This window comes from Eretmochelys imbricata, chromosome 24 (genome assembly GCF_965152235.1).
Source record: "Eretmochelys imbricata isolate rEreImb1 chromosome 24, rEreImb1.hap1, whole genome shotgun sequence".
Taxonomy (NCBI): Eukaryota; Metazoa; Chordata; order Testudines; family Cheloniidae; genus Eretmochelys; species Eretmochelys imbricata.
This window is the reverse complement of record NC_135595.1, coordinates 17690860-17831194: the sequence shown is the minus strand read 5'-3', so window position 1 is coordinate 17831194 and position 140335 is coordinate 17690860. Positions and strand designations below refer to the sequence as shown.

Genomic DNA, 140335 nt, shown 5'->3' with positions numbered 1-140335 from the left:
AACTACTTCTAACCCGTTTTCCCTGCCAGCTTAGGACTCCAGAACTGTGCCTGTTTGAGCCAGACACACTAGCCTGCTACAAACCCAGACCCCGGCCTGAACAATGTCCCCCAGAAGCTGCAGGCTTAACTGAAAACAGCTTAAGAAATGTTCCTGTCTCCAACACTCAAATGCCCAGCTCCCAATGGGGTCCAAACCCCAAATAAATCCATTTTACCCTGTGTAAAGCTTATACAGGGTAAACTTATAAATTGTTTGCCCTCTATAACACTGATAGAGAGATATGCATAGCTCTTTGCCCCCCACCCCCAGGTATTAATGCATACTCTGGGTTAATTAATAAGTAAAAAGTGATTTTATTAAATACAAAAAGCAGGATTTAACTGGTTCCAAGTAATAACAGACAGAACAAAAACAGGGAGTCTGGTGATTCCCTGTTGTTTTTGTGGATACAGACTAACATGGCTACCCCCTGATACTAGACAGAACAAAGTGAATTACCAAGCAAAACAAAATAAAACACGCAAGACTAAGTTCTAAGAAACTTAGATACAGATAAAATCTCACTCTCAGAGATGTTTCAATAAGCTTCTATCAAAGACTAGACACTTTCCTAGTCTGGGCACAATTCTTTCCCCTAGTACAATCCTTGTTCCAGCTCAGGTGGTAGCTAGGGGATTTCTCATGACTGCAGCCGGCTTTGTTCTGTTTCACCCCAGTACATAGCTTTGGCACAAGGTGGGAATCTTTTGTTTCTCTGGGTCCCCACTCCTCCTTCTAAATGGAGAAGCACCAGGTTTAAGATGGATTCCAGTACCAAGTGACATGGTCACATGTCCTGTGAGACCCCCCCAAGCCTCCATTCCTCCCAGCCTGACTTACAGAAAGACCTGCAAACAAACAGAGCCATCCACAGTCAATTGTCCTGGATGATGGGAGCCATCAAGATTCCAAGCCACCATTAATGGCCCACACTTTGCATAACTACAATAGGCCCTCAGAGTTATATTTCTAGTTTCAGACACAAGAATGATACATACATACAAATAGGATGACCACATGCAGTAAATTATAAGCTTTGTAATGATACTTTTTGCAAGAGACCTTTTGCATGAAGCACATTCCAGTCTACAGGGTCAAACACAGAACCACACAGAGAAAATGATGTGGCTCTGATCTGGATGCTTGGCTGACTCAGGGGGTGCGGAAAGGGACATGGAGAGTTTCCCCTCAGGGGACGCTGCATCCAGCAGAGCTGCAGCAAACACCGGTATACAATAGGAGGAGAACAGGGGGCTGAGAACCAGGCAGAGGAACCGCTGGCTGGTCACCGTGCTCCTCATCTTCAGCCCCAGACCCGGAAGGTCCAGCCCCCTATGGCAGGATGATGGCAAAGAAGAAAACTCGCAGCTGTGAGCTGATTTCCCCTCCCACCTTCCCTGGGGGTGGCCAGAGATGGCTCCCGTGCTGGCATGGGAGTCGATAGCAGTGTCAGGGCCGGGGAGATCCTTGCCGTAGGAGGGAGCGACAGAAAGAGTTTGGAGAAATGGGGGCAGGCAGAGATACAGGAACCCTCATGCCTCAGCAGTGGAAGAACAGTATCTTCTTCACCACCCAGACAAAGACAATCCACTTTATAAACAGAAAAGAACCCAGGAGATCAGGCTACCGGCCCCTCCACCTGCTCTAACCACTAGACCCCACTCCCCTCCCAGAGCCAGGTAAAGAACCCAGAAGTCCTGACTTACAGAACCCCTGGGGTTGCCAATTAGTCCCCACCCCCCACAGTTCACCCTTGTTGTCACACTTCCCCAGAGCCCCAGCGTGTTCTTCACCCACACCTCAGGGCCATGTCCTGGTTGAGTCTCAGCAGCCAGCCCAGAGCTCCTTCTCGCTCCCCCTGGTCTCTGCCAGCAGGGCTCTGTCCAAGGTCCTGTAGCTCAGCCAGGCCATCCACACTCCTCCAGCTCCAGCAAAGAACTTCACTCAGTTCCTTTTATATGGGCCTGCTGGGCCTGGATTGGCTGCTCCCTGCAGCCTCTCTGATTGGCTGTGTCCCACACAGCCACTCTAGGCAGCTTGGAGGACCCTCTGCACTGCCCTTTTCTGGGTCAGGATGTGGCAGGGCTGCAAGGCCTCCAGCAGGGGGCCTTAGGGCCTCGTCCACCCTGCCACAGGCCTAATCAATTTGCCCCCAGAAGGGGAGTGTTTTAATTCCCTTTGAGATGTGGAATTCTATACACTGCCCCCAGTGTAGACACAGTCTGAGACTGAGAGACTCCAGGAGCTCCATCTCTGTAGCTTAACAAAGATACCCATCTGTCAGTACTTCCATGGGGAGCAAATATTTGACCGTGGCCTCATCAGTCTAGAAGAGGAAGGTCTAACATGACCCAGTAGCTGGAGCCTGATGTTAGACAAATTCAGGCAGGAAATAAGGTGCTTATCTTTAACAGCGAGGGGAATTTACCATTGAGCGAGGTTTGCGGTGGATTCACCATCACTGGCTATTTATAATCAAGGTTGGGCATTTTTCTGAGAGTTCTGCTGTAGGAATTAGTTTGGGGAAGTTCTCTGGCCTGTGTTATATGGAAGTCAGACTTCCTATATGGTCACAATGGTCACTTCTGACCTTAGACTCTATGAATATAAGAAGCCACAGAAATTTGATATCATTAGGGTTAACCTGTGGAGCTCCCTGCCACTGAACACAAACATCATCAGCCGAAGGGTCCCCCTGCCACTGAACAAGAGTGGTGTCAATCCAGAGGATGCTCTAACAGGGTGCCTTCCTCCTGAGTGCCTCCTTGAGGTCAGGGGTTGTGCTGCAGTACCTTGCCTCAGTTTACCTTGTATTAATATCAAAAGGGGTAAAAACATTCCTCTTCTGGGGTCCAATTTATTTCCTCCAGACACACATTGGCCTTCTGGGCCCTGAGCCTAGTTCACTGTTTCTATCTCCATAGGTAAGGAGTCCCCAGCCCTCCCTCCTGGAGCTGGCTCACAGTTCAAGGTCTCTCTCCCCTCAGGTGGACTAAACCCCATTTCCCCATAAGGACCGGCCACCCTGTGATAGACTCCACTCGGTACTATTGGCATTAACCTGTGGGATTCCCTGCCACTGGGTATTATCAGGCTTAACCCATGGGACTCCCTGCCACTGGGTATTAGTGGAGTAACCCAAGTCTGAGTTTTTGGAATACCCAGGACTGTGGGTCATCTTCTTACCCTCCACGAGTGCCCACACTGGCTGGTAGGGTTCAACTCAACATCACAGGGCTGAGATGTGTTTATAGTCAAAAAAGGCATATGTTTGTTATCCAAGGGGCATGATGGAATAGCCAGCAAGGGAGTGTAACAGGAGCAAAGGGGTCACAGACAAAACAAAATCACAACTCGCTTCTTAGAGATTTCACTTACCAGGCCTAAGGAAGTTTCTCTCACCCCAAATGTTCGCAACCTTTTGACCAACCCTGGTTGAGATCCCTAGTTGATGTCCTTGTTGCAGAAAAAAGGGGTGTCTTCTTGCCTTCTGCTTGTATCCCCCAAAATCTGGTGTCCTTGCACACGGCCTGGATTGGTTTTTTCATGGGTGCTCCTCTCCATGTAGATAGCCTCCCACTGTGTTGGCTCACGATGCCAAATCTAAATGGCCAACTGAAAGCCCAGAGAATAAATTTCTTTTGTCTGGCAGAAACCCCATCTCTCCACCTCTGCTGCACTACAGAAGAACCATACGTAACTCCTGCCATAGTATCTGTGCATACATTTCACAGCAATGTAACACTGGCTTTCATTTAAGTCCTCTCACAACCTGTGCTGGGGATCTAGAATATGCACACCAGAATGGGGATATTCTTGTAACCCCCATCCTCCCCCGCCAAGGATTCATGGGTGACATCATGGGACTCAATGCAGGGGGGTATCATGTGAGGTCTCTAACAAAGATAAACTCCTCTATCTTGTTTGAAGTCTATCAGATGAACCATTCCCAATTAGGATGCTTTAACACACCAGACCCCACTCACCTCCCAGAGCTGGGGATAGAACTCAGGAGTCCCAAAATAAGCTCAGCTGAGCTATGCTAATTTACATCAGCTCAAAATCTGACCCATTTTCTCCATGCCCCAAAGTAACCAGTGACATTTGGTTATTCCATTTGGCGGGAGGGGGGGAAGGGAGTTACCCCACCATGAAATCAGTTTTAATACCAGATGCTTGGGATGAACAAGGCTCGAGAAAGACTGGTTTTTAAAGTTTGAGAGTGGTCGAACCCCTGAGGTTCTAGAATGCCAGGATTCTAGAACCTGTGAAATACACCGGGTATAAAAGCCATATCCCCAAGTGCAAGATTCTGGAACTGACCAGGAATCTAGAGCCCAAGGGACCCTACCAGGCTTTAAGAAACTTGGAATCCATAAGGATCTACCAACAGTGATAGATTTAGAATGCATGGACTTTTATGCGGTTGAAAAGCATTTTGACATCCAAAACTACACAGTTCCAGAGTCAGCCTAATATAGACCTCTTGGGCTCACATGGAGTTTTATACTATTTCTACCCATGGCAGCGATAGCGTTCTAGAACCAAACAGGAATCTAGAAGCCTTTGGACCCTAGGGGGTTATAATTAAGGCTACATTTTAGTCATGAGTAATTTTAGTAAAAGTCATGGACAGGTCACAGGCAGTAAACAAAAATTCATGGCCTATGACCTGTGCATGACTTTTACTATATACCCCTAACTAACGCTTGGGCAGGGGGCCGTGGGCGCTCTTGCGGGGGGTCTTCCAGAGGTGCTGCAGGTGCTTGGGGAGGTGGCCCTGGATCCCTCTGGTGCTGGGGGTGGGGTGGGCAGCAGCACATGCCCCAGGACCCCTGCTGGTGCTGGGGGGGAGGCAGGGCTGGCAGGGGCTCCCTACCTGGCTCCACGTGTCTCTGCTGCTCTTAGGCAGTGGAGGAGCCAGGGGGCTCCGCAAGCTGCTCCCACCACTATCTGCAGCTAGGCAGCTCCCCTTGGCCAGGAACCACAGCCAATGGGATTTCCAGGGGTAGAGCCTGTGGATGCATGCAGTGCATGGAGTCCTCTGGCCCCTCCTTCGCCTAGGAGCTTCAGGACCATGCCAGTGGGAGACAGGAAGCCCCCGATCCCAAAGCAAGCACACCACTCCACATCCCTCACCCCCTTCTCCTAGTCCTGAGCCCCCTCCCAAACACACCCAAACTGCTGCTGCTGGCCCCGGGGTCTAGGACCCTCTGCGGTCTAGGACATCATATATGAGGTTGGAAACTGGGATGTTCTTGACCACATAGGAGTAGTTTGGATTTTAAAGCTTTGGCAGACCTAGAACACAAGTGGTTCAAGAACCAGCCGCATATCTAGAATGCATAAGATCCTATTGGCTTTTGAAACATATAGTGGCTTGGAAAACAAGATGCTCTAAATCGAGCCCACATCAGATCAGTTCGCATTCAAAACACTGACAGACCTGAGACCGAAGATATTAAGAACTGGCCAGGATTCCTAGAATCCATGAGATCCTATTGAATTTTGAATCAGCAAGATGTGTTACCGGTCACGGTTGGCAGTCTTGTTTCATCTGAGCAGTAGGAATGGAAATTTTTTTTTTAAATAGAGGAGTTAAGCACGTCTAACTTACCTACAGCCTCCACCCAGGGCTGGCGGCCCACATAGGTCTGGCTTCCTCAGACAGCCCAGTGGGTCCAGGAAACAACTGGTACAGCTCCCCGACAATGGGTCTGCCTGACCTCTGGGTAGAATCAGATATTCCAAGGACTGAAGGAGCATGGAGGTCCCCTAGTCTGACCTGCGGCAGAACGTCCCTGAATTAGCCCCTGGTTGCACTGGAGCAGACAAGATAGAAATACCATCCAGCTCACCATTAAAAATTATTGGTGATGGAGAAACCATCAGGGTGAGTCTTTTTTAGTCTTTATCATCTTTTGGATCTGCTGGCCCCCATCCTCAGCCAAGATTTTGTAACTTGGCTAGAGCTGGCAAGTGAGATCTTCACAGTTACTCTGACCTCTGACCAGAGGTACAGAGGGCAGCCCACACTGAAAATCCCAAGTTCAGGTCAGGCTTCAAAAAGGAGAGCAGTTTATCCCAAACCTGGTGGTTAATACAGTAGTTAGAGTCACCAACCAGTCACAAGCTGTGCTCCTGATCCCCCACATGGGTCATCAACAAGCCGAGAAGAAAGAAAGAAATCACAGTGCCCCCTTTATTGCATTCCAATCTAGGATCCCAATCAGCAAATAGGCCCAGTAAAGTGAGAAGTTACTTAAAACTCTATTCACTATACAGACAGTTCTTCTGATCCCCAAAGGGCCAGCCACATTCCCAGATCAATACTGGTTTGGATTTTACCCAAAATACCACATTGCCAGCCAATCCTTCAGCATCTAAAACCAAAGGTTTTACTATAAACAAAAAGAAAAGAACAAGGAGAGAGTTGTTAAATGGTCGAAACAATCAGATACACACAGAGGCTTCAGAGTCCATATACCAGGTTCTCAGCAGCATTGGTGAATTCACATGCTTGAAAAGTCCCTCTGGAACACAACCAAAGCTTGGATGGGTCATTCAGTCCTTTGTTCAGAGATGCAGGAATGCATCCGATGAAGTGAGCTGTAGCTCACGAAAGCTTATGCTCAAATAAATTGGTTAGTCTCTAAGGTGCCACAATTACTCCTTTTCTTTTTGCGAATACAGACTAACACGGCTGCTACTCTGAAGTTTGTAGAGAAGTTACTCCAGAGGTCGAAAGCAGGATTGAAGACAAAATGGAGAAGATACAGCTGCCTTCTTAAATGCTGGGTACAGCCTCTGTCCCAAACACAAGTTCCCAGCATATAGATATGGAAAATTTCTTGGAGTCCCCTGTCCTCAGGCATGTCCCTACAAGTCCTGCTGACTCAGAGGCGTAGCCCCTGGGTTCTCTCAATGGGTTTACTGTACAGCTGATTGCCCATTGAACAGACAAGGCAGTGCTAATGCCAATCTGTCTGGGGGTGTGTCAAGGTTCCTTCCCCACTCTGAACTCTAGGATACAGATGTGGGGACCTGCATGAAAAACCCCTTAAGCTTATTTTTACCATCTTAGATTAAAACTTCCCCAAGGTACAAACTATTTTACCTTTTGCCCTTGGACTTTATTGCTGCCACCACCAAGCATCTAACAAATATATACAGGAAAAGAGCCCGCTTAGAAACGTCTTTCACCCCAAAATCCTCCCAAATCCTACACCCCCTTTCCTGGGGAAGGCTTGATAAAAATCCTCACCAATTTGCATAGGTGAACACAGACCCAAACCCTTGGATCTTAAGAACAATGAAAAAGCATTCAGTTTCTTAAAAGAAGAATTTTAATTGAAGAAAAGGTAAAAAGGATCACCTCTATAAAATCAGGATGGTAAATACCTTGCAGAGTAATCAGATTCAAAACATAGAGAATCCCTCTAGGCAAAACCTTAAGTTACAAAAAGACACAAAAACAGGAATATCCATTCCATTCAGCACAGCTTATTTTATCAGCCATTTAAACAAAACAGAATCTAACGCATCTCTAACTAGATTACTTACTAAGTTCTAAGACTCCATTCCTGTTCTGTTCCCGGCAAAAGCATCACACAGACAGAGGGAACCTTTGTTTTCCCCCCACCCTCCAGCTTTGAAAGTATCTTGTCTCCTCATTGGTCATTTTGGTCAGGTGCCAGCGAGGTTGTCCTAGCTTCTTAACCCTTTACAGGTGAAAGGGTTCTTCCTCTAGCCAGGAGGGATTTAAAGCTGTTTACTCGTCCCTTTATATTTATTACAGGGTGTCACACAGATACACAGTACAAATAGGAGATATCAATATACCACACATGTCTATAACTCATAATACAAAGATGACACACACATATAAACAAGCTTCCCATATTTAGTAAATCATACCTTATCCACGCATACCTTACATGATTCATGCAATTTCTTAATATTGGTGTCTATAATATCATGAATTGTCACCCACATTCCATACAGCATCACAGTTACTAGCTTGGACGTTATCTCTACACCACCCTGAATGTTCAAGGGCAGGTGGTTTCTCTAGAGCCACTCTTCATTCTGCCGGCTTGTTTTCCTTACTGGCTGCTCTTAAATTAAGCCAGAGCCTCCCCACACTAAGTATTCCGGTGAGCAGGTGATGCGGTTTTTGTAAATTATGTCAAAGCTGCCCCACAAAATGTACAGAATTTATGTAGTTCAAGGAACACACGGGAATGATTATTTATTATTATTTTCTATTTTGGTGGGGCTGGGAGCCCAAATCCTGAGCCAGAACCCCGCTATGCTAGGCACTGTACAAACAGAGCAAAAAGACCCGGTCCCAGAAAGCCCACAATCCAAGGAGATTCAATGGATAGAGGCCTGGGCTGGGACACAGCTGACATGAGTTTGTTCATGGCTGTGCCACTGGATGGACTGAAGGTTCTACTGAGTGACCTTGGGCAAGTCATTTTCCCATTTTGTATCTCAGTTTCCCCATTAGTAAAAACTGGAAGACTGCTAATGATCTCCTTGCTAAACTTCTTTTGAGATCTACTGATTAGAAATACTAGAGAAGAGCTAGATATCGCTATTGTAATATACAGACTCTTCTATAATATACTACTCCAAATGGATTTTAAACCATCTGGAAATTTAGAACCCCAGTGAAACTTTTAGGAAACAATCTGGAACCTGTTGGATTCTATGTGGTTTGAAAACACTCTAGAATCCAGTGATGTTGTAGATCCAGTCTGGAATATAGAACCCATAGTCTTCCACTTTGAACACACTGAGAGGCTTACAAGATATGAGATTCCAGAGACAGCTAGTGATGAAGAATCCAAGAGAGTCAATTAGGTTAGAACACATTGAGAGTTCTAAAACAAACAAGATTCTGGAGCTGCCTACTAATCTGGTGCCATTGATGACCCATTGAGTTTGAAAAAATTGAGTTATCTAGAACACATTGAATTCTGGAGAGAGCAGGGAATCTACAATCCAGGAATGCTGCAGAGTTTATGAACAGTGGGATGCCTGGAACCCATTAGAATTTAGAACTATCAGGAATCTAGAAACAACTGGGATGCCAAGTTTTCAACTCCCCCTAACTCTGGGCATCTTCAGGCCATCACCTGTTTTGTGTTCTCGACTTCTGACCCATGTCTTTCACTAGACTCGGCAGCACTGCTGGCGAGATCGTTGACAAAAGCTGCTTTGACGAGAGTGAGAAGAGACTTCCTGAAGACCTGCCAGAACTTCTCCCCCACGAAGAGATAGAGGATGGGGGTGAAGCAGGCATTGAAACAGGATGTAAAGGTGTAAATGACCAAGACGGCACCCGTCACCAACGCTGGCACCTCCTTCTTTTTCATAGATTCATAGTTATTAAGGTCAGAAGGGACCATTATGATCATCTAGTCTGACCTCCTGCACAACGCAGGCCACAGAATCTCACCCACCCACTCCTGCGAAAAACCTCTCACCTATGTCTGAGCTATTGAAGTCCTCAAATCATGGTTTAAAGACTTCAAGGAGCAGAGACTCCTCCAGCAAGTGACCCGTGCCCCATGCTACAGAGGAAGGTGAAAAACCTCCAGGGCCTCTTCCAATCTGCCCTGGAGGAAAATTCCTTCCCGACCCCAGATATGGAGATCAGCTGAACCTGAGCATATGGGCAAGATTCACCAGCCAGATACCCAGCAAAGAATTCTCTGTAGCAACTCAGATCCCACCCCATCTAACATCCCATCACAGGCCATTGGGCCTATTTACCATGAATATTTAAAGATCAATTAATTGCCAAAATCATGTTATCCCATTATACCATCTCCTCCATAAATTTATCGAGTTTAATCTTAAAGCCAGATAGGTCTTTTGCCCCCACTGCTTCCCTTGGAAGGCTCTTCCAGAAGTTCACTCCTCTGATGGTTAGAAACCTTTGTCTAATTTCAAGTCTAAACTTCCCGATGACCAGTTTGTATCCATTTGTTCTTGTGTCCACATTGGTACTGAGCTTAAATAATTCCTCTCCCTCTCCGGTATTTATCCCTCTGATATATTTATAGAGAGCAATCATATCTCCCCTCAACCTTCTTTTGGTTAGGCTAAACAAGCCAAGCTCCCTGAGTCTTCTTTCATAAGATAAGCTTTCCATTCCTCTGATCATCCTAGTAGCCCTTCTCTGTACCTGTTCCAGTTTGAATTTATCCTTCTTAAAACATGGGAGACCAGAACTGCACACAGTATTCCAGGTGAGAGCTTGTAGAGCTTCAAGCCATGGTGGAGGTGGTAGGGCAGCCAGCCAAGAAAGAAGGAAACCACCGTGGTCACCATGACTTTGAAGGGCTTCCCAGACCATGCCAGCTTCTTCTCCTTCATCTTCAGCCCTACACGGACATAGCATCCCACAATGGTGCGGAAGGGCAGTAGCAAGCCCAGCAGGAACCGGACTGTAAAAATAGCCAGGTGGATCCATCTCCCCAGCTCCTGCATCTCGGCTCCGTTCCAGTCTCTGGAGAGGGTGTAATTATTGATGCAGGTGGTTCTGCCCCCGTGCACCACCCGGGTCTCCCGGAAAGCCAGGTAGGGAGCGCTGAGACTAAAGGATGCCAGCCACACACCCACAACCAGCTTCCCAGCCCAGGACATGGTGCGGTGATGCCGGCACCAGATGGGATGGTGAGTGACGGTGTAGTGGTCGAGGCTGATGAGGGTGAGAAGGAAGACTGAGGAGAACATGTCCATGGAGATGCAGGTGTTGTGGATCTTGCACATGACCGTGCTGAAGACCCAGTGGAAACCCATGAGGAGGGAGACGATGAAGAAGGGGATCAGCAGGGTGAAGAGGAGGTAGCAGGAGACAAGGTGGAGGAACCAGAGCATGGTCACCATCATCCTCATCTTCAGCCCCAGCACCCACAGGTACAGCCCGTTCCCCATCACACCCACCAGGAAGGTGGTGAAGAGCAACACGGCCGCAGCCAGGTGAGAGGCGCTCACAGCTGCTGGGGTCTGGCTGGAATTTGCCCCAGTGGCTGGTGGGAGAGTCATGTTGCCTTGGTCCATGGTGCCCTGGGGAGAGAGAAAAGAGGGATTAGACAGGACGACAGAGGAGGGGGAAAGGGCGAGGGCAAAAGAAAGGGAGAAATAAGAGGGATTTAGGAAGGTACCATTGGAGAGGATCTCTCTAGGCACCCTCTGGTCGTCCAGAATTTGCAGGCGCGATAGTCTCAGCAACAGGGCTGTAGCCGGTGGAATCCCTGCTACAAGGTAGAGCTATGGGCTGCAGAGGAGGGAAAGACGGATAGACCTGCGAGGACGTGGGGATGGGGACAGTCTAGTCAGTCAAATACACTGCTATGCTGAGAATGCCATGTCGCTGTGATCTGGAAGATGGGCTGGCTCAGAAGGGTGGTTAACGGGAAACGAGGCTTTTCCTCCCTAGCAGACGCCAGCTCCAATCTGTCTCCAGGGAAGGGACTGGCAGACTCAAGGAGGTGGGGATCGGTGCTGCTGGCTCCTAGCATGCAGGTTAAGAACTGCTCCTTTTAATGCGGTTTTAACTGAGGGCCCCGGATCACGACCCTCTGAACTTGCCCCGCTCACTCTGCCCTGGGCCTTGCTCAGAGATGGCTAATTTCAAACCAAGCTGAGCAGGCGGGTGGATTTCAGAGCACTTGGGCTCACCGGGTCTGACAGGAAGAGGTTTCTCTGCAGGCCCGGTGGCAGGAGTGCCCTTAGCAGATCTGCTGTGGGAGGACTCGGGCTCCCAGGCCTTAGGCAGTTCTCAGCTCAGCGTCTGCAGCACCTGGTTGCAAGTGGCCCCCTGAGTCCAACAGCCCTGTCCTTTCACGTCCAACCCCGGGGCATCAGCCTGGCCACACATGCCAGCCACCTCAGCTGCATCCCTGGGGCACGGGCCTCTTTGAGAGCCCTGTCAAAGCTCTATTCCCTTTGGACACATGACTCCCTCCAAGGGGTGATGAGTGGCGTTGGTATTTTCCCAGGGGGGACCACTGGACCCCACATTTCTGTGCATACCTGGCCCTCTGTGCCTAACCGGTCTAAGGAGCCCAACTGGGCAGTAGCGGATTATCCAATGGGCTGATGGGACCTGTGCCCAGGGGCTCTGGACAATTGGGGGCCCCTGGAAAAATGAATGCCGCACCCCAGCAGAAATCCCAGAGCCCTGGCAGAAGCACTGGGTGGGCAAGGCGGGGGAAACAGCCGTGGCCCGACACCACTCCCTGGCAGAAGCGCCAGGCAGGGTGGGGAAAGCCCCAATGCTCAGACCCCCGCTGCAGCCCTTGGACTGCAGGGCTCTTGCTCCCTTGTCGAGGCCTCAGCTTTAGTGGTCAGAGCAGGGGAGGGGTGACTCAGGATATCTGGGTTCAAGCCTCAGATGGGGGAGGGGAGTGGGGTCTAGGGGGTTAGAGAAGCTGGGGGGCTGGGAACTAGGGCTCTGAGTTCTATCCCTGGCTATGGCAGGGAAGCGGGAGCTAGTTTTAAAGCAATGGCTGTTTCTTAGGTGGTTTCTTTGCTAAGACAGGGTCCAAATGATCATTTCCATTTATGGTTTGCGGCTTCTCTATCTCTGAGAGCAGGCAGAGGCGGAGCGTGTAGAAGACACAGAGTTAAGGGGAGAGACCTCAACACCCAGGGCAGCACAGACTCACGGACGCTTTGCTGGGCAAACACAGACCATCTGAGTCTCTCTCTGCGCTGGGTCCTGCGCTGCTGAGGTGGGTCGAGATGATGGGCCACAACTCACTGCTACAGGGTAGATGTGTAGGAAGCAGAGGAGGAAAAGAGGGAATACAGATGTGGGAGGAGTGGGGAAGGGGACAGTCTGGACAGATTGGAAAGAGTCCAGTGGAGGGCAACAGAAACGATTAGGGGGCTGGGGCATATGACGGATGAGGAGAGGCTGAGGGAACTGGGATTGTTTAGTCTGCAGAAGAGAAGCGTGAGGGGGGGATTTGGTAGCAGCCTCCAACTACCTGAAGGGGGGTTCCACAGAGGATGGAGCTTGGCTGGTCTCAGTGGTGGCAGATGACAGAACGAGGAGCAATGGTCTCAAGTTGCAGTGGGGGAGGTCTAGGTTGGATATTAGGAAACACTATTTCACAAGGAGGGTGGTGAAGCCCTGGAACGGGTTCCCTAGGGAGGTGGTGGAATCTCCTTCCTTAGAGGTTTTTAAGGCCCGTCTTGACAAAGCCCTGGCTGGAATGATTTAGTTGGTGTTGGTCCTGAATTGAGCAGGGGACTGGACTAGATACCTCCTCAGGTCTCTTCCAACCCTAATATTCTATACTTCTATAATGGGCAGAGGCCCCTCACTGGGTCTGAAGGGCAATTTCCTTGCTAATCCTACATAGAAGCCACAGACATTTGCTATTAATAAAGCAAACCAGGGGGACTCCCTGCCACTGGGTATTAATGGGGTTAACATGAGGACTCAATAGACAGATGTAGCAGGTGGGGTCTGTGACATGGGTGAATTTTTCTCTCTTGTTTCAGGTTAATCAGATGAGGTGTGCCCATTTACGAAGCTCTAAGCCACAGGACCCCCCCCCCCCCCGTGTCCCTCCCACAGCCCAGGAGTCCTGCCTCCCAGTCTGCGGCTCTAATGCACTAGACCTGACTCACCTGCCAGAGCCAGGAATAGAACCCAGGAGTCCTGGCTCCCAGTCTCCCCAGCTGCAACCATTAGGCCAGTCTGCAGAGCACAGAGGACACTGTGCTAACGAGGCCTGGGGAGGGCGGCTGCAGTCCCTGACAGAGACAATAGCCCAGAGGTCCCTGGTGCAGAGCTGCAGCCCGGCTGTGGGGTAGAGAAGCAGCTCGGTGGCTTGAAGCTTCCTGTGTTACAGTGAGGCTGAGAAGGACCCTGCGTGCTCTCACGAGTCAGGGAGTAGCAGCAGTTCCTGTGACAGGCGGATGAATACAAGAGACGGGGTGGGGGTGGGGTGGCTTTTTCCACCTTGTAGCAATGAGTTCCACTGGCCAGGGATAGAATCCAGAGCCCTGGTTCCCAGCCCCCCAGCTTCTCTAACCCCCTAGACCCCACTCCCCTCCCCCATCTGAGGCTTGAACCCAGATATCCTGAGTCACCCCTCCCCTGCTCTGACCACTAAAGCTGAGGCCTCGACAAGGGAGCAAGAGCCTTGCAGTCCAAGAGCTGCAGCGGGGGTCTGAGCATTGGGGCTTTCCCCACCCTGCCCGGCGCTTCTGCCAGGGAGTGGTGTTGGGCCACGGGTGTTTCCCCCGCCTTGCCCACCCAGTGCTTCTGCCAGGGGTCTGGGATTTCCGCTGGGGTGCGGCATTCATTTTTCCAGGGGCTCCCAATTGTCCAGAGCCCCTGGGCACAGACCCCGTCAGCCCACTGGATAATCCACTACTGCCCAGTTGGGCTCCTTAGACCGGTTAGGCACAGAGGGCCGGGTATGCACAGAAATGTGAGGTCCAGTGGTACCCTCTGGGAAAATACCAACGCCACCCATCACCCCTTGGAGGGAGTCATGTGTCCACAGGGAACAGAGCTTTGACAGGGCTCTCAAAGAGGTCCGCACCCCAGGGATGCAGCTGAGATGGCTGGCATGTGTGGCCGGGCTGGCGGCCCGGGGTTGGACATGAGTGTGCAGAGAGCAAAGGGCTGTTGGATTCAGGGGGCCGCTTGCAACCAGCTGCTGCAGACGCTGAGCTGAGAACTGCCCAAGGCCTGGGAGCCCGAGTCCTCCCACAGCAGACCTGCTAAGGGCACTCCTGCCACCGGGCCTGCAGAGAAACCTCTTCCTGTCAGACCCGGCGAGCCCAAGGGCTCTGAAATCCACCCGCCCGCTCGGCTTGGCTTGAAATTGGCCGTCTCTGAGCAAGGCCCAGGGCGGAGTGAGCAGGGCAAGTTCAGAGGGTCATGATCCGGGGCCCTCAGTTTAAGCCACATGAAAAGGAGCCGTTCTTAAATTCTTCACACCGCTCTGAAAACCAGTTGCAGACTCGCATTGACTTGGAAAGTGGCACCAAGCCGCAGGGGCTCTGCTGGAGTCTGCGGGAGCAAAGGGCGGTCGTTCGATTGTGGATGTCACGAGATGCCGCCCCCTGCACGATGAGCTGCTGTTAATACTCATACATTTCACTGAATTCCCTATGTGGGGGGCAACTGCCTTGAAAACCGGCACTGAGCAATGGAGGCAGGGTGGGGTTCGTGATGCAAATTTGAGGTCATTTGGTCCAGAGGTTCCCGTGATACCCTCCCCGCCCACGTGCTGATTGAACATTTTCAGATGGTTATAATGTTCTCAGTGCAGAGTGAGGGGAAATAGCAAAGAGGCCGAACTTTGAGAAACGTCAAGCCTGGATGGCCTCTGAGCTCAGCTACGCAATGGGACCGAGGGGCCATGCGGCCATAGTGCAAAAGTGAATCCGCTCCTCAAGCTGTTCGTACCTGTGTTTAATAGCAGTTCACACCTCTGCGAGGTACGGCTTCCAGCGGAAATTGAGGGTGAGTAACACCCACGCTGAGTTGACACATGGGGGCTTAGAGACACAGCCACTGCTGTTTTGATCTAAATATGGAGATGTTTGTGTTCTCATCCCTATTATCACCTTTTGACCTGGTGTCTTCAGCCACAACAGGGCTGAATTGGGACCACAGATGGCATGTAAGTCCTGTGACAATAACTGATTATTTTGGTCTCTGGTTCTTCTGAACAACCGAGGCGTCGGGGGTGGCGAATGACTCATTTGGAATGATGCCAAATTATTATTATTATCTGAAGAAAAAGGGGGGGGGAATTGTTTTAGTACGAACAAAATGGGTTTTTTCCCTGACCTTGGTTTTTACACATTTTAAATTGATAAAATAATTTAAAGAATGTCAAGCAAAGCTGTTTTGAATAAGAAAATTGAAATGTTTTATATTGAAGATGTCAGTTTTTTGGTGGTTAAGCAAAACAATTTGGCAAATCTGACACTAATTCATTAAACGTTTTGGGGTCTACTGTAACTGCTAAACACCATTTCCTCATATAGCTGGGTTTGAACCCAGGAGTCCTGGCTCCTATCCCCCCCACGCTAACCTGCTAGACCCTACTCGTCTCCCAGTGGCAGGAGAAGAGCCCAAGAACTCTGAAGTGAAGTCAATGGAGTTACAATGATTTACACTGGCTGAGGATCTGGCCTGTTCACTCCATGCCCTATTCCAAAATAATCTGTGATTATTTTTATGGTTGTATTTTTGGAGGGTTTCTCAGATGAGCACCCTTAAAGAGTCTTGATTTTCCAAAAGAAGGAGCTGAACCCTTTGTGAACATCAGGCCTGTTGGAAAGTGTCTCAAGTCAGAACATGATTCCCTGTGCTTTGAACCCTTCAGGTACTAGACCATGTCAGATCTGATTGGGTTTCAAGACATTGTCATACCTAGAACTCAAGAGGTTTACAAACTAGACAAATATCTAGAACTAATACGCTACTACCATGTGTCTGTGTATATATATATATATACACACGTTTGTATATGTGTATATGTATACACACACACACACACACACATTTCAAAACACGATAGTATCCCAAGAGTTCTAGACATTTGAGTGATTCTTGAACCTGTTGGGTTCTTGCTCTGACAAAAAATTTTAAACCCAAACTGGTCCTATGTGGTCTAGGACATCATATATGAGGTTGGAAACTAGGACACTCCAGGCCACACAGGATCTCTTTGGGTTTTTAAATCTTGGCAGACCTAGAACCCAAGAGGTTCTAGAACAAGCCACATATCTAGAATGCATAGGAACCTATTGGCTTTTGAAACATAAAGTGGCTTGGAAAACATGATGTTTAAATCTAGCCTTCATCAGATCAGATCACGTTTAAATCACTGACAGACCTGGGAACCAAGCTGTTTAGAACTGGTCAGGATTATTAGAATCCATGAGATCCTATTGAATTCTGAAACAGTGAGAGGTGGTATCTGTCATGTCTGGCCGTCTTAATCATAGAATATCAGGGTTGGAAGGGACCTCGGAAGGTCATCTAGTCCAACCCCCTGCTCAAAGCAGGACCAATCCCCAATTTTTGCCCCAGATCCCTAAATGACCCCCTCAAGGATTGAGCTCACAACCCTGGGTTTAGCAGGCCAATGCTTAAACCACTGAGCTACCCCTCCCCGAAATGGAATTCTCCTTTGAGCCAGAAGGAGACTTCTGTTTTTTTTCTGAACAGTAGCAATGGGAAAAGATTTTTAAACAGAGGGGCTATGCACATGTCTAAACACACTTACAGCCCTCCACCTGGTGGTGGCAGCCCACACAGGCCTGGCTTCCTCAGATACCCATGTGGGTCCAGGTGTCAACTGGTACAACACCCCAACAACCTCTCCTGACCGCTGGATAGAATCAGAGATTCCGAGGCCGGAAGCAGCATGGTGGTCCCCTAGTCTGGCTGGATGCAGAACGTCCCTGAACTAGTCCCTAATTGAACTAGAGTAGACCTGTTAGAAATACCCTCCAGTCCTGCTTTAAAAATTGCAGTGATGTAGAATCGACCAGGGAGGATCTTTTTAACTCTTTATCATCTTTTGGATCTGCTGCCCCCCAGCCTTGTTTTTTAACTTAAGGTTTTTTAACTTAGCTGGAGCTGGCAGGTGAGATTGTCACAGTTACTGTGACCTGTGACCAGAGATGCAGAGGGCAGCCAACACTGAAAATGCCAAGGTCAGGGAAGGCTGCAAAAAGGACAATAGATTCTCCCAAAACTGGTGGTTAACACTGTAGTTAGATTCACCAACCACTCACAAGCTCTGTTCCTGATCCACTGGACTGGTTATCAAGAAGCAAAGAAAAAAGAAAGAAATCCCACAGCCCCCTTTATTGCATTCCAATCTTAGGTTCCCAGTCAGCAGATAGGTCCAGTAAAGTGAGAAGTTACTTAAAATTCTATTCACTATACAAAATGTTCTTCTTATCACCATAGGGCCAGCTACAGTCCCAGATCAATACTGGTTTGGATCTTACCCAAAATACAACACCGCCAGCCAATGCTTCATGGCCCATCCAACGGGCTGGATAGGGCTGATGCAAGCTGTCTGGGGCTGTCACCCAGATACACAGCACAGATTTGCCATATCAATATACCACACATATTTACAACTCACGATATAAAAGGATGTATACACATAAACAAGCTGATCATATTTATCAAATGATAACTTTTCCACTGATCGCTTACATGGCATATCTGGTATGTTTCAGTACAGTTTTATATCCATAACATTATGAATGATCACCCATATTCCATACAGCGTCACTCTTATTAGTTTGGATGTTACCTCTTCACCACCCTGAACAGTTCATGGGCAGGTGGTTTCTCTGGAGCAGCTCTTTATTATACTGGCTTATTTTCCTTACCAGCTGCTCTGAAACTAAGCCACAGCCTCCCCACATGAAATATCCCAGTGATTGGGTCATAACCCCGCTATGCTAGCCGCTGTAGAAACACAGAGTGAAAAGACAGAACCAGTCCCAAACTGCTCATTGCGTAAGGCAATGAAATTGAAAGAAACCTCAGCTGGGATGCAGGAGACCTGTGTTTGTTCTAGTTCTGCCACTGGACTGCTGGGTGACCTTGGCCAAGTCACTTTCCCACTCTGTGCCTCATTTTCCCCATTTGTAAAAACTGGAAGACTGCTACTGACCTCCTTGCTAAAGTGCTTTGAGATCTACTGATGACAAGAACTAGAGAAGAGCTAGATATCACTAATATAATAGACGGACTCTTCTATAATATACTACACCTAATGGATGTTAAACCATTTGGAACTCTAGAACCAAGATGAAAGTTTTAGCAACAATCTAGAACCAGTTGGATTCTATGTGGTTTGAAATCAAGTGATGTCCTAGATTCAGTCAGGGACCTAGACTGAACTGACTTTGAGTTTGAACACATTGAAAAACTACAATAAATGAGATTCCAGAACCAGCCAGAGATACAGAATCCAAGAGAGTCAAATCTGTGATAACACATTGAGAGATCTAAAACAAACAAGATTCTGGAGCTGGCTAGCAATCTGGTGCCATTGATGACAAACTGAGTTTCAAAAAATTGAGAGACCTAGAACGTATGGGATTCCAGAGAAAGCAGGGAATCTAGAACCCAAGGGCACTGAGGGGTTTATAGACATTAAGATACCTCGAACCCATCAGGTTTCAAAACCAGCAGGAATCTAGGAACAAAGGGGATGCCAAGTTTTCAACTCTCCCTCGGTCTGGGCACCTTCACACCATCTCTTCTTTTTTGTTCTTGATTTCTGAACCCTGTCTTCCACTAGACTCGGGGGCACTGCTTCCGAGATCATCGACAAAAGCAGCTTTGACCAGAGTGAGAAGAGACATCCTGAAGACCTTCCAGAACTTCTCCCCCACAAAGAGGTAGAGGATGGGGGTGAAGCAGGCATTGAAGCAGGACGTGAAGGTGTAAATGACCAAGAGGGTGCCCATCACTGACTCTGGCACCTCCTTCTTGTAGAGCTTCAAGCCGTGGTAGAGGTGGTAGGGCAGCCACCCGAGAAAGAAGGAAACCACCGCGGCCACCATGACTTTGAAGGGCTTCCCAGCCCACACCAGCTTCTTCTCCTTCAACTTCAGCTCCATGCGGACATAACATCCCACGATGGTACAGAAGGGCAGCAGGAAGCCCAGCAGGAACCGGACCACAAAGATAGCCAGGTGGATCCGTCTCACCAGGTCCTGCATCTCGGCTCCATTCCAGTCTCCGAAGATGTTGTATTTATTGACACACATGATCCTGCCCCCGTCCAACACCTGGGTCTCCCGGAAAGCCAGGTAGGGAGTGCTGAGACCGAAGGAGGCCAGCCACACGCCCACAACCAGCTTCCAAGCTCGGGACAGGGTGCGGTGATTCCGGGACCAGATTGGGTGGTGAGTGAGGGTGTAGCGGTCCAGACTGATGAGTGTGAGAAGGAAGACAGAGGAGAACATGCCCATGGAAATGAAGGCATTGAGAAGCTTGCACATGGCCATGCCAAAGACCCAGTGGAAATCAAGGAGGACGTAGACGGCAAAGAAGGGGATCAGCAGGGTGAAGAGGAGGTAGCAGGAGACCAGGTGGAGGAACCAGAGCGTGGTCACTGTCCTCCTCATCTTCAGCCCCAGCACCCACAGGAACATCCCGTTCCCCACCACACCCACCAGGAAGGTGATGAAGAGCAACACAGCAGAGGCCAGGTGAGGGGTCTTCATGGTCTCTGGTGTCTTGGTGGAATTTGCCACTGTGGTTGGTGGGAGAGCCATGATACCCTGGGAAGAGACAGAAGAGGGGTTGGAAGGGATGACAGCGAGGTGAAAGGGAGAGTGGAAGGGGAGAGGGGAGTAATACCAGAGTGGGTTAGGAAGGTAACATTGGAAAGGATGTTGCTGGGCACCCTGTGGTCCTCCAGACTATCCAGGCTGGATATTACCAGAAACTGGGCTATAGCCAGTGGAACTCACTGCCACAGGTTAGAGCCGTGAGCAGTAGCGTAGGACAAGGGGAATAGCAGCCGTGTGAGGAGTGGGGAAGGGGACACTCTAGTACATCAAATATACAGCTATGCAGAGAATACCATGTAGCTGTGATATGGATGTTTGGCTGGCTCAGGGGAGCAGGGAATGGGCCATGGTGCCCCTCCGCTCTAGGATGGACAGCTCTAATATGGCCCCAGGGCAAGGGATCAGGCCTAGTCAGTTAGGTGGGGATCGGTGCTGTTGACTCCTAGCATACTGGTGCCGGTGGAACTCACTGCTGCAAGGAATACAAAACTGCCCCTCCCCCACCCCATCGCTTGTGCTCATCTGCCAGTTACAGGAACTGCTGCTACACCCTGACTCGTGAAAGCATGCAGGATCCTTCTCACCTCATTGTAATATAGGAAGCCTTAATCCACCGAGCTTCTTCTCTGACCCCAGCCTGGCTGCCAGCCCTGCCCCAGAGACCTCTACCTGTCTGGGATTTCCCCCCCTCACAGACTTATTAGCTCTGGAGAATGGCCTAATGGTTAGAGAATGGGGGAGGGGCTGGGAGCCAAGACTTCTGGGCTCTGGGAGGGACGTGGGATCCTGTTTCTTAGACTCTGCAAATGGAGAACACCTCATCTGATTAACATGAAACGAGCAAAAAATTCACCCACGTTACAGATTTCACCTACTACCTCTGTCTATTGAGAGCCCTGTGTTAACCCCAATGCTACCCAGTAGTAGGGAGTCTCACAGGCTAACCCCACTGATACCCCGTGGCAGGGATCCCATTGCTTTGCCTTTATAATAGCAAATTTCTGTGGTTTCTAGGTGGTCTTACAAGGAAATTACCCTCCAGGCCCAATGAGGGGGACTCTGCCTATCATCTTGACTCACCTGGGCAGCAAGTGGTGGAAACGTACCCAGCACAGAGACTCGGGTGATGTGTCTTTGCCCAGCAAAGCGTCCCTTTGTCTGTCCCCACCTCAGTACTGCCCTGTGTTTTGAATTCACTCCCCTTAACTCTGTGTCTAATACATGCTCCGCCCCAACTTGCTCTCTAAATAGAAAAGCTGCAAACCATAAATGGAAATGATCCTTTGGACACTGTCTTAGCAGAGCAACCACCTAAGAAACAGCCAGAGCTTTATGTGGATAAATTGGAAAGAGTCCAGCGAAGGGCAACAAAAATGATTAGGGGTCTGGAACACATGACTTAAGAGGAGAGGCTGAGGGAACTGGGATTGTTTAGTCTGCAGGAGAGAAGAATGAGGGGGGATTTGACAGCTGCTTTCAACTACCTGAGAGGTGGTTCCAGAGAGGATGGTTCTAGACTATTCTCAGTGGTGGAAGAGGACAGGACGAGGAGTAATGGTCTCAAGTTGCAGTGGGGGAGGTTTAGGTTGGATATTAGGAAAAACTTTTTCACTAGGAGGGTGGTGAAACACTGGAATGCGTTGCCTAGGGAGGTGGTGGAATCTCCTTCCTAAGAAGTTTTTAAGGTCAGGCTTGACAAAGCCCTGGCTGGGATGATTTAGTTGGGGATCGGTTCTGCTTTGAGCAGGGGGTTGGACTAGATGACCTCCTGAGGTCCCTTCCAACCCTGATATTCTATGATTCTATGATTCTAACTAGCCACCACTCTCCTGCCAGAGCCAGGGCTAGAACCCAGTGGGAGGTGTAGTCGTGGCCCCAAACCCCACTGTGCTATGCACTGTATAAAGAGAGAGGAAAAAGACAGTACGTGCATGAGAGAGCTTAGTATCTAAAGAGTCAGGGTGGATAGAGACCTGGACCAGGTCCCAGGAGGCCTTGGTACTATTCCTGGCTCTGCCACTGGCAGACTAAGTGCCCTGGGCCAACACACTTCTGCACTCTGTGCCTCAGTTTCCCCATTTGTAAAATCCAGGAGATTGCTACTGACCTCCTTGGCAAAGTTCTTTGAGATCTACTGAGATAATTGGCTCTGTGGATATGGGGAAAGCAGTGAACATGATATATCTTGACTTTAGCAATGCTTTTGATATGGTCTCCCACAGTATTATTGCCAGCAAGTTAAAGAAGTATGGATTGGACGAATGGAGTATAAGGCAGATAGAAAACTGGTTAGATTGTCAGGATCAGCAGGTCATGATCAGCGGTTCAATGTCTAGTTGGCAGCCGGTATCAAGGGGAGTGCCCCAGGGACCTGTCCTGGGGCCAGTTTTGTTCAACATCTTCATTAATGATCTGGATGAGGGGATGGACTGCACCCTCAGCAAGTTCACAGGTGACGCTAAGATGGCAGGAGAGGTAGATATGCTGGAGGGTAGGGATAGGGTCCAGACTGACCTAAACTAATTGGAGGACTGGGCAGAGTCCAGCCCCTGGGCCAGCAGCAGCAGGTTGGGTGTGGGAAGGGGCTCAGGGCTCGGGCAGATGGTTGGGATGAGGGGCGGTGTTTACCTGGGGGGGGTGGGCTCCTCGGTTCCCACCGGCATGTCCCTGCAGCTCCTAGGCGGAGGGGCCAGGGGGCTCAGTGTGCTGCCCGCGCCCACAGGCACTACCCCTGCAGCTCTCATTGGATGCGGTTTCCAGCCAATGGGAGCTGCAGAGTCAGCGCTTGTGGTGGGAGCAGGGCGTGGAGCACCCCGGCCGCCCCTCCCCCTAGGAGCTGCAGACATATGCTGGTAGAAAACAAGTAGGGACCCTGCCAGCCCCACCAACCCCACTCCCCAACACTCATGGGGGTCCTGGGCTGTGTGCCACTGCTCCCACCCTCTCAGCACCAGTGGTGGTACTGGGCCACTCCCTGAGCACCCGCGGCACCCCCAGACTGCCCCCCCACAGCACCCCAGGCCCCAAGTTTTAGTTAGGGGTATATAGTAAAAATCATGGACAGGTCACAGACCCTGAATTTTTGTCTACTGCCAGTAACCTGTCCATGACTTTTACTAAAAATACCCATGGCTAAAACGTAGCCTTACCTATGAGTAATGAGGACAAGCGGAGCCTTTAGAGCCAGGAGTTAAAACTCGGAGCAAGATGCTTGGAAAGGGGTTAGACCCACCTACTTAGAGCAGGAACCAGGGGGAGGGATAGCTCAGTGGTTTGAGAATTGGCCTGCTAAACCCAGGCTTGTGAGGTCAATCCTTGAGGGGGCCATTTAGGGATCTGGAGCAAAAATTGGGGATTGGTCCTGCTTTGAGCAGGAGGTTGGACTAGATGACCTCCTGAGGTCCCTTCCAACCTTGATATTCTATTCTATGATTCTAACCCCTAGGAATAAGGGCCTGGCAGAGAATTTCCCCCACAGGGAGATTATTCCATCCTCATCCACTAGGGGGTGTCTTGCGCCTTCCTCGGAAGGAGCTGGGCTTTGCTAGAGACAGGACGCCGGGGTAGATGGGCCCATTGAGCAGTTTCTCTGTTCTTGGGTGTTCCAGCTTTAGCCACTAGACCCAATACCCCGAGGCAGGAATAGAACCCTGGGAGCCTGATTCCCAGCTCCCCCTGCTCAAACCACTAGATCCCATCCCCCAAGGCAGGAATAGAACCCAGGGGTTCTGAGTCCCAAGCCCTTAAGAAGGCCCAAGGCTGCCAGGTGGAAAGCCCCTTCCAGGCACAGAAGCACGGCACTTTCTCCTGCTGGGTTAGGTGTGTGCATTTGTGAAACCACTTCAGCTTTTGAGGTTTTCTGCATCAACCAGACGGCAGTTCCCCTTCCCGTTGCCTGCCCCCAGCCTCCCGAGCCTCACGTGTGCCAGTTACACTCAGATCTGTGCCGGGGATCTGGCTGGCCAGATGTCACACGCATTTATCCCCAGAGAGAAGAGAACCCAGTGGAGAGGGCTCTGACCTGAGGGCAAAGTTGCTCTGAACTCTCAGCCTCCTGCCGCTGCTCATTCATAAATCCGTCTGTCTGGAAGCCAGATGGGCCCCTAGATCATTCCAGTCTCATCTCCGGCACAGCCCAGGCTAGGGGTTCTCAATTAGTCCCCCCATACTGAGCCCAATCACTCTAATTTGCCAAGAGCATCTTCCAGAAAAGCCATCAGGTGTTTGTCCAGCTGTTCTTAAAACCCTCCAGTGATGGGGATCCCAAAACCACCCCTGGAAGCCAATTCCAGAGCTTCTCCCCCATGAGAATTAGAAAGTGTTTCCTAACATCTGACCTAAAATGTACAAACTTTTAAATTTGGGGGGTAAAAGTGTTGAGTTTGCAGTTTAAAAAGAATTGTTTTTTAAAAAACCTTGAACTTTTTCTGTTTTTAACCAAACAGCCAGCCTGCCAAGTGGATTTTTTAAAACATAAAAATCACTGTTTTTTTCCCCGAAAACCAGTTTTCAAAAATCGAAGCTTGTGCTAAAAGCTGTTTTCTGTAAACTCAAGACGTTTACGAAGCCTCCGAATGGTTTTCATCAAAACTGACGGTTTGAATCAAACCCCAAATACAGTTATTGGAATCTGATTGGGTTTTTTTCCCTTACCAAAAATCCATTTTCAAAACCTGAGATTTGGGCTTAAAAGAGTTTATAAAAACTGAACATTTGACTCAAACCCCACGTTTTTTCTTACCAGAACTGCCATTTTTTATCCATCCCCCAAAACATTTACTGAAACTCCCAAATTTTGACCCCAGTCAGTTTCTGAAACCTGAAAAAATCCAGTTTCCACTTTTTCCATTAACAACAACAAAAATTGCATTAAATTTTTGAAAAGGAACCTGACCTGGTTTGCAATTCCTGGTGATAAATGGCTGACATGTCCAACTGGCTCCATCCATTTCCCTATTACGCCAGGGTCCTTGCTCCCACTTAGGAAGGAAAGGGCCGTACGAGGGTGCTGATATTGCAAAAATCCTGGGCACAGAATGCTCAGTGCAAGGGGTGGCCCGTAGCTCTGTCTTGTAGCAGTGAGTTCCACTGGCCATTTCCCAGTTGCTCTGAGAATACCAAGCCTGGATAGTCTGGAGGACCAGAGGGTGCCCAGAGAGGTCCTCTCCAATGTTACGTTCCTAACTCTCTGGTGTTTCTCCCTTCCTTGTCGTCCACTCTCCCTTTTACCCTAGTCTGTCGTCCCTTCTAACCCCTCTTCTGTCTCTCCCCAGGGCACCATGGACCGAGGCAACACGACTCTCCAACCAACCACTGGGACGAATTCCAGCCAGACCCCAGCACCTTTGAGTGCCACTCACCTAGCTGTGGCCATGTTGCTCTTCACCACCTTCCTGGTGGGTGTGGTGGGGAACGGGCTGTACCTGTGGGTGCTGGGGCTGAAGATGAGGACGGTGACCATACTGTGGTTCCTCCACCTGGTTTCCTGCTACCTCCTTTTTACCCTGCTGATCCCATTCTTCACCATCTACATCCTCCTGGGTTTCCACTGGGTCTTCAGCATGGCCATGTGCAAACTCCTCTATGCATACCTCTCTCTGGGCATGTTCACCTCCTTACTTCTCACCCTCATCACCCTGGACTTCGACACCCTTATTCACAATCCCGTCTGGTTTCGGAATCACTACACCCTGCCCCAGGCTGGAAAGCTGGTTGTGGGCGTGTGGCTGGCCTCCTTTGCTCTCAGTGCTCCCTACCTGGCTTTCTGGGAGACCCACATGGTGGACGGGGGCAGAATCATCTGCACCAACAATTACAACATCTCTGGAGACTGGAACGGAGCCAAGATGCAGGACCTGGGCAGATGGGTCCACCTGGCTATCTTCATGGATGGTTCCTGCTGGCTTCCTGCTGCCCTTCTGCACCATCATGGGATGCTACGTCTGCGTGGGGCTGAAGAAGAAGGAGAAGAAGCGGGCATGGGCTGGGAACCCCCTGAAAGTCATGGTGGCCATGGTGGATTCCTTCTCCCTCGACTGGTGCCCTACCACCTCTATCACAGCTTGAAGCTCTACAAGAAGGAGGTGCCAGAATCAGTGACGGGTGCTCTCATGGTCATTTACACCTTGTCATCCTGCTTCAGTGCCTCCTTCTCCTCCATCCTCTACCTCTTCATGGGGGAGAAGTTCTGCCATGACTTCACATTGTCTCTTCTCACGCTGGTCAAAGCGGTTTTTGTCGAAGATCTCAGCAGCAGTGCCCCTGAGTCTAATGGAAGACAGGGGTCAGAAGTCGAGAACACAAAACAGGAGATGGCCTGAAGGTGCCCAGGCTTAGAGAGAGTTGAAAACTTGGCTTCCCCTTTGTTTCTAGATCTCCTATGGTTCTAAAACCTGATGGGTTCCAGGTATATCACTGTTTATAAACCCCGCAGTGTCCCTGGATTCTAGATTCCCTGCTTTCTCTCGAGAATCCCATCTGTTCTAGGTCTCTCAATTTTTTCAAGCTCAGTGGGTCATCAATGGAACAAGATCAGGGAGTCAGCTCCAGAATCTTGTTTGTTTTATATCACTCAATGTGTTCTCACCTAATTGACTCTCTTGGATTCTGCATCTCTAGATGTCTGTGTCTGTGTCTGGAATCTCCTTTTTTCTAAGAGTCTCAGTGTGTTCATATTCAAAGTCCATGGGTTCTAGATTTCCTACTAGACCTAGGACACCACTGGATTCTAGAGTGTTTTCAAACCACATAGAATCCAACGGGTTCCAGATTGTTTGCTAAAATTTTCATCGTGTTTCTAAATTTCCGAATGGTTTTTAATCCATAAGGTGTAGTATATTACAAAAGAGTCTGTGTATTATAATAGCAATATCTAGCTCTTCTCTAGTGCTTGCCATCAGTAGATCTCAAAGAGCTTTACCAAGGGGGTCAGTAGCAGTCTTCCAGTTTTTACAAATGGGGAAACTGAGACACAGAATGGGGAAGTGACTTGACCAAGGTCTCTCCAGTGGCAGAACCAGGAACAAACCCAGGTATCCTGCATCCCTTCGCAGGTCTCTATCCCATTGCATCTCCTTAGATTGTGAGATATCTAGGACATGGATTGTCTTTTTGCTCTGTTTGTACAGCACCTATCACAGCCAGGTCCTGGGCCAGGACTGGGGCTCCCAGAACTACCTGAAATAAAAAATAAAAAGTAATAATCAGTCCCGGATGTTACTTGAACTACTTATATTCCATAAGGTCTGTGTGGCGGCTCTGAAATACTTTACAACCACCGCATAACCTGGTCACTGGTCACACTATTTAATGTGTGGAGGCTCTGGCTTAGTTTAAGAGCAGCTGGTAAGGAAAACAATCTGGCAGGACAAAGAGTGGCTCCAGAGAAATCACCTGCCCGTGAACATTTCAGGGTGGTGAAGAGGTAACTTCCAAGTAACCAAGAAGTTCCCACTTGCCAGCTCTAGCCAAGTTACAAAACTTTGGCCAACTCTTGGGGCCAGCAGATCCAATTGACAATAAAGACTTAAAAAGACCCTCCTGATGGATTTTCCATCATTGACAATTTTTAAGGTAGGACTGGCTGTTTTTCTAAGAGATCGGCTCTAGTTCAACCAGGGACTAATGCAAGGACGTTTTGCAGGAGTTCAGAAAGGAGAACACCATGCTCCATCTGGCCTTGGAAGCTCTGAATCTATCCAGGGGTCAGGCAGATGTTGTTGGGGTGCTCCACCAGTTATCACCTAGAGCCCACTGGGATGTCTGAGGAAGTCAGGCCTGCGTAGGCCACCAGCCCAGTGTGGAGGCTTTAGGTAAGTTAGACATATGTCTTTTACTGTTCAGAGAAAACAAGACTGACAACCATGACAGACACCACCTCTCTCTGATTCAAAATTCAATAGGATCTCATGGATTCTAGGAATACCGGCCAGTTCTTAACCTCATGTGTCCCAGCTACGTCAGTGTTTTCAATCTGATCTGATCTGATGTGGGCTAGATTTAGACATCATGTTTTCAAACTCCCTGCATGTTTCAAAAGGCAATAAGATCCTATGAGTTCTAGATATTTGGCTAGTTCTTGAACCTTTGGGTTCTAGGTCTGCCAAGATTTTCAAACCCAATAGGGTCTATGTTGTCCAGAACATTCTAGTTTCCAACCTCATACATGATGTCCTAGCTGACATAGGACCAGTTTGGGTTTTTAAAAACTTGTCAGACCTAGATCTCAAGAGGTTCAAGAACCATTCAAATATCTAGAACACATGAGATACTATTGGGTTTATATATCTATATGTCTATAACTCTCTATATCTATCTATACACACACACATTCAGCGTAGTACCACGAGTTCTAGATATTTGGCTGCTTCTGAAACCTCTAGAGCTCTAGGTGTAAGACAGTGTTTTGAAATCCAATCAAATGTGACATGGTCTAGTACCTCAAGGGTTCCAAACACCTATATGTCTGAAAAAAACCTAGTAGAATCCTGTGAATTTTAGATATCTGGCTAGTTGGAGAAACTCCAGAGTTACAAGCCACTCCATTTTAAAAAAAAAAACTATAGAACCTAGAGCCTTTTACAAGCAAGACCCCTCGGGGCAGCATATCTGGAATTGAGAACACTCTCCGCTTTGAGGGCGAAGTCCATGGAATCACATGTGCATGGAGGGCTGCAGAACAGAGCAGTGGGAGTCACTCCCTGGAGCTGGAGAAGGGAGGAGGACTGGCTGCCTTGCAGGAGGAGGGCAGCAAGCCCCCTGGGCAGAGCAGTGCTGCAGGCAGAGACCCAGGAAGCTAATGTCAGCTCCTGGCAGGCTGCAGGGATCTGCAGACTGAGGCCCTGACACAAGGGCAAAGAGGGTGCTGGAGCCACTGAAGGAAGTGGCTGGACCATGGACCGCAGTTTGCCACTGAGGGGCATGGCCGGACAGTAGACTACAGGTCCCACACTCTGAACTCTGGGGTACAGATGTGGGGACCCACATGAAAGATCCCCTAAGCTTATTTTTACCAGATTAGGTTAAAACTTCCCCAAGGCACAAATCCTTTCCTTGTCCTTGGACAGTATTGTTGCCACCACCAAGTGATTGAGACAAAAATTCAGGAAAAGAGTCACTTGGAGTTCCTTGTTCCCCAAAATATTCCCCCAGTCCCTTTCACTCCCTGCCCTGGGGAGGCTTGAGAATAATGTGAGTAATGACCAGACCTTTTGTCCCTAGGACACTGAAAACCAAACAGGTTCTTAAAGGAACTACTTTATTTAAAGAAAAAGTAAAAGAATCACACCTGCAAAGTCAGGATGGAAGGTAACTTTACAGGGTAATAAAAAGATTTAAACACAGAGGATTTCCCTCTAGGCTCAGATTCAAAGTTACAAAAAACAGGAATAAAACTCCCTCTTAGCATAGGGAAAATTCACAAGTGAAAACAAAAGATAATCTAATGCATTTTCTTGCTTTACTTATAATTTCTGTAATTTTAAATGTATCATTTCAGGTATCTTTTCAGGAGATGTTTTACCTGCTTGGTCTCTCTCTCCGTCCAGAGAGGGAATAAATAAAGAGAGCCCCCCAAAAAACCTCCCCTGCCCCCCCACACACATTTGAAAGTATCTTCTGTCCTTATTGATCCTTTTGTTAAGGTCCCAACCAGGTTATTTGAGCTTCTTAACCCTTTACAGTTAAAGTGATTCTGTACCTCTGGCCAGGAGGGATTTTATGTTACTGCATACAAAAAGGTTGTTACCCTTCCGTTTATAATTCTGACGGGGGGACATAGAATGTGACATGGCCAGGGGGCAGTGTAACTGAAGGAAGACGCCGTGGTCCTAGGAGTGACATGGGTCCAGGAACAGAGGTGACAGCAGGCAAGACATCACCAGAAGAGGACACAGTGCTAATTCCCTGGACAATGTTCATCTGGGAAACCCTCCAAAAATAGAAGCATAACAAATAATCACCAATTATTTTGGAATATTAAGCCTGTAAGGCAGTAGGGCATGGAGTGAACAGACCAGATCCTCGGCCAGTGTAAATCAGTGTCGCTCTGTTGACTTCACGTCAGAGTTCTCAGGTTCTTCTCCTGCCTCTGGGAGGGGAGCGGGGTCAGCAGGGTAGAGTGGGGGGGCTAGGAGCAAGGACTCCTTGGTTCAATCCCCAGCTCTGGGAGGGCAGTGATCTCTCTAGCAGTTAGAGCAAACTTAGTAACACCAAAACATTTATTGAATTAGTATCAAATTTGCCAAATTGTTTCACTCAATCACCAAAAAACTGACATTTTCAAATGAAATATTTTGATTTTCTTTTTCAAAATGGCTTTGTCTTGAAACGTGCTTCAATTTTATTTAAAATGTGTAAAATCTAAGCTTGCAAAAAACACATTTTGTTCGGACTGAAACAACCCGTCCCCCTTTTAATTTGCCCCAAAAAAATCATTTGGGGTCATCTCCAAATAACCGCTCCCCCATTTTTCAGAAGAACTAGAGACCCAAAGAATCGGTTCTTGTCACAGGACTTACATGCCACCTGTGGTCCCAATTCAGCCCTGTTGTGGCTGAAGACACCAGGTCAAAAGGTGATAATAGGGACGAGAACTCAAACATCTCCATGTTTAGATCAAAACAGCAGTGGCTGTGTCTCTAGGCCCCCACGTGTCAGCTCAACGTGGGTGTTACTCACCCTCAATTTCTGGTGGAAGCCGTACCTCGCAGAGATGTGCACTGCTATTAAACACAGGTGTGACGAGCCTGAGGAGCGAACTCACTTTTGCCGTACGGCTGCACTGGCCCTCGGTCCCGTTGCATAGCTGAGCTCAGGGGCTGTCCGGGCTCGATGTTTCCTGAAATTCGGCCTCTTTGCTTTTTCACCCCACTCTGAATCAAAAATATTATAACCATCTGAAAATGTTCAATCAGCACGTGCTGGGGGCAGGAGAGGGAGTCTGTATCACGGGAACCAAATCACCCCAAATTTGCATTACAGCTCCCCCTCCCCCCGCCTCCGTTGCAGAATGTCATTTTTCAAGGCAGTTGCCCCATGCATGGGGGCGTCAATGCAAGTTGTGAATATTAACTCATCATCAGGGGGCTGCAACTCATGAAGTCCCCCATGAAACGACCACCCTTCGCTCCAGCAGACTCCTGCAGAGCCCCTGGGGCTTGGTGCCACTTTCCAAGTGTAAGCCGAGTCTGGATGAGCTCTCCTCTGACATCTAGTGCTGAGCTGTGGAAAAAGACTTCAGAAGCTGATCATAGAATCATAGAATCATAGACTATCAGGGTTGGAAGGGACCTCAGGAGGTCATCTAGTCCAACCCCCTGCTCAAAGCAGGATCTCATTTGCATGGACACACCCACCCTGCCTAGGTGCTCAGCATGGTGGGATTGCTTGCCCAAATGATCACTTGTGGCTGGTGTTGGATCCCCAGTCTCCTTGTTATTGGGGCAGGAGTAATAAAGGGTTATTATCCTTGTTGTGTGAACGAAGAGCAGCAGAACTGTGCCTGGCATACCCCCAATGGCATACCCCAATGCCCAGGAATGATTATTTATGATTATTTTTTATTTCGGTAGCGCTGGGAGCTCAAATCCTCACCCAGAACCCCGCTGTGCTAGGCACTGTACAAACACAGAGCAAAAAGACAGTCCCTGTCCCAGAGAGCTCACGGTCTAGGGAGATTCAATGGATAGAGACCTGGGCTGGGACATAGCAGACATGGGTTTGTTCACGGTTGTGCCCCTGGATGGACCGAAGTTTCTACTGGGTGACCTTGGCCAAGTCACTTCCCCACTCTGTGTCTCACTTTCCGCATTTGTAAAAACTGGAAGACTGCTACTGACCTTGCTAAAATTTGTTGAGATCTACTGCTGAAAAGCACTAGAGAAGAGCTAGATGTCGCTATTGTCATACTCAGGCTCCTCTATAATATACTACACCTAATGGATTTTAAACCATTTGGAAATCTAGAACCAGGATGAAACTTTTAGCAAACAATCTGGAACCTGTTGGATTCTGTGTGGTGTGTAAACACTCCAGAATCCAGTGATGTCCTAGATCCAGTCGGGAATCTTGAACCAGGGCCGGATTAACCCTTTGTGAGCCCTGGCGCCAAATATATTTGTGGGCCCCCATGTAGCCGTTGTGGGCTCCGAGTGTGGGCCTGGTGTGGCAAGGCCATTGGTGGCCTAGTATACCCGGTACTGAATCTCAGAGACATTTTTCATTTTGATCACCCACCTCTACATGACTATCTGCATTGCCACATACGGCTCCCTCTGCCCCCAGGGTTTCTCATTAAGCTGTGGATCCCCTGGTTCAGAACTGCAGTTGGCTTGTGTGATTGGAGGCGATATCTGATCCACATTGTAAGACTGTCCCGTCATAAATGAGGGGAAATTGAGGTGCTTTTTAAATTCTTTTCTTCCACTCTTCGTTTCTGTGGGGAATTTGCCATTGCAATATCACGGTCTTCTTTTTAAACAAACAACACAAAAAAAATGGCAATGGCTGTAGAAAATAGCAATTCCAGTCCGAGTGAGCACTGGGAAGACTCCAGCATGGGTTGCTCAATTTTATCCTACTTTTTCTACAGCAAATTACAGTGGATCAGCATATTTGATTTGGGAGAAATGAAGTAACAGCTGCCCAAATTGAGCTTGAGCACCCCTGAATTTTGCGGGTGTTCAAATCTGAAAGGCAGGTGCTAGATTCCCTTTCTGAATATTAGATAAATCTGGAAAGGAAAAGTCAATTTCTGCTTCCATGGCTCAGAAGTGGAAATCCTCCTGCTCTGTATCTAAAGCCACCCAGGTCCTCAAGTAGAGCCTCCCCTCCCTTACTTTTCATTTTAACTTTTCCCAGTGGGGTCCACAGACCTCCCTTGCTAGGCTTCAGAAAGAGGGGTGCACTGTCTATTTAGTCCACCCAATTCCTTCTTTGGGGGCTGCCAGGCGGGGTCACACCAGGACTTGGGAAGTCTTCTGAGGGTGATATCTGGGCCAAAGCCTTCTACTCCTTGGGCATACTTGCTCCCCATTCACAGTGCCACCTCCTTCTAACAGCCAGCTCTCCATTCACAGCAAGCTGCAACGCATGGGATCTCAGCTTCCTCACTCCCTCCCCCTCACTTTCCTGTTGATAGCTGCCAAGGGAATGTGGGAAATGTAGTTCCTTCCCTGCTCCAGGGCCGGCTCTCTAGGCAGGGAGCTGGCCAAGGAACTACAGCTCCCAGGGCCCTGTGGGTTCTCAGCTCCCACGCTCGATCCCTGCTCCTCCGAGGCTCCGCTTCTGCAGCGCTGCGAGAAGGGAGGAAATGAGTGTTATGGGGCCCCTTCTGAGCTTGGGCCCGGCGCTATGCCGTCATTGGGGCCAGGGTAAATCCGGTACTGTCTAGAACCCATAGACTTTGAGTTTGAACACATTGAGAGGCTTACAATAAATGAGATTCCAGATTCAGCTAGTGATCCAGAATCCAAGAGAGTCAACTAGGTTAGAACACATTGAGAGACCTAAAACCAACAAGATTCTGGAGCTGGCTACTGATCTGGTGCCACTGATGACCCGCTGAGTTTGAAAAAATTGAGTGACTTTGAACGCACGGAGTTCTGGAGAGAGCAGGGAATCTAGAAACCAGGGACACTGCAGAGTTTATGAACAGTGAGATACCTGGAACCCATTAGGATTTAGAACCATCAGGAATCTAGAAACAACTGGGATGCCAAGTGTTCAACTCTCCCTAAGTCTGGGCACCTTCAGACCACCACCTGTTTTGTGTTCTCGACTTCTGACCCGTATCTTCCACTAGACTCAGGGGCACTGCTGAAGAGACCATCAACAAAAGCTGCTTTTTACCAGAGTGAGAAGAGATGTCCTGAAGACCTGCCAGAACTTCTCCCCCACAAAGAGGTAGAGGATGGGAGCGAAACAGGCATTGAAGCAAGATGTGAAGGTATAAATGACAAAGAGAGCACCCGTCACTGACTCTGGCATCTCCTTCTTGGAGAGCTTCAAGCCATGATGGAGGTGGTAGGGAAGCCAGCCAAGGAAGAAGGAAACCACTGCAGCCACCATGACTTTGAATGGCTTCCTGGTCTGCGCCAGCTTCTTCTCCTTCATCTTCAGCCCCAAGCGGACATAGCATCCCACGATGGTGCAGAAAGGCAGCAGGAAGCCTAGCAGGAACCGGACCATGAAGATGGCCAGGTGGACCCGTCTCCCCAGCTCCTGCATCTTGGCTCTATTCCAGTCTCCGGAGAGGGCATAATTGTTGATGCAGATGATTCTGCCCCCGTCCACCACCTGGGTCTCCCGGAAAGCCAGGTAGGGAGTGCTGAGACCGAAGGAAGCCAGCCACATGCCCACCACCAGCTTCCCAGCCCGGGGCACTGTGCGGTAATTCCGGGACCAGTTGGGGTGGTGAGTGAGGGTGTAGCGGTTCAAGCTGATGAGGGTGAGATGGAAGACAGAGGAGAACATGCCCACGGAGATGCAGGTGTTGAGAAGCTTGCACAAGACCATGCCGAAGACCCAGTGTAAACCCATGAGGAGGGAGAAGATGAAGAAGGGGATCAGCAGGGTGAGGAGGAGGTAAGAGGACATGAGGTGAAGGAACCAGAGCGTGGTCACTGACCTCCTCATCTTCAGCCCCAGCACCCACAGGTACAGCCTGTTCCCCACCACACCCACCAGGAAGGTGGGGAAGAGCAACACAGCAGAGGCCAGGTGAGAGGTGCTCACAGCTGCTGGGGTCTGGCTGGAATTCGCCCCAGTGGTTGGTGGGAGAGTCATGTTGCCTCAGTCCATGGTGCTCGTCCAGATTTTCTAAATAGTCCCGAACCACTTCTTTCTCCACAGGGGCTGGTCACCTCCTCCCCATGCTGTGCTGCCCAGTGCAGTAGTCTGGGAGCTGACCTTGTTCGTGAAGACAGAGGCAAAAAATGTATTGAGTACATTAGCTTTTTCCACTTCCTCTATCACTAGGTTGACCTCCCTCATTCAGTAAGGGGCCCACACTTTCCTTGACTTTCTTCTTGTTGCTAACATACCTGAAGAAACCCTTCTTGTTACTCTTAACATCCCTTGCTAGCTGCAACTCCAAGTATGATTTGGCCTTCCTGATTTCACTCCTGAATGCCCGAACAATATTTTTATACTCTTCCCTGGTCATTTGTCCAATCTTCCACTCCTTGGAAGCTTTTTTTGTGTGTTTAAGATCAGCAAGGATTTCACTGTTAAGCCAAGCTTGTCACCTACCATATTTACTATTCTTTCTACACATCGGGATGGTTTGTCCCTGTAACCTCAATAAGGATTCTTTAAAATACAGCCAGCTCTCCTGGACTCCTTTCCCCCTCCTGTTATTCTCCCAGGGGATCCTGCCCATCAGTTCCCTGAGGGAGTCAAAGTCTGCTTTTCTGAAGTCCAGAGTCCATATTCTGCTGTTCTCCTTTCTTCCCTGTGTCAGGATCCTGAACTCGACCAATTTCATGGTCACTACCTCCCAGGTTCCCATCCACTTTTGCTTCCCCTACTAATTCTTCCTTGTTTGTGAGCAGCAGGTCAAGAAGAGCTCTGCCCCTAGATGGTTCCTCCGGCACTTGCACCAGGAAATTGTCCCCTACACTTTCCAAAAGCTTCCTGGATTGTCTGTGCACCACTGTATTGCTCTCCTAGCAGATATCAGGGTGACTGAAGTCCCCCATGAGAACGAGGGCCTGTGATCTAGTAACTTCTGTTAGTTGCTGGAAGAAAGCAGACTATAGCAGACTCCCACCACTACATCACTCTTGTTGCTCACACTTCTAAACTTAATCCAGAGACACTCAGGTTTTTCTGCAGTTTCATACCGGAGCTCTGAGCAGTCATACTGCTCCCTTCCATACAATGCAACTCTCCCACCTTTTCTGCCCTGCCTGTCCTTCCTGAACAGTTTATATCCATCCATGACAGTGCTCCAGTCATGTGAGTTATCTCACCAAGTTCCACCATTGAATAATCCGCTACTGCCCAGCTTGGCTTCTTAGACAGTTGGACGCGGAGGGCCAGGGATGCACAGAAATGTGGGTCCAGCGGTACCTCCAGGGCAAATACCAATGCCAACAGCTGCCCACTGGAGGGAGTTGCGTGTCCAAAAGGACTAGAGCTTTGATAGGGCTCTGAAAGAGCCACGTTCCCCAGAGATGCAGCAGAGGTGGCTGGTATGAGTATGGCCAGGCTGATGCCCCAGGTTTGGATGTAAGTGTGCAGAGAGGAAAGGGCTGTTGGATTCAAGGGGCCATGTCAGGGTTCCCTCCCCACTCTGAACTCTGGGGTACAGATGTGGGGACGCACATGAAAGACCCCCAAAGCTTATTTCTACCTGCTTAGGTTAAAACTTCCCCAAGGCACAAATCCTTCCTTGTCCTTGGACAGTATTGCTGCCACCACCACGTGAGTTGGACAAAAATTCAGGAAAAGGGTCACTTGGAGTCCCTATTTCCCCAAAATATTCCCCCCAAACTCCTTTACCCCCTTTCCTGGGGAGGCTTGAGAATAATATACAAACCACTTGGTTACAATGTGAGCACAGACCAAACCCCTGGGTTTTTAGGACACTGAAAATCAATCAGGTTCTTAAAAGAAGAATTTTATTTACAGAAAAAGGAAAAGAATCACACCTGCAAAACCAGAATGGAAGGTAACTTTACAGGGTAAATAAAAATATTTAAAACACAGAGGATTCCCCTCTAGGCTCAGCTTTAAAGTTACAAAAAGCAGGAATAAAACTCCCTCTTAGCATAGAGAAAATTCACATGCTAAAACAAAAGATAATCTAATGCATTTCCTTGCCCTCACTTACAATTTTTGTAATCTTAGATACTTATTTCAGATCTGCTAAGGGCGCTCCTGCAGCCGGGCCTACAGAGAAACCTTTTCCTGTCAGAACCGACGAGTCCAAGTGCTCTGAAATCCACGCGCCCGCTCTGCTTGGCTTGAAATTGGCCGTCTCTGAGGAAGGCCCGGGGCAGAGTGAGTGGGTCAGATTCAGAGGCTTGTGATCCGGGGCCCTCAGTTAAAGCTGCATGAAAAGGAGCCGTTCTTAATTTTTTTCACAGCGCTCTGAAAACCAGTTACAGACTCGCAATGACTTGGAAAGTGGCACCAAGCCGCAGGGGCTCTGCTGGAGTCTGCGGGAGGAAAGAGCGGTCGTTTGATCAGGGACGTCAGGAGACGCAGCTCCCTGAAGATGAGCTGCTGTTAATATTCACAAATTGCACTGAAGCCTCCGTGCAGGGGGCAACTGCCTTGAAAATTGGCACTGAGCAATGGAGCGGGGGCTTGTGATGCAAATTGGGGGTCCTTTGGCCAAGGAGTTCCCATGATACAGGCCCCCCCCGACACGTGCTGATTCAACATTTTCAGACGGTTATAATGTTCTCAGTGCAGAGTGAGGGGAAATAGCAAAGAGGCCAAACGTCGAGCCTGGATGGCCCCTGAGCTCAGCCACGCAAAAGGACCGAGGGCCAGTGCAGCCGGATAGCAAAATTGAGTCCACTCCTTGAGCTGTTCACACCTGTGCTTAATAGCAGTTCACACCTCTGCGAAGTACGGCTTCCAGCGGAAATTGAGGGTGAGTAACACCCACGCTGAGCTGACACGTGGGGGCTTAGAGACACGGCCACTGCTGTTTTGATCTGAACATGGAGATGTTTGAGTTCCCGTCCCTATTATCACCTTTGACTTGGTGTCTTGGTGACTTGGCTGACTTGGGACCACAGATGGCATGTAAGTCCTGTGCCAATAACCGATTCTTTGGGTCTCTAGTTGTTCTGAACAGCCGAGGTGCAGGGGGGGGCTCATTTGGGATGACCCCAAATTATTATTATTAGCTAATGAAAAGGTGTGGGGGGTGGGGATGGAGATTGTTTCAGTCTAAAGGAAATTTTTTTTTTTTTTCCTGAGCTTGGTTTTTACACATTTTAAATGAATAAAAAAATTAAACAAATTTCAAGCAAAACTGTTTGGAATAAGGACATCACAGTGTTTTATTCTGAAAATCTCAGCTTTTTGGTGGTTGAGTGAAACAATTTGACAAATCTGACACTAATTCATTAAATGTTTTGGTGTCACTAAGTCTACTGTAACTGCTAAACACCATTTTCTCACAGAGCTGGGGTTTGAACCCAGGCGTCCTGGCTCCTAGCCCCCCCCACGCTAACCTGCTAGAGCCCACTCATCTCCCAGCAGCAGGAGAAGAGCCCAAGAATTCTGAAGTGAAGTCAACAGAGCTACATTGATTTACACTGGCCGAGGAGCTGGCCTGTTCGCTCCAGGCCCTATTGCCTTACAGGCTTAATATTCCAAAATAATTGGTGATTATTTGTTATGCTTCTATTGGGGGGGGGTCCCAAATGAACACCGTTAAAGAGGCCTGATTTTCCAGAAGAAATAGCTGAACGCTTTGTGAACGTCAGGCCTCTTGGAAAGTGTTTCAAGTCAGTACATGATTCCATGTACTTGGAACCCTTCAGTTACTAGACCTTGTCAGATCTAATTGGGTTTCAAGACACTGTTATACACAGAACCCAAGAGGTTTAAGAACAAGCCAGATATCTAGAACTAATGCAGTACTGTTGTGTGTGTGTGTGTATATTATATATATACACATATGTATATACACACACACACACACACATTTAAAACCACAATAGTATCCCAAGAGTTCTAGACATTTGAGTGATTCTTGAACCTTTTGGGTTCTTGCTCTGACCAAAAAATTTTAAACCCAAACTGGTCCTATGCGCTCTAGGATGTCAGGTATGAGGTTGGAAACTAGGATGCTCAAGACCACATAGGATCTCTTCGGGTTTTTAAATCTTGGCAGACCTAGAACCCAAGAAGTTCAAGAACCAGCCAAATACCTAGAATGCATAGGATCCTATTGGCTTTTGAAACATAAAGTGGCTTGGAAAACATGATGTCTAAATCTAGCCCACATCAGATCAGATTGCATTCAAAACCCTGACAGACCTGGGACCAAGAGGTTAAGAACTGGCCAGGATTCCTAGAATCCATAAGATCCTATTGAATTCTGAATCAGCGAGAGACGGTATCTGTCATGTTTGGCAGTCTTGTTTCCTCTGAACAGTAGCAATGGGAAAAGATGTTTAAAACAGATGGGCTATGTGCATGTCTAACTTACCTACAGCCCTCCACCTGGGGCTGGTGGTCCACACAGGCCTGGCTTCCTCAGATACCACAGTGGGTCCAGGTGACAATTGGTACAGTACCCCAACAACATCTGCCTGACCTCTGGATAGAATCAGAGATTCTAAGGCCAGAAGCAGCATGGTGGTCCCCTAGTCTGACCTGATTCAGAACATCCCTGAATTAGTCCCTATTTGAACTAGAGCAGACCTGTTAGAAATACCATCCAATCCTGCTTTAAAAATTGCCAGTGATGGAGAATCGGGAGGATCTTTTTAACTCTTTATCATCTTTTGGATCTGCTGCCCCCCAACCTTGGCCAAGGTTTTGTAACTTAGCTCAAGCTGGCAGGTGAGATCTTCACAGTTACTGTGACCTGTGACTAGAGGTGCAGAGGGCAGCCCACACTGAAAATGCCAAGGTCAGGGTGGGCAGCAAAAAGGAGAGCAGTTTATCCCAAAACTGGTGGTTAACACTGTAGTTAGATTCACCAACCACTCACAAGCTGTGCTCCTGATCCGCCACACTGGTGATCAAGAAGCCAAAAAGAAGAAGAAAGAAGAAGAAGAAGAAGAAGAAGAAATCCCACAGCCCCCTTTATTGCTTTCCAATCTTAGGCTCCCAGTCAGCAAATAGGTCCAGTAAAGTGAGAAGTTACTTAAAATTCTATTCACTACACAAAATGTTCTTCTGATCCCCAAAGGGCCAGCCACATTCCCAGATCAATACTGGTTTGGATCTTACCCAAAACGCCACACTGCCAGCCAATGCTTCATGGCCCATCCAACGGGCTGGACAGGGCTGATGCAAGGTGTCTGGGGCTGTCACCCAGATACACAGCACAGGTCTGAGATATCAATATATCACACATATTTACAACTCACAATACAAAGATGATACATACACATAAACAAGCTGATCATATTTATCAAATGATAACTTTCCCACTGATAGCTTACATGGTATATCTGGTATGTTCCATTGCAATTTTGTATCCATAACATTATGAATGATCACCCATATTCCATACAGCGTCACTCTTATTAGCTTGGACATTACCTCTTCACCACCCTGAAGTGATCATGGGCAGGTGGTTTCTCTGGAGCAGCTCTTTATTCTACTGACTTGTTTTCCTTACCTGCCACTCTGAAACTAAGCCAGAGCTTCCCCACCCGAAATATCCCAGTGATCGGGTCACATGGTGTTGGAAATTATTTCAGAGCTGCCACAAAAAAACTTATGGAAACTACGTAGTTCAAGCAAAACCTGGGAATTATTAATAATTACTATTCTTTATTTCAGGAGAGCTTGGAGCCCCAGCTTTGGCCCAGGACCCCGATGTGCTCGGCACTGTACAAACACAGAGCAAAAAGACAGTCCATGTCCCAGAGAGCCCAGAATGGATAGAGACCTGGGCCAGGACACAGGAGAGCTGGGTTTGTTCCAGGTTCTGCCACTGGACAGGCCGAAGGTTCTACTGGGTGACACTGGCCAAGTCACTTCCCCACTCTGTGCCTCAGTTTCCCCATTTGTAAAAACTGGAAGACTGCTACTGACCTCCTTGGTAAAGTTCTTTGAGATCTACTGATGACAAGCACTAGAGAAGACCTAGATATCGCTATTATAATACACAGACTCTTCTATAATATATTACAGCTAATGGATTTTAAACCATTTGGAAATCTAGAACCAGGATGAAACTTTTAGCAAGCAATCTGGAAGCTGTTGGATTCTATGTGGTTTGAAAACACTCTAGAATCCGGTGATGTCCTAGATCCAGTCAGGGACCTAGACTCAGTAGACTTTGAGTTTGAACATACTGAATGGCTTACAATAAATGAGATTCCAGAGCCACCTAGAGATGCAGAATCCAAGAGAGTCAATTAGGTTAGAACACATTGAGAGACCTAAAACCAACAAGATTCTGGAGCTGGCTAGCAATCTGGTGCCATTGATGACCCACTGAGTTTGAAAAAATTGAGAGACCCAGAACATATGGGATTCTGGAGAGAGCAGGGAATCTAGAATCCAGGGACACTGGGGTTTATAAACATTGAGATACCTGGAACCCATCAGGTTTCAGAACAAGCAGGAATCTAGGAACAAAGGGGATGGCAAGTTTTCAACTCTCCCTAAGTCTGGGCAACTTCAGACCATCTCCTGTTTTGTGTTCTAGACTTCTGACCCCTGTCTTTCACTAGACTCAGCGGTACTGCTGCCTAGATCGTCGACAACAGCCTCTTTGACCAGAGTGAGAAGAGACTTCCTGAAGACCTGCCAGAACTTCTCCCCCACAAAGAGGTAGAGGATGGAGGAGAAGGAGGCACTGAAGCAGGATGACAAGGTGTAAATGACCATGAGAGCACCCGTCACTGATTCTGGCACCGCCTTCTCGTAGAGCTTCAAGCCGTGGTAGAGGTGGTAGGGGAGCCAGCCGAGGAAGAAGGAAAGCACTGCGGCCACCACGACTTTGAAGGGCTTCCCAGCCCACGCCAACTTCTTCTCCTTCATCTTCAGCCCCACGCGGACATAGCATCCCACGATGGTACAGAAGGGCAGCAGGAAGCCCAGCAGAAATCGGACCACGAATACAGCCAGGTGGACCTGTCTGTCCAGGTCCTGCATCTCAGCTCCATTCCGGTCTCCGGAGAGGGCGTAATTGTTGATGCAGATGATTCTGCCCCCGTCCACCACCTGGGTCTCCCGGAAAGCCAGGTAGGGAGTGCTGAGACCGAAGGAGGCCAGCCACACGCCCACAACCAGCTTCCAAGCTCGGGACAGGGTGCGGTGATTCCGGGACCAGATGGGATGGTGAGTGAGGGTGTAGCGGTCCAGACTGATGAGTGTGAGAAGGAAAACAGAGGAGAACATGCCCATGGAAATGAAGGCATTGAGAAGCTTGCACATGGCCATGCCAAAGACCCAGTGGAAATCCACAAGGACGTAGATGGCAAAGAACGGGATTAGCAGGGTGAAGAGAAGGTAGCAGGAGACCAGGTGAAGGAACCAGAGTGTGGTCACTGTCCTCCTCATCTTCAGCCCCAGCACCCACAGGTACAGCCCATTCCCCACCACACCCACCAGGAAGGTGATGAAGAGCAACACAGCAGAGGCCAGGTGATAGGTCTTGGTAGTGTCTGCGATCTTACTGGAATTTGCCATTGTGGTTGGTGGGAGTGCCGTGATATCTTGTTCCATGGTACCCTGGGAAGAGACAGAAGAGGGGTTCGAAGGGACGACATTGGAGGCCAAAAGGGAGAATGGAAGTGGAGAAGGGAGAAATACCAGTGTGGGTAACTGGTAAGGTAACACTGGAGAGGACGTCGCTGGGCACTCTGTGGTCCTCCAGAATATCCATGGTAGATATTCCCAGAAACTGGGCTATAGCCGGTGGAACTCACTGCTGCAGGATAGAGCTGTGAGCAGTAGGGGAGGACAAGGGGGATAGCAGACATGGGAGAAGTGGGGAAGGGGACAGTCTAGGAGATCAAATATACAGCTATGCAGAGAATATCATGTAGCTGTGATGTGGCTGGCTCAGGGGAGCAGGGAATGGGCCACGGGGCCTTTCCACTCTTGGGTGGCCAGCTCTAATCTGGCCCCAGGGCAGGGGATCAGGGCTACTCAGTTGAGGGGGGGATCGGTGCTGTTGACTCCTAGCATGCAGGAGCTGGTGCCACTGTAACTCACTGCCACAAGGCAGAAAAAGCCACCCCGCCCCCACCCCATCTCTTCTGCTCATCTGCCAGTCACAGGAACTGCTGCTACACCCTGACTCGAGAGAGCGCGCAGGGTCCTTCTCACCCTCATTGCAACAGGAAACCACAAGCCACCGAGCTGCTGCTCTGCCCCCAAGCCGGGCTGCCAGCCCTGCAGCCGGGTCCTCTGGGCTATTGCCTCTGGCAGGGACTGCGTCCCTTATGGCCTTGTTAGCACGGTGTCCTCTGTGCTCTGCAGCCTGGCCTAATGGTTAGAGAAGGACAGGCTGGGAGCCAGGACTCCTGGGTTCTACACCCAGCTCTGGGAGTGGGGTGGGGGTCAGAACTCCTGGGTTGTGGGAGGAAATTGGGGTCTTGTGGCTTAGAGCAGAGGTTCGCAGCCAAGGGGTATGTGTATCCCTAAGGGTACGCAGAGGTCTGTCGGGGGGTACATCAACTCATCTAGATATTTGCCTAGTTTTACCACAGGCTACATAAAAAGCACTAACGAAGTCAGTACAAACTAACATTTCATACAGTGACTTGCTGAGACTGCCCTATATACTATACACTGAAATGTAAGTCCAACATTTATGTTGCAATTAATTTATAATTATACGGGAAAAATGAGAAGGTCAGCAATTGTTCAGTAATAGTGTAGCTGTGACACATCTGTATATTTATGTCTGATTTTGTAAGCAAGTAGTTTTTAAGTGAGGGAAAACTTGGGGGTACACAATTGAAGGGGTACAGTAGTCTGGAAAGGTTGAGAACTGCTGGCTTAGAGCTTTGTAAATGGGGATCAACTCGTCAGACTAACATGAAATAAGGGGAAAAACTTTACCCATGTCACTGACCTCACCTACTACCTCTGTCTATTGAGTGCCCCATGGGAACCCCACAGATACCCAGTGGCAGGGAGTCCCACCGATTTGCCTTTACAATAGCAAATTTCTGTGGCTTCTAGGGGGGCTTAGCAAGAAAATTCCCCTTTAGACCCAACATGGGGCCCTCCGCCCACTGTCTTGACTCACCTGGGCAGCGGGTGGTGGAAACAGACCCAGCGCAGAGAGAGCCTCAGATGGCATGTGTTTGGCCAGCAAAGCATCCGTGTGTCTGTCCCCTGCACCCCAGAGCCCTCCCCTGTGTGTTGAGTTCACTCCCCTTAACTCTGTTTCTTCTACATGCTCCACCCCCACCTGCTCTCTGAGATCCACAAGCTGCAAACCATGAACGGAAATGATCATTGGACACCGTCTTAGCAAAGAAACCACCTAAGCAACAATCATTGCTTTAAAACTAGCCCCACTCCCTCCCAGAGCCTGGCATAGAACCCAGGAGTCCTGGTTCCCAGGCCCCCCCGCAATGCACTAGATTCTTGGCCAGGAGCTCAACTATTGAGGTGTGCCCCCATGAAGAGAAAGGGCCTGTATCTCACAACTCGACCCAGAAATAACCCAGCAGTGTTAGCTCACAACAAAGTCTGAGTCACAAATGATGCAACTCCCATCCAAGGAGTGGGTGGGGGGTTCTAGTGGTTTGACGTGGGGCGGGGGACACTGGGAGTAAGGACCCTGGATTCTGTTCCAAGCTCTGGGAGGGAGGTGGCATCTAGTGGTTAGAGCAGATCAATAGTTGTGTGGAGTCCTGTGTTATCTACATGTTGTGGGTACAACTCCTGTGAAATGCGGCCCCTTCCTATTCTAGATAAAATCTCAGTCACACCCAGCCCTCCCCAGAGTGTTCGTTACACAGGCCCCATCCACGGAGCTGGGACCCTGAGAACCCCAATGGGAACCCAACGCTACTGGGAAAACAGCCCCCAACGGCATGGTACACAAGACCAAGGTTGAATTCTGAGGGGAGTGGGGTCTCGTGGTTAGGGGGGGGAGGAAGGGGCTGGGAGCCAGGATTCCTGGGTACTATCCCTGGCTAGCGGAGGGCAGAGGGGTCAAGTGGTTAGAGCAGGTCTGTGTGGGGAGCCAGAAACCAGTGGTTCGAGTCCCAGTTCTGGGAGGGGAATGAGGTCCAAAGGGCTAGACTGAGGGGGCCGGGAGTCAGGACTCCTGGGTTCTGACCATAGCTCGGGGAGGGAAGGGGAAGGGAGGGCACTGAATTAGATTCGGGGATACAGGTGCTGAGACCCAGGATTCTGGTTCTACCCTGTGTGGGGCTGCAGCCTCATCGGCTTGTGCAGGGCGGAGAATGAAATGGCGTGTTTCTCGCTGCTAGGGCACGGGCTGCACACGTCCGTCTCTCTCTCTCCCTCCCCTCTGCTGCCTCTAATCCCCTTTGTGTTCTTCCTGCTCCTCCTTAGGGTCTCACGGCCCCTCCGCCTTCCTGACCGGCCTGATCCCTCATGGAACCTCATTCTTCCCGGCCAGTCTGGCCCCTCACCGCACCTCTGCCTTCCCACCAGTCCGGCAGCCAATGGGAGCAACCCCCAGCTGGTCGGGAAGGGAAATCAAGTGGCAGGTGCGTATGGCACCCCCTGCTGGGGTTGCTGCCTGTGGGCTCTGCCTGTGGGTTCTGGGGCTGAATATGGGGACAATGATGACCTCCCTCTGATCTTCCATCTGGTCCTCACCAACCTGCTCACGTCCTGCTTTATAATTCTGTTCTTTATAATTCTGCCTAGGCTCCTGCTGGGTCTTCGGCATGGCCATGTATGAGCTCCTCAACGCCTGCCTCTCCCCGGGCATGTTCTCTGCCATCTTCCTCCTCATCCTCTCCAGCCTGGACCGCTGCACTCTCGACTGCCCCCCGTCTGGTGCTGCCATCCCCGCACTGTGACCTGGGTCAGGAAGCTGGTCGCGGTTGTATAGCTGGTTTCTTTCGCCCTCAGCGCTCCCTAGCTGGGTTTCCTGGAACTCCTGGAGATGGAGGGGGCAGGGTCGTCTGCACGAATAGTTACACCTTCTCTGGAGAGGGAGAGGGAGCCGAGATGCAGGCCTGGAGGAGACCTCTCCATCTGCTGCTGTTCAGGGTGCAGTTTCTGCTGGGCTTCCTGCTGCCCCTTTGCACCAGCGTGGGATGCCAGGTTCAGACAAGGCTGGAGATAAAGAAGAAGGGGTTGGCGAGGAGAGGGAAGCCTTTCAAAGTCACGGTGACTGCGGTGGTGTCGTTCTTGCTCTGCTGGCTGCCCGACCACCTCTGCCACGGCCTGCTGTTTTACAAGAATGTGGTGCCAGGGTCGGTCACGAGTGCCTGAAAGTGCCAGGAGTCAGAGAGCACTGGAAACTTCTCATCCCACCTGTTCCTTCATTCCTGACGGTTCTGAAACCTGATGGGTTCCAGGTATCTCAATGTTTATAAACCGAGCAGTGTCCTTGGGATTCCAAATTCCTTGTTATCTGCAGAATCCCATGTGTTCTAGGTCTCTCAACATTATAAAACTCAATGGGTGTTTAGGGTTTCAGATCACTAGCTGGCTACAGAATCAATGTATTCTAACCTAACTGATTCTTCTGGGTTCTGTGTCATTGGTTGGCTCTGGAATCTTCCCTTTAAGTCTCTCAAATTGTTCACACTCAATAGGGTCCGTGGGTTCTAGATTCCTGGCTGGTGCTAGGACCCCAGTAGATTCTAGAGTGTTTTTAAACCATATAGAATCCAACAGGTTCCAGCTTCTTTGATAGATCTAAAAATCTCATGGGGGTTCTAGATTTCTAAATGGTTTAAAATCCATTTGGTGTGGTGTATTATAGGAGAGTCTGTGTATTATAAACGCAATAGCTAGTTCTTCTCTCGTGCTTTTCCACAGTAGATCACAAAGAACTTTGCCAAGGAGGTCAGGAGCAGTCTCCCAGTTTTTACAAATGGGGAAACTGAGGCCAAGGTCACTCAGTCCACTAGTGGCAAAGCCAGGAATAGGATCAAGGCCTCCTGAGTCCTGGTCTCTATCAACCCTGACTCCTCAGACAGTAAGCTCTCTCGTGCAGGAATTGTCTTTTTCCTCTGTCTTTACACAGCACCTACTACAGCTCAGTATGGGGCCATGACTACACCACCCACTGGGTTCTAGCCCTAGCTGTGAGAGGGGAATGGGGGTTGGTTTAAAGTAATGGCTGTTTCTTAGGTGTTTGATCTGCTAAGACAGTGTCCAAATGATCATATTTATTTATGGTTTGCTCTCTCAACCAGAGAGAGCAGGTTGCGGGGGAGCATGTAGAAGACACAGAGCTAAGGGGACCCTCACCGGCACCAGCTCAACAGAACCAACCCCCACCTCCCTGAGCCAGCCAGTCCCCACCCTGGAGCCAGATTGGAACCAGCACCTCCTGGAGGAGAAGGCCCCATATCCCATTCCCCACCCCTATGAGCCAGCCCATCCTCCAGATCACAGTAAGGTGATATTATTAGAATAGCTGTGTATTTGACCTACTATACTGTCCCCGTCCCCACTCCTCCTACATCTACTATTCCTCTTTCCCTTGGCCCATATTTCTACCTGTAGGGGTGAGTTCCACCGGCTATAGCCCAGTTGCTTGGAATATCTAGCCTGGATATTCTGGAGAACCAGAGGGTGCCCAGAGAGATCCTCTCTAATGGTGCCTTCCTAACCCCCTCTTATTTCTCCCTTCCTCTTGCCCTCACCCTTGTCCCCTCCTCTGTTGTCCCTTCCAACCCCTCTTCTCTCTCTCCCCAGGGCACCATGGACCAAGGCAAGACACCTCTCCCACTAATTGCTGGGGCAAATACCAGCAAGACCCCAGCAGCTGTGAGCAATGCTCACCTGGCTGCGGCCGTGTTGCTCTTCCCCACCTTCCTGGTGGATGTGATGGGAAACAGGCTGTTCCAGTGGGTGCTGGGGCTGAAGATGTGGAGGATGGTGACCACCCACTGGTTCCTTCACCTGGCTACCTTCTCTTCACCCTGCTGATCCCCTTCTTCACTGTCTACATCCTCCTGGGTTTCCACTGGGTCTTCGGCATGGCCATTTGCAAGCTTCCCTACACCTCCATCTCCATGGGCATGTTCACCTCCATCTTCCTTCTCACACTCATCAGTCTGGATCTCTATACCATCACTCAGCATCCCATCTGGTCTTGGAATCACCACACTGTGCCCCAGGCTCAGAAGCTGGCTATGGGTGTGTGGCTGGCCTCCTTCAGTCTCAGCACTCCCTACCTGGCTTTCCAGGAGACCCACATGCTGGATGGGGGCAGAATCATCTGCATCAACAACTATGCCCTCTCCGGAGACTGGAACGGAGACAAGCTGCAGGGGATGGGAAGATGGGTCCACCTGTCCGTCTTCATGGTCTGGTTCCTGCTGGGCTTCCTGCTGCCCTTCTGCACCACCATGGGATACTATGGCTGGTAGGGCTGAAGTTGAAGGAGAAGAAGCTGGCGTGGGCTGGGAAGCCCTTCAAAGTCATGGTGGCCACAGTGGTTTCCTTCTTCCTCGGTTGGCTGCCCTACGACCTTTAACAGAGCTTGAACCTCTACAAGAAGGAGATGCCAGAGTAGGTGGCAGGTGCTTTCTTGGTCATTCATACCTTCACATCCTGCTTCACCCCCATCCTCTACCTCTTTGTGGGGGAGAAATCCTGGCAGGTCTTCAGGACATCTCTTCTCACACTGGTCAAAGCGGCTTTTGTCGACGATCTCAGCAGCAGTGTCCCCAGTCTAGTGGAAGATAGGGGTCAGAAGTCTAGAACAGAAAACAGGTGATGGCCTGAAGATGCCTAGGTTTAGGGAGAGTTGAACATTTGGTATCCCATTTCTTTCTAGATTCCTCATGGTTCTAAATCCTAATGGGTTCCAGGCACCTCACTGTTTATAAACCCTGCAGTGTTCCTGGATTCTAGATTCCCTCCTCTCTCCCGAATCCCATGCGTTCTAGGTCTCTCATTTTTTTTCATACTGAATGGCCATCAATGGCACCAAATCGGTAGCCAGCTCCAGAATCTTGTTTCTTTTAGGACTCTCAATGTGGTGTAACCTAACTGATGCTCTTGGATTCTGCATCGGTCTACTGTCCGGCCACTCCCTTCAGTGGCAAACTGCAGTCCATGATCTAGCCACTTCCTTCAGTGGCTCCAGCACCCTCTTCGCCCGTGTGTCAGGGCCTCAGTCTGCAGATCCCTGCAGCCTGCCAGGAGCTGCCTTTAGCTGCCCAGGTCTCCGCCTGCAGCACTGCTCTGCCCAGGGGGCTTGCTGCCCTCCTCCTGGAAGGCAGCCAGTCCTCCTCCCTTCTCCAGCTCCAGGGAGTGACTCCCACTGCTCTGTTCTGCAGCCCTCGATGCACATGTGATTCCATGGACCTCGTCCTCAAAGCGGAGAATGTTCTCAGTTCCAGGTATGCTGCCCCGAGGGGTCTTGCTTGTAAAAGGCTCGAGCTTCCATAGTTTTTTTTTAAATGGATTGACTTGTAACCCTGGAGTTTCTAGAACTGACTGCACATCTAGAATTCACACGATCCTACTGTTTTTTCAGACATATAGGTGTTTGGAGCCCTTGAAGTACTAGACCATGTCAGATCTGATTGGATTTCAAAACACTGTCACACCTAGAACTCAAGAGATTTCAGAACTAGCCAAATATCTAGAACTTGTGTGGTACTACTCTCTCTCTGTGTGTGTGTGTGTGTGTAAGTAGATTGTAATAAATATAAAGGGAGGGATAACAACCTTTATGTGTGCATCTGAGGAAGTGGGTTTTCTACCCACAAAAGCTTGTGCTCAAATAAATCTGTTGGTCTTTAAAGTGCCACTGGACTCCTTGCTGTTTTTGTGGATACAGGCTAACACGGCTACCCCCGATACTTGACAACTTTTATGTATGCAATAATATAAAATCCTTCCTGGCCAGAGGTACAGAATCACTTTACCTGTAAGGGGTTAAGAAGCTGAAATAATTTGGTTGCCACCTGACCAAAAGGACCAATAAGGAAAGAAGATACTTTCAAATCTGGGAGAGAGGTTTTGTTTGTGCTGTCTTTGTTTGTTCCCTCTCTGGACAGAGAGAGAAACCAAGGAGATAAACCATCTCCTGAAAAGATACCTGAAATGATACATCTAAAATAACAGAAATTGTAAGTAAAGGCAAGGAAATGCATTAGATTATCTTTTGTTTTAGCTTGTGAATTTTCCCTTTGCTAAGAGAGAGTTTTATTCCTGTTTTCTGTAACTTTAAAGCTGAGCCTAGAGGGGAATCCTCTGTGTTTTAAATATTTTTATTTCTCATGTAAAGTTACCTTCCATCCTGATTTTGCAGGTGTGATTCTTTTAATTTTTCTGTAAATAAAATTCTTCTTTTAAGAACCTAATTGATTTTCAGTGTCCTAAAAACCCAGGAGTTTGGTCTGTGCTCACATTGTAACCAATTGGTTAGCAATTATTCTCAAGCCTCCCCAGGAAAGGGCGTGAAAGGGCTTGGGGGAATATTTTGGGGAAATAGGGACTCCAAGTGGCCCTTTTTCCTGGATTTTTGTCTAAATCACTTGGTGGTGGAAGTAATACCGTACAAGGACAAGGAAGGATTTGTGCCTTGGGGAAGTTTTAACCAAAGCTGGTAGAAATAAGCTTAGGGGGTCTTTCATGCTGGTCCCCACATCTGTACCCCAGAGTTCAGAGTGGGGAGGGAACTCTGACATAGATATAGATAGATAGATAGATATAAATGCAATAGTACCCCATGAGTTCTCATATCTGAGTGGTTCTTGAACCTTTTGACAAGTTTTTTGACAACTACTTCTGACAAGTTTTTTAAAACCCAAACTGGTCCTATGTCAGCTAGGACATCATATATGAGGTTTGAAACTAAGATGTTCTGATCCACATCGGACCGATTGAGTTTTAAAATCTTCGCACACCTAGAACTCAAAGGTTCAAGAACCAGCCAAATACCTAGAACTCATAGGACCCTATTGGCTTTTGAAACATACATGGGGTTTAAAAACATAATGTCTAAATCCAGGCCACATCAGATCAGATCACATTCAAAACACTGACAGAGCTGGGACCCAAGAGGTTAACGATCGGCCAGGATTCCTAGAATCAATGAGATCCTATTGAATTTTGAGTCAGTGAGAGGTGGTAAGTGTCATAGTTGTCAGTCTTGTTTTGTTTGAACAGTAAAACACATATGTCTAACTTACCTACAGCCTCCACCCTGAGCTGATGGCCGGAAGGGGGGGACAGAGTGTGGTGCAGCCAGGGGACCGTGTCACTGTAGGAGGACGCCGTGGTCCTGGGAGTGATGTGGGTCCAGGAACAGAGGTGACAGCAGGCAAGACACCACCAGAAGAGGGCACAGCGCTAATTCCCTGGACAGCCAGCAGGAGGCACCGCAGTGGTGAGTCGCGCCCCGTCACAGTGTTCATCTGGGAACCCCCCCGAAAGAGAAGCATAACAAATAATCACCAATTATTTTGGAATATTAAGCCTGTAAGGCAATAAGGCATGGAGTGAACAGGCCAGGTCCTCGGCCAGTGTAAATCAGTGTAACTTTGTTGACTTCACTTCAGAGTTCTCGGGTTCTTCTCCTGCCGCTGGGAGGTGAATGCGGTCTGGGGCGGGGGGGGGGGGGTTGCTAGGAGCAAGGACTCCTTGGTTCAGTCCCCAGCTCTGGGAGGGCAGGGGGGTCTGGGGGCGGGGCTAGGAGCAAGGACTTCTCGGTTCAATCCCCAGCTCTGGGAGGGCAGTGTCTCTAGCAGTTAGAGCAAACTTCGTAACACCAAAACATTTCATGAATTAGTATAAAATTTGCCAGATTATTTTGCTCAATCACCAAAAATCAGACATTTTCAAATGAAACATTTTTATTTTCTTTTTCAAAATGGCTTTGTCTTGAAATGTGCTTCAATTTTATTTAAAATGTGTAAAATCTAAGCTCACAAAGAAAACCATTTTCTTCGGACTGAAACAATCCCCCCCTCCTTTTCATTTGCCAAAAAATAATAATTTGGGGTCATCTCCAAATAAGTGCCCCTCTCCCAATTTTTTGGAATAAACAGAGACCCGAAGAATTGGTTATTAGCACAGGACTTACACGCCATCAGTGGTCCCAATTCAGCCCCATTGTGGCTGAAGACACCAGGTCAAAGGCGATAATAGAGATGAGAACACAAACATCTCCCTTTCTAGATCAAAATAGCAGTGGCCATGTCTCTAGGCCCCCACATGTCAGCTCAATGTGTGTGTTACTCACCCTCAATTTCTGCTGGAAGCCGTACCTCACAGGGGGTGAATTGCTGTTAAACACGGTGCAAACAGCTTGAGGAGCGGACTCACTTTTGCAGTATGGCCGCACTGGCCCTCGGTCCTGTTGCGTAGCTGTTCTCAGGGGCCATCCAGGCTTGTTGTTTCCTGAAATTCGGCCTCTTTGCTATTTCTCCTCGCTTTGCACCGAGAACATTATAACAATCTGAAAATGTTCAATCAGCATGTGTGGCGGGGAGGCAGAGCCTGTATAACGGTAACCAAATGACCCCAAATTTGCATTACAAACCCTGCCCCATTTTTCAAGGTAATTGCCCCGTGCACGGGGGCGTCAGTGCAATTTGTGAATATTAACAGCAGCTCACCTTCAGGGGGCTGCATCTCCTGGAGTCCCCAATTAAACATTCACCCTTTCCTCCAGCAGAGCCCCTGAGGCTTGGTGCCACTTTCCAAGTGTAAGCAGAGTCTGGATGAGCTCTCCCCTAACATCTAGTGGTGAGATGTGGAAGCTGATTTCGTTTGCATGGACACACCCACCCTGCTTCGCTCAGCATGATGGGATTGCTTGTCCAAATGATCAGTTCTGGCTGGAGTTGGATCCCCAGTCTCCTTGTTATTGGGGAAGGAGTAATAAACATTGGTATCCTCGCTGTGCGAACCAAGGGCAGCAGAACTGTACCTCACATACCCCAATGGAGGGACTCACCCTCAACTGAACAGCACTCACTAGGCAGGGGACATGGGTTTCAAAACCCAGTGAGTGGAGAGAGGGTGTGGAGAGGTAGCTGGTGGTGTGGGTTGGGTCCCAGACAGTGTTTGACCTATTCTCTCTCTGTAGAATAATAAAAGAGCTAATTTAGACTTGATTGAGAGTCTTGTTACATGCTGCAGAGCTGAAATCACTGATACCTAGGTCTAAGTCTTAGACCTACTTCGGGACAGTGTCTCTCTTGCAAGAGACTATCCAGGTACACTAGCAGACAGGCTCTCCCATAAACAGCTGAAATCACTGACAGTGGTGTTAAGTGGGGGGTGGGGCCTGAAGACATCTTGGTGAGTGGCCAGCTGGCAGAGAGGTGGGAAAAGTGGCCGGCAAGGTGGCTGGTGGAGAGATGGAGTAAGCGGCCAGCAGAGAAGAACATAAAAGTGGCCCTACTGGGTCAGAGCCAAGGTCCATCTAGCCCAGTATCCTGTCTTCTGACAGTGGCCACTGCCAGGTGCCCCAGAGGGAATGAACAGAGCAGGGAATCATCAAGTGATCCATCCCGTCGCTCACCCCCAGAGTCTAGGGACACCATTCCCTAGCCATTCCCAACAGAAGCTGGTGGAGAGGGCCCGAGCAGAGCCCCGCAGAGGCATGGCAATCAGCGAGTGCCCAAGCAGTGCAGCATGTAAGGTGCCTCCGTACCCCCCGCCCCCACCTTCCACCCAGGGTGGGCGGCGAACTCTGCGGCTGAACCTCTGAACTCTGGGGCTGCACTGGCCAAGGACAGCAACTGTGAGTGGGGTACAGAGAAGGGATGGGCACGTTAAAGGGACTTTGGGGGTTGCTGGACTTAAGACCCTGAGGGCCAAAGCACCCTGCCAAACCTACTTACAGGTGGGTCTTTTGCTCATGGTTTGTGTTTATGAACCCTAGTTGCGGTGTTTTCCCAAATTAATGCTGAGTTACTTCCCTCCTTTTATTAAAAGTTTTTACTACACTTAAACTCTGTGCTTGTGAGAGGGGAAGTACTGATTCTTAGAGGCACCCAGGGGGTGGTGTGTAATTGTCCCAGGTCACTGGGTGGGGTTCGAGACAGTTTTGTGTTGTATTGTTGAAAAGGAACCCCTAGATACTGAACCCGGCCCTTGATGCTGCTGGCTCCACCTGGCAGAAGGGTTTCACAAGTCAATGTGAGTCTGCAACTGGTTTTCAGAGCGGTGTGAAAAAATTAAGAGTGACTCCTTTTCATGCGGCTTTAACCGAGGGCCGTGGATCCCAAGGCCCCGAACCTGCCCCATTCATTCTGCCCCCATCTTGCTCAGAGACAGCCAGATTCAAGCCAAGCCAAGAGGGTGCATGGATTTCAGAGCTCTTTGACTCGTCGGTTCTGACAGGAAAAGTTTTTTCCGCAGGCGCTGATGCAGGAGCGCCCTTAGCAGATCTGCTCTGGGACTCCCAGACCATAGGCAGTTTTAAACTCAGCATCAGCAGCACCTGGTTGCAAGTGACCCCTCTCCTCATAAGTCACATGCCCCAACGCCTTAATCATTTTCATTGCTCTCCACTGGACTCTCTCCAGTTTTTCCACAGCACTTCTGTAGTGGGGGTCCCACAATTGGACACAATACTCCAGATGTGGCCTCACCAGTGCCAATAGAGGGGAATGATCACTTCCCTCGACCTGCTGGCAATGCTCCGACTAATGCAGCCCAAGATGCCATTACCCTTTATATCAACAAGGGCACACTGTTGACTCATATCCAGCTTCTCATCCACTGTAACCCCTAGGTCCTTTTCTACAGAATTGCCACTTAGCCAGTCGGTCCCCAGCCTGTAGCGGTGCATGGGATTCTTCCGTCCTAAGTGCAGGACTCTGTACTTGTCCTTGTTGAACCTCATCAGATTTCTTTTGGCCCAATCCTCCAATTCGTCTAGGTCACTTTGGATCCTATCCCTACTCTCTGGCATATCTACCTCTCCCCCCAGCTTAGTGTCATCCACAAACTTGCTGAGGGTGCAATCCATCCCATCATCCAGATCATTAATAAAGAAGAAAAAAAAAACTGGCCCCACGACTGACCCCTGGGGCACTCCACTTGATACCGGCTGCCAACAAGACATCGAGACATTGATCACTACCCATGGAGATAGACAATCTAGCAAGCTTTCTATCCATTTTATAATCCATCCATCCAATCCAAACTTTTTTAACTTGCTAGCAAGAATACTGCAGGAGACCATATCAAAATCTTTGCTAAAGTCAAGATATATCACATCCACCGCTTTCCCCATAACCACATAGCCAGTTATCTCGTCATAGAAGGCAATTAGATTAGTCAGGCATGACTTGCCCTTGGTGAATCCATGTTGACGGTTCCTGATCACCTTCCTCTCCTTCAAGTGCTTCAATATGGATTCCTTGAGGACCTGCTCCATGATTTTTCCAAGAACTGAGGTCAGGCTGACAGGTCTTTAGTTCCCCGGATTCTCCTTCTTCCTTTTTTTAAAGATGGGCACTACATTAGCCTTTTTCCAATCATCTGGGACCTCCCCTGATTGCCACAAGTTTTCAAAGATAATGGCCAATGGCTCTGATGTTCGAAATCTAGATCGCATCATATCAGAACACATTCAAAACACTGAGAGTCCTGGTACTCAAGAGGTTAAGAACTGGCTAGGGTTTCCTAGAAGCTATGAGATCCTACTGAATTCTGAATCAGCGAGAGGTGCTTTCTGTCATGGTTGCCAGCCTTGTTTCATCTGAACAATAGGAAAGGGAAAAGATTTTTAAAATAGAGGAGCTATGCACATATCTAACTTACCTGAAGCCCTCCACCCGGGGCTGGTGGCCCACACAGGCCTGGCTTACTTAGATACCCCAGTGGTTCCAGGTGACAACTGGTACAGCACCCCAACAATATCTCCCTGACCTTTGGATAGATTCAGAGATTCTAAAGCCAGAAGGAGCATAGTGGTCCCCTAGTATGACTTCCTGAAGAACATCCCCGAATTAAAGTCCCTGGTTGAACTAGAGCAGATCTCTTAGAAAAACACCCAGTCCTGCCTTAAACATTGCTGGTGATGGAGAATCCACCAGGAAGGTCTTTTAAAATCTTTCTTCTCCTTTGGATTTGCTGGCCCCCAGCCTTGGCCAAGCTTTTGTATCTTGGCTTGAGCTGGCAGGTGGGATCTTCATACTTACTGTGACTTGTGACCCAATGTTTGTGGTACCCCAAACTGAAAATGGCAAGGTGAGGGTGGGCTGCAAAAAAGGAGTGCAGATTCTCCCAAAACTGGTGGTTAATAATGTAGTTAAATTCACCAACCAGCCACACATCGTGTTCCTGGTCCACAACATGGGTTATTGAGAAGTCAAAAAAAAAAATCACACAGGTCCCTCTATTGCATTCCAGTCGCAGGCTCCCAATCAGCAAATAACTCCAGTAAAGTGAGAAGTTACTTAAAACTCTATTCACTATACAAAATATTCTGGTCCTCAAAGGGCCAACCACATTCCCAGATCAATACTAGTTTGGATCTTACCCAAAATGCCATGCTGCCAGCCATCTAAAAACTAAAGGTTTTATTATTAACTAAAAGAAAAGAAAGAGAAGAGAGTTGTTAAAGGGTGAAAGCAATCAGATACATACATATGATTTCTGAGTCCATAGATCAGGTTCCTCGCAGCACTGGCGAGTTTGCTGGCTTATAAAGTTCTTCTGGAACACGCCCAAAGCTTGGATGGGCCTGTCAGATCTTCGTTGAGAGCTGCAGTGTGCAGAGAAGTTGCTCCAGAGGTGAGAAGCCGGGTTGAAGACAAAATGGAGAACATGCAGCTGCCTTTTATGTTTGCCACGTGGCTTGTACATCCTCTGTCCCAAACACAAGCTCCCACCATATGGACATGGAAAAGCACTTGGAGTCCACAGGCATCTCCCTACATGTCCTGCTGACTCATAGGCGTGTCCCCTGGCTTCTCCCAACGGGCTCATTGTACAGCTGATTGCCCTGGATGGGCCATCCAACAGGCTAGATAGTGCAGATGCCAGTGTGACTGGGGGTGTCACCCAGATACACAGCACGAGTTTGAGATGTCAATATACCACACATATTTATAACTCATGATACAAAGATGACACATACATGTCAATCAGCTTATCATATTTCGCAAATCAGAACTCTAAGGTGGTTGCGGCCTTTCCTCCTCTGTCTGGGAGGGAGGCCATGCCCTCTCACTGCAACACGGCTGGAAGGGCACAGTTCAGGGGGAATGGGCATAAGGGTCTCCGTCGGCGGTGTAGAGCAGTAATTAGTTAGGGGCCCAGGCCCTCTGATAGGGCAGGGCACCAAACAACTAGAGGGCTCTGGCCTGCAATCAGAGTAAAGAAGCAAGGCCCTCAGGCAGGGCAGGGCACCAAACAGTCAGGGGTCCAAACAGTTGGTGAACCGCCAATAAATGCAGGCCTTTTGGCCTAGGGTGGGGAGTCTGGTGAGGTGGTGAGGTGGCAGGGGTAGGGGGACCTGGGCCCACCCGAATCCACCGGGGCCCAGCCCAGGGCCCTAACAGTGGTGGAGTGGTACACCAATAGGTCAGTGGGGAAATTCAGCCATAACATTGGCCAGCTGTGAATGAGAAAACAGCCAAATTATATTCAGCTCTCCAGGCAACTTCCTACACTCCCGTTCAAGGGGAGGGGTGGAAATACCTGGGTCCCAGTGTCGTTGATCATCCCGCCAGGATAAAACAGCTAACGGCAGCCCCAGCAACTCCTCAGTGTCTCCAGCGACTGGCAGCTCTGGCTGTCCCTCCAGGTCTGAGGTGCTAGAGCGGTCACGGAGCTGGAGGGCCTGCCTTTTATACTTCTGGTTCCTGTCCCGCCCCTCTCCTTCCGGTGGGACGGGCACGGGTGTCCTGGTTCTGCCCACCAGGGGTCAGTTGTGACTGTCCCTCCGGCTATCTGGGAAGGACGCCACACTCTGTTTCTACAATAACTTGCCCAGTGAAACCTTACAGGGCATATCTCGTATGATTCACTGCAATTTCGTAATATTGGTATCCATAATATTATGAATGGTCACCCACATTCCATACCGCATCACAGTCACTAGCTTGGTCGTTACCTCTTCACCACCCTGAAGTGCTCACGGGCAGGGGGTTTCTCTGGAGCCGCTCTTTGTCTTGCCAGCTTGTTTTCCTTACCAGCTGCTCTTAAATTAAGCCAGAGCCTCCCCCACACTAAATATCCCAGTGATCGGGTCACATGGTGTTGGAAATTATTTTAGAGCTGCCACAAAAAAATTATAGAAACTACGTACTTCAAGCAACACCTGGGAATTATTATTAATTATTATTTTTTATTTCAGCAGAGCTTGGAGCCCCAGTCCTTGCCCAGGACACCGCTGTGCTAGGCACTGTACTAACACAGAGCAAAAAGAGAGTCCATGTCACAGAAAGCCCAAAATGCATAGAGACCTGGGCTGGGACACAGGAGAACTGGGTTTGTTCCCAGTTCTGCCACTGGAGAGACCGAAGGTTCTACTGGGTGACACTGGCCAAGTCACTGCCCCACTCTGTGCCTCAGTTTCCCCATTTGTAAAAACTGGAAGACTGCTACTGACCTCCTTGGTAAAGTTCTTTGAGATCTACTGATGACAAGCACTAGAGAAGACCTAGATATCGCTATTATACTACACAGACTCTTCTATAATATACTACACCTAATGGATTTTAACCCATTTGGAACTCTAGAACCAGGATGAAACTTTTAGCAAGCAATCTGGAAGCTGTTGGATTCTATGTGGTTTGAAAACATTCTAGAATCCAGTGATGTCCTGGATCCAGGTGGGAATCTAGAACCCATGGACTTTGAGTTTGAACACATTTAGAGGCTTAAAATAAATGAAATTCCAGAGCCAGCTTGTAATGCAGAATCCAAGAGAGTCAATTAAATTAGAACACAGTCAGAGACCTAAAACCAACAAGATTCTGGAGCTGGCTACTGATCTGGTGCCATTGGTGACCCACTGAGTTTGAAAAAAAATTGAGTGACCTAGAACGCATGGGAATCTAGAATCCAGGGACACTGTAGGGTTTATAAACTTTGACATACCTGGAACACATCAGGTTTTAGAAACGTTGGGGATCTAGGAACAACTGGGATGGCAAGTTTATAACTCTTCCTAAGTTTGGCCACCTTCACACCATCTTCTGTTTTGTGTTCTCAACTTCTGACTCGTGTCTTCCACTAGACTCAGGGGCACTGCTGCTGAGATCATCAACAAAAGCCATCTTGACCAGAGTGAGAAGAGACGTCCTGAAGACCTACCAGAAATTCTCCCCTACTAAGAGGTAGAGGTTGGTGGAGAAGCAGGCATTGAAACAGGACATGAAGGTGTAAATGACCAAGAGGACGCCCGTCACCAATTCTGGCACCTCCTTCTTGTACAGCTTCAAGCCATGGTAGAGGTGGTGGGGCAGCTAGTCGAGGAAGAAGGAAACCACTGTGTGGAAGGTGATGAAGAGCAACACAGCAGAGGCCAGGTGTGGGGTCTTCACGGTCTCTGTGGTCTTGCAGGAATTTGCCACTGTGGTTGGTGGGAGTGCCATGATATCTTGTTCCACAGCACCCTGGGAAGAGACAGAAGAGGGGTTGGAAGGGACGACAGTGGAGGTGACATGGGAGAGTGGAAGAGGAGAAAGGAGAAATACCAGAGTGAGTTAGGAAGGTAACGTTGGAGGGGACACCTTGCTGGGCAATCTCTGGTCCTCCAGAATATCCCGACTGGATATTCCCAGAAACTGGGCTATAGCCAGTGGAACTCACTGCTACAGGATAGAGCTGTGAGCAGTAGGGGAGGACAAGGACGATGGCAGATATGGGAGGAGTGGAGAAGAGGACACTCTAGGAGACCAAATATACAGCTGTGCAGAGAATACCACGTAGCTGTGATCTGGATGACTGGCTGGCACAGGGGAGCAGGAAATGGGCCATGGGGCCTTTCCCCTCTCAGGTGGCCAGCTCTAATCTGGCCCCAGGGCAGGGGATCATGCCTACTCAGTTGGGGGGGATCGGTGCTCTTGACTCTTAGCATGCAGGAGCTGGTGCCAGTGGAACTCACTGCTGCAAGGAAGAAAAAGCCACCCCTCCCCCACCCCATCTCTTGTGCTCATCTGCCAGTCACAGGAACTGAGGCTACACCCTGACTCGTGAGAGGGTGCAGAGTCCTTCTCACCCTCATTGTAACCTCAATCCACCAAGCTGTTTCTCTGCCCCCCAGCCGGGCTGCCAGCCCTGCAGCAGGGACCTCGGGGATTTTGCCTCTGTCTGGGATTGCCTCCTTCACAGCCTTATTAGCATGGAGTCCTGTCTGCTCTGGAGAATGGCCTAATGGTTAGAGAATGCGGGAGGGGCTGGGAGCCAAGACTCCTGGGCTCTGGGAGGGACATGGGATCCTGTTGCTTAGACTCCCCAAGGGGCGAACACCTCATCTGATTAACATGAAACAAAACAGAAAAATTCACCCACGTCACAGACATCCCCTGCCACCTCTGTCCATTGTGTGCCCTGTGTTAACCCCAGGGCTATCGGTGGCAGGGACTTTTACAGGCTAACCCTTCTGATACCAGTGGCAGGGAGTTTTACAGGAGAACCCCACTGATACCCAGTGGCAGGGAGTCCCACTGGTTTCCCTTTACAATAGCAAATTTTGTGGCTCCCAGGTGGCCTTAGCAAGGAAATTCCCCTTTAGACCCAATGCTGGGCCCTCTTCCCATTGTTTTGACTCTCGTGGGCAGCAGGTGGTGGAAACACGGACCCAGCAGAGAGACAGATGACATGTGTTTGCCCAGCAAAGCGTCTACGTGTCTGTCCCCGCCTCAGCTTTGCCCTGTGCGTTGAGTTCACTCCCCTTAACTCTGTGTCTTCTACATGCTCCACCCCCACCTACTCTCTCACATTGAAAAGCTGCAAACCATAAACGGAAATGGTCATTCGGACGCTGTCTTAGCAGAGCAACCACCTAAGAAACTGCTTGAGAACTAGCCCCCATTCCCCTCCCAGAGACAGGGCTAGAATCCAGTGGGAGGTGTAGTCATGGCCCCAAGCCTCGCTGTGCTAGGCACTGTATAAAAACAAGAGAGAGCTTACTGTCTAAGGAGTCAGTATTTGCTAGAGACCAGGTCCAGGTCTCAGAAGGCCTTGGTACCATTCTTGGCTCTGCCACTGGCGGACTAAGTGACCTTAGCCAAGGCACTTCCATACTCCCTGCCTCAGTTTCCCCATTTGTAAAAACTGGGAGACTGCTACTGACCTCCTTGGCAAAGTTCTTTGAGATCTACTGAGGACAAGCACTAGAGAAGAGCTGGCTATTGCTCTTATAATACACAGACTCTTCTATAATATACCACACACAATGGATTTTATACCATTTGGAAATCTGGAACCCGCATGAGATTTTTAAGTCAACAAAGAGTCTGGAACCTGTTGGAGTCTATATGGTTTTAAAACACTCTAGAATCCACTGGAGTCCTAGCACCAGTCAGGAATCTAGAACCCATGGACCCTATTAAGTATGAAGTCTTTGAAAAACTTAAAACAAAGATTCCAGAGCCAGCCAGTGAGGCAGAAGCCATGAGAATCAGTTAGGTTAGAATACATCAAGAAACAAAAACAAACAAGATTCTGGAGCCAGCTAGTGATCTGGAACCCTTGACAGCCATTGACTTTGAAAAAATTGAGAGAACACATGGGATTCTGCCGATAACGAGGACTCTGGAATCGGTTTATAAACATTGAGATACCTGGAACCCATAGGGTTTCAGAAGCATCAGGGATGAAGAAACAAGTGGGATGACAAGTTTCCAATGCTCTCTAACTCCAGGCACCTTCAGGCACTCATGACCGACAACGGCACCGCATTCTTCTGGAGCAGCAGGCCGTGGCAGAGGTGGTCGGGCAGCCAGCAGATGAAGAATGACACCCCCGCAGTCACCATGACTTTGAAAGGCTTCCCGCTCCTCACCATCCCCTTCTTCTTAATCTCCAGCCCCTTCCGGCCCTGGCATCCCACAATGGTGAGGAGGGGCAGCAGGGCGTCAAGCAGAAACTGCACCCTGAACAGCAGCAGATGGAGAGGTCTCCTCCAGGCCTGGGTCTCGGCTCCGTCCCCTTCTCCAGAGAAGGTGTAACTATTCGTGCAGACGACTCCAGGAGTTAGGGAGCGCTGAGGGTGAAGGAGACCAGCTACATGCCCGCGACCAGCTTCCTGATCTGGGTCACAGTGCGGGGATGGCAGCACCAGACAGGGGGCAGGGGAGAGTGCAGCGGTCCAGGCTGGTGAGGGTGAGGAGGAAGATGGCAGAGAACATGCCCAGGGAGAGGCAGGCGTTGAGCTCGTACATGGCCATGCCCAAGACCCAGTGGAAACCCAGGCAGAGGGGCTGTGAGACCTTAAGGAGGAGCAGGAAGAACACAAAGGGGATTGGAGGAGACAGAAGAGGGGAAGGGAGAGAGAGAGACAGACGTGGGCAGCTCGTGCCCTAGCAGTGAGAAACACGCCATTTCATTCTCCTCCCTGCACAAACCAATGAGGCTGCAGCCGCACACAGGACCCACTAGACCCCACTCCCCTCAGAATTCAACCTGGGTCTTGTGTACCATGCCATTGGGGGCTGTTTTCCCAGTAGAGTTGGGTTCTCATCCAGGGTTTCAGGGCCCAGCTCCGAGGATGGGGCCTGTGTATTGAACAATCTGGGGAGGGCTGGGTGTGACTGAGATTGTATCTAGAATAGGAAGGGGCCACATTTCACAGGAGTTGTCTCACGCAGGGACGTACCCACAACATGTAGATAACACAGGACCCCTCACAACTATTGACCTGCTCTAACCACTAGACCCCACCCCTCTCCGAGAGCTGGGGACAGAACCCAGGGTCCTTACTCCCAGCTGCCCCCTGCACTAGCCCATGAGATCCCACTCATCTCCCAGAAGCGGGGACAGAACCCAGGAGTCCTGGCTCCCAGCCCCCTTGCTCTCATCCACAAGACCCCCCACTCCTTAGCTGGGAGTTGCATCATTTGTGACTCAGATTTTGTTGTGAGCTAACAGGGCTGGGCGGTTATCTCTGGGTCATGGTGCAGCCCCCTCTCAGGAAAGGACTTCTGCAAAATACAGCCCCTTCCTCTTCATGGGGGCACACCTCAGTAGATGAGCTACTGGCCAAGCATCTAGTGCATTAGAGTCGGGGGGCTGGGATCCAGGACTCCTGGGTTCTAGGCCAGGCTCTGGGAGGGAGAGGGGCTAATTTTAAAGCAGTGGCTGTTGCTTAGGTGGTTTATTTGCTAAGACAGTATCCGATGATCATTTCCGTTCATGGTTTGCAGCTTGTGGATCTCAGATAGCAGGTGAGGGGTGGAGCATGTAGAAGACACAGAGTTAAGGGGAGTGAACTCAACACACAGGGGAGGTCTCTGGGGTGCAGGGGACAGACACACGGACGCTTTGCTGACCAAACACACAGCATCTGAGGCTCTCTCTGCGCTGGGTCTGTGTTTCCACCACTCGCTCCCCAGGTGAGTCAAGACAATGGGCAGAGGGCTCTGTGTTGGGTCTAAAGGGGAATTTCCTTGCTAAGGCCCCCAAGAAGCCACAAAATTTGCTCTTGTAAAGGCAAACTAGCGGGACTCCCTGCCACTGGGTATCAGTGGGGTTAGCCTATGAAACTCACTGCCACTGAGTGAGAGTGAGGTTAGCCTGGGAGACTCCTTGCCACTGGGTATCAGTGGGGTCCACATGGGGCACTCAATAGACAGAGGTAGTAGGTGAGGTCTGTGCCATGGGGGAACATTTCCCACTTCTTTCAGGTGAGTCAGACGAGTTGCTCCCCGTTTACACAGAGCAGTCTCAGCAAGTCACAGTATGAAATGTTAGTTTGTACTGACCACGCGGGTGCTTTTTATGGAGCTTGTGGTAAAACGAGGCAAATACCTAGGTGAGTTGATGTACCCCCGACAGACCTCTGCGTACACCCACCCCTGGCTGAGAGCCTCTGCTCTAAGCCACAAGACCCCCCTTTCCTCCCACAACCCAGGAGTTCTGACCCCCACCCCAATCCCAGAGCTGGGCGTAGAACCCAGGAGTCCTGGCTCCCAGCCTGCCCTTCTCTAACCATTAGGCCAGGCTGCAGAGCACAGCGGACACCGTGCTAACAAGGCCGTAAGGGACGCAGTCCCTGCCAGAGGCAATAGCCCAGAGGAACCGGCTGCAGGGCTGGCAGCCCGGCTGGGGGACAGAGCAGCAGCTCGGTGGCTTGAGGCTTCCTGTGTTACAATGAGAGTAAGAAGGACCCTGCGCTCTCTCTCGAGTCAGGGTGAAGCAGCAATTCCCATGGCAGACAGATAAGTACGAGAGACGGGGTAGGGGACGGGTGGCTTTTTCCACCTTGTAGCAGTGAGTGTCACCAGCACCAACTCAACAGGACCGACCCCCACCTCCCTGAGCCACCCAGTCACTGCCCTGGAGCCAGATCGGAACCAGCAGCTCCTGGTGGGGAAGGGCCCATCTCCATTCCCCACCCCTCTGAGCCAGCCCGTTCTCCAGATCAGCATAGGTGTGTATCTGCCTGCTAAACTGTCTCCGTCCCCACTCCTCCCACATCTACTATCCCTTTTTCCCTCTGCCCATCGTTCTACCCTGTAGCAAGGAGTTTCACCAGCTATAGCCCAGTTGCTGAGAATATCTAGCCTGGATATTCTAGAGGAACAGAGGACACCCAGAGAGATCCTCTCCAATGGTGCCTTCCTAAACCCCTCATTTCTTCCTTCCTCTTCTTCCCCTCCCCCTTTTCCTCTCCTCTGTCATCCCTTCTAACCCATCTTCTCTCTCTCCCCAGGGCACCATGGACCAAGGCAACATGACTCTCCCACCAACCACAGGGGCGAATTCCAGCCAGACCCCAGCAGCTGTGAGCGCCTCTCACCTGGCTGCAGCCGTGTTGCTCTTCACCACCTTTCTGGTGGGTGTGGTGGGGAACGGGCTGTACCTGTGGGTGCTGGGGCTGAAGATGAGGAGGACGGTGACCACGCTCTGGTTCCTCCACCTGGTCTCCTGCTACCTTCTCTTCACCCTGCTGATCCCCTTCTTCGCCGTCTATGTCCTCCTGGGTTTCCATTGGGTCTTCGGCATGGCCTTGTGCAAGTTCCTCAACACCTGCATCTCTCTGGGCATGTTCTCCTCTGTCTTTCTTCTCTCCCTCATCAGCCTGGACCGCTACACCCTCACTCACCATCCCATCTGGTGTCGCAATTATCGCACTATGCCCCGGGCTCAGAAGCTGGTGGTGGGCATGTGGCTGGCCTCCTTCGCTCTCAGTACTCCCTACCTGGCTTTCCGGGAGACGCACGTGGTGGACGGGGGCAGAATCATCTGCATCAACAATTACATGCTCTCCGGAGACTGGAACGGAGCCAAGCTGCAGGACCTGGGAAGACGGGTCCACATGGCCATCTTCATGATCCGGTTCTTGCTAGGCTTTCTGCTCCCCCTTTGCACCATTACAGGCTGCTATGGCAGGGTGGGGCTGAAGATGAAGGAGAAGAAGTTGGCGTGGGCTGGGAAGCCCTTCAAAGTCATGGTGGCCGCGGTGGTTTCCTTCTTTCTCGGGTGGCTGCCCTACCACCTCTTCCACGGTTTGAAGCTCTACAAGAAGGAGGTGCCAGAGTCAGTGACGGGTGCTCTCATGGTCATTTACACCTTGTCATCCTGCTTCAATGCCTGCTTCACCCCCATCCTTTACCTCTTCGTGGGGGAGAAGTTCTGGCAGGTCTTCAGGACGTCTCTTCTCACTCTGGTCAAAGCAGCTTTTGTTGATGATCTCGGCAGCAGTGCCCCTGAGAATAGTGGAAGACAAGGATCTGAAGTTGAGAACACAAAACAGGTGATGGTCTGAGATTACCCAGATTTAGGGAGAATGGAAAACTTGCCATCCCAGTGGTTCCTAGATCCCTGATGGTTCTAAAACCTGATGGGTCCCAGGTACCTCATTGTTTATAAACCCTGCAGTGTCCCTGAATTCTAGATTCCCTGCTCTCTCCAGAATCCCATAAGTTCTAGGTCTCTCAATTTTTTCATACTCAATGGGCCGTCAATGGCACCAAAACTGTAGTCGGCTCCAGACTCTTGTTTGGTTTTGATCTCTCAATGTGTTCTCACCTAAGTGACTCTCTTGGATTCTGCATCACTAGGAGGCTCTGGAATCTCATTTATTATAAGCCTCTCAGTGGGTTCATCCTCAAAGTCCATGGGTTCTAGATTCCTGACTGGACCAAAGACATCACTGGATTCTAGAGTTTTTTCAAACCACATAAAATCCAACAGGTTCCAGATTGCTTGCTAAAAGTTTCATCCTGGTCCTAGATTTCCAAATCATAGAATCATAGAATATCAGGGTTGGAAGGGACGTCAGGAGGTATCTAGTCCAACCCCCTGCTCAAAGCAGGACCAATCCCCAACTAAATCATCTCAGCCAGGGCTTTATCAAGCCTGACCTTAAAAACTTCTAAGGAAGGAGATTCCACCACCTCCCTAGGTAATGCATTCCAGTGTTTCACCACCCTCCTAGTGAAAAAGTTTTTCCTAATATCCAACTTAAACCTCCCCCACTGCAACTTCAGACTGTCTCCCACAGTATTCTTGCCAGCAAGTTAAAGAAGTATGGGCTAGATGAATGGACGATAAGGTGGATAGAAAGCTGCCTAGATTGTCGGGCTCAACAGGTAGTGGTCAATGGCTCCATGTCTAGTTGGCAGCTGGTATCAAGTGGAGTGCCCCAAGGGTCAGTCCTTGGGCTGGTTTTGTTCAATATCTTCATAAATGATCTGGAGGATGGTGTGGATTGCACTCTCAGTAAGTTTGCAGAGGACACTAAACTGGGAGGAGAGGTAGATACGCTAGAGGGTAGGGATAGGATACAGAGGGCCCTAGACAAATTAGAGGTTTGGGCCAAAAGAAATCTGATGAGGTTCAACAAAGACAAGTGCAGAGTCCTGCACTTAGGACGGAAGAATCCCATGCACCGCTACAGACTGGGGACCGAATGGCTCGGCTGCAGTTCTGCAGAAAAGGACCTAGGGGTTACAGTGGACGAGGAGCTGGATATGAGTCAACAGTGTGCCCTTGTTGCCAAGAAGTCCAATGGCATTTTGGGCTGTATGAGTAGGGGCATTGCCAGCAGATGGAGGGACGTGATCGTTCCCCTCTATTCGACACTGGTGAGGCCTCATCTGGAGTACTGTGTCCAGTTTTGGGCCCCACACTACAAGAAGGATGTGGAAAAATTGGAGAGAGTCCAGCGGAGGGCAACAAAAATTATTAGGAGACTGGAACACATGATTTATGAGGAGAGGCTGAGGGAACTGGGATTGTTTAATCTGCGGAAGAGAAGAATGAGGGGGGATTTGATAGCTGCTTTCAACTACCTGAAAGGGGTTCCAAAGAGGATGGATCTAGACTGTTCTCAGGGGTAGCAGATAACAGAACGAGGAGTAATGGTCTCAAGTTGCAGAGCGGGAGGTTTAGGTTGGCTATGAGGGGAAATAAGTTCACTAGGAGGCTGGTGAAGCACTGGAATGCGTTACCTAGGGAGGTGGTGGAACCTCCATCCTGAGAGGTTTTTAAGGTCAGGCTTGACAAAGCCCTGGCTGGGATGATTTATTTGCAGATTGGTCCTTTTATGAGCAGGGGGTTGGACTAGATGACCTCCTGAGGTCCCTTCCAAACCTGATATTCTATGATTCTATGGTCTAGTTCTTCAAGGGCTCCAAACACCTATATGTCTGAAATAGCAATCGGATCCTGTGAATTCTAGATGTGCAGTTAGTTCTAGAAACTCCAGGGTTTCAAGTCAATCCATTTTAAAAAAACTATGGAAGCTCGAGCCTTTTACAAGCAAGACCCCTCGGGGCAGCATACCTGGAACTGAGAACATTCTCCGCTTTGAGGACGAGGTCCATAGAATCACATGTGCATGGAGGGCTGCAGAACAGAGCAGTGGGAGTCACTCCCTGGAGCTGGAGAAGGGAGGAGGACTGGCTGCCTTGCAGGAGGAGGGCAGCAAGCCCCCTGGGCAGAGCAGTGCTGCAGGCGGAGACCTGGGCAGCTAAAGGCAGCTCCTGGCAGGCTGCAGGGATCTGCAGACTGAGGCCCTGACACATGGGCAAAGAGGGTGCTGGAGCCACTGAAGGAAGTGGCTGGACCATGGACTGCAGTTTGCCACTGAAGGGAGTGGCCGGACAGTAGACTACAGGTCCCCCCGGAAGGGGGGCACAGAGTGTGGTGCAGCCAGGGGACCGTGTCACTGTAGGAGGACGCCGTGGTCCTGGGAGTGATGTGGGTCCAGGAACAGAGGTGACAGCAGGCAAGACACCACCAGAAGAGGGCACAGCGCTAATTCCCTGGACAGCCAGCAGGAGGCACCGCAGTGGTGAGTCGCGCCCCATCACAGTGTTCATCTGGGAACCCCCCAAAAGAGAAGCGTAAAAAATAATCACCAATTATTTTGGAATATTAAGCCTGTAAGGCAATAAGTCATGGAGTGGACAGGCCAGATCCTCGGCCAGTGTAAATCAGTGTAACTTTGTTGACTTCACGTCAGAGTTCTCGGGTTCTTCTCCTGCCTCTGGGAGGGGAGCAGGGTCTAGCAGGGTAGAGTGCAGGGGCTAGGAGCAAGGACTCCTTGGTTCAATCCCCAGCTCTGGGAGGGCAGTGATCTCTAGCAGTTAGAGCAAACTTCGTAACACCAAAACGTTTAGTGAATTAGTATCAAGTATGCCAAATTGTTCCGTTCAATCATCAAAAATCGGACATTTTCAAATGAAACATTTTGATTTTCTTTTTCAAAATGGCTTTGTCTTGAAGTGTGCTTCAATTTTATTTAAAATGTGTAAAATCTAAGCTCACAAAGAAAACCATTTTCTTCGGACTGAAACAATCACTTTTCATTTGTCAAAAAAATTCATTTGGGGTCATCTCCAAATAAGTGCCCCTCTCCCAATTTTTTGGAATAATTGGAGACCCAAAAAATCGGTTATTAGGACAGGACTTACACGCCGTCTGTGGTCCCAGTTCAGCCCCATTGTGGCTGAAGACACCAGGTCAAAGGTGATAATAGAGATGAGAACACAAACATCTCCCTTTCTAGATCAAAATAGCGGTGACTGTGTCGCTAAGCCCCCTTGTGTCAGCTCAGTGTGGGTGTTACTCACCCTCAATTTCTGGTAGAAGCCGTACCTCGCAGAGGTGTGAACTGCTATTAAGCACAGGTGCAAAGCAGCTTGAGGAGCGGACTCACTTTTGCAGTATGGCTGCATTGGCCCCCGGTCCTGTCGCGTAGCTGATCTCAGGGGCCATCCAGGTTCGAGGTTTCCTGAAATTCGGCCTCTTTGCTACTTCCCCTCGCTCTGCACCGAGAACATTAGAACCATCTGAAAATGTTCAACCAGCACGTGCGGGGGTGGAGGGGGAGCCGGTATCGCGGGAACCAAATGACCCCAAATTTGCATTAAAAACCCCACCCCCGCCTCCATTCCAGAGTGCCGTTTTTCAAGGCAGTTTCCCCAGGCACGGGGGCGTCAGTGCAATTTGTGAATATTAACAGCAGCTCGTCATCAGGGCGCTGCATCGCATGAAATCCCCAAGTAAACGACCACCCTTTGCTCCAGCAGACTCCAGCAGAGCCCCTGGGGCTTGGTGCCAGGTGTAAGCCCAGTCTGGATGAGCTCTCCTCTGGCATCTAGTGCTGAGCTGTGGGAAAAGTCTTCGGAAGCTGATCTCGTTTGCATGGACACGCCCGCCCTGCCGAGGTGCTCAGCACGGTGGGACTGCTTGCCCAAATGATCACTTGTGGCTGGTGTTGGACCCCCAGTCTCCTTGTTATTGGGGCAGGAGTAAGAAAGCATTCGCATCCTTGTTGTGTGAACCAAGGGCAGTAGAACTGTATCTTGCACGCCCTCAACTCAACAGCAATCGCTAGGCCGGGGACATGGGTTCCAACGCCCAATGGGCGGAGACAGGGTGGGGACAGGTACTTGCATCTGGGTGCTGGTTTAGGGTCATAGACACCATTTGACCTTTTGTCTCTCCATGGTATGATAAAAGAGCTAATTTAGATTCAATTGAAAGTCTTCTTACAGGCTACAGAGCTGAACTCCCTGACGCCTAGGTCTAATATTTGGGACAGAGTCTCTATTGCAAGAGACTGCCCAGTGTGCACCCGTAGTAAGGCTCTCCCCCTAACAGCTGAGATCACTCAGAGCTCTCTTAAGTGGCGGGGGGGGGCGCCTGAAGACATCTTGGCAAGTGGCTAGCAAGGTGCCTGGTGGAGAGGCATGGCAAGCGGCAAGCCGGGAGGCTGGTGGAGAGGGGCGGCACGTCACTAGCAGAGACATGAGGCCAGCAGGGTGGCTGGTGGAGAGGCGTGGCAAGTGGCCAGCAGCGAAGCTGGTGAAGAGGGTCAGAGCAGAGACCTGCAGAGGCCCGGCAATTGGCTGTTGGGGTGACGAGTGCCCGAGCAGTGCCATGTGTAAGGTGCCTCCTTGCCCCCCTCCCGCCTTCCACCCAGGGTGAGAGGTGACCTCTTTGGATGAACCTCTGAAGTCTGGGGCTGCACTGGCCAAGGACAGCAACTGTGAGTGGGGTACAGAGAAGGGATGGGCACGTTAAAGGGACATTGGGGATTGCTGGACTTAAGACCCTGAGGGGACCTACTTGGGGGTGGGTCTTTTACTCATGGTTTGTGTTTATGAACCCTAGTTGTGGTGTTTTCCCAAATTAATGCTGAAATACTTCCCTCCTTTTATTCAAAGTTTTTGCTACACTCAGACTCTGCTTGCAAGAGGGGAAGTATTGCCTCTGAGAGGCGCCCAGGGGGTGGTGAGTAATTGTCCCAGGTCACTGGGTGGGGGCTCGAGCCGGTTTTGTGTTGTACTGTTGAAAAGGAAATGCTAGATACTGAACCCGGCCCTTGTTGCCGCTGGCTCCACCTGGCAGAAGGGTTACCCAAGTCGATGCGAGTCTGCAACTGGTTTTCAGAGCGGTGTGAAAAAATGAAGAGCAGCTCCTTTGCATATGGCTTTAACTGAGGGCCCTGGATCCCAAACCCCCAAATCTGCCCTATTCACTCCATCACCGCCTTCCTCAGAGACAGCCAGATTCAAGCCAAACCAAGCAGGTGCGTGGATTTCAGAGCATTTTGACTCGTCGGTTCTGACAGGAAAAGTTTTCTCCACAGGCGCAGATGCAGGAGCGCCCTTAGCAGATCTGCTCTGGGAGTCCCGGACATTGGGCAGTTTCGAGCTTAGCGTCGGCAGCACCCAGTTGCACGTGGCCCCCTGAATCCAACAGCCCTTTCCTCTCTGAATGCTCTCGTCCAACCCTGGGGCATCAGCCTGGCCACACGTATATGTATGTATAAATATATATACCCATATACATACACACAGAGATACGCACTAAAACAGGTATTTAAAAACCCAATCGTATCCTATCAGTTCTAGACATTGGAGTGGTTCTTCAACCTCTTCAGTCCTAGGTCTGAAAAAGGTTTTTTAAAACCCAAACTGGTCCTCTGTGGTCTAGGATGTCATACAGGAGGTTGGAAACGAGACTACATAGGACCTGTTTGGGTTTTAAAATTTTGACAGACCTACACCCCAAGAGGTTCAAGAATCAGCCAAATATCTAGAATGCATAGGATCCTATAGGCTTTTGAAACAAACAGGGACTTGGAAAACATGATCATAGAATCAGAAAAGATTAGGGTTGGAAGAGACCTCAGGAGGTCATCTAGACCAACTCCCTGTTCAAAGCAGGACCAACCCCAACTAAATCATCCCAGCCAGGGCTTTGTCAAGCCGGACCTTAAAAACCTCTAAGGATGGAAATTTCACCATCTCCCTAGGGAACCCATTCCAGTGCTTCACCACCCTCCAAGTGAAACAGTTTTTCCTAATATCCAACCTAAACCTCCCCCAGTGCAACTTGAGACCATTGCTCCTTGTTCTGTCATCTGCCATCAGTGAGACCAGCCGAGCTCCATCCTCTTTGGAACCCCCCTTTCAGGTGGTTGAAGGCTGCTATCAAATCCCCCCTCACTCTTCTCTTCTGCAGACTAAACAATCCCAGTTCCCTCAGCCTCTCCTCGTAAGTCATGTGCCCCAGCCCCCTGATCATTTTCGTTGCCCTCCGCTGGACTCTCTCCAGTTTGACCACATCCTTTCTGTAGTGGGGGTCCCAAAACTGGACACAGTACCCCAGATGTGGCCTCACCAGTTCCAAATAGAGGGGAATAATCACTTCCCTCGATCTGCTGGCAATGCTCATATTAATGCAACCCAATATGCCATTAGCCTTCTTGGCAACAAGGGCACACTGCTGACTCATATCCAGCATCTCATCCACTGCAATCCCCAGTTCCTTTTCTGCAGAACTGCTGCCGAGCCATTCGGTCCCGAGTCTGTAGCGGTGCATGGGATTCTTCCGTCCTAAGAGCAGGACTCTGCACTTGTCCTTGTTGAACCTCATCAGATTTCTTTTGGCCCAATCCTCCAATTCGTCTAGGTCACTTTGGATCCTATCCCTACTCTCTGGCATATCTACCTCACCCCCCAGCTTAGTGTCATCTGCGAACTTGCTGAGGGTGCAATCCATCCCATCATCCAGATCATTAAAGTAGACATTGAACTGTGACTTGTGACCCAATGTTTGTGGTACCCCAAACTGAAAATGCCCAGGTGAGGGTGGGCTGCAAAAAAGGAGAGCAGATTCTCTTAAAACTGATGGTTAACACGGTAGTTAGATTCACCAACCAGTCACACACCGTGTTCCTGGTCCACAACACAGGTTATTGAGAAGCCAAAAGAAAAAGAAAGAAATCATACAGACCCCTTTATTGCATTCCAGTCACAGGCTCCCTCCCAGTCAGCAAATAACTCCAGTAAAGTGAGAAGTTACTTAAAATTCTGTTCACTATACAAAATATTATGGTCCTCAAAGGGCCAACCACATTCCCAGCTCAGTACTAGTTTGGATCTTACTCAAAATGCCATGCTGCCAGCCAATCCTTTCGTATCTAAAAACTAAAGGTTTTATTATTAACTAAAAGAAAAGAAAGAGAAGAGAGTTGTTAAAGGGTGAAAGCAATCAGATACGTACATATGATTTCTGAGTCCATAGATCAGGTTCCTCGCAGCACTGGCGAGTTTGCTGGCTTGTAAAGTTCTTCTGGAACACGCCCAAAGCTCGGATGGGCCTGTCAGATCTTCGTTGAGAGCTGCAGTGTGCAGAGAAGTTGCTCCAGAGTGAGAAGCCGGGTTGAAGACAAAATGGAGAAGATGCAGCTGCCTTTTATGTTTGCCACGTGGCTTGTACATCCTCTGTGCCAAACACAAGCTCCCACCATATGGGCATGGAAAAGAACTTGGAGTCCACAGGCATCTCCCTACATGTCCTGCTGACTCATAGGCGTGTCCCCTGGCTTCTCCCAACGGGCTCATTGTACAGCTGATTGCCCTGGATGGGCCATCCAACAGGCTGGATAGTGCAGATGCCAGTGTGACTGGGGGTGTCACCCAGATTGGAGGGGATCTCGCTGGGCACCCTTTGGTCCTCCAGAATATCCCGACTGGATATTCCCAGAAACTGGGCTATAGCCGGTGGAACTCACTGCTACAGGATAGAGCTGTGAGCAGTAGGGGAGGACAAGGGGGATAGAAGATATGGGAGAAGTGGGGAAGGGGACAATATAGGAGATCAAATATACAGCTATGCAGAGAATATCATGTAGCTGTGATTTGGCTGGCTCAGAGGAGCAGGGAATGGGCCATGGGGCCTTTCCCCTCTCAGGTGGCCAGCTCTAATCTGGCCCCAGAGCAGGGGATCAGGCCTACTCAGTTGGGGGGGATCGGTGCTCTTGACTCTTAGCATGCAGGAGCTGGTACCGGTGGAACTCACTGCTGCAAGGAAGAAAAAGCCACCCCTCCTCCACCCCATATCTTGTGCTCATCTGCCAGTCACAGGAACTGCTGCTCCACCCTGACTCGTCAGAGGGTGCAGGGTCCTTCTCACCCTCATTGTAACACAGGAAGCCTCAATCCACCGAGCTGCTTCTCTGCCCCCCAGCCAGGCTGGCAGCCCTGCAGCAGGGACCTCGGGGATTTTGCCTCTGTCTGGGATTGCCTCCTTCACAGCCTTATTAGCATGGAGTCCTGTCTGCTCTGGAGAATGGCCTAATGGTTAGAGAATGCGGGAGGGGCTGGGAGCCAAGACTCCTGGGCTCTGGGGGGACGTGGGATCCTGTTGCTTAGACTCTCCAAAGGAGGAACACCTCATCTGATTAACATGAAACAAAACAGAAAAATTCACCCACGTCACAGACATCCCCTGCTACCTCTGTCTATTGTGTGCCCTGTGTTAACCCCAGGGCTATCGGTGGCAGGGACTTTTACAGGCTAACCCTACTGATACCAGTGGCAGGGAGATTTACAGGAGAACTCCACTGATACCCAGTGGCAGGGAGTCCCACTGGTTTCCCTTTACAATAGCAAATTTTTGTGGCTCCTAGGTGGCCTTAGCAAGGAAATTCCCCTTTAGACCCAATGCTGGGCCCTCTTCCCATTGTTTTGACTCACCTGGGCAGCAGGTGGTGGAAACACGGACCCAGCAGAGAGACTCAGATGACATGTGTTTGCGCAGCAAAGCGTCTGCGTGTCTGTCCCTTCCTCAGTACTTCCCTGTGTGTTGAGTTCACTCCCCTTAACTCTGTGTCTTCTACATGCTCCACCCCCACCTGCTCTTTCAGGTCAAAAGCTGCAAACCATAAACGGAAATGGTCATTCGGACACTGTCTTAGCAGAGCAACCACCTAAGAAACAGCCGTTGCTTTACAACTAGCTCCCACTCCCCTCTCACAGCCGGGGCTGGAGCCCAGTGGGAGGTGTAGTCATGGCCTCAAACCCCGCTGTCCCTCAGTGCCTCAGTTTCCCCATTTGTAAAAACTGGGGGACTGCTACTGACCTCCTTGACAATGTTCTTTTAGATCTACTGAGGACAAGCACGAGAGAAGAACTAGCTATTGCTCTTGTAATACACAGACTCTCCTATAATACACCACACCCAATGGATTTTAAACCATTTGGAAATCTAGATCCCCCATGACATTTTTAGATCAAGCAAAGAAGCTGGAACCTGTTGGAGTCTATATGGTTTTAAAACACTCTAGAATCCACTGTGGTCCTAGCACCAGTCAGGAATCTAGAACCCATGGACCCTATTGAGTGTTGTCAAGGTTCCTCCCCCACTCTGAACTCTAGGGTACAGATGTGGGGACCTGCATGAAAAACCTCCTAAGCTTATCTTTACCAGCTTAGGTCAAAACTTCCCCAAGGTACAAAGTATTCCACCCGTTGTCCTTGGAATGGCCGCTACCACCACCAAACTAATACTGGTTACTGGGGAAGAGCTGTTTGGACGCGTCTTTCCCCCCAAAATACTTCCCAAAACCTTGCACCCCACTTCCTGGACAAGGTTTGGTAAAAAAGCCTCACCAATTTGCATAGGTGACCACAGACCCAAACCCTTGGATCTGAGAACAATGAAAAAGCATTCAGTTTTTTACAAGAAGACTTTTAATAGAAAATAGAAGTAAATAGAAATAAAGAAATCCCCCCTGTAAAATCAGGATGGTAGATAACTTACAGGATAATTAGATTAGAAAACATAGAGAACCCCTCTAGGCAAAACCTTAAGTTACAAAAAAGACACACAGACAGAAATAGTTATTCTATTCAGCACAATTCTTTTCTCAGCCATTTAAAGAAATCATAATCTAACACATACCTAGCTAGATTACTTACTAAAAGTTCTAAGACTCCATTCCTGGTCTATCCCTGGCCAAGACCAGCATACAGACAGACACAGACCCTTTGTTTCTCTCCCTCCTCCCAGCTTTTGAAAGTATCTTGTCTCCTCATTGGTCATTTTGGTCAGGTGCCAGCCAGGTTACCTTTAGCTTCTTAACCCTTTACAGGTGAGAGGAGCTTTCCCCTGGCCAGGAGGGATTTCAAAGGGGTTTACCCTTCCCTTTATATTTATGACACGCCCCCCAAATCTCAGCTAGGGTGAAACACTGGCTGGGATTTCTTCCTGGAGCTCTAGGAAAAACAGAGTTAATAAGACACATGCATCTCTAAATATACTACCAAGTACATAAAGACTAACAATATTTTCCACATCTCAAGGACGATTTTAACCAGTTGATTCTGGGAAACTTTCACGGGAGAGTGCATCAGCCACTTTGTTAGAAGCTCCTGAGATGAGTTGGATGTCGAAATCAAAATCTTGGAGAGCTAAACTCCACCGAAGAAGTTTTTTGTTAGTTTCCTTGACGGTGTGAAGCCACTTCAGTGCAGCATGGTCGGTTTGCAGGTGGAAACGCCGTCCCCAAACATATGGGCGTAGCTTTTCCAGAGCGTAGACAATGGCATAACATTCTTTTTCAGTGACTGACCAGTTGCTTTCCCTCTCAGACAGTTTTTTGCTGAGAAACACTACAGGGTGGAATTCTTGATCAGGTCCTTTCTGCATTAAAACTGCTCCCACACCACGCTCGGACGCATCTGTGGTTACTAGGAACGGTTTGTCAAAGTCTGGGGCCCTTAGTACAGGGTCAGACATGAGTGTCGCTTTAAGCTTGTTAAAGGCCTTCTGACACTTTTCGGTCCACTGAACAGCATTTGGCTGTTTCTTTTTGGTTAGGTCTGTCACTGGGGCAGTGATTTGGCTGTAGTGCGGTACAAATCGTCTGTAATAACCAGCCAAGCCTAAGAAGGATTGAACCTGTTTCTTTGACTTTGAGACAGGCCATTTTTGGATCGCATCCACTTTGGCTGATAGTTCCTTGATCCACCTGGTGTCCAAGGTAAGTCACTCTGTTTAGGCCTATTTGACACTTCTTAGCCTTAACAGTTAGTCCTGCCTCCCTTATGCGCTCAAGGACTTTTTGTAGATGTTCCAGGTGGTCTGCCCAGGAATCCGAAAATATGGCCACGTCGTCAAGGTAGGTGACTGCATATTCTCCTAATCCCGCTAGGAGACCATCTACAAGTCTTTGGAAAGTGGCGGGTGCATTTCGCAGCCCGAAAGGGAGTACATTAAATTCATACAGCCCGAGATGTGTGATGAAGGCTGACTTTTCCTTGGCAGATTCATCTAGCGGTACCTGCCAGTACCCCTTGGTTAAGTCCAAGGTAGAGATGAACTGGGCCCGTCCCAGTTTCTCTAATAGTTCATCTGTGCGGGGCATCGGATAGTTGTCTGGGCGAGTTACAGCATTTAGCTTACGGTAGTCCACGCAAAAACGTATTTCCCCATCTGGTTTGGGAACTAGAACCACTGGAGATGCCCATGCACTGTTAGAGGGGTGGATTATACCCATCTGTAGCATGTCCTGGATCTCCCGTTCTATAGCAGTTTTGGCTTGAGGAGACACCCGGTAAGGTTGGGCTCTAATTGGGTGAGCATTACCTGTGTCAATGGAGTGGTATGCCCGTTCAGTCAGTCCTGGGGTGGCTGAGAACGTTGGCGCGTAGCTAGTGCACAGCTCCTGGATCGGCTGTTGCTGCATACGCCCAAGGGTCATGGAGAGGTTCACCTCTTCCACACCACCAGCACATTTCCCTTCATAGTAGACACCTTCAGGCCACTCAGCATCATCTTCTCCCTGGGCTGTAAACTGACAAAGCTTTAATTCTCTGGAATAAAAGGGCTTTAGAGAATTAATATGGTACACCTTAGGCTTTCGGTTGGAGGTGGGGAATGCTATGAGATAATTAACAGCTCCCAGGCGCTCCTGGACCATGAATGGCCCTTCCCACGATGCTTCCATTTTATGGGCCTGGAGCGCCCTTAAGACCATGACCTGGTCCCCTACTTTGAAGGAACGCTCTCTGGCATGTTTATCATACCAGGCTTTTTGCTCTTTTTGAGCATCCTGTAAGTTTTCTCTAGCAAGGGCTAAAGAGGTTCGGAGGGTGTTTTGTAGGTTGGTTACAAAGTCCAGAATGTTAGTTCCTGGAGAAGGTGTAAATCCCTCCCATTGCTGCTTCACCAACTGCAATGGCCCCTTAACCTCACGGCCATATACAAGTTCAAATGGAGAAAACCCTAAACTGGGGTGTGGTACAGCTCTGTAGGCAAAGAGCAACTGCTGCAACACTAGGTCCCAATCATTGGAGTGCTCATTTACGAATTTACGTATCATGGCCCCCAAAGTTCCATTAAACTTCTCCACCATGCCATTTGTTTGATGGTGGTAAGGAGTGGCAACCAAGCGATTTACCCCATGAGCTTCCCAAAGGTTTTTCATAGTTCCTGCCAGGAAATTAGTCCCTGCATCGGTGAGGATGTCGGAGGGCCAACCTACCCTGGCAAAAATGTCTGCTAGTGCCTGGCACACACTTTTAGCCCTGGTGTTGCTTAGAGCTACTGCTTCCGGCCATCGGGTGGCAAAATCCATGAAAGTCAGTATGTACTGCTTTCCTCTGGGTGTCTTTTTCGGAAAAGGACCCAGAATATCCACAGCTACTTGCTGAAATGGAACTTCAATGATGGGGAGTGGTTGTAGAGGGGCTTTGACCTGGTCTTGGGGTTTTCCCACTCTTTGGCGCACCTCACAAGACTGGACATAGGTAGAAACATCCTTGCCCATTCCCTCCCAGTGGAATGATCCCCCCAAACGGTCTTTGGTCCTGTTCACCCCAGCATGGCCACTAGGGTGATCATGGGCTAAGCTCAAGAGCTTGGCCCGGTATTTAGTTGGAACTACCAACTGTCTCTGAGGATGCCAGTCTTCCTGGTGTCCACCAGAAAGAGTTTCCTTGTATAAAAGTCCTCTTTCTACAACAAACCTGGACCGATTAGAAGAGCTGAGAGGTGGTGGGTTGGTCCGTGCCGCCGTCCAAGCTCTCTGGAGGCTTTCATCTGCTTCCTGTTCGGTCTGGAACTGTGCCCTTGATGCTGGGGACATCAGTTCCTCATTGGATTGTGGACCTAGGCTTGGTCCCTCTGGAAGCGATATAGGGGATGGAGCTGTTTCTGTTGACTGTGAACCGCTCTCCGCTGGTGCACTATGTTGGGATTCAGGCTCCGGCTGAGCCTCTTGTGTAGGGTTATCGGCTGCTGCCAGTTCAGGTTCAGTGGGGCCCTCTGGTGTTGAGGTTGCAAGTACTGGATTCAGTGCTGGCACGGGGTCTGGTGTTGGTTGTTTGGCTGGTTCCGGTTCTGGGACTGGTTCCGTCTGGGTCTCTGGGACTGGATCCACTACTGCTGTTGCAGACATTGGCCTGGGGTCCGGGTCCATCACCTCTGACTGGGTCCTGATAGAAGTTTCCGGAACAGAGCTAGGCCTCACGGCTTGTTTAGCCTGGCTGCGGGTGACCATTCCCACCCTCTTGGCCTGCTTCACATGATTGGCCAAGTCTTTCCCCAACAGCATGGGGATGGGATAATCATCATAGACTGCAAAAGTCCATGTTCCTGACCAGCCCTTGTACTGGACAGGCAACTTGGCTGTAGGCAAATTGAAAGAGTTGGACTTGAAGGGTTGAATCGTCACTTGGATCTCTGGGTTGATTAAATTGGGGTCCACTAAGGAAGCATGGATAGCTGACACTTGTGCTCCGGTGTCCCTCCACGCGGTGACCTTCTTCCCGCCCACACTCACAGTTTCCCTCCGCTCCAAGGGTATCTGGGAAGTATCTGGGCCTGTGGACCTCTGGTGTGATTCCGGTGCAATGAACTGTAATCTGTTGGGGTTCTTGGGGCAGTTGGCCTTTACATGCCCCAGCTCGTTACATTTAAAACATCGTCCAGCTGACGGGTCACTGGGGCGAGGAGGGTTGCTGGAGAACAGGGTGGCAGGACGATAAGGGGTCTGGAGGGTTCTTTGGGAGGTAGGTGGGGCCTTGGGCGGCCCCCGGTAATAGGGTGTGGTCTGGGGTGGTCCCTTCTGGTCTCCGCTCCAACTGCGACCAGTTTTCTTCTTTTCTGCCACCTCCACCCATCTTGCTTCAATCTCTCCTGCCTCGATTACAGTTTTGGGTTTCCCATCTAGGATGTATCTTTCTATTTCCTCAGGAACACCCTCTAAGAATTGTTCCATTTGCATTAGGAAGGGCAAATTTACTGGAGATTCAACACTTGCTCCTGATATCCAGGCATCCCAATGTTTCACAATGTGGTAGGCATGTCGGGTAAATGACATGTCTGGTTTCCACCTTAGGGCTCTGAACCTCCGACGAGACTGCTCGGGTGTTATCCCCATTCTGACTCTCGCCTTGGATTTAAACAGTTCATACTTGTTCATGTGTTCTTTAGGCATTTCAGATGCCACCTCAGCTAAGGGTCCACTGAGCTGCGGCCTCAGCTCTACCATGTATTGGTCAGTAGAGATGTTGTACCCAAGGCAGGCCCTTTCGAAGTTTTCTAAGAAGGCCTCAGTATCATCACCTGCCTTGTAGGTGGGGAACTTTCTGGGATGGGAAGTGGTACCTGGAGAAGGATTGCTAGGGTTTGTTGGTATATTCTGCTGGGCCTTTATCCTCTCCACCTCCTCCACATGCTTCCTCTCTTTTTCCTTCTCCTCCTCCACATGCTTCCTCTCTTTTTCCTTCTCCTCCTCCACATGCTTCCTTGCCTCCATTTCCCTCTTGTGGGCAGCCTCCTGTGCCTCCTTCTCCAGCCGCATGAGTTCTATCTGTCTTTCATGTTCCCTTTGTTTTTCCTCAGCCTGAAATTTGGCTAATTCCAGCTGTAGTCGAGCTGAGGATTTGGTCATTCTAACCTCTCTGTTTTTAACTAACTTTACACCCAAGGTTTAGAAATAAACAAACAAAACTTGGCTGTAAAATTTTCCTGTGCTGAAATAGAATATCTATTCTCTGATAGTGATTGTCAGCCTACAGAAAAAGACAATTCCCTTGTCTCTGCTCTGGGCCCAAATTAAAGCAAAAAACCTCCAACTACTTGGAAACCTGCTTACCCAGCCCAAAGAAAAAGCAAATGGGTAGAACACACACACCCTATTTACTTTTAGGAAGAAAAGAAAAAAAACCTCTGGGTTGGAAGACTGTGAATTTCCCTGCAGGAGTTAAGTACCCTGCCTCCAGGCAAAGAAAACCTGCAATTCACAAAGATAATCCCCTTTTGTCTCTGCTTGGCCACAGTTTCAGCTTTCAGTTTCAGCTGCTTTCCAAAGGAAAAAAAAAATTCCTTTTTAAAATCTGTATTTCTAGTTCAAAAAATCTCAACTGGATCTCAAAATGATTTCAGGTTAATCCCACCGCTATGCCACCATGTCAAGGTTCCTCCCCCACTCTGAACTCTAGGGTACAGATGTGGGGACCTGCATGAAAAACCTCCTAAGCTTATCTTTACCAGCTTAGGTCAAAACTTCCCCAAGGTACAGAGTATTCCACCCGTTGTCCTTGGAATGGCCGCTACCACCACCAAACTAATACTGGTTACTGGGGAAGAGCTGTTTGGACGCGTCTTTCCCCCCAAAATACTTCCCAAAACCTTGCACCCCACTTCCTGGACAAGGTTTGGTAAAAAAGCCTCACCAATTTGCCTAGGTGACTACAGACCCAGACCCTTGGATCTTAAGAACAATGAACAATCCTCCCAACACTTGCACCCCCCCTTTCCTGGGAAATGTTGGATAAAAAGCCTCACCAATTTGCATAGGTGACCACAGACCCAAACCCTTGGATCTGAGAACAATGAAAAAGCATTCAGTTTTTTACAAGAAGACTTTTAATAGAAAATAGAAGTAAATAGAAATAAAGAAATCCCCCCTGTAAAATCAGGATGGTAGATAACTTACAGGATAATTAGATTAGAAAACATAGAGAACCATTGAGACATAGAATTGAGACATAGAATATCAAGGTTGGAAGGGACCTCAGGAGGTCATCTAGTCCAACCCCCTGCTCAAAGCAGGGCCAATCCCCAGTTTTTGCCCCAGATCCGTAAATGGCCCCCTCAAGGATTGAACTCACAACCCTGGGTTTAGCAGGCCAATGCTCAAACCACTGAGGCAAAACCTTAAGTTACAAAAAAGATACACAGACAGAAATAGTTATTCTATTCAGCACAATTCTTTTCTCAGCCATTTAAAGAAATCATAATCTAACACATACCTAGCTAGATTACTTACTAAAAGTTCTAAGACTCCATTCCTGGTCTATCCCTGGCCAAGACCGGCATACAGACAGACACAGACCCTTTGTTTCTCTCCCTCCTCCCAGCTTTTGAAAGTATCTTGTCTCCTCATTGGTCATGTTGGTCAGGTGCCAGCGAGGTTACCTTTAGCTTCTTAACCCTTTACAGGTGAGAGGAGCTTTCCCCTGGCCAGGAGGGATTTCAAAGGGGTTTACCCTTCCCTTTATATTTATGACAAGTGTGAACACTTCGAGAGACTTAAAACAAATATTCCAGAGCCAACCAATGACACAGAACCCATGAGAATCAGTTAGGTTAGAATACATTGACTCTGGACCCAGCTAGAGATCTGGAACCCTTGAACACCCATTGAGTTTCATAATATTGTGAGAACAAAAACAAATGAGACTCTGGGGCTGGCTAGTGCTCCAGAACCCTTAACATCCATTGACTTTGAAAAAATTGAGAGACCTAGAACACATGGGATTCTGCAGATAACAAGGAATCTGGAATCTCAAGGACACTGCTCAGTTTGTAAACATTGAGATACCTAGAACCCATCAGGTTTCAGAACCATCAGGGATGAAGGAACACGTGGGATGACAAGTTTCCAATGCTCTCTAACTCCTGGCACTTTCGGGCGCTCGTGACCAACACCAGCACCGCATCCTTGTCGAGCAGCAAGCCATGGTAGAGCAGCCAGCAGACAAAGAAGGAAACCACCACAGTCACCATGAGTTTGAAAGGCTTCTCGCTCCTCACCAACCCCTTCTTCTTCATCTCCAGCCCTGTCCAGCCCCAGCATCCCACGCTAGTGCAGAGGGCCGACGGGAAGCCCAGCAGAAACTGCACCCTGAACAGGACTGGATGGAGACGTCTCCTCCAGGCCTGCGTCACGGCTCCATCCCCCAGAGAAGGTGTAACTACTGGTGCACGTGACCCTGACCCCTCCATCTCCAGGAGTTCCTGGAAGCCCAGTTAGGGAGCACTGAGGGCGAAAGAAACCAGCTATACAACCGCAACCAGCTTCCTAGCCTGAGCCATGGTGCGGTGACACCAGAACCAGATGGAGGGCAGGGGAGAGTGCAGTGGTCCAGGCTGGTGAGGGTGAGGAGGAAGATGACAGAGAACATGCCCAGGGAGAGGCAGGCGTTGAGGAGCTCACACATGGCCATGCCAAAGACCCAGTGGAAACCCAGGCAGAGGTAGACGTGAACAGAGTTATAAAGTAGGATGTGAGCAGGTAGGTGAGCACCAGATGGAAGGACAAGAGGGAGGTCACCATCATCCTCGGCCCCAGAACCCACAGGCAGAGCCCACAGCCAGCAATCCCAGCAGGGGATGCCACATGCAGCTGCCACTTGACTTCCCTTCCCGACCAGGTGGGGGTTGCCCCCAATGGCTGCCGGGCTGGCTGATAAGGTGGAGGTGCAGTGAGGGGCTGGCCTGGCCTGGGAAGGCAGGGGGGCCGTGTGATGGATTGGATCACAGAAACCCCCTTAAGAAGGGTTCCTGTCTCCAACACTCAGATACCCAGCTCCCAATGGGGCCCAAACCCCAAATAAATCTGTGTTACTCTGTTTAAAGCCTATACAAGATAAACTCAGAATTTGTTCGCCCTCTAGAACACTGATAGAGCGATATGCCCAGCTGTTTGCCCAACGCCCCCCACCCCACCCCCCGCCCGTATTAATACATACTCTGGGTTAATTAATCAGTAAAAAGTGATGTTAAATACAAAAAGTAGGATTTAAGTGGTTCCAAGTAATAACAGACAGAACAAAGTGAATTACCAAGCAAAATAAAATAACAAACACAAGTCTAAGTCTAATACAATAAGAAAACTGAATACAGATAAATTGCACCCTCAGATGTTTCAATAAGTTTCTATCACAGACTGGACACCTTCCTAGTCTGGGCCCAATCGTTTCCCCTGGTACAGCCCTTGTTCCAGCTCAGGTGGTAGCTAGGGGATTTCTGTTTGCAGCCCCCTTTGTTCTGTTCCACCCCCCTTATAGATCGGGTTTAAGATGGATTCCAGGACCAGGTGACATGGTCACATGTCCTGTGAGACCCCCAAGCCTCCATTCCTCCCAGCCTGACTCACAGGAAGGCCTGCAAGCAAACAGAGCCATCCACACTCAATTGTCCTGGCTGAGCCATCAAGATTCCAAACCACTATTAATGGCCCACACTTCTGGGGAGGGCTGGGTGTGACTGAGATTTTATCTAGAATAGGAAGGGGCCACATTTCACAGGAGTTGTCTCACGCAGGGACGTACCCACAACATGTAGATAACACAGGACCTCTCACAACTATTGACCTGCTCTAACCACTAGACCCCAGCCCCCTCCGAGAGCTGGGGACAGAACCCAGGGTCCTTACTCCCAGCTGCCCCCTGCACTAGCCCATGAGATCCCACTCATCTCCCAGAAGCGGGGACAGAACCCAGGAGTCCTGGCTCCCAGCCCTCCTGCTCTAACCCCCAAGACCCCCCCACTCCTTGGCTGGGAGTTGCATCATTTGTGACTCAGATTTTATTGTGAGCTAACGGGGCTGGGTGGTTATCTCTGGGTCATGGTGCAGCCCCCTCTCAGGAAAGGACTTCTGCAAAATACAGCCCCTTCCTCTTCACGGGGGCACACCTCAGTAGATGAGCTACTGGCCAAGCATCTACTGCATTAGAGTCGGGGGGCTGGGATCCAGGACTCCTGGGTTCTAGGCCAGGCTCTGGGAGGGAGAGGGGCTAATTTTAAAGCAGTGGCTGTTGCTTAGGTGGTTTATTTGCTAAGACAGTATCCAATGATCATTTCCGTTCATGGTTTGCAGCTTGTGGATCTCAGAGAGCAGGTGGGGGTGGAGCATGTAGAAGACACAGAGATAAGGGGAGTGAACTCAACACACAGGGGATGTCTCTGGGGTGCAGGGGACAGACACACGGACGCTTTGCTGACCAAACACACAGCATCTGAGGCTCTCTCTGCGCTGGATCTGTGTTTCCACCACTCGCTCCCCAGGTGAGTCAAGACAATGGGCAGAGGGCTCTGTGTTGGGTCTAAAGGGGAATTTCCTTGCTAAGGCCCCCAAGAAGCCACAAAATTTGCTCTTGTAAAGGCAAACTAGTGGGACTCCCTGCCACTGGGTATCAGTGGGGTTAGCCTATGAAACTCACTGCCACTGAGTGAGAGTGAGGTTAGCCTGGGAGACTCCTTGCCACTGGGTATCAGTGGGGTCCACATGGGGCACTCAATAGACAGAGGTAGTAGGTGAGGTCTGTGCCATGGGGAACATTTCCCACTTCTTTCAGGTGAGTCAGACGAGTTGCTCCCCGTTTACACAGAGCAGTCTCAGCAAGTCACAGTATGAAATGTTAGTTTGTACTGACCACGCGGGTGCTTTTTATGGAGCTTGTGGTAAAACGAGGCAAATACCTAGGTGAGTTGATGTACCCCCGACAGACCTCTGCGTACACCCACCCCTGGCTGAGAGCCTCTGCTCTAAGCCACAAGACCCCCCTTTCCTCCCACAACCCAGGAGTTCTGACCCCCACCCCACTCCCAGAGCTGGGCGTAGAGCCCAGGAGTCCTGGCTCCCAGCCTGCCCTTCTCTAACCATTAGGCCAGGCTGCAGAGCACAGCGGACACCGTGCTAACAAGGCCGTAAGGGACGCAGTCCCTGCCAGAGGCAATAGCCCAGAGGACCCGGCTGCAGGGCTGGCAGCCCGGCTGGGGGACAGAGCAGCAGCTCGGTGGCTTGAGGCTTCCTGTGTTACAATGAGAGTAAGAAGGACCCTGCGCTCTCTCTCGAGTCAGGGTGAAGCAGCAATTCCCATGGCAGACAGATAAGTACGAGAGACGGGGTAGGGGACGGGTGGCTTTTTCCACCTTGTAGCAGTGAGTGTCACCAGCACCAACTCAACAGGACCGACCCCCACCTCCCTGAGCCACCCAGTCACTGCCCTGGAGCCAGATCGGAACCAGCAGCTCCTGGTGGGGAAGGGCCCATCTCCATTCCCCACCCCTCTGAGCCAGCCCGTTCTCCAGATCCGCATAGGTGTGTATCTGACCTGCTAAACTGTCTCCGTCCCCACTCCTCCCACATCTACTATCCCTTTTTCCCTCTGCCCATCGTTCTACCCTGTAGCAAGGAGTTTCACCAGCTATAGCCCAGTTGCTGAGAATATCTAGCCTGGATATTCTAGAGGAACAGAGGACACCCAGAGAGATCCTCTCCAATGGTGCCTTCCTAAACCCCTCATTTCTTCCTTCCTCTTCTTCCCCTCCCCCCTTTCCTCCCCTCTGTCATCCCTTCTAACCCATCTTCTCTCTCTCCCCAGGGCACCATGGACCAAGGCAACATGACTCTCCCACCAACCACAGGGGCGAATTCCAGCCAGACCCCAGCAGCTGTGAGCGCCACTCACCTGGCTGCGGCCGTGTTGCTCTTCACCACCTTCCTGGTGGGTGTGGTGGGGAACGGGCTGTACCTGTGGGTGCTGGGGCTGAAGATGAGGATGACAGTGACCACGCTCTGGTTCCTCCACCTGGTCTCCTGCTACCTTCTCTTCACCCTGCTGATCCCCTTCTTCATTGTCTACGTTCTCCTGGGTTTCCACTGGGTCTTCGGCACGGTTATGTGCAAATTCCTCAACACCTGCATCTCTCTGGGCATGTTCACCTCTGTCTTCCTTCTCACCCTCATCAGCCTGGACCGCTACACCCTCTCTCACCACCCCATCTGGTGCCGGCATCACCGCAATGTGCCCCGAGCTCGGAAGCTGGCTGTGGGTGTGTGGCTGGCCTCCTTCAGTCTCAGCGCTCCCTACCTGGCTTTCCGGGAGACCCAGGTGGTGGACGGGGGCAGGATCATCTGCGTTAACAATTACGCCCTCTCCAGAGACTGGAATGGAGCCGAGCCACAGGAGCTGGGGAGACGGGTCCACCTGGCCATCTTCATGGTCCGGTTCCTGCTAGGCTTCCTTCTGCCCTTCTGCACCATCGTGGGATGCTATAGCCGGGTGGGGCTGAAGATGAAGGAGAAGAAGCTGGCGTGGGCTGGGAAGCCCTTCAAAGTCATGGTGGCCGCGGTGGTTTCCTTCTTTCTCGGGTGGCTGCCCTACCACCTCTACCAGAGCTTGAATCTCTACAAGAAGGAGGTGCCAGAGTCAGTGACCGGCACCCTCTTGGTCATTTACACCTTCACGTCCTGCTTCAATGCCTGCTTCACCCCCATCCTCTACCTCTTCGTGGGGGAGAAGTTCTGGCAGGTCTTCAGGATGTCTCTTCTCACTCTGGTCAAAGCGGCTTTTGTTGACGATCTCGGCAGCAGTGCCCCCAAGTATAGCGGAAGACAAGGGTCTGAAGTTGAGAACACAAAACAGGAGATGGCCTGAAGATGCCCAGGTTTAGGGAGAGTTGAACATTTGGTATCCCATTTCTTTCTAGATTCCTCATGGTTCTAAAACCTGATGGGTCACTGTTTATAAACCCTGCAGTGTCCCTGAATTCTAGATTCCCTGCTCTCTCCAGAATCCCATACGTTCTAGGTCTCTCAATTTTTTCGTACTCAATGGGCCATCAATGGCACCAAACCAGTAGTCAGCTCCAGAATCTTGTCTGGTTTTGATCTCTCAATGTGTTCTCACCTGAGTGACTCTCACCTGACTGATTCTGCATCACTAGCAGGCTCTGGAATCTCATTTATTGTAAGCCTCTCGGTGGGTTGGTACTCAAAGTCCATGGGTTCTAGATTCCTGACTGGGCCTGGGACATCACTGGATTCTGGAGTGTTTGCAAACCACATAGAATCCAACAGGTTCCAGATTGCTTGCTAAAAGTTTCATCATGGTCCTAGATTTCCAAATGGTTTAAAATCCATTCGATGTAGTATATTATAGAAGAGTCCGTGTATTATAATAGAGGTATCTAGCTCTTCTCTAGTGCTTGTCATCAGTAGATCTCAAAGAACTTTACCAAGGAGGTCAGTAGCAGTCTTCCAGTTTTTACAAATGGAGAAACTGAGGCACGTGTGGGGCAGTGACTTGGCCAAGGTCACCCAGTAGAACCTTCAGTCTGGCCAGTGGCCGAACCGGGAACAACCCAGGTCTCCTGCGTCCGAGCCCAGGTCTCTATCCATTGCATTTCCTTAGACTGTGGCTCTCTGGGACACCACCTGTCTTTTTGTTCTGTGTTTGTACAGCACCTAGCACAGTGGGGCCTTGGGCCAGGACTGGGGCTCCGAGAACTACCTGAAATAAAATATAATAAGGAATAACCTTTCCCAGGCTTTCCTTGAACTACATAGATTCTGTAAGACTTGTGTGGTGCCTCTGAAATACTTTATAACCACTGTGTGACCCAATCACTGGGATATTTAGTGTGTGGAGGCTCTGGATTAGTTCAAGAGCGGCCAGTAAGGAAAACAAGCTGGCACAACAAAGAGCGACTCCAGAGAAACCACCTGCCCATGAACACTTCAGGGTGGTGAAGAGGTAATGTCCAAGTAACCAAGAAGATCCCACCTGCCAGCTCTAGCCAAGTTAGAAAACCTTGGCCAAGGCTCAGGGCTAGCAGATGAAAAGGACAATAAAGACTTCAGAAGACCCCTCTTGGTGGATTCTCCATCTCCAGCAATTTTTAAGGCAGGATTGGGTGCTTTTCAAAGAGGTCTGGCTCTAGTTCAATCAGGGACTAATTCAGGCATGTTCTGCAGGAAGTCAGAGTAGGGGACCACCATGCTCCATCTGGCCTTGGAATCTCTGATTCTAGCCAGAGGTGAGGCAGATGCTGTTGGGGTGCTCCACCAGTCGTCACCTAGAGCCCATGGGATTGTCTGAGGAAGCCAGGCCTGCATAGGCCACCAGCCCGGGGTGGAGGCTGTAGGGAAGTTAGACGTGCATTTTACTGTTCAGATGAAACAAGACTGACAACCATGACAGATACCACCTTTCGCTGATTCAATATTCAATAGGATCTCATGGATTCTAGGAGTCCTGGCCGATAGTTAACCTTTTGGGTCCCAGCTCTGTCAGTGTTTTGAATGTGATCTGGTCTGATGTGGGCTAGATTTAGACATCATGTTTTCCAGGCCCCTGTATGTTTCGAAAGCAAAGATCCTATGAGTTCTAGATATTTGGCTGGTTCTTGAACCTTTGGTTTTTAGGTTTGCCAAGATTTTAAAACCCAAATAGCTCCTATGTAGTCTAGAACATCCTAGTTTCCAAGCTCATATATGACATCCTAGACCAAAGAGGAGCAGTTTGGGTTTTAAAAAACTTGGCAGACCTAGATCTCAAGAGGTTCAAGAACCACTCAAATGTTTAGAACTCATGGGGTACGATTGGATTTTTATATATATAATGTACGTGTGTGTGTGTGTGTGTATAAGTAAATATACTCAGTAGTGTCACATGAGTTCTAGATATTTGGTGAGTTCTTAAACTTCTTCAGTTCTAGGTGTGACAATGTCTTGAAACGCAATCGGATGTGACATGGTCTAGTATTCAAGGGCTCCAAGCACCTATATGTTTGAAAACACAATAGGATGCCGTGAATTCTAGATATGTGGCTAGTTCTCGAACCTCCTGGGTTCCAAGTCACCGCAGTTTTTTAAAAAATTATGGAACCTAGAGCCTTTTACAAACAAGACCCCTCAGGGCGGCGTCTCTGGAATTGAGAACATTCTCCGCTTTGCAGGCGAAGTCCATGGAAGCACATACTGACCTGAGAGACCTTGCAACAGGCCTGATGTTCACAAAGGGTTCAGCTCCTTCTGGAAGATCAGGCCTCTTTAATGGTGTTCATCTGGGAAACCCTCCAAAAATAGAAACATAACAAATAATCACCAATTATTTTGGAATATTAAGCCTGTAAGGCAGTAGGGCACGGAGTGAACAGGCCAGATCCTCGGACAGTGTAAATCAGTGTCGCTCTGTTGACTTCACGTCAGAGTTCTCGGGTTCTTCTCCTGCCTCTGGGAGGGGAGCAGGGTCTAGCAGGGTAGAGTGCGGGGGCTAGGAGCAAGGACTCCTTGGTTCAAACTCTGGGAGGGCAGTGATCTCTAAGTTAGAGCAAACTTAGTAACATCAAAACATTTAGTGAATTAGTATCAAGTTTGCCAAATTGTTTCGCTAAACCACCAAAAATCTGAAACATGTTTCAATATGAAACATTTTGATTTTCTTTTTCGAAATGGCTTTGTCTTGAAATGTGCTTCAATTTTATTTTATTTTTATTTAAAATGTGTAAAATCCAAGCTCACAAAAAAACCCATTTTGTTCTGACTGAAAGAAACCCTCTCCCACCCCCGCCTTTTCATTTGCCAAAAAAATCATTTGGGATCATCGCCAAATAAGTGCCCCCCCAAAAAAAAAAATTTCCGGAATAACCAGAGACCCAAATAATCGGTTATTGTCACAGGACTTACATGCCATCTGTGGTCCCAATTCAGCCCCGTTGTGGCTGAAAACACCAGGTCAAAGCTGATAATAGGGAGGAGAACTCAAACATCTCCATGTTGAGATCGAAATAGCAGTGGCCGTGTCTCTAGGCCCCCATGTGTCAGCTCAACGTGGGTGTTACTCACCCTCAATTTCCGGAAGCCGTAACTCGCAGAGGTGTGAACTGCTATTAAACACAGGTGTGAACAGCTTGAGGAGCGGACTCACTTTTGCAGTACGGCTGCACCAGCCTCGCTCCTGTTGCATAGCTGAGCTCAGGGTCTGTCTGGGCTTGTTGTTTCCTGAAATTTGGCCTCTTTGCTTTCACGGAGAACATTATAACCATCTGAACATGTTCAATCAGGATGTGCAGGGGAGTAGGAGGGGGCCTGTATCGCAGGAACCCCTCTACCAAAGGACCCCAAATTTGCATCACTCCCGCCTCCGTTGCTAAGTGCTGGTTTTCAAGGCAGTTGCCCGCCGCATGGGGGGCGTCAGTGCAATTTGTGAGTATTAACAGCAGCTCATCTTCAGGGGGCTGCATCTCCTGATGCCCCCAATCAAACGACCGCCCTTTACCCCCACAGACTCCAGCAGAGCCCCTGTGGCTTGGTGCCACTTTCCAAGTCAATGCGAGTCTGCAACTGGTTTTCAGAGCGGTGTGAAGAATTTAAGAACGGCTCCTTTTCATGCGGCTTTAGCTGAGGGCCCCGGATCACGACCCTCTGAACCTGCCCCACTCACTCCGCCCCGGGCCTTGCTCAGAGACGGCCAATTTCAAGCCAAGCCGAGCGGGCAGGTGGATTTCAGAGCCCTTGGGCTCGCCGGGTCTGACAGGAAGAGGTTTCTCTGCAGGCCTGGTGGCAGGAGTGCCCTTAGCAGATCTGCTGTGGGAGGACTCGGGCTCCCAGGCCTTGGGCAGTTCTGAGCTCAGCGTCTGCAGCACCTGGTTGCAAGCGGCCCCCTGAATCCAACAGCCCTTTGCTCTCTGCACGCTCACGTCCAACCCCGGGCCGCCAGCCCGGCCGCACTCATGCCAGACACCACAGCCGCGTCTCTGGGGCGCGGGCCTCTCTGAGAGCCCCGTCGAAGCTCTAGTCCCTTTGGACAGGCGGCTCCCTCTGAGGGGCGATGGGTGGCGTTGATATTTGCCCAGGGGGTACCACTGGACCCCACATTTCTGTGCATCTGCAGGACTCCCTACCACAGAGTATTAATGGGGTTAACCTGTGGGACTCAATGCAGAGAGATATAATTATGCGCGGTCTCTGACAGACGGTGAATTTCTCTGTCTTGTTTCAAGTCAATCAGATGTGAAATTCCCACTTTATGATGCTTGAACTCCCTCCCTCCCAGAACTGGGGTTAGAACCCAGGAGTCTTGACTTCCCATCCCGCTGCTTTAACCCACTACAGCCCACTCTCCTCCCAGAGCAAGAGCTAGAACCCAGGAGTCCTGACTTCCTATTTTCCTGCGCTAATCCACCACACCCCTCCCAGAGCTGGGGATAGAACCCAGGAGTCCTGGCTACCCCCACACCCTGCTCTAACCATTAGGCAAGTCTGCAGAGCACAGAGGACTCCACGCTAACAAGTCGTGGGAGGCGCAGTCCCAGACAGAGCCAATACCCCGAGGACCCTAGTGCAGGGCTGTCAGCACGGCCATGGGGCAGAGAAGCGGCTCCGTGGCTTGAGGCTTCCTGTGTTACAATGAGGTGAGAAGGACCCTGCACGCTCTCTCGAGTCAGGGTGTAGCAGCAGTTCCTGCAACAGGCAGCTGAGTACCTCCGGCAGTGGGAGGAAGGTGAGTTACTCTGTCCTGTAGCAGGGAGTTCCACTGGGTTTTCTGTGCACTTGGAGTCAACACAGCACCATTCCGAGCCCCCTCCCGCCGAGCCAGGCAGTCCCCTGCCCTAGGGCCAGACCAGAGCCGGCGCCCCCTAGAGTGGAAAGGACCCGTGTCCTATTCCCTGCTCCACAGTCTTGTGTGTTCTGGGCCAGGACCCTGGGTTCTAGTTCTGATTCGGGAAGGGGAGGGGAGGCGCGGCCAGGGGGCTAGAGGGGGAGGGCAGAACTCCTGGGTTCTGTCCCCTCTCTGTGACTCAGTTTCCTCATCTAACAATGATATTTTTATTTGTATTTGCGTGTGTGACCTTGCTGTCCCCTGCTTGAGGGGGTGAGCCCTGCTCTGTGTGTGCGTGTGTCCCTGCTGAGCCTTGCTGTGATACCTGTGTGTGCTTTCACACACTGATTGCGAGTGCCCACGGGGGGAGGCCTGGCACCAGAGGTGACCCCTTCCTACCCCTGCACGCTGCCTGCGGGGGGCTGAAAAGCCGAAAAGTTCCACAAGCTGGAGTTAGAAAGGCTGGGGAAGAGAGGCTGTGACACACACACAGCGGGGCTGATCCCCTCCAGCAGGGGGCAGCAGACACACACACACAGTCTCCCTCCAGCCACACACGCCCGGCCCGGCTCCCTGCGCAGCGGACCCGGACCCGGACCCGCTCCCTGCCCAGGGGCCGGGCAGCCTGGCCCCCATCCCCGCGGCCTCTGGGCTCCTACCAGACAGGGTGAACCCCCCGCCCCTCCGGCTGGTGGAACAATCTGTATGGGAGGGGCTGGGAGCCCTTGACCCAAACTGCAAACTCTGTATATAATGGAAACCGCTTCAAGCCAGAGGGTGCCGCAGCCCCCCCCCCCCAGTACCCCTAGTTCCAGCACCTATGCCCCCACCCCCCGGGAAACCAGCGCTACCCGACTCAGACCGCTGGGGAAACTGAGGCACGGGAAAAGCAAGAGTCCTGGCTCCCAGCCCGTCCTTTGTTCTAACCTCTAGACCCCACTCTCCTCTAAGGGCCAGGAGTAGAACCCAGGAGTCCTGGCTCCCAGCCCCTCCCACTTTAACCCACTAGACCCCACTCCCCTCCCATGGCCAGGGATAGAACCCAGGAGTCCTGGCTCCCAGCCCACCCCCCTCGCCAACTCTAACCCCTGGAGAATCGTTCCTCCTCAGGTGAGTGATTTTGCTTTTGCTGTGGGGAATTGGGGCGGGGGGGGGGGGGGAAGGGAGCTGGGATTTAATGGGTTAGAGCAGGGGGGCTGGAAGCCAGGACTCCTGGGTTCCTTCCACCCCCGGCTCTGGGAGGGAAGTGGCATCTAGTGGTTCGATGTGGGGGCTGGGAGGCAGGGCTCCTGGGAGACAAGTAGGGTCTAGTGGGTAGAGGGTGGGGGGAGAGTAGTCTGGACTCCTGGGTTCCATTCACAGCCAGGGCTGGGCTCTCCCCCCCCCCGCCCCCCTCCCCGCCTTCTCTGTAGCTGAGACCTTGAGGATGGATGCCGTTGCTCTGGCTACAGCTGTACAGTGTGTCTGGGAACATTGCGGGGGGGGGGGGGGACAGGTGAACGGGTCCTGCCAGGGGGCGGTGGCAACTGGCAGGGGAGGGAAGGTACGTTCTGTTCCTGGCTGGGAGGAGGGGGCTTGGAGCCAGGACACCTGGGTTCTAGCCCCAGCTGTGGGAGCGGAGTGGGGTCTAATGGTTGGGTGGGGGAGGCAGGAGCCAGGACTCCTGGGTTCCCTCCACTGTTCTGGGCAGGGAGCGGGATCTAGTGGTTGCGGGGGGGGCTGGGGGACAGTATTTATAGAGAGATGTAAATGCAAGAGCCGAGGAAGGAGTGACAGGCACTCCTCCAGAGAATCAGTCGCAGAAGCAAGAAGAGAACCCAGGAGTCCTGGCTCCCAGGGCCCCCCTGCTCTGACCCACTGGCAGGGCCGCCAACCGTCCTTTAGTACAAGGAGCGTCCCTTGGTTTTCCATCTCCCTGCGAGAAGCTCGGGACTCGCTGAGTTCTGCAAAAAGCAGCAAGAAACCCCCCCTGGCGAATGTAGGTGAGTCCTGCTCAGGGTTGTTATTAATGATAATCATAACAACAATATCGGGGGTGGGGGGGGTCGCTAAGAAAATAGTCCCTTGTTTTTGAAATATGATGTTGGCAACCTTAAACCCACCCAGAGCTAGGGATAGAACCCAGGAATCCTGGTTCCCAACCCCCCTCGTTCTGACCACTAGACCCTACTCCCCTCCCAGAGCTGGGGATAGAAACCAGGAGTCCTGCCTCCCAGCCCCCCGCCCTCTAACCAATAGACTCCACTCCCCTCCCAGACCCAAGGAGAGAATCCAGCAGTCCTACTTCTGGCTCCCGCCCTCCCCCCCACCCTACTCTAACCACTAAACCCCACTCCCCTCCCAGAGCTGGGGATAGAACCCAGGAGTCCTGACTCCAATTCTCCCATCCCACTTCCTCCCCCCAAATCCCCTCCCCTCTCCTCACTCTGCCCCCAACTCCAGCTGGCACAGGGGTCTGGGCCCCAGCAGCCTGCTGGAGCGATGATCAGGCAGCAGCCGTGCTCAAGTCCTAACCACCCCCCACGGGGGTAGGGGACCTGGGGAGCTGGCTCCTCGCCCAGTGCCGAGCGACGCCGGCCCTCCCGGGCCCCCCGCCGGCACAGCACCCAGCTGAGCTCTCACCCCCACGGGGCTGGGAAATTGACGCATTAGGATGGAAGCGTTGGGCCCAGCTGCTTGTTTGGGAACAAAGCAGGGAGGGGGGCCTGCGGTCAATGCAACTGTGCCTATTAGCATCACTAAGTGAGCAGGGCTCAGAGCGAGGGACGGGGGTGGGGGGAGCCGTCACACACACACACAAACACACTCATTCCTTCCAGCAGAGACACACACAGGCGTGTACACACACACTGTCCACAACCATTAGTTTAGTTAGCACATGGGTAACGGTGGGGGTGGAGGTCCGGATCATCCCAGCATTCAGCTGAGTCTGGGATCTCAATGGTGGCCCAGTTAATGAGTCCTGGCTCCCAGCCCCTGCCTGCTCTCACCTACCAGACCCCATTCCCTTCCCAGAGTCAGGGATAGAACCCAGGAGTCCTGGCTCCCAGCCCCTGCCTGCTCTAACCTACCAGACCCCATTCCCTTCCCAGAGTCAGGGATAGAACCCAGGAGTCCTGGCTCCCAGCCCCTGCCTGCTCTAACCTACCAGACCCCATTCCCTTCCCAGAGTCAGGGATAGAACCCAGGAGTCCTGGCTCCCAGCCCCTGCCTGCTCTAACCTACCAGACCCCATTCCCTTCCCAGAGTCAGGGATAGAACCCAGGAGTCCTGGCTCCCAGCCCCACATCCGACGCCATGGGAGAGAACCCAAGCGTAGGGCCTTTCACAACCTACCCTGTCTCTTCAGCAGGGCGATGCTGCCCGTCAACGCCACATCCAGGGAGGCCCCACTGCGCCAGGCCATGAAGGTCACCACGGCCGTGGCCTTCGGCTTCATCTTCTTGGCGGGGGCGGCCGGGAATGGGGCGGTGCTGTGGGTCACGGGCTGGAAGCTGCGCTGGACCCCCAACACCGTGTGGTTCTTCAACCTGGCTGTGGCCGACGTGGCCTCCACCTCTCTGATCCTGGTCACCGTCCTGTACCTGGCCCTGGATCTGGACTGGCCCTTCGGCTCCGTGGCCTGCAAACTGGCCAACTGCCTCTTCGGCTTGAGCCTCTGCAGCGGGGTCCTGCTGCTCAGTGCCATCAGCGTGGACCGGTGCGTGGTGGTGGTGGCCCCGGTCTGGTGCCGCAATCACCGCACGCCACGGCTCAGCTGGGTGGCCTGTGCTGCCATCTGGGCCCTGTCGCTGGCCACCTTCGTGCCCAGCTCCTTCCTCTTCTCCGAGCTCTCCTTCGAGAGGAACCGGAGCTCCTGCAGCAACCTGGACGTCTTCCAAGACTGGAGGCGCCAAGAGGCCGAGATCTTGACCGTGTTCATCTTCCTCTCCCAGTTCCTCCTGCCCTTGGTGGTCATCTCCGTGTCCTACTCTGTCCTGGTGGTGGCCATGAGGCGGAAGAGGCTGGCCAAGTCCAGCAAGCCCCTCTTGGTGGTCACCAGAGTCATCTTCTGCTTCTTCCTCTGCTGGTTGCCCTACCATGCCTTGGCCTTGGCCAGGATCTCCACGGCCCACGTGCCCAGCGCCGTGCGCCTGGTGGCCATCCCTCTCTCCAAGTGCCTGGCCATGTTCAACAGCTGCATCAACCCCCTGCTCTACGTCTTTGCTGGGAGGGAGTTCCAGGACGCCGTGCGGAGGCCCCTGGTGCAGGCCTTCAAGGCAGCCTTCGAGGAGGCACCACCAACCCATGTGTGAAGGGGGAGACGCCGCACTGCAGGGAGCTGGCTGGGGGAGCTGTCCCCTGGCAGTCAGGGCTGGCCCCAACGCCCCAGCATGGTGCTAGGGGGCGCTGTGCTACAGGGGACATGGTGGGGGCTCTCCCCTGGCAGTCAGGACTGGCCCTGGTGCCCCAATGTGGTGCTGGGGGGCCCTGTGCTGCAGGGAATGAGCTGGGGGTGGGGTGCTCTCCCTATTATGAACCAGAGTCACTGCCGGGGACATGGACATTTTCCTATGTCACCTACCCCTGAGTCCTTTCCTCTTAGGCTGGGGGCAAATACGTGGCTAGAACCAAGATCTCAAGCCCCACGTCCCGCCTTATCTCTACCAGCCTCAGGTGGGAGCTCAGGCCGGAAAGCGCAAGCGTGGTTTGGAAGGAAACCCCCCCCAACTTTGTTCCAAAATGGAAATGAAAGAGATGTATCCAAAGATACCAGATTGTGAAACTCGCTACAACGTGTTCGGGGGGAGGTTTGGGTGCATTGAAAGAGTTTGATGCCATCGGGACTTTTTAAATACAATTGATAAAATACCAATTAATTGTTTACCATATAAAAATAGGCTATTGGGCAAAACATGACCCACCCCCACCCCACCCCACGCCCAAAAAATAATACAAAAATGGGGACTGGTTGTCCTTTTTATGTATTACAGAAACACAGTATACCCCATTTGGGACTTTCCATTTCCTCCAGCGCACAATCAACCCAGGTCAGCCGCTGCTTTGATTCCAGTCTTAGAAACACCAAAATCATCAAATCCATCCGGAAACCCAAGAAAGGGTCATTTTGAAATGAAAAAAACTCAGCTCGGTCCATTCCGTTCGAACGCCCGCTTTGAACCGGCCTCCCCCGGCAGGGAACTGCCTCTCAACACTCGCCTTCCCCAGCTTGTCGATTTCAATCAAGCCACGTTTTCTGACACAGGCTCTGCCCTTTGGAAAACCTCAGCCAGCTCTCCTGGAGGGGCCGGCCTCCGCTGGGGGGTACAGAGCCCCACAAGGGGGTGACAGACCCATCTCTGCCCCCAACAGTCACAGTACTTACAGGGAGAGAAGGAAGGGATTTGTTAACCCAGACAGGCTGATCTCCAGGTGATTGTGGAGGGGCCTTTCCCCTCTAAGGGGCACAGCCCCAGGCTGGGGGCCTGGCTGGCTCAGGGGGGCAGGGAACAGGCAGACCCAGCACCAGGCTGGGGGACTGACTGGTTATGGGGGACAGGGAACAGCACATAGGCCCTTTCCCCTATAGGGGGCACAGCCCCAGGCCAGGGGATTGGATGGCTCAGAGGGCAGGGATGGTCCTAGGATCCCCAGCTACTGCAGCGCTTGTCTGGAAGGAGACTGAAATTCCAGGGAAAGGGTCAAACCCCCTCGGTGCTTGGCCTGCGGCCCTTGACTTGCCAGCCCCAGCCCAAATCCCTTCCACTGCCCACATGTCCCCCCGGGGGGTTTCATGGGGACCACAGGATTTTCCATTACGGAATGTCTCAGCCACTACAGCCGCCTTGCGCTGGAGCTGGATAAACAGCTACCCCACCCCAGAGGTGGCTGCATCACAGCAGGAGGTGAGGGATCGCTGTATAAACAGCCCCTGCACCCCACCGGCACCCAAAGTTGCTTCAGCACTAAGATCCTTTTGTTCCACCCTCCACTCCGCCCCCAAGAACCGCTCAGTTCTGTCCACACCAGTCACGCAGGAACGGTCGAGCATTTTATTAATCATGGAGAAGAAAAAAAATAAAAACAAGTTTTCACAAAGAAACACATTGGCTTTAAAGTGACATTTCACTAACAGTGTGGAGGAGGAGGGGGACGGGAGGGGCTTGTGTTAAAGGGTGCGGGGGGTTAGGGATCACCCTGTATTTGCTCAGTGCATGACACCAGGGCAGCAGCGAAGGGAAGGGTCACGCTGGGGCACAGGCGTTTGCATGGTAAGGGCAGGACTGAGTGGTTAAATGCCCCTTGACTTAGAGCCATCTAATGGGGATGGCCTCAGTGATGCCCCGCTCCTTCCAGGTGAGGGGCACAACCCCAGAGAACCGAAAGCAGGGGCCCGCGGCAGGATTGACGGCCATGGGGCTAGAACCCAGAGGAAATCCTGATCCAATTCCTGCCCAGTCAGCAGCACCTGAAGGGTGGGGGCTTTTCCTTACCACAGCTGAGAGGCTGTGGGGTGAACTGCGAGCAGATTTTACTCCCATGACCCAGCTCAAGGTCATGACCCCACACCCCAAGCATTGCCTGTAAAATCCCAGCTCCCCATGGGGGCTGGGGAAGGGGGCTCAGACCCTTGTGTGGGTTGATTGGCAGAGAGGATTTGAGAAGGTCAGCTGACCCGCTGCCACAAGGGGCCCCCCCATGTTCTAATCAGCGTCTCACACCCTGGAGAGATCGCCCCAGGGGGTTCCAGGCTCCAGCGTTTGGATCTGAAAGCCCTTTGCCCCATGGCTAAGAAGCATTTGCAGCCTCCCTGAGGCTGGCATCAGGTGGGCGCCTGCCACCATGAACCTGCCCAGAGCCCAAAGGTGAAACTGACAAGGGAGACCCCTCCAGCCCAGCATGAAACTGACCAGCGCCGAAATTCACATTAAAGAAACCCTGTTACCAGGGGGAGATTTGGTCTCTTCTCTGCTTAAGGGGGAGGCATTGGGATGAGTTTTGATTTTGGGGAGCTACGGGGGGGCTCTCTGGGAGGGAAGAGGGCCTAGGATGGCAATGCTGAGTCTGCGGGGAGTTTAATGCTGCAGGGGAAGAGGAGAAGGAGGCAGATTTCAGCAGAGAGGAGTGAGAAAAGCAGATGAAGGAAGAGGAAGGAGGAGAGCGGGGACGTGGTACAGAACAGCCTGGGGCCAGCGAGGGACAGAGCCTTTCCTAAGACCAGCTGAAATCAGCGCCGCCCCTTCCCCCCCCACCCCGATCTCCTCCTGCGCCCGTCCCGCGGTGGGTAGGGATTGGGGGGGCGAAGCTGCTGAGGAGGGATGCGACGAGCTGTCCAGAGTGGTAGGCAGCACAGGGATGGGGGACTCCGGGAGCAATGAGCCGCCCCCCAAGCTGCAGTGTTTGAGTGGGGGGGTGGAATACTGCGGGGCCGAGTGCTGCGCCCCGGTGAGTGTCCAGATGGGAGATGAACTGTCGGAGGGGGAAGGGGCTGATCGGAATGGAGGGGTCCTGTATTGGGCCGTCGGGCACCCCCACCCAACAGGGGTTCATACACATGCACAGAGGCTTGGGGAGGGGCCAGGGATCGAGGGTCCGACGGCGGCTGGAGGTCAGGGAGACGACAGGGCACATCCTCTGGGTCAGGCCAGCGCAAGCACTGTGAGGAGGAGAGAGAGGGGGTCAGATCACAGGGCCATGGCTCTCAGCCCCAGAGACCCTCCCCCACCTTCTGGATGTGTGTGTGGGAGGGTGGGGGGTTGGTTCTCCCTGAAGACCCATCCCCACACACTGGAGAATCCCAGAAGCCAGATGGGGTATCCCCAAGGCACCCCCCGACTTGGGTCAGAGAGGGGGAACCCAGAAGCCCCACCCCAACACAGCCCTAATCATATAATGCGGGCCCTGATATGACACGGGGGCAGAGAAGGGGCCTTCGACAAAGACACCCCCAAACCCCATGCTCCCAGCAGGTGGGGGATTGGTGATGGGAGGTAATCACTACAGACCTCGCCTAGCACCCACCACCCCACCGGGCCCCACAAGGCTGGATCAGCCGGGAGGGGCCCAGCAACACCCTGCTCCCTACAGCGGGGAGGCCCCCAGGGGCTGAGCCTGCAGCCCGGTCCCAACCCCACCCCATACCGGTCAGGGCCTCCTGTGCGAAGTATTTGACATCAACATCCTGGTCCTGCGTGAGCTTCTCCAGCACCGGCTTCACCTCGTTCTGCAGGGTGCTGTGGGGTGCAGGGGGCAGTTAGAGGGACCCGCAGAGCAAGAGACATGGGGGGCAGAGCAGACCGGAACCCTGGCCCGGGGAAAACCCACCCCCCCTTCCCATCACAGCTACTTGGGTGGAGGTGAATGGCGGCTGACAGTCCCACCTCCCTCTGCCCCTCCTCCTGGTGCCCCCCAGCCCTGCCTCAGTACCACCCTGACCCCCCCCCCCCCGCCGCCCTCCCCTCCCCTAGCAGATTCCAACCTCCCCTCCCCAACCCCATCCAACCCTGCCCAGTGCCACAGCCCCCAGCCCAGCCCCTTGGCTGTACCTGTTGTCCAGGATTGGTCCTATTTTCTGCAGGGACTTGGCCACGTTGAAGCGGACGTTGGCCACAGCATCGCCCGCCATGCGCAGTACAGTGGGCAACATGTGTTTGGTGGTGATCTCCTGTCCGCACACCTCCGAAAGCACCTGGGGGGGGTGGGGAGGGAGAGAGGAGCGCGTTACACCAGCACTGAATCGGTGCCCGTCGCGCAAACCAGTAGAACCCAGGAGAGTCCTGGCTCCCAGTCTCCCTGCGCTAACCCCTAGACCCCACTTCCCTCCCAGAACTGGGGAGAGAACCCGGGAGTCCTGGTTCCCAGCCCCCCTGCTCTAACCCCTAGCCCGCCCCACCCCAGGTGTCTGGGCTCCCCCATCCCCCAGAGGGGCACTCACATTGATGCAGAAGAGCGTGGTCATGCGGTGAAGGTAGTTGGGGTCGTTAGACATGGCCAGCACTTTGGGGATGATGGTGGCATGGGCCCAGTCTTTGCCGAACTTTTCCACCAGTTTCTTCAGGTTGCTGGTGGCTGCCTCCCGGATGGCGTAAACTGGGAAGGGAGGGGAAAACACGTCACCGGGGGGGGGGGCTGGGGCTCTGCGCCAATCCTGGCAGCTGGCTATCGACACCAGCATGCTAACCCCGATCCCTCCACCCGGAGACCTGGGCTAGGAGGAGTCACCCTCTGGATTTTGAGTCTTCAGGGGTTACAATTCACCCAGCCGGCGCCAGCCCACGTTCACCGGGTGCCCCGTTTAGTCCCCGTTTTCAGTAGTGCTTGTCAGCAGCCCCGCAAAACATTGGGAGGAAAACACAGTACGTGTCGAGGTTCTCTTGTTGCTTTCGGGAATTCTCATTTAAAACACAGGCACCTTCCGCTTCAGCTTTCCCTGCTGTGCAAGAGCTGCCGATTGTCCATAATTATCCCCATCAGACACTATGAGAAAGCCCCACCAGCCCCAGAGCTCAGGGTTTCCCACGGCCAAGAGGGCTAAGAATTGGCCGTTCATTTTAAACAAGAGCTGGGATTTTTGCATGATCGAAGTCCAGAAGGGCCCAATTAGGTCATCCGGTGTCATCTGCACATAGCACAGACCACTTCACTTCCCCCAGCTCCCCCTGGGTTGAGCCCCACAACTTGTGTTTGGCGAAGAGCATCTTCCAGAGAGGCCTCCACTCTGGATCTGGGCCTTACTTCTCACATGAATTTATCTGGTGGGGACAAGGTGGTTCCCCTCTGAGAAGAGCCTGAGGAAGCGAGGCTGAGCCACCCCCAGGAAGCGGAGCAGGCTCGGGGGGTGGGGGGAGGGGGAGAAGCCCTGAGACAAGGCCCACCCGGACCAGGAAGAGATGAACTGCAGGAGTCGCTGGCGAAGGGCAGCAGCGGGCGAACGCTCCTGGGGAAGACGCAGGGCGAGACACGCTGGGCCAGGTAATGCAGCAGAGGATTTCAGCAGAGCCCGAGAGGGGCTGAACTATTAATCTGGGCACTTGTGTTGGGCTTTAAGCAGGACCTTTTGCTATCCCAGAAGGGGAGTGAAGTGACAGGTGGAGACCTGAGCCACCAACTCCCCGGAGATGGAGTTGGGAGAAGACCCCAGCCAGGACTGGAAACCACCACTGGAGAGGGGTGGGGGGGGGAAGTGTAGGGTACAAGAGGCAAAGTCCTAGGATGCTACATCTCCAGCCCTCTTTCCCACCCCCTGCCCTGCAGCTGAGGGGAATTCTCACCTCCCCCCATATAACCCCTTTCAGGAGTGGTTTCCCACTGCGGAGGCCCCTCATCCCCTTCCAGAGCGTGGCCAAGTGAAACTGAGTAGGTCTTGCTCACCCGATAGCATTGAGCTGAGACACAGCTGAAGAGCCTAGTCAACTGCAAAGCTGTCCTGAAACTGACCAGACTCTTGTTAATTGGATTTCCCGGGGGAAAGTGACCTAGATCTTGTCAGTGTCACATGGCTGTGACAGCTAGGACCAAGTGAATGGGGCTATAAAAGCCCAAGCAGAGGATCTGGGAGCCCTTATAAGTCAATAGATCAAAGGGCAATTACTCAATCAGTGAAGGTTAATTTGTCTGTATTAGAGTAGGATGCAGGCGCTGCTCAGACACAGCCAGAGACAGCTCTGGCCCCGAAGAGCGCAGCCTACACGAACAAAGGAAGGAGTCAGAGCCCCGATTTCTAAGCACATCCACGACCTGCTGGAGGTTACACCCAGTGTGTGGCACAGCCAGGAACAGAGCCCAGGAGTCCTGGCACCCAGCCCTCTGCGTGAACCTCAAGACCAGCCTTCACCTCCTATGACCTTAGAGGCCATCTCCCATGATGCACCATAGCTCGGTCCGAGTCGTGGGGCTCCACCCCGCAGCGGTTAAGTTCCCACTCAAACCAAGGGCCCTGGAGTCAGCACTGGCCATGGGGCAGCCCTGAGGGCCGGCTCCCCTGAGCGACACTCACCATGATCCACCAGCCAAGCCATGCACAGGGAATTCAGCTTCTCGTCAAAGAACTCCACCCCCTGGAAAGGAAGAGACTGTTAGTCCCGGAACTCCAGGCCAGACCCAGGACCTTGTGGGAGAGACGGGGCCCCTGGAAAACAGGCACTGTTCTGATTTCATAGATGAGGTGCTGCTGGTGGAGAGAACCCAGGAGTCCTGACTCCCAGCAACCCCAGGACTAATGACTTGCGCCCCCTAGGGCACTGGAGCCAGCCCTGACTTCAGGGGAGAGCCCCCACCCGGCACCGTGCTGCACGAGGCACCCAGGCGCTACGCTGGGGCACCGGGGCCAGCCCTGACCAAGCGGGAAGCTTGGACCCTCTCATCCATATCCTGACCAAGCATTTCCCTGCTTAGCAAGAGACAGGACACCACCAGCCGGGCCTGACCCTTCCAGGCCTTTCATCCCAAAGCCCCCATGCTCCCCACAGCCTCCTTACCAGCTGCCCGGCCAGCAGGGGCATGTACTCGATGATGGCCAGCCTGACACGCCATTTGGCATCCTCGGCCAGCTCCACGATGGCCGGCAGCAGCGACTGCGAGAGCTGCCGGATGCCGATCACCTCATTGACACAATCCAGGTTCGAGATGATGTTGAGCCGAACCTCAGGGCACTGGAGGGAGGAACAGAGCTCAGAGCAAAGGCTTTCCACACAAGATGGGAGCCAGGAATCCTGGCTCCCAGCTCCCCCATGCTGTAACCACTAGGACCCACTCCCCTCCCAGAGCCAGAACCCAGGAGTCCTGGGCTCTCAGACTCAGACTATCAAGGTTGGAAGGGACCTTAGGAGGTCATCTAGCCCAATCCCCTGCTCAAAGCAGGACCAATCCCCAATTTTTGCCCCAGATCCCTAAATGGCCCCCTCAAGGATTGAACTCACAACCCTGGGTTTAGCAGTCCAATGCTCAAACCACTGAGCTATCCCTCCCCCCGCCCCAGAGCCAGAACCCAGGAGTCCTGGGCTCTCCCCACCCCACACACACACAAATAGGCCCCACTCCCCTCCCAGAGCCAGAAATTCAACCCAGGAGTCCTGGCTCCCAGCTCCCCTTGCTCTAACCACTAAATCCCACTGAGATCTCTTCCCAAAGGGAAAAATGACTACCAATGAGACAGGAGCACAGCACAGCAGCCCCGAGATGCAGCCACCTCTGGGGTGGGGCACTCACCTCGTCCTTGAGCTGGGCCAGGAAGAGCGGCAGCAGGTGCTCGATGGTGTTGTCCTTGCCCAGGATGGGTGAGAGCCCCATGATGACGGAGGCCAGCGCTGACTTGACGTGCTGATTGGCATCCGACACCAGCTCCTGCTCGGGGGGAGAAGGGAGGGTTAATGCAGACAGGCTGCCGCCAGCCTCATGGCACTGAGCTGCTGGGGCTGCCCCCCCACAACCCCAAGTACCCCCCTTAAATCTCCCATGCCTCCTCCATCCCCAAAGCCCCCTACCCCACCACTACCCCTTCACACTCCTGTCCTTGGTGGCACCCCGACCCCCACATCCCCTTATGCCCCTACCCCCTTCTACATCCCTCCCCCCATGCTCCCCTGCCCTTCTACCGCATCCTGTGCCCCCCATTCTCACGCCCTCCTCCCCTCACACCATGCTTCCCCCTACATTCCCCTGCTACCCATCCACCCTCCCCCTGCAGGGGGGGATGCCAGCAGCAAGGGGATCGGCTGAGCCCCGCCCCTTACCTTGATGCAGGGCAGTATCTGGGTCATGATGACGTTCTCGCGGCAGTCAGCTGACAGGTTCTCACAGAACTCTGGGGAGGGCAGATGGTGAATGGGGTGAGGGGGTTAACAAGGGGTGGAGCAGCTCCCATGGGGGGTGGGGCCAGCTGCTTCAGGAGCCCAGCACAGGGGACCAGAGTTCAGACATGCAGCAAGCAACCTGACCCCCCCCCCATCATTTTCTCTCTCCCCAAGTCTATTTGTTCCCTCTCAAATCTCCCCCCAACAGGGAAAAGAGCCAGGATCATACCCACCATCCATTCCCCTCCCCTTAAGACTCTGGCCAAGGGGCCAGGATCAGCTGAGATCAACACCGCCCCACCCAGAAGGGCAGGATCACCCCCTTCTGTCTATCCAGTTCATAAGACCAGCATGACCATCCCAGCTCCAGCCAATTACCCAGGGCTTTGGCCATGGGGTTCCCAGCCAGTCCCTGGGGGTAGACTATATCCCACACACTCAGCCTCACCCACAACCCCCATCCAGCCTCCCACCCAAAGATTCCTCCCCCCAACAATCCCCTCGGGCTGTAGAGATTGTTCTGGTCCTTCCAGAGGGTGATCCCAACCTCTCACATGGACAGAGGGGGCACCAAGGCTGACCTTTGACCTTGTGGGAGGCAGCAGCCCGCACCTCGGCCTCGCAGTCCTTCATAAGGTTCTGGAAAGCCGGCACCAGGTCAGTCTTGGTGATTTCAGGCCCAACGGCTTTCTGGAGCTGTGGGGGGAGGGCAGTGGGTCAGCAGGGGGTCCATAGGTCAGAGCGCTCCAGGGATCCAGGCCCCAGACAGATGGGGAGTCACCAGATCAACAGCCCACCAATTTCAGCACAGGGGAAACTGACAAGCATCAACACTACGCACAGATCTCAATCCCCATCGGCAGTGCCCTGCGATCCCTGCCCTGGGCTCCCCCCCACCCCCAAAGCTCTGCCAGTGCCCCTCACTCCCAACCCACAGCCCCCTGCTAGTCCATGCAGCATTAGGTCACCACAGATCACTGGAGCAAGGAGGGAAGCAGCACGCACCTCTGTGAACTTATCAGCCACCATGTACCGGACCCGCCATGATTTGTCCTCTGCCGCTTGCCGTAGCGTGGGCATCACCAAGGACTCCAGGTCCTCCTGGGGCAGGAGCTGAGCGATATTGACACAAGCCTCCACAGCCAGCAAGCGCACAGAGTCCTGTGGGAGAGAGGCAGGAATGGGTTAACACCAGATCCCACTCCCCTCCCAGAGCCAGGGAGAGAACCCAGGAGTCCTGGCTCCCAGCCCCCTCCCCTGCACGGCTCTCACCTGCTCGTCGGAGGCCAGGTTGGAGAACATGGGAATAATCTCGCCCTTCACATGCTCCAGCTCCAGGACCTTTGCGAACTCGCCCAGCTTGGAAGCCGCCGCCCGCCTCACCATGGGGGTGTCATCGGAGCATAGGTTCCGGAAGTACCTGCCGGGGATGGGGGAGTGAGACGCGTGTAACAGCTCCTCCTTGTCGCCCCGATTCAGCCCTCTGGGTTCATCTAGCCTGGTATCCCACCCCAGATCAGACAAGGCAAAGGAGGGTGAACCTCAACTGCCTCCAATCGGAGTGGAAGGGGGGAGAGTGAGTGAGTGTGTGAGTGAGAGAGATGGAGACTGATCCCATTTATGAAGGGGATTATGAGATATAACAGGGACTTGTCCCACTGACCCAGGGTCCCTTCCATCCGCATGATCAGCCCCACGGGGGCTCCCACTGACCCAGGGGCTCTCACCCAGCCCCACATTCAGCCCTGCGAGGGTCTTCCCCCAGCTGCGCAATCGGCCCCATAGGGGCTTCACTCACTGACGGAGCTCTGCCTTGACCGAGCTGGACACGCGAGGATAGCAGACGCTGAAGAGACCACAGGCCGAGGTGCGGGAGGTGAACCAGTCGCCCCCTGCCAGGCGCTTCACCAGGGGCACGAAGTGTCCCTCCAGGTCCGAGGGAGAGTGCTCGTGGGAGATAGCACGCAGCGACTCCACCGCCTTGTCTCGCACCACTGTCTCCTCCACTGTCGCCAGACTCTCCAGGGGAGGCTGTGAGGGGTAGTGAGATGGGGGCTGGATTGATTCCACCCCTGCTTGGGGTGTGGAGAGAACCCAGGAGTACAGCCCCCCGCCCCCCCAATCCACAACACCCCACTCACAGCTGGGGAGAACACCCAGGCGTCCCGACTCCCAATCCCCTCTCTCTAGCCCACTAGACTCCATTGCCCTCCCAGAGCTGGGGATAGAACCCAGGTGTCCTGATCCCCCCAGTGCCCATATGAGGCGGCTCCATGCCCTAGGTGGCAGGGGTCTGACCTACCAGTAAGCAGTGCACATATTCAGGTCCCCCGACCAGAGCGGTGAAGGTCCCCAGCTGTTCAGCCAGAGCCAGCAGCACCTCGTCCTCATCGTAAATCGTGTCTGCAAGAGAAGTGGCGGGTGAGCAGGGAGAGGAAGAGGCGGCTGATGCCTTGGAAAGACCAGACATGTGAGTTCAGAGGGGAATCAAGAGCCGCTAGCTGACTGAACACAGGGCACTGTCTCCCCGACTCACCTGGACACAGTTTCATCAGTAGCATTCCAGAGCACTCTCCTGCCCTGAAGGGGGGTGGAAAGCCTACAGCCCCCACTCCAGTCCTGCAAAGCCCCTGCCCCCACACACACCAACAGCCCTGCCCTCCGCCACCAGTGCTGGCTGTTGCTATCCACCATTTAAGAGCACAGAGATCGGAGGTAGTTTACCCAAGATCAAAGTGGGGGTGGAACCAAGGAGTCCTGACTCCCAGAGCCCCCCACTCTAACCCTCTAGCCCGACTGCCCTCCCAGACAAGGGGAGAGAACTCAGGAGTCCTGGAGGCCAGTTTGGAGCCCTCTGGTTACCTGTGAGGAAAGGCAGGAGCTCGCTGCGGGTCCTCTCCACACCGAGGGCCAAGGCAATGGTAGAGAGTTTCTTGATGCTGTTGAGACGTAGCTGTGTGGAGAGGGGAGAGCGGGTGAGAACCAGGCAACCGGGGGAGGGGACATGCTGGACGAAAACCTAGGTCAGACCCCAGCGATCTGAATCGTCACTGAAATCGAGGCTTCCCACTTGGCGATTTAAAGCAAGGCAATTTGCAATGGAGGCTTTCCACTGGGTGATTTCAATTGCCTTGCTTTAAATTGTGATTTAAATCGCCAGGTGGGAAGCCTTGATTTCAGTCACCAAGTTTAATCAACTTTTCCATTTGGGCTACAGTGATGTTCTAAAGAAAGGCACATTCTCCCTGGTTGATGGGAGCATTAAAACATGTCCATTACAGCTAAATGGAGCCTTCAGCGTAGACTTGGTACATCTTTTTGCTGCTTAGGAGGGGACACTAACTATATACAGGTTTCAGAGTAGCAGCCGTGTTAGTCTGTATTCGCAAAAAGAAAAGGAGGACTTGTGGCACCTTTGAGACTAACCAATTTATTTGAGCATAAATAAACTCAAATAAATTGGTTAGTCTCAAAGGTGCCACAAGTCCTCCTTTTCTTTTAACGATATACATTGATTTAAGCAATTCTAGACCACAGTATTTTCAGATACTTATTAATGACATTTGTAATATGTTAGAAAATGTGACTGATCTGTGGCTCGTTCAGAAGCTAATTCACTTCTTCCTCGTGATTTATGTGGAGCTGCATTAGGACGGCGAATGGAATTTAATTACACACAAAACAGCATGTACAATTTATTTGTATTAAATAATCTCTCACACAGAAGTGCAAGTCCTCGGTCCCCCACAGGAGCAAGTCCTTAACACAGTAGATGACCTACTGAGGCATATTTACAGAGCTTAACTTCAAAAGTTAGATGTTTTTCCCCCGATTCTTTCTTTATATAGAAAAGCAGCCTTTCAGCCAAAGTTTGCAACAGACTCACAGATTCAGCGTTTGTTTTTTATTTAAAAGTTTTAAGAGACTCCTAAGTTCAGGCCTGAACATATTAAACATATAAAACTCAGATTTCATTTTAAGTAAGTTTATTTGAAAAAAAATATTCTAATTTAAACAAAATCAAAACCTGATTTAAATGAAAAAACATCACTCTATCCACCCTATAGCTACGTGAGCATCGCTGCTGGGACAGGAATTCATTTCAGCTCTTGACCTCTGACGGCAGCAACCTCAGACCTCCCTCCTGAGGGCAACTTTTGCTATTGGTCTCTGCCCTGCTGGGAAAAGCACTGAGAACCCACCAACTCATGACATGCAAGAGACCATCAAAGGGCAACGATGATACTTCTGAACACACATTTTTTCTTGTGTCCCTTTGCTTCCCTTATCAATTTTCTACCGTTCCCCTTTCTTCTGCTGCTATATTTTTTTTCATTTTTTGTAGCTGCCTTCACTTTCCTTCTAAACCACATCATTTTTTTTTTTTAAACCAACATGGCTTTCTCCCTTGATTGGGGCTTCTCAGGTATCCATCATAAACAATGCTCCATTATCAGTCACATTTCCTAATTAAATTCTTCCTCCCAGTTGATTTGGCTCAGTTGTTTTTGGCTTTGTGAAACTGGCCCTTTTAAAGCACCAAATAAAATCTCCCTCACTGATCTGGACTTCATTCTGTTTGTACATTATAAATGTGATCAAGTCATAATCACTCGCACCTGAGTTACCATTAGTTTTTAGGTCTGTGATCAGCTCCCCTTTACTGATAAGACAAGGGCTAATATCGAATTCCTCCGCGTTGGATGCAACCCTTTTTGAGTTAGGAAATTGTCCTTTAACACTTACAAATTCCAAGGATGTTTTAGTACTGGTAGCCTGAGAGCTCCAGCATAGTCAAACAGAAGCCTCTCAGGATCTCACACTTTTTCCCCCTTCACATTATAGATCTGTCCTCCTGTTCCTCAGTGTGGTCTCTAGTAAACCCCAACTAACACAGCATCTTGTGCTTCCTCTGTTAGGACATTTATCCATAAGCAGTCAAGATCATCTTCTTCGGAGTTATCAGTGACTCAGAAACAGGTGATGCCATTTTGACAGTGCCCCTCCCATCCTGCCCACTCGATCCTTCCTAAATAGTTTATAACAGGGGGTTTCAATCTTTTTTCATTTGTGGACCCCTAAAAAATTTCAAATGGAGGTACGGACTCCTTTGGAAATCTTAAGACAGTCTGCAGGCCCCCAGGGAACCACAGGCCACAGGTTGAAAACCATTGTTCTATGGTAACAACAACCTTTCGCAGACCCCTTAACACAGTCTGCGGACCCCCAGGGATCTGTGGACCACAGGCTGAAAACCACTGGTTTATGACCATTGATATTAACATTCCAGTTGTGCAAATCATCCTGCCAGGATACAGTAATACCACCTTGATTGTGCTTATGCTCATAAACGAGTAATTCCAATTCCTTTGGTTTGTAACCCAGGTGCCTAGCATTGGAGTAAAAGTAAGCCAAGAATTTCTTCTCTTCACGCCCTTCCGTTCCTGATTAATTTTGTTCCCAACATCTCAATTCTGTGCTCAGGGCTTGTATCATCCCTCTTTTTATCCTCCCCTTTCATTAATAGTTTAACACCCTTCTGACTAATCCAGGCAATCCCTCTAATGTACTAGACCCCGCTCCCCTTCCAGAGCCAGGGAGAGAACCCAGAAATCCTGTCTCTTGGGCCTCCCTCTGCTCTAACCCCTAGATCACACTTCCCCCCACATGCAGCCCAGAGTCGCTCCCCCTCGCAAGGTCTACTCCCACACCCCTTCCGCTGTGTCACCACTGGGGCATCCTGTCTGGGCAATCCTACTCTTCCTGATATACCCACCCTGGGAGCCACACCCTACAGATAGCCAGGTAGAAAAGGCCCTGTCATAAAACACACTCCCCACCCCCTAGTATGTCCCCACAGGTTTGTGCTTAGAGCAGGGGTGGGCAAACTATGGCCCGGAAGCAGCATTCAGCCCTCCAGACATTTTAATTTGATCCTCAAGCTCCCACCAGGAAGTGGGGTCCAGGGCTTGCCCCACTCTGCACAGTTCCTGGAAGTAGCAGCATGTCCCCCCTCTGGCTCCTACACAGAGGGGCAGCCATGGGCTCCACATGCTGCCCCTGCCCCAAACACCATCTCCGCAGCTCCCACTGGCCAGGAACCACGGCCAATGGGAGCTGAAGAAGCAGTGCCTGCTAACAGGACAGTTTGCAGAGCTGCCTGGCCATGCTTCCCCATAAGAGCTTCTGGGAACTGCTTGAGGTAAGCGCCGCCAGGAGCCTGCACCCCTGATCCTCTCCCATGTCCCAACCCCTTGCCCCAGCCCTGATCCCACTCCCGTCCTCCGAACCCCTTGGTCCCAGCCTGGAACACCCTTCTGCACCCCCATCCCCTTATCCCCAGCCGGAGCCCTCACCCAAGCCCCCTGGCTCCCCAACCTCCTGCCCCAGTCCAGAGCTCCCTCCCACACCCTGAACTCCTTGTTTCTGGCCCAACCCCAGAGCCCACACTGCCAGCCGGAGCCCTCACCCCCTCCTACAACCCAACCCCCAATTTCATGAGCATTCATGGCCCACCATACAATTTCCATACCAAGATGTGGCCCTTGGGCCAAAAGGTTTGCCCGCCCTGGCGGTCCTAAGATGCCATATGTTGATCTAATTACCCCCCCCAGCCCTTCTCACCCCATAGGCAACCCCCTCACCTCAGCTCCCATATTCTCCATCCCCCACCACCTTCATCCTTAGCCTGAGTTCATAAGCTACCTGAGCACCCCTTGAACCAAGCCCAAGCCCCCTCTCCCCACAAAAGGAAGAGATCAGAGAATTGTGCTCTTTCTCCGTATATACCATGGTTATGTGGCAGGAACTTTTCCAACCAAGCACACAGCTGCTTCCCAGGCTAATCCCAGTATTGGTCCCCTGGGGGGCATGCCCCCACCACACCACCACCTTTCCCAGCCACCTCCTGCATGCCGCAGCCCATTGAGGGGAGCCCGGAGATTGGTTTTTACACGTTTTGGCCAGCATTGGTCATGGAAGAGTCTAGCAAGGACCAACCGCAAGGCACTCAGGTCAAGGAAGCCCTAGGATTGGCTGCGGTAAGCCCCGCTCTCCTGGGACGTGCCACAGCCAGCCACCTTCACCATCTCCTAGGGGACGCCCAGGATGGGCGGCCAGAGGTCACTTGCAGATATACCCCAGGCCAGTGGCAGGGAGTGGCTCCCACGGACCCCGCTCCCCACGAGGGAGACTTCCCCCAGCCAATCAGAGAGGGAGCGCGCTTAAGGATTGGCGCTCACAGGCCTCACCCCCCACCCAAGAGAACCCCGGGGAGCCGCCTTTGGCCAGGCCCACAGGGAGCTGGGCTCAGGGCAAGACCAGGGTATCGCCTGCAGGAGGCTCTGTTAAGAGCCTCTGTGACTGGCTTGCTGACTCCCCAGGATACCCTGCCCCCCCCAGTCTGGCCAGTCAGCAGCCTCCTGCCATCCGCCCTACCCTCAGCCACGGCCTGTGATTGGCTATGGGGAATACGCCTGGGAAGCAGCCAGTCAGGCACCTCCCCCCCCCCCCCCGCAGCACACCCCAGGTCACGTGAGCCGAGCCCCACGATTGGCTCTACAGGCACCGTAGCCAATCAGGGCCCAGGGCTCACGAGACGAGCCTCCACGCAGGGCAAGAGAGGCCCCACTGGAATGAATGGGGGAGACGCTCAGCCAATCAGCGGCCGTCTCTCATCTGACCCACAGGGTCGGGGGGGGGGAGAATCAGACTCCCCCACACACACACTCATTGGCCCCCAGACTCCCATTCAGCCCAAGGCGGCGCGCCCATCCAATCAGGCGTCTCCTCTCACGCCCGCAGCGCGGCTGTAGGGATGAGAGGCGGCCTGCGATTGGACGCCGGACCCCGGTCTCCGCTCGCCGTGCGGGTCCCCGCAGCCCTGCCCGGCCGCCTCCCCCGGCCGCGGCCCGGCCTCCCCAGCCCCGGTCGGCACCTGGACGTCCTCGTTGCGCAGCTCGTCGATCAGCACCGCGATAGGGTAGAGCGAGTCATCTCCGTCGGCGGCCGCCATCTTAGCTCCCGGCTCCGGCACGAAGGAAAACACGGGGTGGCCTCGGCCGCCTTGCAGGGGCGGCTGCGCGCTCATTGGCTGGCGGCGACTGTAGTCCCGCCGACTGTCGCAGTTCATTGGCTGATTCAGCGCCAGCCTCGCCCTTCCTGTCACGCCATTGGCTGGCACCCGAAACTGGACTGAAATCCCATTGGCTGAGAGTTTAACCAATCATCTGAATTATTATTGGCTAATGCCACACCTTCCTCCCGCCCATTTTCTACACCCATTGGTTCTCGGTGCGCTATCCCCGTCTCCTCCATAACCCCATTGGTTAATTCCCCGACATCATCCCACCTTCATTAATATCCAACTCGCTGAATAATACCCAGAGCCGCCTTCTCTCCCATCCCATTGGATACGGTGTCACTGTCCGTCTAGCCTTCTTCTTAAGCCGATTGGATACAAGCTCTTAAGCCCGCCTCCTCTCTCAGACTATTGGCTACGACCTCCAGTCCTCTCGCCAAATCTCCCAGGCTATTTGTTGCTTTCCTCGAGTGACAGGCATCAAATCCCGCCCCGCAGTGACCCTTCGCGGTGAATGGGGTGTGGGGCAACGAAATTTGGTGGTGCGGGCGGGACCCTGAGGGCGGAGCGCATCCGCGTTGCCCCGAGCAACCGTGACGTTGGCCAACGTGTCTCCGTCCCCATGGCAACGGCACTCACAGTGCTAGCCCAGTGATGAGGTCATCCACCTGCCCCGTCATAAGACCCGACCCACAATGTCACACAGCTTCTGATGATGTCATAAGACACCGTGATGTCACCGCACAACGGCCTCTCATATAATGTCTCATGCCCGCGACGGGGTCACGCAGAAACTATGAGGTCATGGTGCCAGTGGTGATGTCAGAACGCCCCCCGTGATGTCACGGCAGCAGTGGTGATGTCATAACGCCCGCGGTGAGGTCACGGCAGCAGTGGTGATGTCATAACGCCCACCGTGGGGAGCTGGCGCTCTGGCGGGGGCAGCATACGGAGACTCCCTGGCTGCCCCGGCGCCTGGGGCCAGACAAGCCGGTGGCTTCCGAGAGCCGGGTAGGGAGCCTGCCTCAGCCCCGGGAGCCGCCTGAGGTAAGTGCCGCCCGGCCAGAGCCTGCACCCTGAACCCCCTGCCCTAGGTCCTAATCCCCTCCCCCACCCTGACTCCCAGACCCTGCACCCCCAAACCCGCACCCCAAACCCCCTGCCCTAGGTCCTAATCCCCTCCCCCATCCTGACTCCCAGACCCTGCACCCCCAAACCCGCACCCCAAACCCCCTGCCCTAGGTCCTTAATCCCCTCCTCCACCCTGACTCCCAGACCCCGTGCCCCCAAACCCGCACCCCAAACCCCCTGCCCTAGGTCCTTAATCCCCTCCTCCACCCTGACTCCCAGACCCCGTGCCCCCAAACCCGCAGCCCGAACCCCCTGCCCTAGGTCCTTAATGCCCTCCCCCACCCTGACTCCCAGACCCTGCACCCCCAAACCCGCACCCCGAACCCCCTGCCCTAGGTCCTAATCCCTTCCCCCACCCTGACTCCCAGACCCCGCCCCCCCAAATGCGCAGCCCGAACCCCCTGCCCTAGGTCCTTAATCCCCTCCCCCACCCTGACTCCCAGACCCCGTGCCCCCAAACCCGCACCCCCAAACCCCTGCCCTAGGTCCTTAATCCCCTCCCCCACCCTGACTCCCAGACCCCGCGCCCCCAAACCCACACCCCGAACCCCCTGCCCTAGATCCTTAATTCCCTCCCCCACCCTGACTCCCAGACCCCGCGCCCCCAAACCCGCACCCCGAACCCCCTGCCCTAGGTCCTTAATCCCCTCCCCCACCCTGACTCCCAGATCCCGCACCCCCAAACCCACACCCTGTACCCCCTGCCCTAGGTTCTAATCCCCTCCCCCACCCTGACTCCCAGACCCCAAACCCACACCCCGTACCCCCTGCCCTAGGTCCTAATCCCCTCCCCCACCCTGACTCCCGGACCCCACAACCCCAAACCCGTACCCCGAACCCCCTGCCCTAGGTCCTAATCCCCTCCCCCATCCTGACTCCCAGACCCCGCGCCCCCCCCCACCTGCACCCCAAACCCCCTGCTCCAGGGCAGAACCCTCTCCTGCACCCTAACTCCATCCCAGACCCCGCACTCCCCCATTTGCACCCCAACCCCCTGCCCCAGGTCAGAATACCATCCCACACCCTAAATCCCTCCTTTAAGTATTAGGTTTACCATTAACCAGACTTTAACCGTTTTCCCCGGCAGCCAGCTGGCCACACTGGGCCAGCCGGCTGGAGCCATGTCAGGCTGGCGGACCAGAGGGACCTCATCCTCAGCCGGGCCGGCGGGACCCCAGCCCCGGCAGGTGGGCCAGGCAGGCTGGAGACGGCCAGCTCCAGCCATGCCAAGACGGCAGGACCCCAGCCACAGCCGCACCAGAGCAGCCCCAGCCACGGCTGCGCCGGGCAGGCAAGAGGACCCCAGCCCCAGCTGCCCCGCACCACCCGCCTGACGGACCTCAGGTAATGGTTAACCGGTTAAACGATATAATTTTAAAAGTTTAACCAGTTAACTTTTTTAACCGCATTTACATTCCTAGTCCCCTCCTGCATCCCAAACGCATCCCCAGCCCCACCCCAGAGCTCACACCCTCAGCCCCTTCCGCACCCCAACCTCCTGCCCCAGCCCAGTGGAAGTGAGCGAGGGTCAGGGAGAGCAAGCAACGGAGGGAAGGGGGATGGGAGTGAGTGGGAGGCAGGGCCTCAAAGAAGGGGCGGGGCATGCCTCAGGGAAGGGGCAGGACAGGGGGCGGGGCAAGGGGGGTTGGTTTTGTGTGATTAGAAAGTTGTCACAGCGGGCTGCAGGCTAGATGTGCCCATAGGGCTAATCTGGAGCCGGGAGACAGTGGGGTACCGGGCTAGATTGTCCCAAGGGGCTGCTCTGGGGCACCAGTTAGGGGGTGGGATACCAGGCTAGATGGGCCCTGTCACAGCCCAGGGCTGGCTGCACCCCTGCCCCCTTCAGCAGCTCTATCCACATGCTCCCTTCCAGGCTTTAATTCTCCAGCCTGCACCTGCTGGGGCTGGAATCGCCCCATTTCCCCCTCTCAGAGCGGGTGCCAGCTGCAGCCTGTGGACACCAGCCGTGATTGCTCAGCCAGCTCCGACGGGTTTCAGGACCCACCCGTTTTCCCCCGGGGAGCCAACACCAGGGCGTGGACCCGGGGACAGGAAGCAGCCGCCTTTTCCAAACAAAGTGTCGTTTAATCTGAACTGCAGGAGTCAGCACAACAAGGAAAGAGATACAGCTATTGCTCTCTGAGCTACAGTTCAATTGGCCCATCTTATCCCAGATTACCCCCACGTCCCACTGGGACTGGGGGCTCTGTCTGTGCCCCAGCAGACTCTGTCTCTCTGACTATCCCATTTATGAATCAACCACATCCTTCATCGTCCTCTCTTCCCTTTCAGCCTGGTCTGACCGCTTTGGCCGGCTCTGCAGAGGGCCAGGATACAGACGGAAGAAGAGCAAAAATTTTAGTTCACTGGGAATCCCAAAAAAGTCAGGGGGAAATCATTCATTTTGGGTCAAACCAAAACCAAAAACTTTCTACATTTTTGGCAAACCAAATTTAAAAAATAAATTAATTTTGATCTGAAAGAAAAAGGATTTTTTCAAATTTTTCCACAAACCGTAAAGTCAAAAAACAAAAAATTGGTTCAACTGAAACAAAAACTAAAATTTGTTGAATTTTTCAGCATACTGAAAATCTGGGGGGGATCATTTTGGGTCAAACCAAAACCAAAGGTTTTATTACTTTTCATTTCAGACTGAGCCAAAAACACTTGGTTTTGAAATTTGTGGACCCCAAAAAGTTGGGGGGAAAATTCTGGCTCGAAAGAAATATTCCATTTCAATTTTGAGCACTTTGCAAAATATTTTTTTCATGCCTTTAAGAAAAATTAAACCACATTTCTAAACAAAACCAGGGTTCGCACAGAAACATCTAAACTTCTCTTTTGGCAAATGTCGAAATGGAACATTTTGATTCTGTTCAGAATTTGGGGAGGATCCCCCCCCCCGCCGCCCCAACAGGAAAAATTCAACAAAATCAACACAAAAATTCACAAAAGTTTTGGTGTGACTGAATCTGCATTTTTTACCAGAACAAAGTTTCTAGTTGGGAACAATCTTCACAGTCGTTGGTTTCTGCATTCTCTTGTGAGGATCAGTAAATATGGGTATTCTATTCTATCCCGTTCAATTCTCTCTGTGTCCTTTTACCACGTTCATCACTGGAGTATCTGAGCTCCTATCTGCCATCATAGACATAGGAAAAACAGCATAATAACTATTGGGAAAACAGACAATATATAATAGTCATAAAAATATTACAAGCAGCTTCCATGTGCTTCCAGGCTTATGGGACAGATCTGGGTCAGCAGGGAGGGGGCTGGATACTGGGCTAGATGAGTCTGAGGCAGGGTGGCCGTCCCCCAGGTGAAGTCTCATTTCTCATTTCCCCTTTCCAGTGAGAGTCGGTTTTTAGCTCAGCTTTTCCGGCAGCAGAGGAACAGCCCCATCTATATGCCTGAGTTGGTAACCACAGATTTCCTGGCACCAGGTCTGTCCTTCCTTCTGCTTCCACAACAGCAGCTGGGTATCCTAAGAGAGAGAGAGAGAGAGAGAGGATGGATGAAAGGCCAGCCAGCTGGCTAGGCAGATAGGTAGGTAGGTAGTTTGTTAAGTAGATAGGTTGATAAGTAGAAAAGTAGCTAATAGGTAGATAGGCTGGTGGGTATGTAGGTGGGTGGATGAGTAGGTTGGTAGGGAGGTACGTCGGTAGGTGGATGGGTGAGTAGGATGTTAAGTAGGTTAGTAGGCAGCTAAGCGGGTTGGTGGGTGGGTCGGTAGCTGAGTTACCGTCTGTAATAGAGCAGGGTCAGGTAATAGACAAGTTTGCTGCTGATTTCGATAAATGCCCGAGTGAGGCCACCTGTGGGAGCAGGAACACTCTGAGAACCTGGGATAGATCCCTGCAACCCCTGCCCGAGCCAGCTAGCCCCTGCCCTGGGGCTGGGTTGGAGCTGCTCCCCCTAGAGGGGAAAGGCCCCATGCCCCATTCCCCACCCCCTGAGCCAGCCAGTCCCCACCCTTGGGCCAGGTCAGAGCCTGTGCCCCTAGGGGGGGAGGGGCTCTCACCTGTTTCCGGTGGGCTCAGCAGTACAGCGTACAACCCATGGGGGTTGGAGCCGAGGCAGAAGATCCAGGGGCCCCCGTCCTCACTCAGCTCAGGGTGCTGATGGCCTCCTCCCCCTGGGCTCAGGAGCTGACCTGCAGGGCCCCCCGCAAGCTGGTCCCAGCCAAGGCCTCCACAACGTAGCTAACGGTCTGTGTGGCACAGACGGGTGGGCACTCACCCATGGGAACACCTGGCGATATGCCAGGAGGAATCCAGCCGCCATAACGGCCCCTTGCAGACCCATGTGATGACAGGTGGCAGCTGCAGAGCCTGGGCCGGGGCCGGGAGCCTGGCTTCAGTGAAGGGGGAGCCAGTTAGCAGCTCGGGGCTTGGAAGTGACTCTTGCTTGATTTGCTGTTTCCCGTTTGTTGTTTGGTGCTGTACTGCAGATGCCAAAGCGTTTCCTTCCCCCTGCTTTCACCTTTAGACCCCACTCCCCTCCCAGAGCCAAGGCTAGAACCCAGGAGTCCTGGCTCCCAGCCCCCCCAGTCTAATCACTAGAATACACTCCCCTCCTGGAGCTGGATGGGGGGGGTCACTGACAGCCAACCTGGAGCCAGAGGTTTCTATGGGTGGAGACCCCGACCGTGGGGCACGTGACGAGCTCTTTGCTCTGGTCCCCTGGGGCTAGGGTGAAGCTGAGCACGGAGCTTGTGAAAGCTGAATCCCCACCGTGACACTTCGAGTACAGAAGGTGGGGGCCCGCAAGGATTTTAAAAAATACTTGCCACTCTAGGCTTATAACCTTGGGAGTTTAATACAGCTTTTCTCTGACTTGGCTTGGTAAACACTCCCAGCACCCAAATGCAAAAAAAACACTTTTGGATCCAGAAAAGAGCACTTGGGAGTTCCTCCCTGTGGGATACCCTCAAGCCCTTTTACCCACCCTCCGGGGAAGAGCTGAGAAGAAAACAAAGGAAATTAGCTGTTGCCACCAGTTAATCAAACAGCGTAGACCCAAACCTCTTCGGACACAACAATCCAAATCCTGTTTTTTTAAAAAAAACTTAAATTTTATTAAAAACGAAAAGAAAGAAAATACATCTGGAGTTTAGGCTTTTGCTAGATTTTAAAAGAGCAATTCCAAAAATCAAGCACCCAAACTAGCTTTCTTGGGGGTTCACCTTAAAGGTTACAAGCTAACAAAAGCATCTGGGGTTTAGCACAGAGGAGTCCACAAGCCTTAAAAAATAAACAGAAATAAACCTAATTGCGTCTTTCCAAACATTCCTAACTTACTTACATATTTGGGTTGTTAAAAGTAGTTCTAGATACGATCTGATGATTTTTATGTCTGGTTCAAACTTTACACAGCATTCCTTCTACTCCAGAGAAGAGCAACCACAGCCACAAAGGGAAAGCTTCCTTCCCAATTTTAAAAAGGTCTCGCCTTCCCATTGGCTCTTTTGGTCTGGTGTCCTTTTCTTTACCTGGGGGATTTTTTTAACTCTTTACAGGTAAAGCAAGCAGAGAACAGCTACCAAGAGGGATATTACAGCTAACTGGCTGGCTGTCCATGAAGGAAAGCTACCTCATTTATCACAGAGCTGTAGGAGATGCTGCTGTTCGCCAGGGAGACTGAGAGATCCCTGTCTCTGGAGCTGAACCCTCTCATCCAGGTGATCTGGGGAGGGGTCCCGGAGCAGTTCCCTGGAGCCTGGCAGGTTATGTTCATCGGCTGCCAGGCAGCAGCACCTCGGGAACCCCCAGCACCAGCTGCTCCGTCAGCTCTGCGAGACCAAGGAGAGGATGGGTGTTCGCTTGGGAGATGAGGCCTTTGGTTTTCACCCCTAGGGGGCGCCAGCTCCAATTCAGCCCCGGAGTAGGGGTCTGGCTGACTCAGGGAGGTGGGAAATGGAACACGGGGCCTTTCCCCTCTACGGGTGCCGGCTCCAATCTGCCGCAGGGCAGGGGACTGGTTGGCTCAGGTGGCAGAGGTGGGATACCCGTGATGATGAGTGCAGGCTGTGTTGCTCCCTAGCTGTGCTGGAATGATTTTGCCCTGGTGATGTGCAGATAATTGCAGCCCCTGTCCCCATCTGTCACATCCTCGATGCCCAGCTAGCAGCCCACCTTCTCCAGATCCCCCAGCAACCAGAAGTGGCCCCACGCCTCCTCCAACAACTCCCTGTAGAGGATGGTGGCAGCGATGGTTTTCCCCCAGAAGACGTCCGCTTGCTCCATGGATCAAGACAGATCCCCTCTCCAATCCAGGGGTGGTTTGCGGCCTGAACGTGGAGGAATCCTGCATGGGAGAGATGGGGCAGGAGGAATAGGCTGTTCTGGAGGGATCCACCGGAAGGCGCAATTACACAAAGTCATACAAGGTCTTAGCACGTGAGCAAGAGTTCAGTCTTTGGAGAAATGCTAATCAATTATGTTCATTATTTTATGTAGATATATACTTCAATCTCTATATCTGTATATATGTATTATACTATAATGTTATTGTATATATATACATACACAGTATATAGGGCAGGGGTGGCCAACCTGAGCCTGAGAAGGAGCCAGAATTTACCAATGTACATTGCCAAAGAGCCACAGTAATACGCCAGCAGCCCCCCATCAGCTCCCCCGCTCCGGCCCCCAGCGCCTCCCGCTCCCTCCCTGCACCTCCCGATCACTGTTTTGGGGCATGCAGGAGGCTCGGGGGGAGAAGCAAGGGCACGGCAGGCTCAGGGGAGGGGACGGGGCCTGTGGCAGAGCCAGGGGCTGAGCAGGGAGCACCCCCCGGCACATTGGAAAGTTGGCATCTGTCGCTCCAGCCCCGGAGTCGGTGCCTGTACAAGGAGCCGCATCTTAACGTCTGAAGAGCCACGTGTGGCTCCGGAACCACAAGTTGGCCACCCCTGATATAGAGAGTATCTAATTATGCCGACTTTTATGTTACTATGGAGAGAGAGAGAGAGAGAGAGAGAGTATATACATGATCTATTTTATATAATAATGTTAATTATGTTTTGTTCGTATTAAAATTACTGCACAAAATTTTGGTTGTTTTTTAAAATAAATGTTTTGTGGAAATCTCTCTGTTTCTTAAAAAATAATCACAGCGAGACTTTGGGGTTTTCCAAATGTTTCACAGAGACGTCGGCCGTTTAAAACAAATGGTCACTGGAAAAAATTCATTGGCTAGGAATTTTTCACACAACAAAATCCCAAATTTTTCAATTACCAGGCCCACCTCCCATGATTTAAAATATCTTCAGGGTACAGAAAAAAATGGACATTTGAATTATTAACAGAGATCGATCGATCGAGGGGGTGTATAGGGATAGACAGACAGATAATGACTGGCAATTAACACTTACCCTCAAAGAGCATAGCAATAAGAGACAGACCCCAGTCACCAGGATCCTCATGTTACCAGTCGTGTCAGGTTTCGATCGCAACTTTGGGGCTCCAAGATTTCCGAGTGAATCTCTTTTTTCTGGAGTCTGATTGAACCTGGTAATTCCCAAGACTCAGGAAAAAGACGAGTCAAATACTGAGCTCAGTACAATGAACAAGGATCCGTCGCCAAGCGCTGAGATGCGGCCACCTCTGGGGTGGGGAGTGGGGGCTGTTTATATAGGGATCCCTTGCCTGGCTGGCACTGAGATGCGGCCACCTCCAGGTGGGGCATCTATTTAACAGCAACGGAGGGAAACCTGCTGGGCAGCTAACTAAAAAGAGTTGGAAACCAAATAGTGATTAACCAGAGGCAGAATGTAACACACCAAACTAGGAGCCGGCCCGGACCCCGGGGTTCCTGCCCCGGAGCTTACCCCAGCAACCAGGGGTCTGCCCTGATCCGCATGAATCCAGCGCAGCAAGTTCTAACCCACTAGACCTGGCAGCCACAGTCCCAGCAGGAATCTGCCCCGGGCTCTCTCCTTCCCCCACTGGCTGGGGACCTATGTCCAAGCAGCTGCACCCCACTGTTCAATGGGACCAGTTGTCACGGACTCACAGAACTCGAGCTCTCTGTCGGCTCCATACGGTCCCTGGGAGGAAACCCCTTCAGTGCGACAGCCCTTCTCGGGGGTCAAGCCACTCCACGTCCTGGAACCGCACCTCTCTGAGCTTCAGCACGCCTGTCTCTCGCCATGGACCCACTCAGGGAGTCCACTCGCTCTGGACCCCCGGGACCTCCACTCCCCGAGGGAATAATGTCGCCCTGTTCTCTAGGCTGGAGCAACTCTCAGCCAGCGTAACACAGGGGGGTTTATTGAGCATCTGAACCCAGCACAGGAAACTCTCAGGGCCTCAGGCCTGGCCTCCTTCAGCACCGTACATCTAGATCTGTCCCACCTCCAGGTGGGCTCTGGCTGCTCTCTCCTCCTAGCCCAGAGACCCCCTCCTTCCAGCTGGGCATCTGACATCACCATCATCCAAGCCCCACCTCTGTCCTGTGTCTTCTGTCCCAGGTAGACAGGCTGCCTTGGCCCCTCTTCTCCCAGCCTCTCCTCTCATCCGTCCTTTGTTTCCCCTCTGTCTGGAACCGGCTGGTCAGGTCACCGGGGTCCTCTCCCCGCAGCCCATTGTCCTCCCGCTGGCCAGAACCGGCTGTGACTCCCGAGCTCGGCCTCCCGCTTATCAGGTCACCAGTCGCTGGGGTATCCATTCTCCAGGCCATTGGGCCCTCTGTACCAACAAACTCCCTCTCCCACCACCTCGTTAAACCAGTAACACCCAGGGAAACTGAGTCCCACACCCTCTGCATGCAAGCCATTGAAAAAACAAAACAAAAAACCCCGCCTTGTCACACTTGCGGTTCTCGCCGATGGAGCCAACTCACCCATTGGAAACTTCCTGTTGTGCAAGATCTGCTCAGCAACCAGCTTCCCAGCACAGCCGCCGGTGCCCACACACAGGGGGGCAGAGCTGACGTGCCGCTGGCCTGGGGCAGAGCGGGCCAGGGTCTGGCTGGGGTGGGAGACTCGAAAGGGCCCAGCCGTTGGGGCTGGTCCCAATGCCCCTAGGGGTTCCTGTGTTTCTTTTAGTTATTGGTTTCTCCCAAACCCTTGTGTATCTCAACACCGGGCAAGGAGTCCTTGTGTAAACAGCCCCCGAGCCCCACCCCAGAGGCAGCCATGTCTCAGCGCTGGGGAGAGGTCCCTGTGTAAACAGCCCCCAGGACCCAGGCCAGATTCAGAGCTGTGTCTCACCTCTTAAGTCGAAGGATGGAGTCTGTGGCGGGCCGTGGAATCCAGCTGCCTCTCCTGATCCAGCCGGGAATTCACAAGGGAATCCCCAGACTCAGTGACCCATGAGGCGTTTGAGGAACCGAGAGACAGAAAGCAAACATCTGCGCTCAGTGGACCGGCTCCGATCTGCTGGTGTGTCCCCTGCTGAGAGACCGTAGCGGTAAAGGACCCCGAATCCCATTCCCACACTGTGGAGCCAGCTAGTGTCCCACCCTGGGGCAGATCGGAGCCAGCGCCCCCTAGAGGGGAAAGGCCCCATGCCCCATTCCTCCCACCCCCAGCCAGTCTTCCCACGTGGGGGCTGGAAGCCAGCTGTCGGTGGGAGCTGGCCTGTGTCTGTGACAATCTCCGTCTTGCATCGATGGCACCGAGATCTCCAGCCACTGGAACCAGCTCGTGCAAGACGGGCTAGGGCCAGATTCACAAACTGACTTCCCCTTCCTGTCTTGAAATCTCACCTCTCGCCCCAGCCCTCGCCCTGACACTCGCACCCGCTCCCTGCGAGGCAGGTCTCTGCACACACCCGGCTCTTCCCATTGGAGTCGGGATTGGCTAGCCGTCCTAACTGGGCATCTGCTGTTCCAGTGCGCTGTTCCCAGACGCCCCACCCCAGAGGCGGACGCACCTCAGCTCCAGGTGAGCAACCCCTGGACAGTGTCGCTGTGCGGCTGTTCCCCAGCTGCCCCACCCCGGAGGCGGCTGCCTCTCAGCTCGAGGTGAGTGATTAGTGTCTGCAGCGTGTTCAATACAATAAGAGGTGTGAGCTGCTAGCGTTCAAATATTATTGTAGGACTGCAAAAAGCAGTAATAAAGGGATAGAGCTGGGATCGGGGGCAGGTAGCCAGGATTCCTGGGTTCCATCCACAGCTCTGGGAGGAGACTGGGGTGTAGAGGGTCTCAGAGCCAGGTGTGACAGGTTCGGTCACAGAGATCCCCTTGGGACTGTCGCCTGAGGTGCTGAAGTTACCTCTGAGCCTGTTTTCCCTGCCGGCTTGGGACTCCAGAACCCTGCCTTGTTGAGCCAGACACGCTAGCCTGCTGCAACACAGATCCGGGTCTGCTCCACACCCCCAAAGCTGCAGACTTTAAACAAAAACAACTCAGCAAGTCACCTGTCTCCAGCACCCAGTTCCCAATGTGAGCACAGACCAGACCCTTTGTCTTCAGGACACCGAAATCAATCAGGTTCTTAAAAGAAGAACTTTATTTATAAAGAAAAAGTAAAAGAATCACACCACAAAATCAGGATGGAAGGTAACTTTACAGGGTAATAAAAAGATTTAAACATAAAGGATTCCCCTCTGGCTCAGTTTCAGTTACAAAAACAGGAATAAAACTACCTTTGTAGCATAGGAAAATTCACAGGCTAAAACAAAAGATAACCTAATGCATTTCCTTGCCTTTCTTACAATTGCTGTAATTTTACATAGTAAATTCCAGGTATATTTTCAGGAGATGTTGTACCTGCTTGGCTTCTCTGTCTGTCCTGAGAAGGAACCAAAAAGAAAGCCACACACAAATCCTTCTCCCCGCCCCTACCTCCCCCGATTTGAGAGTATCTTCTTTCCTCATTGGTCCTTTTGGTCAGGTGCTAACTAGGTTATGGAACTGTTTATCCCCTTACAGGTAAGGTAATTTAGTACAGCTGCCAAGGAGGGATTTTAGGCTACTCTTCCCTCTATATTTATGACTGGGATACAGGTCTCTGTGCACCTCTTCCACTCCATTATAGCCAGTTCATGCTTCTGGGTCTCAATTTGGGCCTGTATTTCTCTGTCTTTTAACTCCAGATCTAGCTGGTGGGCAGCTTTTTGTACTTTGATTTGACTCTGTTTCTGGGCCTCAAGTTCTTTGTCTTTGAACTCAAGGACTTGCTGGCTCTCTCTTTCCTTCCTAACAACTTGCAACTGGTGCAGTTCTAGCTTCTTCTGAGTTTCACTCTTACTTTTCTGTCCCTATTTCCCTTACCCAAAATAAGCAAACAGAAAATAAACTGGTAACCGCTTTGTCTGTTCTCCAGCCAACACACTTAAAACTCACTTAAAATCCTTACCATTGTGTCAAAGCAATCAGCTGTGCACATAGCCTGTTCGACTACAGCACTGTGACGGGTTCCGTCACAGAGACCCCCTTGAGACTGTCACCTGATGTGCTGAATTTGAGCCTGTTGAACCTCTGAGCCTGTTTTCCACTGACTGTCTGGGACTCCAGAACCCTGTCTTGTTGAGCCAGACACACCAGCCTGCTGCAACCCTGACCCAGGTCTGGGCCACGCCCCCAAAGCTGCAGGCTTTAACCAAAAACTACTCCATAGGTCACCTATCTCCAGCACCCAGACACCCAGCTCCCAATGGGATCCAAACCCCAAATAAATCCTTTTTACTGTGTACAAAGCTTAGACAGGGTAAACTCATAAATTGTCCATCCTCTGTAACACTGATAGAGAGATACACACAGCTGTTTGCTCCCCGAGGTATTAATCACTTGCTCTGGGTTAATTAATAAAAGTGATTTTATTAAGTATAAAAAGTAGGATTTAAGTGCTTTCAAGAAGTAACAGACAGAACAAAGTAAGTCACCAAGCAAAATAAAACAAAACACATAAGTCTAAGCCTAATACATTTAAGAAACTGAATACAGGTAAATCTCACCCTCAGAGACGTTCCAAGGAGCTTCTTTCACAGACCAGACTCCCTCCTAGTCTAGGCCTAATCCTCTCCCCTGGTACAGTCCTTGTTAGTTCCAGCTCAGGTGGTAACTAGTAGTTCTCATGATTGCAGCCCCCTTTGTTCTGTTCCCCCTCTTATGGTTTTGGAACAAGGCAGGAACCTTTTTCTCTCTGGGTCCCCACCCCTCCTTCTAAATGGAAAGGCACCAGGTTTAAGATGGATTCGAGTACCAGGTGACAGGGTCACATGTCCTGTGAGACCCCCAAGCCTCCATTCTTTCTGGTCTGACTCACAGGAAGGCTTACAGGTAAACAGAGCCATTTACAACCAAGTTTCCTGGTCAGTGGGAGCCATCAAGATTCTAAACCACCATTAATGGCCCACATTTTGCATAATTACAATAGGACTTCAGAGTAATGCCTTCCTATTTCTAGCTTCAGATACAAGAATGACACATTCATACAAATAGGATAACCACACTCATCAGATTATAAACTTTGTAATGATACCTTACAAGAGACCTTTTGCATAAAGCGTATTCCAGTTACATTATATTCACACTCATAAGCATATTTCCATAAACATATGGAGTGCAATGTCACACCAGAACTCCTGGGTTCTGTCCCTGGCTCTGGGTAGGCAGCAGGGTCTAGTGCATTAGAGTGGGGGCTGGAGGCAGGTAATCACGACTCCTGGGCTCTATCCCAGCTCTGGGAGGAGAGTGAGCTGTAAAAGGGCTCAGAGACCCGGACTCCTGGGTTCTATTTCCAGCCCCACAAGCAAGATGCAGCCTGCCTCTGTTGCAAGGAAGCCACAGGCAGCCCCAGCCAGAGGGAGAGGAAGTCGGCAGGATGCTGATGCTGGGGTTTCTGAGACAGCATCTCCCCGCAACAGCCCCTACTAGTGCTTACTTCTGCGCTCACAGTCCTATGCATGCCGCTTCCCGAGGCTCCGAGTCACAAACCGTGAGGAATCCAGGCTGCACGGTAGGAGAGCCTGGTGCTGGGCCCCCACTCTGCAGGTGTAGGGGTGAGTGGAACTAGGGTGCGGGAGGGAGCTGGATGGTCTGTGGAGACTGGGGTGCCCCTTAATCTTGACACGCAGCCCTTTATTATCCCAGCCCTGAGCTCCCTGCCCCCACAGTTCTGCCGGTGCCCCTCAAGCCCGAGCAGCGTCCCACCCAGGTCTTCCCCACCCTGGGCACAACACTGGAGGAGTCGGCTCAGGGGGCCACATACAGCAGTGGGTTCCCCAGCTCTCATCTCTCAGCCTCCTTCCCAAGAGCACCTGAGGGCAGCAGAGGGATGGTGGGAAATGGAACTTTCCCCTTCCCCATGGGGGCCATTTTGGAGTGAAAGGAGGGCAGGCATTGCAGAGGGGGCAATTATGTTTTGCTTATAAGAAGCACATAGAATCTTTTTCAGGGGAAAAGGCAACACGCTGCATTTATTGGACATACAACAATTAGCATATGCTTTTAATCAAACATACCCCCTCCCACACCCAAACTGTCCCACCAGTCGATGTTATAGTTAAAGTCATAGTTACCAGTCCAAAGTATGGACCAATCTAGTGGCCAGCTAGGTTGATCAAGGGGAAGGAGGAGCCGGGTTCTGTTGGTTGCGACACGATGCTCCGGGGAAGTCTTGGCAGGACGAACCCAACGTTTCATGGCAAGGCCCCCTGTTTATATAGTGATTCTCCTTCATTGGGACCAATGAGTTTTGCACCGTCATGCTGTGATCAATCGCCGTTTGACGAGTGCTCATTTTCTTAAATTGTTCTCCTCATCCTTTATCTTGTTCCTTCACCCATCTCTCAGGGAGTTACCCCATGCTGGGTTTGATCACAACTATCTTGTCCCCATTAACAAGTTCCTGCCCCATCTTTTAGAGTCATCAATCTGCCCTCCTCTGACATCTCAATAGGGGTGTGTTGCAATCTTCTGGCACCTTTACGTCTATCCTCAGTTCCTCCCTAGAACATCTGGTCTGGTGACGGCCTTCACGCTTTTCTAACGCACACATTCCTCATTCACACGCAAAACAGGATTGATTTACACAGAACATTTGAACAGGAACATCAAATTGCAATGCAGGAGAAAACAATCATTGCATACTTCTACCTATTTCAAAATGCTCATTTTAAACCTACAACAAAGTGGTGACCCTACGGATCTATTACTGCCTTGAAATCAGCTTCAGACAAAAGATTCTGGCTGATGCATCTTTACCAATGGCCCACTAGGCCATTCCTTCCTGCTTTCAGAAAGGGTGGCTGGCAGAATATGGTCAAATCATGCATGCTGTATTATTATTCTTTATCCTTCATTCTAAATTATACAAACTACAGACATAAAATCCTGCTACTACAGTTACAGATACCCCGGGGGTTTCCCCTTCTCCACGGGGCAGGTTTGGGGGGCAGGGTGGACAGGCATTGCAGACAGGGCAGTTATAGATACCCCAGAGGGTAAACTGGGAGGAGAAGTAGATACGCTGGAGGGTAGGGATAGGACACAGAGGGACCTAGACAAATTGGAGGATTGGGCCAAAAGAAATCTGATGAGGTTCAACAAGGACAAGTGCAGAGTCCTGCACTTAGGACGGAAGAATCCCATGCACCGCTACAGACTAGGGACCGAATAGCTAGGCAGCAGTTCTGCGGAAAAGGACCTAGGGGTGACAGTGGACGAGAAGCTGGATATGAGTCAGCAGTGTGCCCTTGTTGCCAAGAAGGCCAATGGCATTTTGGGCTGTATAAGTAGGGGCATTGCCAGCAGATCGAGGGACGTGATCGTTCCCCTCTATTCGACACTGGTGAGGCCTCATCTGGAGTACTGTGTCCAGTTTGGGCCCCACACCACGAGAAGGAGGTGGAAAAATTGGAAAGAGTCCAGCGGAGGGCAACAAAAATGATTAGGGGACTGGAACACATGAGTTATGAGGAGAGACTGAGGGAACTGGGATTGTTTAGTCTGCGGAGGAGAAGAATGAGGGGGGATTTGATAGCTGCTTTCAACTACCTGAAAGGGGGTTCCAAAGAGGATGGCTCTAGACTGTTCTCAGTGGTAGCAGATGACAGAACAAGGAGTAATGGTCTCAAGTTGCAGTGAGGGAGATTTAGGTTGGCTATTAGGAAAAACTTTTTCACTAGGAGGGTGGTGAAACACTGGAATGCGTTCCCTAGGGAGGTGGTGGAATCTCCTTCCTTAGAAGTTTTTAAGGTCAGACTTGACAAAGCCCTGGCTGGGATGATTTAACTGGGGATCGGTCCTGCTTTGAGCAGGGGGTTGGACTAGATGACCTCCTGAGGTCCCTTCCAACCCTGATATTCTATGATTCTATGAGAGGGAGCACATATGTGCAAACTTCTCTCCCATTCTCCAGCTGTGCTCACTCCATGGCCCCCGCCCCCCATGGAGCTCTGTGGACAACAGACCACTGGGGCTTTTAGACACTGCACGAGGACAGGGCAGCCCCCCATGGATGAGGATGGAGGCTGCATCTCTTGGGGCGGCCTCTGCCCCTCCAGCCCTGGGGAGCAGGGCCCATCCCACCTTGCTCCGGCGGGGCGGGGCATGCATGGGCTACGGGGGATCCAGGCTGAGACCTGCCCAGCTCACTGCGCCAGTGACCAGCCCCAAGGCTGCAGAACTCCAGCCTTGCCCAGAGGGGGAACCTCTGATTGGCTACCCTGCCTCCTTGCCCCGCCTTCTGGAGAAGGGCAGCCAATCAGGGGTGCTGCAGGAGGGAAGCAGCTCCCCCCTCAGGAGCTGAGAGGAGATTTTAAGTAGGGGAGGGTGGGGGGGGGTGGGAGCGGGAGGAATGACCCAATGGGCCGCAAACAGGGTGTGCGGAGACAAAGCACAAATCTGTGGATTTTAAAAGCCAATCTCAGATCCTTAGAGCAAATCTCGGATTGATTAGCGAATTTCAGGGACAGGGGGTTGTCATGATGTTCACATTAAATCTCAGGATGTTTTAGCGAATCCTGGAATCACAGACCCACAGGGTGAGAAGGGACCGCAGGGGTCACCTAGCGCAACCCCTGCCAAGATGCAGGATTTGTGGGGTCTAACCCATCCCAGACAGATGCTGTCCAGCCTCCTCTCAAAACCCTCCAGTGAAGGAGCTTCCAAGACCTCCCTGGGCGTCTGGTCCATTGTCGGACTGCTCTCACAGCTGGGGAGTTTTTCCTGAGATTTAATCTCAATCGACTCTGCTGCAGTCTGAACCCGTTGCCCCTTGTCCTGCCCTCTGGGGCCAGAGAGAACGACTTTTCTCCAGCTTCTTTCTGGCAGCCTTTCAAGTATTTGAAAACCGCGATCATGTCCCCCTCCCCCAGTCTCTTTTCCAAGCTAACCACACCCAGTTCCTTCAGGCTGTGCCCCTCGGGCTTGCGTTCCATCCCTTTGATCATCTTTCTCCCTCGCCTCCGGATCCTTTCCAGTTTCTCTGCATCCTTTCTACACATTGGTGACCGAAACTGGACACAGTCCTCCAGCTGAGGCCTAGCCAGCGCCGAGTAGAGAGGGACTGGCACCTCCCGTGACTTGCATGTTCTGCCTCTGGTAATGCAACCTAAAAATGCATTTTTTTTTTTCTGCAACAGCATCGCATTGCTGACTCCTGTCGAGTTGTGATCCACCCCAACTCCCAGCTCCTTCTCAGCGGTGCTGCTGCCCGGCCAGTTCTTCCCCATCCTGTATTTGGTTTTCTTCCCTACGTGGAGCAACTTCCCTTTGTCCTTGATGAATTTCATTGTCTCGTCTACAGCCCAGTTCTCCAATTGATCGAGATCCCTCAGAATTTTAGCTCCATCCTCCAAAGCGTTGGCAACTCCCGGCAGCTTTGTGTCATCTGCAGATGTGATCAGTCTGCTCCCTAGTCCTACATCCAGGTTATTGATAAAGATGTTAAACAACACGGGACCCAGAACAGATCCCTCTGGAGCCCCACTTGGGACCTCCCTCCAATCCAATGTCTCTCCATTAACAGTCACTCATTGTTTGCAGTTGTTTAACCAATTATGTATCCGCTTATTTGTAGTTCCAAATAGCCCCCATTTCTCCATAAGAACGGCCAGACTGGGTCAGACCAAAGGTCCATCTAGCCCAGTATCCTGTCTTCCAACAGTGGCCAGTGCCAGGTGCCCCAGAGGGAATGAACAGAACAGGGAATCATCAAGTGACCCATCCCCTGTTGCCCATTCCCAGCTTCTGGCGAACAGAGGCTAGGGACACCATCCCTGCCTATCCTGGCTAATAGCCATTGATGGACCGATCCTCCCTGAATTCATCCAGTTCTTTTTGAACCCTGTTATAGTCCTGGCCTTCACAATATCCTCTGGCAAAGAGTACCTTCCAAGGTAGACTGTGCGTTGTGTGAAGAAATACTTCCTTTTGTTTGTTTTAAACCTGCTGCCTGTTACTTTTATTTGGGGACTCCTAGTTCTTGTGTTATTTACTTTCTTCACACCCGTCAGGATTTTATAGCCCTCAATCCTATCCCCCCTCAGTCGTCTCTTTTCCAAGCTGAACAGTCGCAGTCTTATTAATCTCTCCTCATAGGGAAGCTGTTCCATGGTGTATGGTGACACCGCACTATTCGTTTTCAGATGGCAGCTGTTCCACACCCCTAATAATTTTTGTTGCCCTTTTCTGAAACTTTTCCAATTCCAGTTTGAGATGGGGCCACAAGAACTGCACGCAGCGTTCAAGATGTGGGTGTACCATCGATTAATAGAAAGGCAATATGATATTTTCAGTTTTATTATCTATTCCTTTCTTAATGATAACCAAGATTCTGTTAGCTTTTTCGACTTCCGCTGCACATTGAGTGGATGTTTTCTGAGAACTGTCCACACTGACTCCAAAATCTTTCTTGAGTGGTAACAACTAATTTAGACCCCATCATTTTATATTACAGCTGGGATTAGGGTTTCCCATGTACATTACTTCGCATTTATTAACATTGAATTTCATCTGTCATTTTGTTACCCAGTCACCTAGTTTTGTAAGATCCCTTTGTAGAGCTTCGCAGTCAGCTTTGAACGTAATTATCTTGAGTAGTTTTGTATCATCTGTAAATTTTGCCACCTCACTGTTCACCCCTTTCTCCAGATCATTTATGAATATGTTGAACAGCATTGGTCCCAGTACAGACCCTTGGGGAACACTGCTATTTACCTCTCTCCAGTTTGCCTAGTACTGAAGTTACGCTTAGTGGCCTCTAATTGGTGGGATCACCTCTGGAGCCTTTTTAAAAAATTGGTGTCACATAAACTATCCTCCAGTCATCTGGTACAGAGGGGGATTTAAATGATAGGTTACATAACACAGTTAGTAGTTCATGGAATCATAGAATATCAGGGTTGGAAGGGACCTCAGGAGGTCATCTAGTCCAACCCCCTGCTCAAAGCAGGACCAATCCCTAACTAAATCATCCCAGCCAGGGCTTTGTCAAGCCTGAGCTTAAAAATATCTAAGGAAGGAGATTCCACCACCTCCCTAGCGAACGCATTCCAGTGCCTCACCACCCTCCTAGTGAAAAAAGTTTTTCCTAATATCCAACCTAAACCTCACGCTCTGCAACTTGAGACCATTACTCCTTGTTCTGTCATCAGCTACCACTGAGAACAGTCTAGAGCCATCCTCTTTGGAACCCCCTTTCAGGTAGTTGAAAGCAGCTATCAAATCCCCCCTCATTCTTCTCTTCTGCAGACTAAACAATCCCAGTTCCCTCAGCCTCTTCTCATAAGTCATGTGTTCCAGTCCCCTAATCATTTTTGTTGCCCTCCGCTGGACTCTTTCCAATTTTTCCACATCCTTCTTGTAGTGTGGGGCCCATAACTGGACACAGTACTCTAGATGAGGCCTCACCAATGTCGAATAGAGGGGTACAATCCTGTCCCTCGATCTGCTGACAATGCCCCTACTTATATAGCCCAAAATGCCATTGGCCTTCTTGGCAACAAGGGCACACTGCTGACTCATATCCAGCTTCTCATCCACTGTAACCCCTAGGTCCCTTTCTGCAGAACTGCTGCCGAGCCATTCGGTCCCTAGTCTGTAGCGGTGCATGGGATTCTTCTGTCCTAAGTGCAGGACTCTGCACTTCTCCTTGTTGAACCTCATCAGATTTCTTTTGGTCCAATCCTCTAATTTGTCTAGGGCCCTCTGTATCCTATCCCTGCCCTCCAGTGTATTTACCTCTCCTCCCGGTTTAGTGTCATCTGCAAACTTGCTGAGGGTGCAATCCACACCATCCTCCAGATCATTTATGAAGATATTGAACAAAACCGGCCCCAGGACCGACCCTTGGGGCACTCCACTTGATACCGGCTGCCAACTAGACATGGAGCCATTGATCACTACCCGTTGAGCCAGACAATCTAGCCAACTTTCTATCCACCTTATAGTCCATTCATCCAGCCCATACTTCTTTAACTTGCTGGCAAGAATACTGTGGGAGACCGTGTCAAAAGCTTTGCTAAAGTCAAGAAACAACATGTCCACTGCTTTCCCCTCATCCACAGAGTCAGTTATCTCGTCATAGAAGGCAATTAGATTAGTCAGGCATGACTTGTCCTTGGTGAATCCATGCTGACTGTTCCTGATCACTTTCCTCTCCTCTAAGTGCTTCAGAATTGATTCCTTGAGGACCTGCTCCATGATTTTTCCAGGGATTGAGGCGAGGTTGACTGGCCTGTAGTTCCCAGGGTCCTCCTTCTTCCCTTTTTTAAAGATGGGCACTACATTAGCCTTTTTCCAGTCGTCCAGGACTTCCACCAATCACCATGAGTTTTCAAAGATAATGGCCAATGGCTCTGCAATCACAGCCGCCAACTGCTTTAGCACTCTCGGATGCAAGTATCCAGCCCCATGGACTTGTGCACGTCCAGCTTTTCTAAATAGTCCCGAACCACTTCTTTCTCCACAGGGGCTGGTCACCTCCTCCCCATGCTGTGCTGCCCAGTGCAGCAGTCTGGGAGCTGACCTTGTTCGTGAAGACAGAGGCAAAAAAAGCATTGAGTACATTAGCTTTTTCCACATCCTCTGTCACTAGGTTGCCTCCCTCATTCAGTAAGGGGCCCACACTTTCCTTGACTTTCTTCTTGTTGCTAACATACCTGAAGAAACCCTTCTTGTTACTCTTAACATCTCTTGCTAGCTGCAACTCCAGGTGTGATTTGGCCTGCCTGATTTCACTCCTGCATGCCCGAGCAATATTTTTATACTCTTCCCTGGTCATTTGTCCAATCTTCCACTCCTTGTAAGCTTCTTTTTTGTGTTTAAGATCAGCAAGGATTTCACTGTTAAGCCAAGCTGGTCGCCTGCCATATTTACTATTCTTTCTGCACATCAGGATGGTTTGTCCCTGTAACCTCAATAAGGATTCTTTAAAATACAGCCAGCTCTCCTGGACTCCTTTCCCCCTCCTGTTATTCTCCCAGGGGATCCTGCCTATCAGTTCCCTGAGGGAGTCAAAGTCCAGGGTCCATATTCTGCTGCTCTCCTTTCTTCCCTGTGTCAGGATCCTGAACTCGACCATCTCATGGTCACTGCCTCCCAGGTTCCCATCCACTTTTGCTTCCCCTACTAATTCTTCCCAGTTTGTGAGCAGCAGGTCAAGAAGAGCTCTGCCCCTAGTTGGTTCCTCCAGCACTTGCACCAGGAAATTGTCCCCTACACTTTCCAAAAACTTCCTGGATTGTCTGTGCACCGCTGTATTGCTCTCCCAGCAGATATCAGGGTGATTGACGTCTCCCATGAGAACCAGGGCCTGCGATCTAGTAACTTCTGCGAGTTGCCGGAAGAAAGCCTCGTCCACCTCATCCCCCTGGTCCGGTGGTCTATAGCAGACTCCCACCACGGCATCACCCTTGTTGCTCACACTGCTAAATTTAATCCAGAGACTCTCAGGTTTTTCTGCAGTTTCATACCGGAGCTCTGAGCAGTCGTACTGCTGTTATACCAATAAAATAAAAACCAGCAGGATCTTATTAAAGGGAAAAAGGCAAAATGCCACATTTATTGTGAATACAGAAAGAATCATAGTAAGCAGTTAGTTATAGCTGTAATATTCCATTCAATCTCATATTTATTCACACATTCATTCACACACACACACACACACAAGTTCTGCAAGGTTGTTCTCATAGTTACCAGCCTTAGAGTTGCTCATGCCAAGCCACTGGCCAAGTGGCCTGGTCATGAGGAGGGAGCAAGGTTTTGTCAGATGCTCATCTGATGCTCCTGGAAGTTGGTTTGCAGAATCAGACCCCAAAGTTCTCACTTTCTAGAGTCCATTTTTATAGGAGTTTCTTCCTTATGCCAGTCTATGAGAATTGCTTCATCATGCTGTTGCTGGATCAATCAGCAGATGGCACATTCCTGACGGCTCCGTGCTGCCAGGTGTTACCTTGTTCTTTGGGTCTCCCATCCTTGAGGCTGTTGGGTGGATTCCAGTCTGCCCTCCGGGGGTCCTCTGATTATTTCCACTTGACACCTTCTTCAGCCGATGGACACTGGATTCTTAGGCTGGCACCTCCCTGATCACTCAGTTATTATCCACACCAAGCATCCATACACATACATCCTCTATCTCTATTTTAATCACAATTGTTAACACAGTGAGATGACTACAACAAAAGGGCGGGGAGTCTCTGGGTGCCGTTTCTGTTGTTACAGAGTGTTGCTTTGAGTCTCTCTCTGTGTGAGTAGTTGTTGTTACAAAGAATTCCTTTGAGAACAGACTCTGTCTTAGAATGTACTAACACAATTAGCAGCTTGCAATTTTCACACATAGAGGGAGAGAAACAGTACCAAAAACCAAGAGACCTCTTAATTAGTAATACCCTGGAATTTAAACTATGCGGAAATCAAACTCATTTGTGATTTTAATACAGAACTTCTTTAATATGATCCAACACTGCTCCCTTACATACAATGCAACTTCCCCACCTTTTCTGCCCTGCCTGTCCTTCCTGAACAGTTTATATCCATCCATGACAGTGCTCCAGTCATGTGAGTTATCCCACCAAGTCTCTGTTATTCCAATCACATCATAATTCCTTGACTGTGCCAGGACTTCCAGTTCTCCCTGCTTGTTTCCCAGGCTTCTTGCATTTGTGTATAGACACTTGAGATAACTCACTGATCGTCCCTCTTTCTCAGTATGAGGCAGGAGCCCTGCCCTCTCGCGCGCTCCTGCTCGTGCTTCCTCCCGGTATCCCACGTCCCCACTTACCTCAGGGCTTTGGTCTCCTTCCCCCGGTGAACCTAGTTTAAAGCCCTCCTCACTAGGTTAGCCAGCCTGCTCGCGAAGATGCACTTCCCTCTCTTCGTTAGGTGGAGCCCATCTCTGCCTAGCACTCCTCCTTCATGGAACACCATCCCATGGTCAAAGAATCCAGAGCCTTCTCTCCGACACCACCTGCGTAGCCATTCGTTGACTTCCACGATTCGACGGTCTCTACCCAGGCCTTTTCCTTCCACGGGGAGGATGGACGAGAAGACCACTTTCACCTCAAACTCTTTTATCCTTCTTCCCAGAGCCACGTAGTCCGCGGTGATCCGCTGAGGGTCATTCTTGGCAGTGTCATTGGTGCCCACGTGGAGAAGCAGGAAGGGGTAGCGATCTGAGGGCTTGATGAGTCTCAGCAGTGTCTCCATCACATCGTGAATCCTAGCTCCTGGCAAGCAGCAGACTTCTCGGTTTTCCCAGTCGGCAGATAGATGACTCAGTCCCCAGAGGAGAGAGTCCCCGACCACCACCACCCGCCTCCTTCTCTTGGGAGCGGTGGTCGTGGAACCCCCATCCCTAGGACAGTGCATCTCATGCCTTTCAACTGGCAGAGTCTCCTTCTGCTCCCTTCCCCCAGACGTATCATCTGGGCCACTCCCCGCAATGGTACCTGTGGAGAGAACATGAAAACGGTTACTTACCTGTATCTGCGTTGCTGGTACATGGACACTCCCCTTTCTTCTTCTGGAGGTCACGTGCTGCAAATTTCTTCACCGTCCTCCTGTCCCCACAGTGCAGCCTGCTCTGAATCTTCAGAACGTTGTGCCCGTAGAAGCAAATCCTGATGTCTGTCCAGGAAATCTTCAGTTTCTCTTATGCAATGCAGGGTCGATGCCTGTTGCTCCAGATCTTGAACCTTCTCTTCCAATATGGAGACCAGCTTGCGCTTTGTACAGACAAAGTCGCTTCTGTCCTGTGGAAGAAAGACAAACATGGCATACCCAGTGCAGGTCACAACAGCTGAACGCTCCCCATCCATATTACCTTGCTTCTACGAGCTTCCTCAGGAGTTGTAGTAATTACTCAGAGAAGCCGGCAAGATGTAAGCCTCAGTGGGCTCTTCCCAGGCGAACTCCCTCTGTTAGCCTCTCTGCTGTTCGCCACTCAGCTGGTTCGCAGCTGACTGGCTTTTTATAACAGTCAGGCCCCCTCAAGGCTCACCTGGAACAAAGCACTCCCAATTCACACTTTTCAAACCACCAGTCAAGCACACGGTCAAACTGTCAAACTGTCCCCACAACAGACACTCAGATACTCACCAACACAGCCTCCTTAATGCAGCCCTTAGCGTACCTCCTCTCAGGCAGATCCCAGGCAAACTCCCTCTGTTCGCCTCTCTGCTGTTCACTGCATAGTTCTGCAGTTTCACATTTGAGTTCCTTCAGAAGTCTTCTCCAGCTTACTTATGAGAATGTCCTGTGGGACTATGTCAAAAGCCTTGCTGAAGTCCAGGGATATTATGTCCACCACTTTCCCCCTGCCACCAACCAGTTACCTCGTCAAAGAAGGAAATCAAGCTGGTTTGGCAGGATTTGATCTTGATAAATCCATGCTGGTGATCACCCCTTCGTCCTCACAAATTGAAGGTTTTATACATGGCTCTAGCAGCTTTCTAGGTGTCGAGGTCAGGCTGACTGGTCTATAATTCCCCGGCTCCTCCTTTTCCCCCTTTTAAAGATGGCCACTCCATTAGCCCTTCTCCCGTCTTCTGGGACCTCTCCTGGCATCCATGAGTTTGCAAATATTATTGCCAGTGACTCCAAGATTTCTTCAACTAATGCCTTCAGCACCCTAGGTTGAACAGCGTCCGGCCCCACTGATTTGAATTCATTCAAATTGGTCAAAACATCTCTGACGGGTTCTTTCCTTCTCCCGATCTGACGCCCTTCCCCTCTGCCGTCCGTGGTAACTTCGCTGGCCGCCCGCTGACGTGTTGGTGTTTGTGGGAAGATGGAAGCAGAGCAGGCTCTGAGCAGCGCTGCCTTCCCACCATCTTCTCTCACCAGCTCGGGATTTTCTGGCCGATCTCATGATTCTTAGTGAAAAAAAATCTCAGGTTTTGTCACCAAATTAAGGATTTTTTTAGCCCACGATGTCTCAGGACCGTCTGGTGATGGGGGCGGGGGGTGGGTCACTGCACTGCCAGCAGCCCCAGATCAGCCACCTGCAGAGCCCAGCAGCACTGATGGTCCCCAAGGCAGATCTGTACCCCCCAAAACAGCCTCCGCTCTCACGCTTTCCCCCTCCGTCTGTCTCTAGGTCTGTCCCAGCCGGACGCCCCAGCCATGGGCAGAGCCCTGCTTCCACAGCAGGATGCCAGGGAACGGGAGCTCCCGGCTCAGGGCCCCCCCTGGAGAGAAGGGGGTCCTGCCCCCCCTACAGCCATGCTGAGGGTCCTGATCCTCGCCCTGCTCTGGAGGGGTAAGTAAGCAGCCCCTGCAGCCCCAGTGCAGGGGGAAGAGCCGAACCCGCGCTAAGCGGAGCCAGGTCTGTCCCAGGACGTGGAAGGGAGACTGGCCAGATGGGGAGGGGAGCCCAATGGCCCAGTGTGGTGCTCGGGAGAGGGCAGGAGGCTCCATGTAGGGAAGGCTGGAAACTAAATGGAAGTAGATTTTGTCGAGGATCCAGGGCTGGGCTCGCAGGGGGCTGCAGGTCGGGAGTGAGGAGCACCGGCAGAGCTGGGGGGGAGCTCAGAGTTGGCCTCTGCTCTCTGTGGGTGCCTGGAAGCGAGCAGACTCACCCCTGCGGTGCCTCCTGCTGGTCTTCGTCGGGAATTAGATCACCAGGCTCCAGGGCGCCCTCTGCAGGCCGATGATCCGCCTTACTGCTGGCCCCGCATCCCTCCCGGACCCATTGCCCCTTGGTCTCCTGGATGGCTGCCCCCTGGCAGTACACCCGCTGTCTCTCAGGGTCCCCCCCCTGCCAGGGGAACCCCCCCACCCACTATCCCCACCTTGCCGCAGTGTAAGGCTACTGCCAGTCACCAACTAGCCCCTTGTAGGGGGTCAGACTGCGGTGTAAAAGCCACTCATCACTGGCAAGGAGGGGCTTGGATCGGCTGCCCTGGCCTCCCCATGGGCTGCCCCTGTGCAACCCTAGTACCTGCCTGGCCTCCTGCTACACCCGCAGCCTGGGATTTTCCCGGCCGGAGCTCCCCAGCCCCCTTGGCCGCTCCCCAGCCCTGCTCCATGCTAGGTACGCTCTGCTCCCTGCAGCCGGGTCCCTCCCTCGCCAAAGGCGAGCGAGAGAGAGAGAGTCTGATCCTGCCTCACCGCCTGCTTCTGAGGCCAGCGGAGCCCGAATTGGGGCCTACTGCCCCACTCAGCCTGGGCTGCTTGCCCCACCCACAGGCTCTCCTGGGCTGTTCTCAGCCCCTCAGGGCAG

General features: G+C 51.4%; 7 protein-coding genes and 7 pseudogenes across 7 annotated transcripts in view; 7 read left to right on the top strand and 7 right to left on the bottom strand.

The window, feature by feature from the left end:
- Window positions 1-9173: 9173 nt before the first annotated feature.
- LOC144279809 (putative G-protein coupled receptor 33) lies at window positions 9174-11118 on the bottom strand. Its single transcript, XM_077841483.1, has 2 exons — window positions 10288-11118; window positions 9174-9416 (listed from the first exon to the last, which is right to left on the bottom strand). Exons 1-2 carry the CDS (start codon window positions 11116-11118, stop codon window positions 9174-9176), a joined length of 1074 nt encoding a protein of 357 aa, XP_077697609.1.
- Window positions 11119-12613: 1495 nt separating this feature from the next.
- Window positions 12614-26696, top strand: LOC144279819 (putative G-protein coupled receptor 33; annotated as a pseudogene).
- On the bottom strand, window positions 19324-23039 carry LOC144279985 (putative G-protein coupled receptor 33). The gene is given in 5 exon segments (XM_077841684.1): window positions 19324-20364; window positions 20933-20955; window positions 21483-21544; window positions 21546-21619; window positions 23034-23039. Coding segments are annotated over 5 exon segments (1206 nt in total).
- Window positions 26697-34203: 7507 nt separating the features above from the next.
- LOC144279868 (putative G-protein coupled receptor 33) lies at window positions 34204-35175 on the bottom strand (annotated as a pseudogene).
- A 6555-nt stretch (window positions 35176-41730) lies between these two features.
- Window positions 41731-44326, bottom strand: LOC144279873 (putative G-protein coupled receptor 33). The gene is made up of 2 exons (XM_077841566.1): window positions 44291-44326; window positions 41731-42762 (listed from the first exon to the last, which is right to left on the bottom strand). Exon 2 carries the CDS (start codon window positions 42754-42756, stop codon window positions 41731-41733), a length of 1026 nt encoding a protein of 341 aa, XP_077697692.1. The 5' UTR covers window positions 42757-42762; window positions 44291-44326.
- Window positions 42819-46467, top strand: LOC144279984 (putative G-protein coupled receptor 33; annotated as a pseudogene).
- Window positions 46468-47910: 1443 nt separating this feature from the next.
- Window positions 47911-48939, top strand: LOC144280016 (putative G-protein coupled receptor 33; annotated as a pseudogene).
- Window positions 48940-59324: 10385 nt separating this feature from the next.
- On the bottom strand, window positions 59325-62971 carry LOC144279982 (putative G-protein coupled receptor 33; annotated as a pseudogene).
- A 516-nt stretch (window positions 62972-63487) lies between these two features.
- Window positions 63488-66073, top strand: LOC144279783 (putative G-protein coupled receptor 33). The gene is made up of 2 exons (XM_077841434.1): window positions 63488-63698; window positions 65018-66073. Exon 2 carries the CDS (start codon window positions 65024-65026, stop codon window positions 66071-66073), a length of 1050 nt encoding a protein of 349 aa, XP_077697560.1. The 5' UTR covers window positions 63488-63698; window positions 65018-65023.
- A 16898-nt stretch (window positions 66074-82971) lies between these two features.
- LOC144279981 (putative G-protein coupled receptor 33) lies at window positions 82972-84686 on the bottom strand (annotated as a pseudogene).
- A 517-nt stretch (window positions 84687-85203) lies between these two features.
- On the top strand, window positions 85204-87788 carry LOC144279878 (putative G-protein coupled receptor 33). The gene is made up of 2 exons (XM_077841574.1): window positions 85204-85413; window positions 86733-87788. The coding sequence occupies exon 2, from the start codon at window positions 86739-86741 to the stop codon at window positions 87786-87788; it is 1050 nt and encodes a 349-aa protein (XP_077697700.1). The 5' UTR covers window positions 85204-85413; window positions 86733-86738.
- Window positions 87789-94484: 6696 nt separating this feature from the next.
- LOC144279876 (chemerin-like receptor 1) lies at window positions 94485-97030 on the top strand (annotated as a pseudogene).
- A 1723-nt stretch (window positions 97031-98753) lies between these two features.
- Window positions 98754-113558, bottom strand: PPP2R1A (protein phosphatase 2 scaffold subunit Aalpha). Its single transcript, XM_077841076.1, has 15 exons — window positions 113442-113558; window positions 108368-108458; window positions 107808-107908; window positions 107304-107536; window positions 106778-106925; window positions 106511-106666; window positions 106087-106201; window positions 105446-105516; window positions 104922-105056; window positions 104192-104365; window positions 103711-103771; window positions 101650-101804; window positions 101261-101403; window positions 100857-100948; window positions 98754-100371 (listed from the first exon to the last, which is right to left on the bottom strand). Exons 1-15 carry the CDS (start codon window positions 113517-113519, stop codon window positions 100355-100357), a joined length of 1770 nt encoding a protein of 589 aa, XP_077697202.1. The 5' UTR covers window positions 113520-113558; the 3' UTR covers window positions 98754-100354.
- Window positions 113559-124484: 10926 nt separating this feature from the next.
- LOC144279837 (sialic acid-binding Ig-like lectin 16) overlaps window positions 124485-140335 on the top strand; it is a 22813-nt gene continuing 6962 nt past the window's right edge. The window contains exons 1-2 of the mRNA XM_077841522.1: window positions 124485-124688; window positions 139211-139372. Of these exons, the coding sequence (XP_077697648.1) occupies window positions 139237-139372 (136 nt within the window). The 5' untranslated portion in view covers window positions 124485-124688; window positions 139211-139236. The remainder of the gene's footprint in view (window positions 124689-139210; window positions 139373-140335) is intronic.

Coding starts and splice junctions, on each gene's coding strand:
- LOC144279809 (XM_077841483.1), bottom strand. CDS start 11,118: ATGGACCAAGGCAACATGACTCTCCCACCAGCCACTGGGGCAAATTCC. Junction 9,417..10,287: donor CACCTGGAATACTGTGTGCA/GTTCTGGTCTCC, acceptor TCTATGAAAAAG/AAGGAGGTGCCAGCGTTGGT.
- LOC144279873 (XM_077841566.1), bottom strand. CDS start 42,756: ATGGAACAAGATATCACGGCACTCCCACCAACCACAATGGCAAATTCC.
- LOC144279783 (XM_077841434.1), top strand. CDS start 65,024: ATGGACCAAGGCAACATGACTCTCCCACCAACCACAGGGGCGAATTCC.
- LOC144279878 (XM_077841574.1), top strand. CDS start 86,739: ATGGACCAAGGCAACATGACTCTCCCACCAACCACAGGGGCGAATTCC.
- PPP2R1A (XM_077841076.1), bottom strand. CDS start 113,519: ATGGCGGCCGCCGACGGAGATGACTCGCTCTACCCTATCGCGGTGCTG. Junction 107,909..108,367: donor GCTCCTGCCTTTCCTCACAG/GTAACCAGAGGG, acceptor CTTCTCTTGCAG/ACACGATTTACGATGAGGAC. Junction 101,404..101,649: donor CCACGCTCTTCTGCATCAAT/GTGAGTGCCCCT, acceptor CACCCCCCCCAG/GTGCTTTCGGAGGTGTGCGG.